The 144,179-nt window shown below is 39.5% G+C and overlaps 2 protein-coding genes and 1 pseudogene across 2 annotated transcripts; 2 read left to right on the forward strand and 1 right to left on the reverse strand.

Moving 5' to 3' along the window:
- The first annotated feature begins 18,836 nt into the window (after positions 1-18,836).
- Positions 18,837-84,403, forward strand: LOC145045592 (uncharacterized; annotated as a pseudogene).
- A 4,011-nt stretch (positions 84,404-88,414) lies between these two features.
- LOC144997956 (CASP-like protein 1) lies at positions 88,415-89,785 on the forward strand. The gene is made up of 3 exons (XM_078957810.1): positions 88,415-88,712; positions 88,820-88,949; positions 89,246-89,785. Exons 1-3 carry the CDS (start codon positions 88,462-88,464, stop codon positions 89,471-89,473), a joined length of 609 nt encoding a protein of 202 aa, XP_078813936.1. The 5' UTR covers positions 88,415-88,461; the 3' UTR covers positions 89,474-89,785.
- Positions 89,786-89,949: 164 nt separating this feature from the next.
- On the reverse strand, positions 89,950-90,528 carry LOC145045593 (secreted RxLR effector protein 161-like). Its single transcript, XM_078993915.1, has one exon. It carries the CDS (start codon positions 90,526-90,528, stop codon positions 89,950-89,952), a length of 579 nt encoding a protein of 192 aa, XP_078850041.1.
- Between the last annotated feature and the right edge of the window lie 53,651 nt (positions 90,529-144,179).

Consider the following 144,179-nt stretch of genomic DNA (forward strand, 5'->3'; position numbering starts at 1 on the left):
GCTTCATAGAAGGTACTAGGACCTTCACTGATGGGTTCGGTAGAGACTATGGCAGGTGTAATTGTTGGAGGAGTTGTAGCACTTTGAGTTGCCAGTCTAAGGACGAGTCTGCGTCTTTTAATTGGAGGAGGAGAGGCTTGAGTAGTGGTGCGATCACTTTCCACTGGCTCAGATGTAGGTAAGACAACATCAAGGGAAGGAATCCCTGATATGGTCACCATAGGAGTTGTTATTTCTGCCGATGGATTGGTAGTAGTAGGAGTGGCTTTAAAAACATCTTCTTCTTCCCTTGTCTCTGTTTTCGGAAGAGCAACTTCATCGACATTATCAAGCAGCTTGTCAAGGCTTTCTCCAGTCATAAGGTATTGATTGCTACTGAAGTTTAAGGGAAGATCATCATTATTGAATCTTGTGAGGTCGAGATCCTCATACAATTCAGTCTCAACTCCCGACCCCTCATTGTAATCCCCTTGAACCTGTACTGATTTCAATTTGTGTTCCTCGTCGACTTGAGCATTTGCAGCAGCAGTTTCATCGCCATCATGATCTAAAATGATGATGACATCATCAGACGCAACCCTTTTAGATGTAGTGGGATCAAATGATGTTTTATCAGATGCTCCATGAGACTCAGAGGATGCATCAAGTTCAGCAAATTTACCAAAATTCACCAGGGGATGTAAACCTTGAAAAACAACCTTGCCCTTCCGATTTTGTTTGATGAGACCGACAATGTGAGGACCCAATGATTTTATGTCCAGCTTGTCACCATCCTTGACCATCTCTGGAAATTGATCGTCGATGAACGCTTGAATGAACCTTGGATATAACAAGAATGCATCTCTGGTTCCTCGGGTCATGGCATTAATGTTCACCAAGAACTCATCAAGAATGAATTTAAACAAATTGAATTTAATGCCAGCAGCCAAAGAGACAATCGCTCCCGTGTTTCTGAGAGAGAGATCTCGTCAGCTTCTGATCTCCTACCTGAGATCCAGCTTACGGACACGTGTGCCAGGAATCGCTAGTAAGGAGGTAGGAGCTTTTTCACTGTGGGAGGGTAGGTACGCTCGTATCCCATCCTCTCAAGGATCTGTTGTACATTATCAATTCCAATTTTAATGGTAAAATTGGATCCGTCATTAACCAGCAAAGTATCTCTGATGTACTGCTCCGTGATTCTGATCTTGCAGCACTTAACCACAACTTCGATCGACATCTCTCCATTGACTTTTAACATCTTAGCCATTTTCCAAAATTCCCGAACAATGTTTTGATAAATGATGGGATTCACTGTGATGGCATAGAACAAACATCACTCTCTCCGTAGGTAGATCATTGATTTGAATTATGCATGAGCGACCGGAGGATCTTCTAAGACAATTTCCAGGTTGTGCATGTCCGCAAACTTGAGATTCGCCATTGATCTGCACTAAACAGGTCAAGTAAGAAAACATAGTATTTATCAATTTAAAGCTTTAAGTTTTCTTAAATAAACAATTTTTATGGTCAAAATTGGTGAAACAAGAGTTTACGGTCAAAGTGGGGCAAAATAGGGTTTACGGTCAAAGTTGGTCAATGGACTGTAAACTGAGTTTACGGCCGTAAACTCGGAGTTTACGGTCGTATAGCCAAAGAGAGTTTACGGTCGTAAGACCAAAATGCGGTTGCTGTCATAAGGCAAAAATGGGTTTACGGTTCTTAAATCTCCACAAACCGTAAACCCCTCAAGAACAGTAAATACCAACAATTAACGCAAAATACTCCTCCACTTTTGGTCGGAACAACGAATAGAAAGCAGATCCTTGGTCGGTTTCATCATACCTTCGAAGAGGACTAGGTGATTTCACAAAATTTTGCAATTTTTTTCGAGGAGAGAGAGTAGAGAGAGAAGGTGCTTGCGGCTGTAAAGCAGAAGGAGTGGAAAGGGTTTACGGAAGTAAACTATTCCTTTTATACTCCTTAAGCATTTATTTGTCTCCCATACAATGTAAAATCCCAATCCAAATTTCGATTAAATTTTCAAAAATAAAACATTTTGATGACATTAAAAATAAAAAATAAAAAATAAATTTAAAATTAAAATTAAACTAAAAATAAAATAAACTAATTTTAAAAAAAAATTAAGAATTAATATATTTAAAAATTAAATTTTGACAATTATAAATTTAAAAAAAATAAAAATAAAAGTAAAAATAAAAATAAACACAGACAAAAATTTATCCCAAGATTTACTGAAAATTTTCTTGTGATGCTGGGATCAAAGTTGTTAGACAGCCTTAATCCACTTGTCGGTACCTTTCATCTTCACATCTTTATCTGGTTGATCGTCGGTATTGTGGTCCACTTAAACACGAAAAATTGTGACAATTTTAGGACATACTAATAACTGTAAGACAGAGTGATCCTAAGTTCTTTGATTATATATCTGATCCTAAGTTCCTAGATACTATATCTTAAGGACCATTCAGCTGATGACGACTAGGGATATTGTTGTCCACCAAAATTGAGCAGTGATATCTATAGACAATCTTTGGGTGTTCAATTTTAATTGTACTAGAGTATGTTTCCCGCTTCCTGATATGCACCAGCAATCAAAGACTTCGAGAATACTCCTTACATCGGGTGAGCAGACAATCATTAGTAGAGAAGTAGAAGGTTGCATATGTTGTGTACCAGGTCGGATTGTTAATCACATAAAGGAGACAACATATGGATAACAGATAAGAAGAATTTCATAGATATAACATGTAGAGAAATAGAGTTGAATATGTTACAGTCCAGGTCGGATTTTGAGTCACGCAGAGGAGGTAACATATGACTAACAGACAGATAGAAATAGAAAACAATTTTCTACAAACCTAATTCATCGGAATTTACCAGTTGCCCCATCAATACCGAAATTAAGGACCAAATCTGCACATCAATGAAAAGTTAAACCACGGTTCTAGATACGGGTTAATTTAATGTGACGAGCATATTCCCATATATATCTCCGTTCTCAATCTATCCAAGCGTAGTATTGTCAGGCTAAATGGATCTAACTAGGTCAAGATTTGTCAAGTCAAAAAAATTTCTTAAGTTCAACTCTACCTAGTCATGTCCATTTAGAATCTTTCGTGCCTACTGACACATCAAACCAGAGCATAGACCTTTCAACTTTGGGTACATTACGTAGACTTAGATTGCCTGTTATCACTTGATAATATCACTTCCCAATCCTTCATCAACAAGCAAAACTTTATGCAACATTTTTTTTTAATTTTTCTGAATTTTTAATATTTTTGGATTTTTGAATGTTTTCTGAAAAAAATAAAACATAAGCAGAATGTTTTTAGATTTTTTTTTTTAATTTTTTTAATTTTTGTTTGGTTTTATTTATTTTCCACCCTAAATTTGTGCAAGGAAGAGAATGAAAAGATTGGAATGCTCAAATTTAAACTCACCTAATTAAAAAAAAAAATTAATCCTCAAAACGAATCATTTTTAAAAATCCTACAAGCATATCGAATCAAGCTTTGTTAAAAGGTTTAGTGAACAGATCCGCCACATTATTGGTAGTGGGAACTTGTTATAGCCGGATGAGTGAACGCTCATAAAAATCTCTGATAAAGTGAATTTTGATGTTAATGTGCTTGGTTTTGGAATGTTGGACAGGATTTTTAGTGATTTGAATTGCAGCCTCATTATCACAGTGAATTGGGGTTTCTAGATAAATCAAACCGTAGTCCAACAGTTGATGTTGGATCCATATAACTTGAGAACAATAAGCAGACGCAGCGACATACTCCACTTCTGCAGTTGAGGTTAAGATGGTATGCCGCTTCTTGCACTGCCATGAGACCAGTGTATCTCCCAGAAATTGGCATCCTCCTAAAGTCGATTTTCTATCAAGCTTGCACCCACCATAATTGCTGTCTGCAAAAGTTTAAAGATCAAATTCTGGATTTTTCGGATACCAAGGACCCAGTTTTGGGTAACCTTTGAGGTACCGAAAAATTCATTTAACAGAAATTAAATGAGAAAGTTTAGGATTAGCATGGTAGCGAGCGCATTGACAGACCGCAAACATTACGTCTGGGCAACGAGCAGTTTGATACATGATTGATCCAATCATTGATCGATAGTACGTTTGATCTACGGATTCACCTTCAAGATCAGGAGTCAGTAAAGGTCTCTCCGCCATGGGTGTAAGAGCAGGTTTCGCATCTCGGAACCCGAACTTCTCTAGCACATCATCCACATACTTTACTTGGTGAATAAGGATTCCGGTTGAAGATTGTTGGACCTGAAGACCCAAAAATGTGGTCATTTCCCCAAGCGAACTCATCTCGAACCGCTTCTTCATCACGTCCTCGAACTCTTTGCAAAGCTGTTGGCTTGTCAACCCGAAAATAATGTCGTCCGCATAAATTTGAACAAGAATTTGATCCGGACCGACATGTTTGATAAATAAGGTTTGATCAATTGTGCCTCGGGAATAGCCATGTTTGAGCAAATGGTGTGTTAGGGTAGCATACCAAGCTCTAGGAGCTTGATGCAGCCCATACAAAAACTTTTCTAACTTGTAGACATGGTTGGGAAGCTTTGAGTTAACGTAACCGGGTCGTTGGTCAACATAAATCTCCTCCTTGACCTTGGCAAACAAGAAAGCCGTCATGATGTCCATTTGGTATACTGTAAAGTTCATATAGGAAGCATATGCGAGGATGATACGAATAGCCTCCAATCGCGCCACCGGTGCATAATGTGACAACCCAAAGTTTATACCGTTATATTAACCCGTTTCCGCTAACGGAATATGTCATTTTAAAAACCTTCTGTTAATTTGGGTTCGTCAAATAAATGAATATTTATTTACTTATTTAAATTTTGTGGGTATTGTCATTACAAAATAAATAAACACTCGTAATTTACTCTTCCACTTAATTGGAAATAGATATTTTATTATTACGACCATTTAACCCGGGTAAAAAGTTTAAACCTCGTTAAGTTTTAGTATCGGGCACACGTATACCGGGTACAACACCCGAGACTTATATATAGGGAGTTGAACACTTCATAGAAGGTTTTCACCACTCTAGATCCACTCTCTCTCTATTCTCTCTCTCTGTAGCTTGTTTTCGCCTCAAAACCGCAAGTTTCCGCTTCCAAAACGTAAGATTTTCTACCCTAACTTGTTCTTAACATCATTTCTTGTTGCAATAGCTCAAAAATCACACAAAATGGCCATCAAAAAGGAGTTTACGACCTAAGAACCTCCTTAGGCCGTGAACCCCTAAAAAGATGCCAAAAGTCCCGAATTTCTCCCATTTGAGCTTAGAAACTAGTTGTAGATTTAACCTAGAAGTGTTTGAACCGCAAAACAACAATTTTTAGGGCATAAAAGGGGGTTTACAGCCCAAGCACATGCTTAGGCCGTAAACACCCTCTAACCATGTAAAACAAGCACAAAACACTTCCAAACCACCCTTGGACTTAAGATATGGCTTAGGGACTTGCTATTTTGGACTTAGAACATTTAAACACCAACATTTGAGGGATACAATAGAGTTTACAGCCCAAGCATATGCTTACACCGTAAACTCTCCTGAATCATGCCAAATGAGGGTTTAAACCCCTAAAAAGACTTATAACCTTTACTAGAAATTGTTAGAAATTAAACCAAAGGCCTAGAAATCAAGGAATGGGGTGTACAAGAGTTTACTACCATAAACCCTAGGGTTTACGGCCGTAAACTCCCAAGGAGTGGCCTTTGGGCCGTAAAATCCAAGGGAGTATACTCTTGGACCCTTAAACACCCCTATAGCCTTGTATAATTCGTTAGAACCATTTCCGAATCCACATGAAACTTGAAATCATTCAAAAACACTCCTCCCACGAGTTTACGGCTGTAAACTCATGGGGGATGTGGCCTCCCAACCGTGAACTCACTTATAGTGGGTTTTAGGAGAGTAAACTCCAAGTTGAGGTCATACACTCTTTCCATACAACCCATTAACCTTCTAGCACTCAACCATAAGACCTGTAAGCACACTAGGATGTCTATATGTTTTAAAAAGAGTTTAAATCACTAATTACTTGTAAACATTGGTATTCATATGTTATTAGGGTCATAAAGGGTGTACAAGTCCTTACTTGACACCAAACGTTCATCCGACACTCATACCCGATCTACTCATTTCAAGTGAGTTCATACTCCTTAATGAACATTTTAAATGTTTTTACATGTTTTAGGGGGGGGGGGGATACATGTACATTATTACATGTTTTATTATCAAACCATATGTGATTTACAATCTATCATCAAGAAGGGATTACTCTACAATTTTAGATACTTATCAATAAAACTATTTTAACTAGTTATCAAATGCATTTTTAAGGTTAAATTGTGGTTAAACTATTTCAAAACTATGTTTCACCTACTTTTCTTTTAATAAAAATATATCTACATTAATATATTTATATAAATAAGACTTGAAGGACTTAGGACCGATAGCTGGCCTTATTTTCTGTTCTTGTTTGATGTGGTTTTAGGGTATTGGTTGTCCGTCCGACTGTTGTTGAATTCTTAATTATATATCATATATATTTGTCTTAGATACAAATGTTTTTATCTTATTCATTACTACTGTTGATCAAAAGCAGAAATTCACATACACTATGTAACTATAATAGGTATAGTTAAGGCTACTACTAGTTACCTATACTACTACTATACACACCATAAACTGTTAATATTACAAGATAGTGCAAGTATGAGAGAACACTCGACTTACTATACTAAAAGTCTACTATACTAAAGCATAAGAGAATTCACTAATACAAAGTATATCACACTATCTCTCTATAAGGTACTCTACTGTACTTACACCATGTGACTAGGGCTTCCCGAAAGAGAAGCAACACTATATGTATAGATCTATACAGAACAGACACTATTACATCCCGACTGTTAACTACAGTCCAAGCCGACTAGGCCAGGGGTGGCACTACATTACTTCACTACGCATGACCGGGAAGGTCATCGGTACTCTACTACTTCACAATTGGTTACATGAGAAGTTAAACTTACATTTAAAGAAATACACTAAGACTTAAAGTCTGAACTAAAATCCCCAAGTAATTAAAGATCTATTACTAACTAAAGTTACAACACTACTACTGTTAGCAAGCATAACTTTTCTTCAACCGTATTACTCACATGAGATTTATTTCTACACTTTTACAATTGAAGGTTTCAACAACATTACTTTTACACACTAGAAAGATTGACTTACAAATGTACTTTCTGGAAAATATAGGATTTTCCAAGGATTTCTACTACTCATAAATACAAATTTCAGTTTATACTATAAGTTTTCAAACACTTTTATACTACAATGACACTAAACTCTTATGAACTCACCAGCTTTATGTTGATATTCGTTTTCAAAATAATTTGTATCCTCAGGTCAAAGATAGACAAGTACAGGGTAGCTTTTGGAAGAAGATGGAGCATATACAAGACTCATCTTTTATTCTGTTATACTTTTGGTGTCTATTATACTTTACAGAACACAATTGTAACTATTATCACTATATATATATATATATATATATATATATATATATATATATATATATATATATATGAAATGGTTGTTGTTTCTTGTTTTTACTATTATGCAATTGTAATGATACTGTACATGAAGTCCTCCACCCTAGAACGTATTCTGCCGTTCTCAGTTTTGGGGTGTGACAGATTGGTATCAGAGCATTGTTTATAGTGAATCAAGTATATCAACCTATAAAAGATATACGAACTATAAACACTTCGGGACTAAAACACTCTGACCAAGAATATATACTTTTAAATACTAAAATATTTAATTAAGTATATACATATACATTCACCAATACAAAGGGGTCAGCATCATTCTAGAACAGAACAGAAGTATTAAAGATTGTTGAACAGCACAATTAAGCTTAGAGACATGTAGTCACATCTGGGTGGATGTAGCCTGATCAACTACATCTCTCTAGGAGTGACTTGCATGTGTCTAAGAATGGTTGTGGTATTGCAACAAGTCAGAAAACTTACCAACACTACCACAAGCGTTAGAATAAGAATACTATAGGAGTATTCTGCACTCTACTAACTACATATGTGATAACTAAAAGGGTCGTTATTGGTAGGACAATAGTTGCTAAGTGGGTACATCACGATTACATGTGACTAGGGCGTTATGGACTCAGAATCTGTGACCTTTTCTTCATTTACTGTTCTTGTTTGATTGGGGATCTGAAGTTAGGGTTTCTTATTTGAAGGACTATCTTGCTTCGGTTACATGTAATTGGTATGCACTATGCAAGTATTGGCTCGACTAATAATGATCCATCTTATAAGTATCCTAGATTAGTACGTCTATTAACCTTTTCTTTCCCGCTTTCTCGTGTAGATAGCATGGATGGCTTCCACCATCCCGATGATCCATATTATCCGAACCAGGGCAATGGAGGTTGGCTCGACGAGGAGCCAGGAGATGATCACCCGATCCCTTTGGATGATCACCATGCTGAAGGCTTCTCCGATAGCTCCAGCTCCGAGCTAGAAGTTAACAACCTACCCCCAATCGCTACAAATCCTAACCCCCATCCAGTGTTTGAAGGTCTCACTCCTATGTGGGCAATAACCCTGAACCGATGGAGCGATGAGCAGGGTCAGCCGGTACCTTTTGATGGAGATCGAAGATTCTACAACACAAGCGAAGGAGGACCAACAAGGCTCTGCAGCAACAGCTAGCTGCATCCCGAGCCGAAGTTAGAGAACTCCGAGCACGTCAGAGGGTTTAGGAGAGACACCTTCAGGAAGTGGTTCTCCTATTAGATGATCTTAGGGTTCGCCCAACGAATACCCGTCGTCAGTAGAATATGTCTACCTGTCTTTCCCTTTTGTTTAAGGAATAGCCTTTCTCTTTCTATGATCGATAGAGCACTTGTTTGTAAACGTTCATGACTTTGAAAGTACTCTATTTAGACCTCTAGGCTGCCAACATTTTCCTTATGATTTGATGTAAGACCTACTGTTAGGTCACTTTTCCCGAACCCATATTACATCATTAATATCATTAATATTGGCAATTAACTACTCTATTTCTATGACTCTCTCTCTCTCTCTCTCTCTCTGATTTTGAACTATGTTGATTTAGTCCATGAAACACTCTTATCATACTTGCAATAGACTCTTACTATTGCTATCAATTCTATGAACTTTCAGTAAAAGATGCCTCCTCGCAAGCGCCCAACCAGAGGTAGACCAGCAACTCAAATCCCTCCTCTACCACATCCTCCTCCTCTGCAGTTCGATCCAGTGATGTTTCAAATAGTTGTGACCGCAGTTGTGACGGCAACCATAGCTCAAACGAACTCTGGTGATGCGATCGGTGGCAACTCTAGATTTGGTGAAGTCCATCAAAGAGTGTAGGGATGTACTTATAAGGACTTCATGAACTGCAAACCTACCTTCTTCGATGGTACCGGAGGAATTCTAGCATTATCACAGTGGTTCGAAAGAACTAAGGCTGTCTTTGAAATGTGCTGATGTCCCAAGGAGAGCAAAATAAAATTCGCAACTGCCACCCTCACTAACAAGGCTCTGACATGGTGGAATGGCTACGTCAGTGCACTCTCTTTGATAAAAGCCAATGCCATGGGCTGGGACACACTGAAGGACCTAATGAGAAGGGAGTACTGCCCTAGGGGAGAAATTCAGAAACTTGAGGAGAAACTTTTGAAACATCCCATAATACAACTCAATTTTTTTTAATAATAAAATCATATGATGAACGTCATATCATAAATCCATACCTCAAATATCTCAAACCATAATAAAATGCTGTGATACAATTGTATCAAATCAAACAAAGTATCAAAACAATCTCCCAAGACAAAAACTGAAGTTGTGCTGTGTGCGATGCCATCAACACGAGCTCTTCGCTTTGCTTGCGGAAGTACCTGAAACCAAAACTGAAACTGTAAGCCCGAAGCTTAGTGAGCTCCCCCAAATTACCACATACCATACAAACATAAAACAACTATTGGGCCTTGCCCACTGCACCAGACCGAAGTCCGGAAACTGCATCGTACCGAAGTCCGGAACTAACCAAGGCCTTGCCCTCTGCATCGGACCGAAGTCCGGAACTACTGAGGCCTTGCCTCCTGCATCAGACCGAAATCCGGAACTAACTGCATCGGACCGAAGTCCAGAACTGACTGCATCGGACCGAAGTCCGGAACTGACTGCATCGGATAGAAGTCCGGAACTACTGAACATAGCATAGCATAAACATATCAACTAACACAACAAAACATATCACACAAACCTGTCTGAGCCACGAAGGAGTCAAACATACTAACTACTGCATCGGACCGAGGTCCGGAAACTACTGCTAGCTAAACGGGCCGGCATTGTGGCCTTAGACCCGTTCCTACTGGAAGGAAACTCACCTCGTGAACCGGCTGCTGAGTGTATGGCTCTGGAAGCTATCTGTTGCTGCTCCGGTATCTCCCCGGCTACAATTCCACAAACACACTCAATCAAATACTAATAACTGAACTGGGGTAAAATGACTCTTTTACCCCTGGCTAAAGTCAACTTTCCTGGTCAAAGGCAACTTACAGTGGACCTGACTCGCCGAGTTGGGCCGCTAACTCGCCGAGTCCCTACTCTCACTTCTCAACCCTGTTCGCTGCTACTCGTCGAGTATGGCATCAATTCAACGAGTTCCCTTTCGATTCTAGAACTCAGGCTATCTGCATCCTACTCGTTGAGTTGTATGAACAACTCGAAGAGTTGTTCTTGAATCTATGAAAATTGCCTTAGACTCGCCGAGTTGTATGAACAACTCATCGAGTCCCTCCATAACTGAGTCTGACCTCCGGCTCACTGAGTCCATTCTACTACTCACTGGTCCCCACTTAGAATCACTCAAAGGGGAAAAATTGGGGACTCGCGGCTCGACTCGCCGAGTCCGAAGAACGACTCGCCGAGTTGCATGCATGCAGTTACTAAAAACTCGATTATGCTTGAATCCAGCGCATATTACTTTTAGATCTGGGCTTCATATGATCGATTAACACGTAAAGATTCTATCTTTACGTGCCCATAAGCATCCATGAAGATTAAAAGGCTCAAAAGGCATAATAAAGGCTAGATCTAGGGTTCACATGCAAGGCAACTCGAAAAGGGGAATAAATTAGGGCTCTAAAGCTCCTAAATGAACAGATCTAGGGATATCTCGATCCAAGAAGGCATCCATACAACTATAAAGCTTGGAAAATACATTAAACTAGCCTTAGAGGTGTTCTAATGGATGTTTTAAGCACATAACAAAATAATTTCGAGACACACCTGAATGAACTCTGACTTTGGCCTTCGATCTTTGCTCTACACTTCCACTTTTTGGTCCTTTCTTCTTCTTCTTCTTCAATCCTTCAAGAATCCACACAATAACACTTTAATTAAACAAGGAATGGTTTAGGGTTTCTCACAAGCTCTCTCGGGGTGAAGGAGGCGAGTTGGGGGCACAAAACATTGCTTAAATAGTTAGCAACCTGAGGATTTAGGGTTTCTTCCTGGCAGGCGGACTCGCCGAGTCCCGAATATAGACTCGTCGTGTCGCCGACTTACACGTGCTCGAAATCCCCGCCTCTACTCGAAGAGTCGGGTTATAGACTCGCCGAGTCCCTCTTGAAAACTTCTAAATAAATAACAAGGAAACAACTTACCAGAGACGGGTCGTTACAACTTTGGAACCTCAAGATGAAAGGGACTGACATAACAACTTACACAACTAGGTTCTGTGACTTGGCGGCTATGTGTCCCAACATGATCCCCTCGGAGAGAAAGAAAATCGAATGATACATCTGGGGTTTAGAGCCCCCGTATCAAAGAAATGTTCTATCCTCCCATCCTACAACCTTTGACAGCGCCAAGGAGTTAGCCCACAGGTTGATCGATCATGAAGCACCTCCTACTCCAACAACAACAACTATAACTGCCATTGTACCACCCAAAGCATCCGACAACAAGAGGAAACGTGTGGATCGGAAGGAGGGCAAAAGAACTCAATCTTCTTCCAAAAACCAGCAGACCGTGGCTGTCCATGCTGCCACCACTCCTGCTACTTCTGCGCCGGCGAAAGCTTATGTTGGGAACCTACCCAAGTGTCCCAAGTGCCCCTTCCACCATACCGGCCCCTGCCGTGAATTGCAATGCACCAAATTCGGCCGGAAGGGCCATACTGTTCGATTTTGCATAGCCCCACCCAAACTCATCTCATAAGTCCCTAGTTCGGGAGTGACCCAGACCTGTTATGGATGCGGTGAAGTGGGCCATTTCAAGAAGAACTGTCTGAAGGCTGGGAATGCGGGAGGAACCGGAAGACTACTCGATATTGGCCACAATGAAGCAGTAGCGGACCCCACAGTAGTCACGGGTACGTTCCTTCTCAACAACTCTTATGCCTGTGTCTTATTCGATAGTGGTGCAGAAAGAAGCTTCATAAACCAAAACTTTAAACACTTACTTAAACAACCCCCCCGCAACCACTAAAAGAAACATTCATCGTAGAACTAGCTAACGGAAAGACCGAAAGCTCTAAAGAAATCTACATAGGTTGTACCCTCACGTTAGATGATCATTCATTCCCAATCAATCTCATACCGGTCTCGATCAAGAGTTTCGATGTCATTGTCAGCATGGACTGGTTGAGTCTTCATCACACTGATATTCTATGTTTCGACAAAGCCATCCGCCTAAATTCACTGAATCACGAAACTCTGTTAATCTATGGAGACAAACCCGGTACGAGTCTTCGTATCATCTCAAGTATTCAAGCCCAGAAGTACTTGCGCAAGGAATATCGCGCCTTTCTTGCACACGTCATCGACACAAGCCAGAAAGTGAAAGATCCAAAAGACATCCCTATTGTATGCGATTTCCGTGACGTCTTTCCAAAAGACTTTCCAGGTTTACCTCCTAAACGTCAGATTGAGTTCAGAATCGACCTAGTCCCAGGAGCTACCCCCGTAGCTAAGTCGCCCTATCATTTAAAGCCTGCCGAGATGCAAGAACTATCCGGTCAACTTAACGAGCTACTTAGCAAGGGATTTATAAGACCGAGCTTCTCACCGTGGGGAGCTCCGGTCTTGTTCGTGAAGAAGAAACACAGATCGTTCCGTATGTGCATCGACTATAGGGAGCTCAACAAACTCGTGGTCAAAAACCGCTACCCTCTTCCTCGTATAGACGACCTATTCGACAACTAAGAGGGGTGAGTTAGTTTTCCAAGATTGATCTTAGGTCCGGGTATCACCAGTTACGAGTCCTTGAGGATAATTTTCCGAAGACAGCCTTCCGAACTCGTTACGGGCACTACGAGTTCGTAGTGATGCCCTTCGGACTGACTAACGCACCGGCATTGTTTATGGACTTGATGAATAGGGTGTGCCATCCATACTCAGGTGTCTTGTATATGCTCTATCTTCTTCCAAAGGCTACCCTGTACCTGTCTATCTTTGACCTGAGGATACAAGTTATTTTGAAAACGAATATCAGCATAAAGCTGGTGAGTTCATAAGAGTTTATTGTCATTGTAGTATAAAAGTGTTTGCAAAATTATAGTGTAAAACTGAAATTTGTATTTATGAGTAGTAGAAATCCCTGGAAAATCCTATATTTTCTAGAAAGTACATTTGTATGTCAATCTTTCTAGTGTGTAAAAGTAATGTTGTTGAAACCTTCAATTGTAAAAGTGTAGAAATAAATCTCATGTAAGTAGTACGGATGAAGAAAAGTTATGCTTGCTAACAGTACTAGTGTTGTAACTTTAGTTAGTAGTAGATCTTTAATTACTTTAGTATTTTAGTTAAGACTTTAAGTCTTAGTGTATTTCTTTAAATGTAAGTGTAACTTCTCATGTGACCAATTGTGAAGTAGTAGAGTACCGATGACCCTCAATTTGCCGAAACCCGTGAACCACTAATCTTGCCTTGTTACACACAATTACACCTGAGTCATCTTGCTTGTTCCAAAAGAGCCATCTGGTGTCAAGATATTTCTTTCCTTTTGGCAGCTCCATCAACTTCCAAACACCAAGCTTCTCGAATTGATTAAGTTCTTCATGCATGCCGTCAACCCAACTGGGCTCATTCAGAGCCATTTCGACATTTTTGGGATCTATCTGAGAAATAAAGCAATAGTAGAGACATGTATTAACGTCTCCACTGTGACTTCGCATTTGAACACCGTCGTCCAGCTATCCAATGACGTTCTCTATTGGATGGTCGCACTGAATGCGTGCAGGGATCTCATAGCTAATGTCATTGATAGAGACTCGAAGATTATGGATGTTAACCATTATGTCATTTGCTATTTGATCCACGGTAGATGAACAATGTTCGTTTTTTGGATCTACTACAAACTCTTCAGCAATACTTTCTAGAAAGAGAAGTTCCATCAGATTTGAAGTTACAGCGGAAGTCTCTTGGTTCATGAACTCTCTTTCCATAGCAGTTAGAGGCGTAACAACAACATCAGGAAAAGATTGTTGAGGAGAGGACTCAGAAGAATCAGTGTGAACAGAGGACACCATTGGAGAATCAGAAGAGACCAGAGGTGATTGTAGATAACTTCCTCCTCTTCGTCATCAATAATGATCTTCGAACTAGACACAAACCTTGCTTGATTACCTGATGACACAATGAAGGATTTGAAAATAGATGTGTAATCAAATAACCAATCTGGACCTACTCTAGCATCTGTCTCATTTTCTTCAAGCCAACGAATGTCGAAAGAATCCACAATCTGTTTTGTCTTCTTGTTATAAACCTTGTACGCAGTTCGAGCAACATATCCAACAAAATAACAATCATCAGCTTTTGCATTGAATTTGAGGTTGGATTCCAAGTGGAGAAGGGTGCAAGGGCAGCCAAACACTCGGAAAAGGCTGATAGATGTCTTGTCTCCATATACAATTTTGTACGGTGTTTTCATTTTGGCTTTGTTGACCAGCACACGATTCTGAACGTAGCATACCGTGTTAATCGCCTCCACCCAAAAGAACAGTGGAAGTTTGGAGTTACAAAGCATCGTTCTTGCAGCATCTTTAAGAGTTCGATTCCTGCGTTCAACAACACCATTTTGTTGTGGTGTGTGAATAGAACTGAATTCACGCACAATCCCTTTCTCGGTGCAAAGATGGTCAAGAACCGCATTCTTGAATTTTGTTTTATTATCAGTACGCAACGCTTTCACTCGGTTGTTGGTCTGATTCTCGATCATTACAATAAATCTTTTGATGAGGTCGGCGATTTTGGCTTTGTTGGATAGAAAGAAAACCTAAGTGAACCGAGAGTAGTCGTCTATCAAAATGAGGCAATATGAATTGCGATTGATGCTGAGAACGTTGACCGGACCAAATAAATCCATGTGTAACAACTCGAGTACATGACAAATGGAGTTGATCTGCTTTAGAAGGTGTGGTTTCCAATGATGTTTTCCTTGAGCACAGGAAACACATTTTCCAAATGTAAGGAAATCTCTGACAGGTAGACCTTGGACCAGTTCGTTCTTTGCAAGCCGATTCAGGTTCTTTGTATTAGCGTGACCGAGATGACGATGCCAAAACATCGCATTTTGTTCTGAGACTTTGGAGAATAGGGAAGTGACCTCATTGGGGATATTACTGTTCATGTCTATGATGTAGTCATTCCAATCCCGCTTAGATTTTAAAAGAATCCAATCTTCCGGAATGACTACGCCTGGCTTTAAGATCATACATTCTTTATCTGTGAAATGAGTTGAATATCCCTTATCGCAGATCTGAGATACGCTCAACAAGTTGTGTTTTAATTAAGGGGCATAGTTAACATTCTCAAAATTCAGCACTCCATTTGAAACAGTTCCCTTTTGAGTTATCTTTCTTCCTTCACCTCCCGCAAAAGAGACATATCCCCCATTAAATATCTGAAGGTCGTGTAATTGGGATATATCTTGGGTCATGCGCCGGGAGCAGCCGTTGTCGACATACCAGGGTCTAACGACATTCCTCTACAACTTCCCCTACACGATGAGCGGAATTATTTACATTTAGGGACCCAGGTCATCACAGTCCTGGGTTGACACATAACTTTCATAGATTTTTCATTTGATTTTTCCTTTTTATGAGATTTTGAGGTATCCACTGAAGGTGAGGTTTAGAAAATTTATTAGTTTGCTTCGTGCCAGTGGATTTTCTACTCGAAGAGTTTGAAGATCCGTTCCTTCTTTTTGACGAAATCGACTTAGGCTTAGCCTGAATGGATTTTGGCAAACTATTGTTGAATTTTTGAAAAACCTGTTTGTTCTTTTGAAAATTGGCCATTTTCTTGTTTGATTTTGTGTTTAAGTCACCATTTTGAGAATGAATTCTGGGGAATGTTCTAGTTGAAGACCGTCCTCGAAATTCGTTCTCTCCTCTTCTTGATGTGTGAGATACAAACATTCGATTCAAACAGTTTCTTGCAATATGTCCAACAGTGCCACAGTTAAAACAAGTTTATTTCTTATCAATGATTTTGGCACTGCTATTGATAGATTTCTTTCTTTTATTTTTACTTTCAACACTTTCACATTTTCAAGAATGATCACAAGATTTTGAAGCAGATGTGGAAAGTGTAGACATAGAAACATTAGCATACACATCATTATCAGTTGCAGTCTTAGCATCAAAGTAAACGATACCACCAGACACAAAGTTGTCTAATTTCGAGCTTAATGTGGACTCAGTACATAAGCTAACACCAATCTTTGACACATCATTATCACTAGACTCAAAAAAATCAAACTTTTCATCTCTTCGCTCCCCCTTAGCTATGGACTTATCTGCACTCAAATTTGGAACGTTAGTACTTAAAACCTCATCATTTGACTGTATTGCCTGCTCAGAAGCTGACTTTCCATAAACCATGTAAGATTCTCTCTCAATTTCTTTTTGAGACAAGGGAATAGAAGTGTAGTTATGATTGAAGGGAGGGGGGACACTCACAAATCCTAATCCAAGTTTTATCTGATTTCCATGAGTGATATCTCTCCAATGCATTTGTCCCTCAATCATTTTTGCAATTATTTCACTTGACCCATCATATTTTTTAAAATTAAATTCAGCATTTTCAAAACATATTTTCAATGAGTCAAGTTCAGTGGACACAACTTCAAATTTTCGTTTGAGATGGTCATAGTCTCACATTTGTTGCTGTAGTCCTCTTGCAACTTCCTAAATTCATTTATTTTATTTTCTAGTTGAGTCTTTAAGCGCTTTTGGTTTTTCCTAAGGGTGTATCCCTCATATTTCAAGTCCTGGTTCTCTCTCTTAATTAATTCTATTGATTCTCGCAAATATTTAATAGTTTTAGCAAAAGATGAAGAGCAACCAAATTCACATACCTCGGGCTTGGATGGCTCAAAAGTAGTCTGCACCAGAAAGGAAAAGTGGAGATTCATCATTTCTTCTTCGGGATTTGCCTCCATCTCTTTCTCCTTGCAATCCTTGATATGGGCCAGAAAGGTATTTTTAGGTCCTGAGATATTTAGGGCTTGAATTTGATCTTCCTAATCAAAGGATTGGGCCACCATTGCTAGTTTCACTGGTTGGTTGGTAGATGAGGATCCCTTGTTATTGCTGTGGACATAGGTAACTGGCACCACTGTTCGATCGACATTTTCCCTTTTGTCAGACTTTGGACACTCTCTAGCAAAATGCCCTAGCTCATGGCAAATGTAGCAGCGAAGTTTGCCTTTCTTAAACCCAACCTTTTTGTCAGAACTCACACTCTACTTGTTTTTGCCACTTTCTTGGAGAACTGCTTTTCCCTGAACAGAGCCATGGCCATTTGCCAGTTTATAGCCATCTCTTCTATAGCTTCAGGATGAATCTGATCGAGATTGGCAAACGAAAGGTTTGGAGAGAGTTCTCCAGCCATGAAAGCATTGTAGCAGTTTACCAATCCTATGGCAAGAGCCATATTTTCTTCCTTTTCTTTCATGTTTGACATCTTAGAGCTAAAAGCATGGGACTGAGAAGGCACACCATTATATGATCCAGCATTGAGATTAACTTGCTGAGGCAATAACTGTGGTTGATAGACTTGAGCTTGTGGCATGGAAAGGGAAACATAGGATGTAGATTTACTCGATTGATGAGTCATGAAGGGTTGAACTTGTGGAACATGTGTAGTTGGGGTAACTTGAGGAACTTGTGCAATTGTGAAGCTTGAAAAAGCATTGTTGTTTGAGTTTTGGATCCCTAGATTTGCAGTGGAGTAAGAGTTTACATGATTAATCTCCCTCTGCTTGTCATCAAGATCACAAGCCTTGATGATAGCCATTGTTTCTACCAAACTCAACCTGTTTAAGTCTTTTGTTCTCTTAATCACTGAGACATTCATGTCCCAGGATTTTGGAAGAGAGTTTAACAATATCTTGTTGATTTCTGATGTTAGTGAAACACCTGCATAACTCATTTCTATAGTGAGAGTAATGAACCTTTGGAGCTGATTCTCAAGAGTTTTCGCCCAGGACATAGTTGAACATGTTGAAAATTTTTCGAAGCATGTCCTGACGAATTTTCTTTATATCCTCATTACTCTCATAGACTTCAATTAGAGCTTCCCAAAGTGCCTTCGCAGATGTATACTCACAGAATCCATGAGCAATTTCTGGAGATAATGCCATTGTAAGCGTAGCAAGAGCTTTTTCCTGTTCTTCAACCCTTTCGAAATCCTCATCCATATAATTTTCAATTTCTTTGTCGACAATGACTTCATCCGCTACTGTAGTGATTCGAATTGGTCATCTAAGTATATTGCGCCAAATCTTGAAGTCTTTCATTTTAATATACTTTTCGATTCGGTATTTCCATTCTGAAAAGCCTTCAGCATTCAAGAGTTGAGGATTCCGAGAAGTTGTTCCCATGATGGAGTCAAGTTCTTGATGTACTGTCATGTTTTGAGATTCCATGTGAAATTAAAGCAATTTAAAATCACAAAATTAAAATCAAAAAATTGTTTGCAGTTGATGAGATTACAACCATAAACAGGGTTTACAGTCTCTGAGTTTACGATCGTTGAATTTACGGTTTCCGAGTTTTCGGTTCTTGAGTTTACAGTTCCTGAGATTACGGTTTCTGAACTTACGATTCTTGAGTTTATGGTTCTTGCAAATTCACAATTTACGATTGGTAGTAAACTCTCCAGAAAGCTCAACTCCCGATTGAATGAAGCTTGACACCGGTTACTACTCTGATACTAATTGTAAGGTCTAGATAAGGATCTTTACCAGCAATCAAACAACAAACAATAACAGAATAAGAACAAGATGAAAAGAAACCGAGCTTGCACATGTTTATATTGAATAAATCGTTAGGTACAACTCAGAATACGGCCGTGAACTGCTATGCATCAACAACAAACAAAAGGCCAACTCCTCCACTATTCATACATGACCTAGACCACAAACTGAGTTTGCTACCGTAAACAGGGTTTACGACCGTAAACGTGTTTACGGTCATAAACACAGTTTACGGTCGTGAACCCACAAAATGACCAAAAGACATAAACAACTCATAAACTGTATTACAGACTCTTGCCAAAACAATATACACTGAAAGCATAGACCAAACAATTTACTGGACTCTTTATCATACTATACAACTTGCATGATTCCAAGTTTCAGTCCAATTGAAACTTCAATGATGAGAATCTTTCCTTATTTGGTAAATTTAGACATTGCCACAAATGAAAGAATTGAATTCACAATTCCATTATTGCTAGAAACATAAAAATACCAAATTTTCCAATAAAAGCCATTGCAAGGAGATATAAACTAAAATAAAATCAAACTTTTATTTATTTATAAGATGTGGAAAAACTTTATCCTTACAATGCAACTTTAAATAAAAACTATGCTATTACATATTTCCTAGCAATCGATCATAACTGCTAAGTAGTAGCTCAAAAATCTGATCTTCAAACCATGCGATTGAAATCCATCTTCGCGATCAGAATCATCATATACTTCCTTTAAGCTTCCTCACTTATCTTTGATTCTTAAAGCATGAACATGTGACCCAGTCACACCATATAATAAGGATCTCCAAATAGGAACTTAATAGAGTTAGACAATGGACTTTACCTGAAGTAGAGTCAAACTTATTGACTTTACCATCCTTATAATCTTTCAGGTAAATTTGTCAACTTCGCAACCAATGCCCCTTCCTTTTGGAAATAGAAACTTATGTACTCTTTAGTAATGGTACATGGGACAATCTCAGACTTAGCCTTTCTCTTTACCATTTGGTAAACCAAGTTGATTATGGTCGATCCCTTTCCATTGGGAAGAGAAAGCTTTTCTAAATCTCCAATTTTGCCATTGTGAATGTCCATGGAAGTTTGGGAAGTTGATCTTCTAATAAAATTTGCTTTACTAGTCCTCCGAATCATTGCTGATTCAGAAGCACCAAGCAGACAGATAAGACCATTAAGGGTCATGTCATAGTCTGCTCCATAGTAGTCCCAAAGGAACTCACTATGTGACATAGAAAGTGATTGAACATCCAACTTTCTCAAGACTTTGACACCCAACTCTCCTGGCTTGTTAAAATGCTACTTCATCTCCAATATGTGAGCACACATAGACTTTTATTGCTAATAGGTCTTGAGTGACCTTGAACTATTCAAGAACTTGTGGGTTAGGGAGAATAATTGGAGGAGGTGGAGGAAGATAAGTATGATTTTCATTTTCCAACCATGGAACATCATCTTCATTAGGAAAGCTTGTTCCAAGAGTTTTTGAGAAGATCATAGATGTCAGAACCTGACATCTTTTGGGAGATATTCAAGATAGTTGATTTAAAGTTCTTAATATAACACCCAATATGGAATATTAAGGCTAGGACCCAACACAATATTTTATAACTTGGAAGAGGGATGCCGTAATCCAAGCTATAGAATATTTGAAGGTAGGCGAATGACAATTCATAAATTTCCACCATGAAAAATGAAATAATTTATTAGGTTTTAATTGGATTTGAAACTCCTAGATCTTTTGAGATTCATTGAACTTTTCAATGACATGTTTTAATCTCGGTTGTGCCCTCTTATGTTTTGTGACTGTGATGCTGATGATCACAACACAAGGTGTGAATAACCATGCAAATATACTTGGTACCCTTACTATTTACCCTTCAATCGATGTGTCGGTTAACCACACGCGCTCCACCGATACTATGATAAATATTAAGTTACCCTTTACCTACCTTGATAAATCAAGCCAGTGTGTCGGTTACCCACACGTGCTCAACTAACCGACTTAAGCAAAGTGCAAAGTGTAATTTCATGGGTTAGCACCAAATTCACATTTTTTGAAGTAACTAAGATTGGGTATTAATAAGAGATTTGTTACTTAGTATTTATCATTAATACTTTTAATGAAGGGAGATTTATAGTTCTTGTGCTACCTATTCGGATAATGACCCTCCACCAGTCAAGGAAGCGGTGGGTGAGAGTGGACACCCATTAAACTACCATTTTATAGATAGTAACCTTATACCTCCCTAATAGACCGACTTTGTGAATGGGGCCTACTAATGGTAAAAAGACTTGCTCTTATATATATATATATATATATATATATATATATATATATATATATATATATATATATATATATATATATATATATATATATATATATATGTATAATAAACTTACAATATTATAAAGTATAAGGGTAGAATTTTAACTTTTAAAATTCTAAGGGTTTAACTTGGAATTAAAGTATTCATAAGGGAAAACTTTTCAAATTCCAAAACTTGAGGGCAAGTTTTGAAACTATTCAAAACTATTCAATTCCATAACTTATGTGGTTAAAGTAGTTTTATTTCAAAAACCTCTTCAAGTTCCATAACTTGAGGACAAGTTATGGAAGACTTTAAACTATTAAAAGAATATGACTTTTCTTTATTCATAACCTATGGAAATATTTATGAGTTTTATGAATCTTAAATGTTACTTTTCATATAACATGAGGACAAGTTACAAAAACATATTTTTGAACCAACTCTTAGATTAATTTGAATTGAAAAACACCAATTTGATATAATTTTTTTGTAAATCTAAGCAACTCATAAGAACAAGATAATTTAATCAAACTTTTTCATGTAATTAGCGTAACCATTAATCTAATACAAAACATGAATATAATGTCAATTATCTTTGAAATTGGATTAGCATGAATATTACTACATGAAAAATAGGTTTATAAGTTGAAAAACAACTTAGGGTAATGTTCATAGTCGAATTCTAGCCAAAACAGTCGAATATATGCTGTCTGGGGCTCCAACTCATCGAGTGCATGAACCAACTCAATGATTTAGATCGTTTTGAACACTTTTAAGGCATAGACTCATCGAGTCACCAGATGGACTCACTGAGTCAGTTGCCCAGACAGCAAAAAAACTTCGATTTTAAGCAGATTTTGCGAGTATAACAAGAATACAAGCCTAGGCTCTGATACCACTGTTGGGTTTTGAGCATTCTAACACTCCTAAGTGTACATGCAACCGTAAATACCTTGGATCTATGTTTTCTCTATTATAAATGCAAATATGAAGATTCCAAGGTATTATCCTAACTAGGATACCAAAACATCGATTTATATTTAATAAAGCAAGTTAGAAGACATACCTTTTATGTAGCTTGATTCCATGGAGCTTAAGATCCTAGTGCCTCAAGTGTGACACCTCAAATGGTTCACACAACATCAAATACACTTAGAAAAACATGAGAGAAATGAGACATTTCATGAAATAGGCTAGCCCTCACCATTCTTCATAGTGGCCGAGTTTTTGGAAGAATAAGATGTTTATATAGTGTGTCACAATTAGGGTTACACCATGTCAACCCTAATTGTCATGGCCTTTCATTTCCATGATCCATGGGTACTAAAAAAGCATGGAGCATCCTATGGGTTTTAGCCCAACTTGATAATCCATGGAGTATTAGCCCACTATACAAGTATGGATGATTTACACAATCAAACCATATATCTGATTAGTCTCCTTTTGATCACTTAATTAATTCCAAATTAATTCTTGATCAATACTAATTAAATAATCTTATTAATATATTAGAACTTATAATATATTAATAAGCCTTAAGTGTTATTTCTCTCATTTTAGTCTATCCAAATGCATGATGCCATGCACCCTAAATGGACCATGTCAATCGGGTCAAGTACATACCAAATATAGTTATAGACTTAGATACTAATCCAACAGTATGCTAATCCATGAAAATGCACATCATTACTTTATGAGTCATTAGTAGAGAGAGAGAGAGAGTGTGTGTGTGTGTGTGTGTAACATCCTTGTTTTTGTGGCCAGAAAAGGCCGATTTTGTTTATGCTTTATAAAAATTAAAGTGCCTATTTTAATAAAAAAATGTTGCGGAATTTGTTCCCAGTAAAACATGATAAATAAGTTATCAAAGCATTTCCGAAGAAAAGTATTCTTATTCATTTTAAAACATTTGGGATGTCATCGTCAATACAGAAACACAAGCATAAACAGAATTTACATTCATTATCACTAGTGATTTATATCTCATTAATCTCTCAATGTAAAGTGACTTCATATTAACACATTTGATATAAATAAACAGAGTGGGTCAGGTTTGAAACCTGGTGGGTACATAGGGTTTTCAACCCACAATAATATAGTTAATTTGTTTCTTTATATAATACATGTCAAACAATTAACCCGATTGTCCATCCACATATTCTTCATTTAATATTCCCTAAAGAATTATCATCTCCTATATCGTATTTACCTCTCTTCTCTTTACATCACATTTCCTTATATGTTCGTTCCTATGAACTTTTCCTAAGGATCATTGCCTACATCACATAGACAGTAATGATTCGGGGATTACCCCCTCGATACGCGCCTAGTAAGGGTTGGAGTATCATCGCATGAATACATAGTTACAACATTGTCTGAACTGGTAATTCATAGTTAAGCTTAGATTATCATCACATTAATATGTAGTTACAAAATCGCGTGAACTCGTAATTCATCACCTACAGGTTATGATCCTGCTGGTGTTTCCATGGGGTTGTCTAGAATAGTCTGTGGTCGCCATCTATACTCTAGTACATGACTACAGCTCCACATTGTCGGAGAAGGTTATGGTATCTTTCAACCTACATCAGCGATTCATCATCACCTATCTATCATCACCTAATTATTATCACCTTCCTATCCTCACCTATCTCTCATCATTTTATTTCATCACACAACAACTATTTAATCTACCCATGTTTTATCCGATCAAACTCTATGGCCACTCGTCGAGTTTTCCTTCTTGGAACTCAATGGTTACACACACATACAGAAATTGGGGAAATCTCACCCGACTCGTCGAGTTGTTCATCCAACTCATCGAGTCTACAACAATCTTCATCGAACTCGCCGAGTAGTTCATCCAACTCATCGGGTCCAGGCTCATCTTCATGAGACTTTCCGAGTCAACCTTGCGACTCGCCGAGTTCCTTCAGTCCTTATGCCATACAGACTCTTTTACACCATGCAGTGACTCCAAATTATAGATCCAAGCTTATAAGGCATGATTTTCATGTATAGTTGCAAACTTTACGTGCATGCATAGCTACAAAGGCTCCAAATGTCATATCCAAGCTCACAATGGGGTTTCATACTTCAAAGAGGCTTCATACATAACCACATTCGGGGTTTATGACTCTAGAACCTAAGAAGGGTCCAGATCTGAAGTTACAACTTTAGATCTAGCTCATATACCACATTGTCATCTCAAGCAAACCATAAAAACCCTAGATCTCAACCAAAAGAGGTCTAAAAGAAGAATGAAGTAAAGTTGACGACTTGATACATCCAAATGATGCTATCTGAGGTAGATTCCAGATTTCCCACAACTCATTGCCCCTAGCCTTTTGTCCTCTAAGCTCTTCTTCTCAAAAGATCTCCTCTCCAAAGCTTTAGACACACAAGGATGAAGCACCAATGAATTAGGGTTTTCTGAGCTCTGAATGCATTGAAAAGAGGCCAAAGGAGGCTTATGCTTCCTTAAATAGGGTGCAAAACCCTAGGATTTAGGGTTTCATCTGCCAGCTCCTTCTCGTCGAGTCCCTTTATGGACTCAGCGAGTAGGCCACTAAATACGCGATCCCACCTTGCTGCTACTCGACGAGTAGGGCAACAAACTCGTCGAGTAGGTCTCGAAACCAAATAGCATTCATTTAAATCCATACCTGAGAATCGAGGCATTACAATTCACCTCCACTTGAACTAGACTTCGACCACGAAGTCTGCTGGAGCAAACAATGTCGGGTATGCTCATGCATCTCTGCCTCCAGCTCCCAAGTACACTCAAATCCCCTTCGAAATTCCCACTGCACCTTCACCAAAGGTATTTCTTTTTTCCGCAAAATCTTCTTCTTCTTCTCGAAGATGGCCACATGCCTCTCCACGTAATTCAGGCACTCATAAACCTGAATATCATCCAGTGATACTATCGCCTCTTGGTCCATAACACACTTTTGCAATTGCGAAACATTGAACATGCTGTGAACTCGGCTAAGGTCCTCCGGTAGCTCTAGCCTATAAGCCACCTTGCCAAACCTGGTAATGATCTTGAATGACCCAATATAATGGGGACCCAATTTTCCCCTCTTCCTGAAACGGATCATGCCCTTCCAGGGCGAGACCTTCAGAAGTACCATGTCACCAACCTGAAACTCCAAATCTAATCAGCCTCTATCAGTGTAACCCTTTTGCTGACTCTGAGCGGTCTGCAGCCGTTGTTTGATCTGCTAGATCTTTTCGGTAGTCAGAAAGACTACCTCCGTCCGATCCATCACTATGTGTCCAATCTCACCCCAACAAACTAGGGTTCTACATCTTCTACCATATAATAACTCAAAAGGCGGGGCGCCAATACTAGAGTGATACCTGTTGTTGTAGGCAAACTCTTCAAGTGGTAGGTGGTAATCCCAACTCCCTCCGAAATCAATGACGCACGCCCTCAACATATATTTGAGTTTCTGAATAGTTCACTCACTTTGTCCATCGGTCTGCGGATCGAACATTGTACTAAAGTGCAACCGCATACCCAATTTCCCATGAAACTTCTACCAAAAACGGGAAGTAAACCTGGTATCCTGATCGGAAACGATGGAGACCAGAAATCCATGGCGAGAGACAATCTCGCTAACGTACATGTCGGAAAATCTCACGGCCGACGAACTCTCCCGTATGGCAAAGAAATGGCGAGAAAATCCATGGCGAGAGACAACCCCTTAGGTGTCCTGGGCAACTTCGTAATGAAGTCCATCGTGATCTGATCCTATTTCCACATGGGAATCTCCAAAGACTGCAGCTTACCATGTGGCTTCTGATGCTCGGCCTTGACCATCCTTGTCACACCCCCGAACCAGACGGCGGAAACATCCGAGGGCTATCGTGACTCAATTGAATACCATCACATTGCATATACATGAAACATAACATTATACATCACCAACATTTGGAATGATACAACTGGTAGCATTTACATCCATTACATTCTTCCCAAAACATGACATTCTCAAAAATAATTGTTTGCTACTAAATTAAACCACAGTAAAACGTTAAAGAGTACAATTCATCCTCCACTTTATCTGTTACCTGAGAATACAAGTATTTTGAAAAAAAACGTCAACATATGAAATGTTGGTGAGTTCATAAGTAATGTTTGAAATCCAATGTTTGTAATGTTTTGAGAAACACCAGAAAATCCGATATTTTCTGAAAATAGTAAAGTCAAAAATGTGTGAAGATCCATAGGTATGCTTGTTTGTTTCTATACTTGTAAAATTTGTTCATTTAAAATTTGTGTGTATTCCGAATCTGTATGTATTGAAATACCCTAGGAAAACCCGATGTTTTCCTAGTTCGTACATTGAAACAATTGCAACGTGTGAAGTTGTCGGTACCAGGCGACGTTGGATTATTGTTGAGCGTGATTATTTGCTACAAACACACGTTATACAAACGACTAGTCTATAGCGATACTAACGATCCCGAAAGCGTCGTCCGTACTAATCACGTTCTCCAACCGCCCTGACTACGTGTAGTCCCACACCCGAAGAGAACGAGGACACGAAGGCCTCAATAACTCCATTAGCCGGTTGGGGATAAAAGGTACGAGGGGTCCCAGACCCGCCTCGCATGAAAAGGTAGACTTTACTAGCAATACCAAAGGACCCTTGGGGACCAGTAGTATACAAGCCATTGAAAGTCCTTTTACGTTATGTCGGATCGGTGAAACCCAACACTTCGTAAGAGAGAGGTCTTCGGGCCTTAAGATCAGGTCATTGGGCTAGCTAGGCTCAACGAACAAGATTTTACACTTTTGGGGCCCAAAGGTGGTGCGTAGACGTCTGTGCACACTCGCATGTATAGTGACTTCCCAATCGTTATAGTAATGTCGTAATGTCATAGTGTTGTCGTGTTAGTAATTTCGGATTTTTTTTTTTTTTTTGGTTCGAGACCGAACCAATTCATTTGACAACGACTTTTGGTGTTGTAATGTATTGTATTTCGTCGATAATTGTGGTATCATCATTGGATCAATTTGCATGTATTGAACTAGTCTTGAGAATTTTCTGTTTTCAGCCCCTCATTATTTGTAAAAATTTACTTTTTCAACCCTTTATTTAAAAACTTTCCGGTTTGGTCCTTAAATCAATTTTCTTGACATTTTAATACTAAAAATTATTGAAATAAGTATTTTCCAGCATATTTTTCATAGAAAATAGCTTAAGTCCCTGAATTTCAGTTTTTCTCGGCTATAACCCTTCTTTTTCGAAAGTTTGACAATTTTGGCCCAATTTGAAATTTTTTTGCAACTTTAGTCCTTTTTAAATTTAAAAAGCATTTTAAACCTTTGAAAAGGACTTGGAACACTTATAGTCCACTATTTTATAGGAAAATGCAGTTTTGACCCTCCAAAACAGAAAATCTCGCATAATGGGCCTCATTGGGCCTAAAATGTCATTTTTAGCCCATTAAGCTTGAAGTTTATGTTTTTAATCTTCTAAATAAGTATATTTCCAGAAATTTCTTTATTGAAACTGTTTTGACATAGTTCAACCATCAAAGTTCGTGATTTGTCAATTTAGGCCCTTAAAGTTTGTATTTTTCGCATTTTAGGTCCAAAAATGGTGTTTTTAGCTCAAAGAAATTGTTACTAAACCATATAACCACTTTTCTAGAAATACTTTGTATGTAGAAGCATAATTGATGCTAGAATCTTTTAACTAGAGGTATATCTCGGTTTTGAGGGGTTTTATGACTAGATCCAACATTATAACACACAAAAATCACACATATAAGCATGGAATCATACCAAGCATACAAAATACATATAGATCTACACTTTCACTTGTATTCCCCCCCCCCCCCCCCCAAAAAAAAAAAACTCATGAAAACCGAAAATAGGGGGTATGAAGCTCACCTTGTTTGAAGCTTTCGGTTTTTGAAGAAAAGATGGAAGAAAATGAAGTGATTTTTCGGCCTTAGCACCTTTCCTTGGTAGATCTCGAGTTTGGTGACTTCTAAGGTGCATGATCACAAGTTGGAATAGATTTAGAAGAGGTTTTTGATGGAGTGAAGTAGCTAGATCATGGATATAAGTAAAAACATACCTAAGATGATGATTAACTTGCAAGATCCTCTTGAAAGCTTCTTAGATTCACGAAAATTTTGAAGAAGGAGGGAGGATTGTTATTCTAGACTTAGAGAGTTTGGAAGAGATTTTTGTGGTGTGTGTGTGTTTGCTCGGCCGAGAGTGAGAGAGAGAGAGGAAGAAGAAATGATATTTGAGGTGAGGTTTGCATGGAGATATGAGTTTCTTGCATGGAAGTCCTTTAGTTAATGGTGAGGTGGCATGAGAAAGTCAAACCTTTCTCTTGGGCTTGTTTTGGGCCGAAAACATGGAAGGAAAAAGGAAAATTTGGGCTTTTTGCTCCTAAGCCCAATATTAGAGTTAGTCTTAGGTATTTATTGGCCTTATAAAATAAAATTGTGATTTTTATGTTTTAATAAGCTAGATTAGGTTAATCATGGATCAAAGCTTTCAATTTATTTCATTCTAGGCCCAATATGGCCCATAATATTGAAATAAATGAATGTGGGTCCAATTAGAGCCCAATTAGGGTTCTAAGCCCATGATAGTCCAATTGGAAGCTTATTGGTCCATTTGGATCCAATAAGGGAGTTCTAGTCCAAAGTGGACCTAAATAAGAACTTCTAGGGTTTCCAATTGTTTGTTGACCATTTGAATGATTGTATGGTGTATTTGATTGAAATTTTGTTGTTACAATCATGGGTGTTACACATGTTCTTAAGCTTTTGATTCACTTTAGCTTGAGTGTATAGTTTACAAGACACAAAATTTCCAGTTGTGACATCATTCCCCCGTTAGAGGGAATTTCGTCCCGAAATTCTGTTGGAAAGCTAGATTTGAGAATGCTAGAATAGGTGAGGGTACTTTTGCTTCATTTGATCTTCGCGTTCCCAAGTGAATTTTGGCCCACGCTTTGCGTTCCACCGTACCTTCACGATTGGGATGCGGCTCTGTTTAGTACGCTTCACCTCCCTGTCCATGATTTCGATTGGTTCTTCGACGAACAGGAGATTCTCATTGATTTCGATTTCGTCAAGAGGAATGACAAGGGTTTCGTCTGATAGGCACTTCTTTAGGTTAGAAACATGAAACACGGGGTGTACACCGTTTAGCTCTGCGGGTAGTTGCAGTCTGTATGCTACTGAACCAATTCGGGCGACGATTTCGAAAGGTCCAATGTATCGTGGATTTAGTTTTCCCCGTTTTCCGAAACGTATAACCCCTTTCCAGGGCGAGACTTTTAACAGTACTCGATCACCGACCTGAAATTCTAAGGGCTTTCGTCGTTTGTCAGCGTAGCTCTTTTGTCGGTCACGCGATGCTTGCAATCGAGCTCTGATTTGAACGATCTTTTCCGTGGTTTCACGGATGATCTCCGGTCCCGTTAGTGCTTTGTCCGACGCACGTGTTTTTGCTAGCTGGGTGTCACCTACTTCAGCCCAACATAACGGTGATCTACATTTACGTCCGTAAAGTGCTTCGAAAGGAGCCACCTTGATGCTCGAATGGTAACTATTGTTGTATGAGAATTCGATTAAGGGTAGGTGGGTATCCCAAGACTTTCCAAAGTCTATCACGCATGCGCGGAGCATATCTTCGAGCGTTTGGATGGTTCGCTCGCTTTGACCATCCGTTTGTGGATGATAAGCGGTGCTCATATCGAGGTTTGTTCCCATCGCCTTATGGAGTGATTGCCAAAATCGGGATGTGAACCTACTGTCTCTATCCGAGATGATAGATGTTGGTATTCCGTGAAGTCTCACGATCTCTCGAATGTATAAACGCGTCAATCTCTCCATCTTGTACGATTCCTTAATTGGCAGGAAATGGGCAGATTTCGTCAGTCGGTCAATTATTACCCATATGGTATCTAATCCATCCGACGTTTTGGGTAGCTTGGTCACGAAATCCATAGAAATCCCTTCCCATTTCCACTCAGGAATTGCCGGTTGCTGTAACAATCCTGAGGGTTTTTGGTATTCCACCTTTACTTTGGCGCACGTAAGGCACTTAGTGACATAAGTCGCGATTTCCGCCTTCATGTTAGGCCACCAATAGTGTTGTTTAATGTCCAAATACATCTTATCAGAACCGGGATGAATGGAGTATCGCGTCTTGTGGGCTTCCTTCATGAGAACATCCTTGAACCCTCCAAATTTAGGGACCCAAATACGGTTCATGAAATAGTATACTCCATTCTCCTTTGCTTCCAGGTTCTTTTCCATTCCACGCAATGCTTCGCTTGCTCTATTTTCCGCTTTCATAGCCTCCGGCTGGACTGATGCAATTTGAGTGGCCAGATGAGATTGAATGGTTATCGAGTGCGTTTTCATACGGTGATTAGTGTACTCTTTTCGACTTAATGCATCAGCTACCACGTTGGCCTTACCTGGATGGTACTTGATCTCGTATTCGTAGTTGTTTAGTAATTCCACCCATCTTCGCTGTCTCATGTTCAGCTCCTTCTGATTCAAGATGTGTTGGAGGCTCTTGTGGTCCGTGAAGATGGTGCACTTTGTACCGTACAGGTAGTGCCTCCAAATTTTTAGAGCAAAGACCACGGCTCCCAGTTCTAGGTCATGGGTCGTGTAATTTACCCCGTGCGTCTTTAGTTGGCGGGACGCATATGCTATCACTCTTCCACGTTGCATGAGAACACAACCTAAGCCCTGATTCGATGCGTCACAATAGACCACAAAATCTTCCGTTCCTTCAGGCAAAGATAATACTGGAGCGCTACAGAGAGCTTGCTTCAAGGTTAGAAACGCAATCTCTTGTCGGTCTGTCCACTTGAATGGCACGCCCTTTTGCGTATGCAAGGTAAGCGGCTTGGCGATCCTGGAGAAGTTTTGGATGAATCTCCTATAGTAGCCTGCTAGGCCTAAGAACTGACGAATTTCTGTGGGTGTAGTCGGGGTTGCCCATCCTTCCACAGCTTTGACCTTAGAGGGGTCCACATGAATTCCGTCTTGGCTAACCACGTGGCCTAGGAAATTCACACTCCGAAGCCAGAACTCACACTTGGAGAGTTTGGCGTAAAGCTTTTCCGATCGCAGGGTGTCCAGAATTTTTCGTAGATGTTGGCCATGCTCCTCTTTGCTTCGAGAATAGACGAGGATGTCATCGATAAATACAATGACGAAGTTGTCAAGGAACGGTCGACAGATTCGATTCATTAGGTCCATAAATGCGGCAGGTGCATTTGTTAGACCGAAGGGCATTACGACGAATTCATAATGTCCATAGCGGGTTCGGAAAGCGGTTTTGGGAATATCCTCTTCTCGGACCTTGAGTTGGTGGTATCCAGACCGTAGATCTATTTTGGAGAAATAACTAGCTCCTTGGAGCTGGTCGAATAGATCATCGATTCGTGGGAGTGGGTAGCGGTTTTTAACAGTGAGTTTATTCAACTCTCTGTAATCGATGCACATTCTGAAGGATCCGTCCTTCTTTTTGACAAAGAGCACCGGAGCTCCCCACGGCGAGTAGCTAGGTCGGATAAATCCCTTGTCCAAAAGTTCACTGAGTTGGCTGGATAATTCCTGCATCTCGGCAGGAGCCAGCCGGTAGGGTGATTTAGCGAGAGGAGTTGCTCCTGGAATAAGGTCGATTCGAAACTCAACCTGTCTCTCTGGGGGTACTCCTGGGAGATCTTCAGGAAACACGTCCGGAAATTCACATGCTACGGGAATGTCTCGAACGTTAATCTCCTCCTTGGTTTTATCCACCACGTGAGCTAGGAACGCCAAATTGTTCCTTCTTAGATACTTCTGTGCTTTGATGCACGAAACGAGGCGAAGGTTCATGCTAGATTTGTCTCCGTAAATTACCAGGGTTTCGTGATTTGGAAGGCGAACACGAACGGCCTTCTCATTGCACATAATTTCGGCATGGTGGGGGCTTAACCAGTCCATGCCGATGATCACATCGAAACTCCTAATTGACACTGGCATTAGATCTATTCGAAAGACGTGTTGATTAAGAGTTAGGGTACATCCGGTGTAGATTTCCCCAGTGGATTCGGTTCTCCCATTGGCCATTTCCACCGTATAGGTTTCATTTAGCTTTTGGGGTAGTTGTCTTAATAAATGCTTAAACTTATTGCTTACGAAGCTTCGTTCCGCTCCGATGTCAAATAAGATGCATGCATAAGCATGGTTTAAGGGAAACGTACCGGTAACAACAGAGGGGTCTTGAAGGGCCTCACCCTGACCCATGGTCAACATCCTTCCTGTTCCTCTATTTCTTAAATTGCTGTTGTTAGGACAGTCTCGGCAGATGTATCCAGTCTTTCCACATCCGAAGCAGGTGTAGCTAGGCCCTGCGTTATTGCCGATGGCATGGGTGTTGTTGTTGTTGCGAGGGTTGTTGCTGTTGGTTCCCTGATTTTGGTTAAGGGGAGGGTAAGCCTTGCAGTACTTTGCGGTGTGACCCCTTCGGTTGCAACTCACTGAAAATCCTTGCATTCTCCATAGTGATGGAAACCGCACTTGTTGCATTTGGGAAGATTACCGGAATAAGGTCTGGAAGCATTTGAAGTGGCTGAGGTTGGAGCATGTGGTGCGGCTGGAACCGGTGCGGTAACAACATTAACCACCACTGTCTGCTGCTTCTTGGAGGTGTCGGGGCCCTGGCGCCCCTTCCGCTTATTGTTCTTTCCGCTCTTGCCATCACTTTCCTTCGTCTTCTCAGTCTCCATTGGCTTCTCTCCCTTTTTGTTGTTATGGTCATACAATCTTTTTGCCAATCTTTTTGCACTGTCAAATGTTTCGGGGTTTGCAGCTATCACATTCCCTTGAATTGGTGATGTGAGTCCCCAGATGAATCGCTCAATCTTCTTTCCTTCCGAGGCGATCATACCCGGGCACAGCAGAGATAGTTCGCTAAATCTCGATATGTAGGCATCGATATTCGCGTTCTGCACAGTGAGGTTCCATAGCTCTTGTTCCATCTTCTGTATTTCGCCTCGTGGGCAGTACTCTGCCATTAACATTTCTTTCATCTCTGTCCACAGCATAGAGTTGGCTACAGGGAGTGTCATGGATTCTACATGTCCGTTCCACCAGGTTAGTGCTTGATCCACAAAAGTGCAGGCTGCGAACTTCACCTTCATGTGCTCAGGGCAGTCGCATATCTCGAATACCGACTCCTCCTTTTCGATCCATCGCTTAAGAGTGATCACCCCTCCAGTGCCATTAAAAGTTCGTGGTTTGGCGTTTGTGAAGTCCTTGTAGGTACATGTCTTGGTGAGTCCTTGATTCATTCCATTGTTTGAACTTCCGGCTCCTTGTCCATTGACTCCTCCATTGTTCCCTTGTTGAATTTGCGCAATCGCTGCAGTGACTGCTGCAGATACAGCCGCCTGGAAAGCGGCTGAGTCAACTTCAGGTGGGGTTGGTCCTGGGTTTCCGCGAGCAGGTCGGGGAGGCATCTTTCTGTCACAATACGGAAAGATGTTGAGGGTATGTTGTTTCGGTGAGGTCGTGATCCTACTGACTAGGTGCATGGTACGAACTTAAACACTACTACCATTGACTAATCAATAATAATTTCTCAACACATAGCAATTTGCAATATCGTAATAAAACACGTAAAAATTTATTAATATTATCCGCATTTGATACATGAAAATTTGCTCGTAGGAGCATACATGAGTGATACTAGTTCGACATCATAACGACTCTATGAGTAGTGTAGTCACTTAAACATAGAGTCGTAGTACATAGCATATTTCCTAACGACCTACTATGATAAGTCTATCCCTAACCGCGATGAGCTGCGTCCGGAGGTGGTGCCGAGGATGTGGATGCTCCCTGAAGACGAGCCACCAAGCGTTCCGCATCCCGGAGTCGAGACTCCCACCGAACCTGCCTCATGTGAAACTCTCGAAGGACGTCACGCGTCTCCTGCTCCGCACGCTCGGCCCTAGTCCTTAACTGGCGCACCTGATTGGCAGTGCCTTGGGCAAGGTCGCCCGTATTCCGCAACCGTTTCACCATGACTGGAAGGGCTCGATCGGCCGGTCCTCCGTCTCTCAGGTCAAAGAACTCGCGCGACATGCCGTACGGGGGTCGCTGTCCCTGCTGTCTGCTCCATGTCCAAAGATCAATACCCCAGGGCGGTGTAGGACTAGTGGGGCCTACGCGATAGGCAGGTACTCTGATCGGGTAAGGGGGGTTGATGACTTCGGACTCCGCATCCGAATCACCCCCTTCTCCATCATCAGCATCCTCCTCGAGGCTTCCTTCATCTTCCTCTGATTCAGCCGGCTCGCCATCAACTTCGGCCTCTGGTTCCCCGTCAGATTCCTCTTCGGGGTCTTCCTCGGGCTCCTCCTCAGGCTCTTCCTCGGGCTCCTCCTCTAGACATCCGTTGTTCCCCTGATTAGGGAAGTAGGGGTCTCCAGGGTGATGAAAACCAGCCATGTGGTCTGCGAGAGTGCGTAATTATGCTAACGTTATTCCTAGGATGCTACAATTATCGCATAGATCAAGTAGGCGTTCTCTTTTCGGTGGTAGGGGTATGGTTTTAGATTCCCTAGAAATCCCGATCTCATCAGGACGTGTGTTAGTTTTACGTTGGAGAGAATGTAGTTGATCAGGCTGCATTCACTCCTTGGTATCACTAAGAACAGTTCCCGAATTAACCGAGACACTAGTATTATTTTTGTTTGGTTCGACGTTATGTTCCTATTCCTAGTGCAAGCAAGGGTGTTTTATTCACTTGTTTTGTTCAGAGTTATGTTAGTCCCTCTTTTTGGTTTATAGTTGCATATCCATGTGTGGCTAGATATGCTAGTTCACTGTAAACAAGGCTCTGATACCAACCTGTCACACCCCCGAGCCAGACGGCGGAAACGTCCGAGGGCTATCGTGACTCAATTGAATACCATCACATTGCATATACATGAAACATAACATTATACATCACCAACCTTTGGAATGATACAACTGGTAGCGTTTACATCCATTACATTGTTCCCAAAACATGACATTCTCAAAAATAATTGTTTGCTACTAAATTAAACCACAGTAAAACGTCAAAGAGTACAATTCATCCTCCACTTTATCTGTTACATGAGAATACAAGTATTTTGAAAAAAAAACGTCAACATATGAAATGTTGGTGAGTTCATAAGTAATGTTTGAAATCCAATGTTTGTAATGTTTTGAGAAACACCAGAAAATCCGATATTTTCTGAAAATAGTAAAGTCAAAAATGTGTGAAGATCCATAGGTATGCTTGTTTGTTTCTATACTTGTAAAATTTGTTCATTTAAAATTTGTGTGTATTCCGAATCTGTATGTATTGAAATACCCTAGGAAAACCCGATATTTTCCTAATTCGTACATTGAAACAATTGCAACGTGTGAAGTTGTCGGTACCAGGCGACGTTGGATTATTGTTGAGCGTGATTATTTGCTACAAACACACGTTATACAAACGACTAGTCTATAGCGATACTAACGATCCCGAAGGCGTCGTCCGTACTAATCACGTTCTCCAACCGCCCTGACTACGTGTAGTCCCACACCCGAAGAGAACGAGGACACGAAGGCCTCAATAACTCCATTAGCCGGTTGGGGATAAAAGGTACGAGGGGTCCCAGACCCGCCTCGCATGAAAAGGTAGACTTTACTAGCAATACCAAAGGACCCTTGGGGACCAGTAGTATACAAGCCATTGAAAGTCCTTTTACGTTATGTCGGATCGGTGAAACCCAACACTTCGTAAGAGAGAGGTCTTCGGGCCTTAAGATCAGGTCATTGGGCTAACTAGCCTCAACGAACAAGATTTTACACTTTTGGGGCCCAAAGGTGGTGCGTAGACGTCTATGCACACTCGCATGTATAGTGACTTCCCAATCGTTATAGTAATGTCGTAATGTCATAGTGTTGTCGTGTTAGTAATTTCGGATTTTTTGTTTTTTGGTTCGAGACCGAACCAATTCATTTGACAACGACTTTTGGTGTTGTAATGTATTGTATTTCGTCGATAATTGTGGTATCATCATTGGATCAATTTGCATGTATTGAACTAGTCTTGAGAATTTTCTGTTTTCAGCCCCTCATTATTTGTAAAAATTTACTTTTTCAACCCTTTATTTAAAAACTTTCCGGTTTGGTCCTTAAATCAATTTTCTTGACATTTTAATACTAAAAATTATTGACATAAGTATTTTCCAGCATATTTTTCATAGAAAACAGCTTAAGTCCCTGAATTTCAGTTTTTCTCGGCTATAACCCTTCTTTTTCGAAAGTTTGACAATTTTGGCCCAATTTGAAATTTTTTTGCAACTTTAGTCCTTTTTAAATTTAAAAAGCATTTTAAACCTTTGAAAAGGACTTGGAACACTTATAGTCCACTATTTTACAGGAAAATGCAGTTTTGACCCTCCAAAACAGAAAATCTCGCATAATGGGCCTCATTGGGCCTAAAATGTCATTATTAGCCCATTAAGCTTGAAGTTTATGTTTTTAATCCTCTAAATAAGTATATTTCCAGAAATTTCTTTATTGAAACTGTTTTGACGTAGTTCAACCATCAAAGTTCGTGATTTGTCAATTTAGGCCCTTAAAGTTTGTATTTTTCGCATTTTAGGTCCAAAAATGGTGTTTTTAGCTCAAAGAAATTGTTACTAAACCATATAACCACTTTTCTACAAATACTTTGTATGTAGAAGCATAATTGATGCTAGAGTCTTTTAACTAGAGGTATATCTCGGTTTTGAGGGGTTTTATGACTAGATCCAACATTATAACACACAAAAATCACACATATAAGCATGGAATCATACCAAGCATACAAAATACATATAGATCTACACTTTCACTTGTATTCCCCCCCCCCCCCCCCCAAAAAAAAAAAAACTCATGAAAACCGAAAATAGGGGGTATGAAGCTCACCTTGTTTGAAGCTTTCGGTTTTTGAAGAAAAGATGGAAGAAAATGAAGTGATTTTTCGGCCTTAGCACCTTTCCTTGGTAGATCTCGAGTTTGGTGACTTCTAAGGTGCATGATCACAAGTTGGAATAGATTTAGAAGAGGTTTTTGATGGAGTGAAGTAGCTAGATCATGGATATAAGTAGAAACTTACCTAAGATGATGATTAACTTGCAAGATCCTCTTGAAAGCTTCTTAGATTCACGAAAATTTTGAAGAAGGAGGGAGGATTGTTATTCTAGACTTAGAGAGTTTGGAAGAGATTTTTGTGTTGTGTGTGTGTTTGCTTGGCCGATAGTGAGAGAGAGAGAGAGGAAGAAGAAATGATATTTGAGGTGAGGTTTGCATGGAGATATGAGTTTCTTGCATGGAAGTCCTTTAGTTAATGGTGAGGTGGCATGAGAAAGTCAAACCGTTCTCTTGGGCTTGTTTTGGGCCGAAAACATGGAAGAAAAAAGGAAAATTTGGGCTTTTTGCTCCTAAGCCCAATATTAGAGTTAGTCTTAGGTATTTATTGGCCTTATAAAATAAAATTGTGATTTTTATGTTTTAATAAGCTAGATTAGGTTAATCATGGATCAAAGCTTTCAATTTATTTCATTCTAGGACCAATATGGCCCATAATATTGAAATAAATGAATGTGGGTCCAATTAGAGCCCAATTAGGGTTCTAAGCCCATGATAGTCCAATTGGAAGCTTATTGGTCCATTTGGATCCAATAAGGGAGTTCTAGTCCAAACTGGACCTAAATAAGAACTTCTAGGGTTTCCAATTGTTTGTTGACCATTTGAATGATTGTATGGTGTATTTGATTGAAATTTTGTTGTTACAATCATGGGTGTTACACATGTTCTTAAGCTTTTGATTCACTTTAGCTTGAGTGTATAGTTTACAAGACACAAAATTTCCAGTTGTGACAATCCTACAAGTCAGGCATCTCTCAATAAACCAAGCGATTTCTCGCTTCATACCGGGCCATCAGTAACTCAAACCCAGATTGCGTTACATCTTTGTGGTCCCCATGTGTTTAGAAAAGTGAGACTTATGAGCCTCCTCCATCATTTTTTTTCGTCAGGTTAATAACCCGCGACTATCCTGAACAAACCGGGCGCTCTGGCCTTTAATCTGAGCATCCCTAATCAACCTCACAAGCGGTGAATCCAACGCTATCCTCATACACCTCACTCGGGTAGAAGATCGAGCTAAGTTATAGCTCAAAGCGTCCGCAAACACATAAGCTTTACTAGGATTGTAAAGGATCTCACAATCATGGTCGTTAACAACATCCAGCTACCTACGCTGGCTCATGTTTAGTTTTGATTGATCCATGATGTGTCTCAAACTCTTATGATCTGTGTATATAGTGCAACGAACCCCGTACAGATAATGCCTCAAGATATTGAGAGCTAGTACCACCACTCCCAACTCAAGATCGTGCATGAGGACTGCCTACAAGTCTGTGATGGATGCATCACAAAAGACTACAAAATCCTCGACTCCCTCAGGGAGTGTTAACATTGGCACCTCACATAAAATCTGCCGGAGGGTCTCAAACGCCCTCTGCTGCTCCGGGCCCCACCAAAAATCCACCCCTTTCCTCGTTAGACGAGTGAGGGGTATTGCAATCTTGGAGAAATCTCGAATGAATCTCCGGTAGTAACCTGCTAATCCCAAGTAACTCCTGATGTCTGAGAAAGATTTCGGAATCTCCCACTGCATAACTGCCTTGACTTTGTCCGGGTTGACCAAAATCCCCTCCTGGTTAATGAGATGTCCGAGGAACTGAACCTCTCATAACAAAAACTCACACTTTGAGAACTTAGCATACAGTCGTTCTCGCCGCAAAACCCCCAACAACTCCTTGAGGTGCTCCGCGTGCTGCTCTTGAGTCATGGAGTATACCAAGATATCATCTATGAGCACAATGACCGAGTGATTGAGCATCGGTCTGCAGATTCGGTTCATCAAATCCATGAACACTGCCGGTGCGTTGGTGAGCCCAAACGACATCACCACGAACTTGTAATGACCATTACAAGTTCGAAATGCGGTCTTCTCCACGTCTTCCTCCCTCACCTTGACCTGGTAATATCTGGATCTCAAACCAATCTTGGAAAACCAAGATGCCGCCTACAACTGATCAAAAGTATCATTTATCCTCAGAAGTGAGTAACGGTTCTTCACCATTAACTTGTTCAACTCCCTATAGTGAATGCATATCCTGTGTGAACCGTCCTTCTTCCTGACGAAGAGGATTGGTGCTCCCCAAGGAGAACTGCTCGGGCGAATGAACTGCTTACCCAATAGCTCCTGCAACTGAGATGCCAACTCCTGCATCTCTGGCGGTGCCAGACGGTACGATGCCTTAGGGATAGGGGCCACACCCGACACTAGATCAATCATGAACTATACTTGCCTCTCCGGAGGCACTCCAGGTAGCTCCACTGGAAACACATTAGAAAACTCTCTAACCACTGGAACCTCTAAAATTGAATCATGATCTCGAATCCACGTATCCATCATGTATGCTAAATAACCAACACACCCGTGGTGAATAAACTGTCGAGCCCTAGTGGCTGAACAAAACCCTACTCCCACTCTGGTGCCCTCACCATACACCATCAGTTCTCCCCCACTTGGGTTTCGAACTACCACTCATTGTCCCTCACAGTCGATCATAGGGCCAAACCGACTGAGCCAATCCATCCCTACGATCACAGATACATCCCCCATGGGAATTGACATCAAATCTATCAGGAAGGATTCTGCGAAAATCTCCAACTCGCATCTCCCATAGAACGAAGAAGCAGAAACTCCATGTTTGTTGGCGATCGAAACTTGCGACTGAAACTCAAGCTCATCTACTGATACCCTGAATTCTTTACTACAAGCCTGATATACAAATGACTGACTCGCCCCCGAGTCAAATAGAACCAAAGCAGGCAAAGAGTTTACTAGAAACGTAGCTAACCATATGTACAACTGATAAACATACCACGGATATAATAACTGATATAGAAAAAAGAAACATACCAGCAACCACATCCGATGCTGCCTTGGACTCCTTGGCCGTAAGTTGGAAGGTGCGTCCCTGAGCCTTCGGAGGCTCCACCTTAACTAGCCTCCCATCCGTAATCCTCAAAGTAGCCGATGCGGATCCCTACGTCGGCTTGGTGGTGAGCTGCGGACAGTTGGTATTCACGTGACCAACCTGATGAGAATGGTAAAAAATCCTCATATGTGCTGGAGGTGCAGACTGGAGACAGTTCCTGGCATAGTGCCCCTCCTTGCCACATTTATGGCAACCACCTTCTGATCAACAAACCCCAAAATGACCCCTACCACACTTTCCGTAACTATGGTTCTGCTGACCCTCGATTCGAGTATTAGTAGTCTTGGACCACTTAGGTGTCGGCTGAGACTGTGTTGGAGCCTGACGCTGCTCCCTCAATTGCAAATCTATCTCTAACACACGCCCCCCACGGCTTCCTAAAGATCCAAAAGAGTCTCACAATGTTACATAGAAACAAACTATCGAATATCCGTCTTGAGCAAACTCATATAACGAGTCATCTGAGACTGCTTTGAAGCAAACTCCGAGCAAAACATATCCCTCTCCGTGAACATACGAGTGATCTCCATCATTGACTCCCCATCCCGCCTCAATGTCAAAAACTCCTGATCAAGTCGCTCCTGCTCAACGCGTGGAACGTAGCGGGTGCGAAACATATCCCAGAACTACTCCCAAGTAATGACAACTCGCTGATCATCAGTGTACAACCTTGTAGTTAATCTCTGCCAATCCTATGCCCCAAGCCTCAGCAGGTTCAGGGCACACCTGACCTTCAAGTTAGCAGAACATGAACACGTGAAGAAACAACCCTCCACATCAGATAACCACCTCACATCCCTGATTGCATCATGCATACCATCAAATGTCAGGGGCTTCTTCTTATCGAAGTCCCGATACTGGAAAGCCCTGGCGGCTCCTCCTCCAACCCTTTCCACAGTTATAGCCGATGTGGCTGCTGCGGAAGCTATCTCTGCTAGAGCTGAAACCGCTCATCAAAGTACTCAACCATCACGGTCTTAATCGACCCAAACATCTATGGCAGCTACACTTAGAATGCCGCATCAATCTCATCATGCAGAATCTCCCGGATCCAGGCATCCAACTCCTCTGTTCCTATCTGTACCATGGGCTCAGCTGTTTCCTGCGGCTCCGACCCTCCGTCTAGGAATCCTGATCCTGACCCTAAATCGGACCCAATAGCAAAACATCTTGTCACCACCATACTAAAAAATATAACCAAGACATCGGATAATAGACATGATATTGGGAGACCAATTCTCATAAACCTTGGGGTCATGACTTCCTTGCTACGCATATGGGTCCTATGCTTTCCGTAGTACGGGCCCATACTACCTTCCACACCTACCGATATTTGTTTCAAGTATCATGACAACACCCTCACACTATCATCAACATAATATGTGCTCAACCCTCACTCCTAGGGGAATATCGACTATCTCGCAACTGGTCTCACAGCTTCTCACAGCTCACACATCCATGGAACTTTCAGCAACCCTGCAGTACTAGTGTATGCTAGCCACACATAATGCTGGACCCAATAGACTTTTGAATATCTAATCCTACACTAATGTCGAATCAGACATTCTTAGGCTATAAGATCTTGATCATACACAATCGTGATGGACACACTAAACATCTAGAATTATGATGTCAACTCTATATACAAGAAACCCTAGGCTAGTAGGCATCAGATAACCAGGCAAATCTTATCATGCGATTCCTGAAGACTCCTAGCCTAGCACTAGTATGTTGTTCTATCATATCATAATATCAAATAACTGTATGGTAATTTGGGGTTACTTACAGGCTCCAGCTGATCGTACCCTCTGCATCCTCCATCCTTATTTTGAAAACCATTTTAGTATTTATTCCAAAAATTCCCTTGATTTAAGACTGGATTCACATGAGTGTTCCTCCAAATCACTCAAACCAAGGCTCTGATACCAACTTTTAACATCTAAAACATTTAAGCCAAATATAAACTTTTTCAATCATAGATAAAACCAAATAGTACCTATTTACAAAATGTTTTCAAATCATTATTCATCAGAGTGTCCCAATAACTAGATCAAAAGGATGAGGAGTGGTACGGTCACGACTTCACCTTACCATGATCTCCTGAAGTACCTGAAACAATCAACTGAAATTATAAGATCAAGGGCTTAGTGATCTACCCCAAAATACCAATACCACACTGATAATACCATATCATTAAAAGACAATCAACAACATCCATACTAGGCCATCGACCTGATTGGACCGACCTGTAGGCCCTAAAGTCTATCTGAATCTGTCCTGAGCCTTCAGCATAACTGGACCGCCACGTGAGTCTCCCAAGAACGCTCATACGGTGTGTTGGCCTTCAGCACAAAGCAGGACCGTCTCAACCCACACAACAAGCAGATAACCATGTGCACATAACTAGCATATAATAGCATATATAAACACAGACATATCCATCTCACTGATCATCAATCATAGGAATCTCTCATAACTAGAGCATCGACCTAGCAGGTCACTATCATACAAATCTGTACAGATCATAAGAGTATAACATACTGTTTATCCTGATTATGATCTAACACATCATAACCATAGGTAGCATACCATAACAGTAACAACTAAAGGGTCGGCCTTGGTGCCTACCCTATTCGTATAGTGATGATAACTCACCTTGCAGATGTCGACTTAGTAGATAAACTTCAACCCTCGGATCACCACCCCAAACTCCACCACCTGATACCATATCATAATAATACTCATAAGTTTCCAACCTTCCAAGGTACCCCAACAGTCAACTAATCAAACCATGGTCAAAATCAAAGTCATAAGTCGAGGTCAACAGTCCATGTTGACCTTAACTCGCTGAGTTCCCTTGACTACTCGCCGAGTTCCTTGAAATACTTGTCCACTCGTCGTGTCACGTAATGACTCATCGAGTTCCTTTGGTTTACTATCGAACTCTAAGGCCACTCGTCGAGGTTTCCTTCTTGCAACCCGACGGTTACGCACACATACATAAATTGGGGAAAACTCACCCGACTCGTCGAGTCGTTCATCCAACTCGTCGAGTCTACATCAATCTTCATTGGAATCGACAAGTTGTTCATCCAACTCATCGGGTCCAGGCTCATCTTCATGAGACTCGCCGAGTTAACCTTGCGACTCTCTGAGTTACTTCAGTCCTTAAGCCATATGTGACGCTCGAGTTTTGGAGCTAAGCATTTTTAGACAATGTAATAGTCTAGGTCAACTATTGTAACTCTTTTTGAAATAATAAAAATGAAATATTTGAGTATTATGTGAATTATGTGTATTTATGTGCTTATTACTCATTTATAAATGTATAATAAATAAAAGATAAAAAATAAGCGTCAAAATTAAAATGTGAGATAAACCCGGTATCTTTACATAAAGTTGTAGTGGTTGAAACAAGGATTCTGGAGATATAAAGAATGCCGAAATCCGAGTTGTAACGAAGAAGTTATGACCCGTCGAAGTTTCGCGATGGAATTAGCACGATACCGGGAAGCGTAAATAGTGAATTTATGATAGAACGAGTTTTAGCCTTAAAGATCTAAACAAAAGTCGTAGAATACGTTAAATCGAGAGTGTCCATAAAAGAACGCCCAAATCTGACTTCGTATGAGGAAGTTATGATTTTTCGAAGTTTCGGCTTAGCAGTGTATAACCCAAAACTCGAATTTTAGATCGAGCGGTTTTTGGCCTACGCGACCTAAATGAGAATTGAATATCTCATTAATAGGAACTCAATGGTAAAAAGACAGATGAAACAGAGTCCGTGTGTAGAAGTTGTGAATTTGACACGGACATTAAAATGTATAGGGACTAAAATGTATAGGGACCTAAAATCCTATTACTGGTGGCCGACGATGAAACTCGATGTTGCGAAGTATTTGGCTGAGTGTGTTACTTTTGCGAGAGTCAAGGCACAACATCAGAAACCGTATGGGAGTTTAGAACTCTAACCTGTACCTATGGGTAAATGGGAAGACATCACGATGGATTTTGTGACTAAACTACCCAGGACGAAGAACGGTCACGACATGATTTGGGTGGTCGTGGATCGTTTCACCAAGAGTGCACACTTCATAGCAGCCAACGAGAAGTGGTCTATGGATAAGCTCGCAAATACTTAATACTTCACGGTGTTCCTCTAACAATTGTGTCAGATCGTGACAGTCGTTTCACGTCAAGGTTCTGGAGAAGTCTACATGAGGAATTAGGTACAAAATTATGTTTGAGTACAGCTTACCATCCGTAGACTGATGGTCAGAGCGAGATAACAATTCAAACACTTGAGGATATGCTGAGAGCGTGTACCCTTGATTTCCAAGGTAGCTGGGATGAGCACTTACCTTTGGTAGAATTTTCCTACAACAACAGTTTCCACTCGAGCGTCAAGATGGCACCCTATGAAGCATTGTACGGACAGAAGCGTCATACGCCATCTTGTTGGCTTGAAGCTAGAGAAAAGCAGTTTATGGGCCCCAAGATAGTCCATGAGACTACTGAAAAGTTAAAGGTGATCAGAGAAAGAATGTTAGCAGCTCAGGATCGTCAAAAGAGCTACGTTGACAAGAAAAGGCGATCAATGACCTTTGAAGTTGGAGATTCGGTTTTGCTTAAAGTCTCACTGTGGAAGGGACTTATAAGATTCGGGAAACGAGGAAAGTTGAGTCCAAGGTTTATTGGACCGTTCAAAGTTCTTCAGAAGATTGGGAGCCAAGCTTACAAGCTCAAATTACCCGAAGAACTAGATGCTATTTATAACACCTTCCATGTGTGTTATTTCAGGAAATTCATGGCAGAAGTTCCCGACATAATTCCAATATTAGAATTAAGAATGGATGAGAACAAGAGACTGATTAAAGAGACCAAGGCAATTGTTGACCGTAAGACGAAGAAGTTACGATGCAAGATGGTCAACTTAGTGCTAGTTCGATGGAAACATTTAAATGGACCGAATCTCACTTGGGAAACAGAAAGTGACATGATGAGTCGCTACCCACATCTGTTTGTTAATGCATGATTCTGGGATGGAATCATCCTAAGTAGAAGAGAATTATAACTCCCGGGTTTCGGGGCTAAGCATCTTTAGACAATGTAACAGTCTAGGTCAACTATTGTAACTCTTTCTGAAATAATAAAAATGAAATATTTGAGTATTATGTGTATTTATGGGCATATTACTCATTTATAAATGTATAATAAATAAAAGAAAAAAATAAGCGTCAAAATTAAAATGTGAGATAAACCTGATATGTTTACTTAAAGTTGTAGTGGTCGAAACAAGGATTCCAGATATATAAAGAACGCCGAAATTCGAGTTGTAACGAAGAAGTTATGACCCGTCGAAATTTCACGATGGAACATGCACGATACCGGCAAGCATAAATAATCAATTTATGATAGAGAGAGTTTTAGCCTTAACGATCTAAACAAAAGTCGTAGAATACGTTAAATCGAGAGCGTCCATAAAAAGAACGCCCAAATCTGACTTCGTATGAGGAAGTTATGATTTTTCGAAGTTTCGGCTTAGTAGTGTACAACCTGAAACTCGAAGTTTAGATCGAGCGGTTTTTGGCCTACGTGAGCTGAATGAGAATTGAAGATCTCATTAATAGGAACTCAACGGTAAAGAGACAGACGAAAACAGAGTTCGTATGTAGAAGTTATGAATTTTACACGGATATTTAACAGTATAATCTTTTCGTACTGTTAAATTTAAGATCGGTCGAGAGTTAGCCGATGGAGTCAAAATGAAAGTTGTAGATATTATTTTTACCTACGTGTGGATATAAAGAACATCAGAAACGAAGCTCGTATGTGAAAGTTATGGATCTTAGAAGTAAAAAGTGTTGTATGAAAATGGGTGATGTGACACAATCTTGACCATTGCTTTCTTCCCAAAACATACCACCAGATGGTGACATGTGGCACCAAGTTCAGCCAAATTTCACCCTATAAATACCACCTCTCCCACCCTCATTTTCTTCACACATTTCCGATTCTTTCATCTCTTTACTATGTCTCTAGAAACCTCTCTCTAGCCCTGAAATCCTCCGAAAAGCCTAGGGAACCTCCCTAGCACGGGGCAGAAGCCCCGGAGTGCTCGACAGCTCCGAGAAGAAGAGATTTTTGGCTTGGGAACGCTGCTCCAAGCAAAGCCTGGTTTGCTATAAACCCCGCTGTAAGTGAGCTATGCCTACGCTATTTTTAATATAGCTTTTATTAAATTATAGTAACGTTATTAGGAACTTATAATAAATACTTGGGATATTATTATGGGTTCTATAAGTATTTTTTAACGCTTATATAATAGTAATAATAGCTAGACTATTAACTAGTCTTGGTGAATAATAGACTAAATTCTAGTGGTAATAATACTAGGTTTCGTCGAAGAAAATTATTTTAAAAAAGCGAAGCACTGTCTGAGTTCGGAATCAACACCTTTTCAAGTGAGTGCATAGTTACTTTCAGCTTACACATAGATATCAAGTATTTTATATATTACGTGCTATGAGAGCATATTATCTGTATACTTGCTATCTATATTGGATGAATGTTTTATACAAGTTTTAAATGATTTAAACTCTATATGTATTTTATATCTGCAAAAATGTTGGGGTAAAACATGGGTAGATGTAATAAGATGATGTGTGATAAAATGATGAGAGGCCTCGATGTTGTTGTTGTTGATCCAGTCATCTAGCGGAGTATAGATGATGACCAAGGACTCTTCTAGACAATCCAATGGAATGCTGAAAGGCTCGTAACCTGTAGGTGTTTGTGTATGATGTGTTCACCGGTGTACTCCATCTCCCTCATGGTTGCCTTTAGGACATTTATTGCTGAGGAACCCCCTTAGCAGTAATGTCCATCCTGACGATGATCCTTAGGATGGATCCCTTATGATAGGTGTTTAGGGACGTAATGTGAGGATAACGGGAACAGGTAATTGGGTTATTATTGGTCAGTGAAATTAATAAACTTATTTATTGTGGGTTGAAAACCCTATGTGCTCACCAGGCTCCCTAGCTTGACCCACTCAGTTTTATGTATTCTAGGTAGTAGCACTCGAGCATAGTTGTGACGTGTTGGGATGAGGGATTATGTATATAGGCATGTAGATATGAAATAATGTAGTAAGGCTTATATTGTATTGTGTATGCTTATGTACTGTATCGAACATGACATCCCGAGTCTTTTAATGAAATACATTTCTAAGGAAATGGTTTTGATAACTCTTTATCATATTATTGTTTTGGGACAAATTCTACAACTCTTTTATTAAAAGGTTACTCTAATTTTCAAATGAAGTATAAACAAAACCGGTGTTTTCTGGCCGTGATTTTGGGGATGTCACACCATACATACTCTTTTCAGCCATGTAATGGCTCCAAATTACAGATCGAAGCTTCTAAGGCATGCTTTTCACGTAAAGTTGCAAACTTTACGCGCATGCATAGCTACAAAGACTCCAAATGTCAAATCCAATCTCACAGTGGGGTTTCATACTTCAATGAGGCTTCATACATGACCACATCCGGGGCTTTATGACTCTAGAACTCAAGAAGGGTCCAGATCTTAAGTTACAACTTCAGATCTAGCTCACATCCCACATTATCATCTCAACCAAACCATAAAAATCCTAGATCTCAACCAAAAGAGGTCTAGAAGAAGAATGAAGTAAAGGTGACGACTTGATACCTCCAAATGATGCTATCTGAGGTAGATTCCTGATTTCCCACACCTTCTAGCCCCTAGCCTTTTGTCCTACAAGCTCTTCTTCTCAAAAGATCTCCTCTCCAAAACTTTAGACATACAAGTGTAACGACCAAAATTTTAAGACCAAAAATTTCTTTTAATCAATCATTACTTAAAGTAAAGTCATCATTCCAAAACATAATACGAGTATAAGTTTTCAAAACACATATTCATTATCAGAGTAAACATTCCCAGACTGTCTAATCTATGGTGTGTGCCATGCAATCACCCGGAGCTCTTCCCTCCGCTACCGAAAGTACCTGAAACCGAAACGGAAAACCGTAAGCACGAAGCTTAGTTAGTTCCCCACCCTACCACATACCATGCATAACCACATACTACACATACTGGGCCATGCCCACTATCTTGGGCCTCGCCCCTACCTCTGGCCTCACCCGCTACAACGGCCCGCTCCAGTCCCCGCCTGGCTTCGAGCCCCGCTCGGATACATATTTGTTTTACTTAGGCCTCGCCTGTCACAAGGCCTCGCCCGCCAACAAATAGGAACGCATAACCATTTCACAACACATAACTAACACATTTAACTGGTTCTGTTATAAGGCCTCGCCTATCCTGGGCCTCGCCCATGTCCTGCTACTGATGAGTCATGGGACCTCGTCCACGCTCCTAATGGTAGTGAGGTACGGGCCTAACCCACTCTCACTCCTGTTCTAGATTGGGCCTCGCCCCTATTCTGCTACTAATCAGATATGGAACCCCATCCACACTCTGCTATTGGTGAGATACGGGACCTCGCCCACACTCACCTCCCTACCAGGCACATACATGTATCACACAGACAACAAGTATAAAATATCATATAAACAATTCTTTGGGCACACGCCCGCTATTACTGGACCTCGTCCTGAAAATCATACTAGCATACTGTGCCTAGGGCTAACCCCTAGGTCTTCTACTCATAACTACATGGGCCGGCATTGTAGCCTTAGGCCCATTCACACAAAGGGAAACTCACCTGCATTGGCTGAACTTGCTGATGATCTCACTAGTTGCTGCCCGACAACTCACGGAACTCCTGCTCCCCTTGCTCCCCGAACTACCAATATCAATGCAACACTGAGTCCAACTGAGCCCCGAAAGACAACCAAGTCAACCCTGGTCAAGGTCAAAGTCCTGGTCAAAGTCAACCTTCCAGGTCAACCCCACTCGCCGAGTCACCCTACTGACTTGTTGAGTTCAAAATGAGCGGATTCCTTCCATTCGCGACTCGACTCGCCCACTCAGTCCATGACTCGCCGACGCTACCGATTTCTGAGTCCTATCATGTCCAACTCACTGAGTCTCCACCCGACTCACTGATTCGAGTCTCAACTTGAAGGGTTTGGGGTTTCGTGACTTGACTCGCCGATTCCAAGAATAAACTCGCCGAGTACAAGGCAATCTTCATACGACTCGATGAGTTGTTCATCCCACTCGTCGAGTTTCTCCACAACTTCATGCTACTCGCCAAGTCCACTCAAAGGACTCGTCGAGTCCCTTCAGTTCTCATTACATGCAGAGGACTTTTGAGTCATGCATGGACTCCAAACTGTAGATCTACCCTTCCCAAGCCTATTCTTTACGTAAAGTTGCAATCTTTACGTGTAGAGAAGGAGATCTAGGCAAAACATGCCAAAAACTAGGGTTTAAGGCCAAGTGGCTTCAAGATCGACTCAATGGCTGATACTTTATGTTTCTTCAAACCATAACACACTTGGATCTGAAGTAGCAACTCTAGATCCGGCTTCTAACCCATAAGGGTGGCTAATCATGGATTAAAAGCCCCAAAACTCACAACCAAAATATATCTAAGGGAAGGAAATGACTTAATACCTTCAATACTTCTGAAAGGTTCCACAAACTCAATATCTGAAGCAAATCCTTGAAGCTTCACTGATTCCCCTCCTTCTTCTTCCTTCAAATCACCCAAAAATGGCTTGGAAGCTTGAATGCACAACAATGGAGGCTTAGGCTTCGTTTTCTGAACAAGGGAGGCTCTAAGGAACCCTAATGGAGAGAATAAGGAGCTTAAATAGTGCCCAAAGTCCCAGACATAGGGTTTTCCCTGCACAGACCAGACTCGCCGAGTCCACTTAGCCGACTCACCGAGTTGGACACTTACACTTTGACCCGAATCCCGCTTGGACTCGTCGAGTCCCTCCTTGGACTCGCCGAGTCTACCCTTAAAACCGGGGCTCTCTTTCTTCTCATGGCCTTTAAAACTTTGGGTGTCACAACTCTCCCCCACTTAAACTAAAATTCGTCCTCGAAGTTTGCTATGATCCACCGCCTGCGATCTGCCTCCAATACCCCACCATCCATTCTAACACCAGCTGCCTAACTTTGCTGGCCTTCCGCTCAGTCATTCAGACTAACGTCAATCCTTACCGATAATCTCGGGTGAAACCTGAACCTGAACATCCTGGAAACACAACTTACTCAACCGAAAATCTTCCTGGTATTCTCCGAGTAATGCAACATAGGGGTTCACCCCTTCTTTCCTTGCGCGATTTCCATGCCTTCCCGAGGCAATGCTCCATAACCATTCATCTCCTCTGCCAGTGTGAAGACCTTGTCCTCACCTAATCTATTACTCCCGCTACTCAGTACGGGTCATCATTGTCAGTATCCACTTGGCATTCTTTCTACTATCATTCGGTGTCGAGCAACCCACGATCGTCTAACTGAATCCTACCATACGCTGCATACTCGCACTGCTACTAACTGAAAATTCTGCTATTCCATATCTGGCTTCCGGATGAACTGAGACCACCTTGGTCCCTACCAACCTATCAATATCTGCATTACCGGCTCTCACCGATCGCTGACTCAACACTACCACTAGTCGCTCCCAACGACATTCGAAAAGAACTTCCGCCACATATGCTGCTCAATCTATTCTACTATGCTGACACCACAATTTCCTGGGATCCCCAATCCCCTTATCTAGACACTAAGGTCCTTACCAGGTCCCACCTATGCTGCTAAAACTCACAGGCCTCGCCCACGGGTCTCACTCAACCATACTACTGAGCAGCCCTGCTCTCAGGTCTCACCTATACTGCTATTCTGATACGGGCCTTGCCCACGGGTCTCACCCGACTATATCCTAGAGCGGCCTCTCCCAAGGTCCCACCTCTCATGGTCTATACAGGCAACTCATTACCATCCTCATCCATTACCCATTCTCGGTCCCTATCTGAATGCTAGGAGATAAGGGCCTCGCCCCGACCCCGCCAACGAAGCTAGTACGGAATGCTACGGCTGCCCCGTAGTCTGACAACACTTCCACCGCTGACTGTTGCTGAAGAAAGCCGAGGCTCTCCCGCCACTCTTCCATGATCTACATGCTACTACTGCCACTGACTGCTAACATGAAAACATCTCCTACTATTTGACCTCAAGATCTCCATTCCGAGTCACACGAGTCCTACAGGCAACCCGTCAACGCTGAACTACCTCCTTTCCTTCTCATAAATCCTATACTCGATCTGGATTTGCATGCTCTTACCCTTATACACTCGGAGGATTCTCCCCCACTTCGATCGTGCTTACGCCTAGATGCTCCATGAAGAGAAATCCCAATCCTTGCTACCATAATCAATCCACTGAGGAATCCCAAGCTTACCATAGCTAAGGATCTAACCTGTCCATTCTAAAACTTATACGGCTCCGAACTAGCGAGACATACCGAGTCCTTCCAGGGCATGCTACAGATATTGCACCATAAGTAACCTTCTTCGATGCAACCCATCCCTTAACTACTAACCAAATATCCAAGGTATGCAAATGGCATATAACTCGATCACAATCAACACGCTCAAAAATAAAATGCTCAACCGATAATGATGCAGAACCATAACAATATAATCATGCACAAAATAAAAGAACTGAAAACAGAAGTCGCATACCTGCAACGTCCGACGCTGCTCGCGTCTCCAAAGTAGCCATCTAAAAAGCCCTGCCTCCTACCGCAGGTGCCTCCGCACGGCCCTGACGGCCATCTGTGATCCTCAAAGTTTCAGGGGCAGGTGCCATCACCCATCCTACTGAAAGCAAACTGGGGCACTGGGTCTTCTTGTGGCCCCGCTGATTGCAGTGAAAACATATCAAGTCTGATCCCTAGGTGATGGTAACAGTACAATCTCTGCTAAAATGACCAGTCCGACCGCACCTGAAGCAACCAGACTCACCACCATTACCGCTCCTGCACGCGTCCCCGTGCATCCTACCACACTTTCCGCATTGACTGCGGTCCTGATGATCCCTCGATCTTGAATCCGATCCTTTGGGCCTTTTGCCCGAATTCGCGGCTACCTGAACCTCATCCGGATTCCTCTTCCGGATCTGTTCCAAATCAATTTCCCTCTCCCTGGCCCAAGAAATCATATGTTCCAGCATCTTACAACCGGACCTGCTCACGAACTCCCTGATGTCATCCCTCAGCATCTCACGATATCGTGCCTTCTTCATCTCCTCATCCGCGACATACTGCGGAACAAGAAGGGCTCTCGCCCTGAACTTGGCGGTGATCTCCGCCACAGTCTCAGTAGTCTGCGTCAAATCCTGAAACTCCTGGGCTAACTGCTGCACCTCAATAATGGGCGAAAACTTCGCCCTGAACCTAGCTGAGAAGTCACCGCAAGTCATCGCGTCCAACGCGGCATCATCACCCAAAGCATGACCAATCTCTTCCTACCAATCCCTCGCTCTGTCCTTCAGAAGACAGGAAGCGAGTCTGACCTTGTCCTCCTCAGGACACCGGCTCGTACGGAATGCGTTGGCAACATCAGCCAACCATCTGCTGCTAGCGATGGGGTCCCTAGCCCCATGATAATCTGGTGCCCCGCAAGCCCTGAACTCCCGAAATGTCAAGGTACGCGCTCCCAACAAAGCCATCATCTCAATACGGAAGGCTCCCAGCCTCTCATCCAAAATCTCCAATATACCCTCCTTGACCGTGCCAAAGATTACAGGAGTCTGAGCTAGAATACTGTGCGTAACCTCAGCTGATATCAACTCTCTCATCCGCTCCTCGAGCTGCTCGGCCCCTAAACCCGAGCCCAATCCCTCTCCGGCGCCTGATCCGCCCGCTGGTCCCTCTTGCAATGTCACCATACTGAAACATATAACATAACCATTATCAGAATACTCCTCACTGTTGCGAGACCAAACATACTCACTACCAGGTTCCCGGTCTTGTCTCGGCCTTTCCCAAATCGAGTACGGATCCTCTGCTTTCAGTAGTACGGGCCCATACTATCTTCCACATCTATCCGTACTTTCCTCAAGAACTGCTTTGACTCCACCATGTCCCTTTTCTACTACTACTGCTCCCAACACTACCTCATCCTAGGCTTACCTAGGGAAACCTTTGACTCAACTTAAACCAGTCCTCAGCTGCTGAAGGCCTCCTCGCAATGCAAGTTAGCCATTACCTGGATACCCTCACATGTGACGAGGCTCAGATAATCCTTCAAGTAAAAGACTCGTTCCTACAACGGTTGGACTCAAACGAGAGCTGCGCAATACGACTAAATCCAACACTCTGAGATTATTCAACCCTGATCACATGTGACGTGACGTATCCACCTAATGGCTAACTCCCATCACTTAGAATCCCACAATGCACAAAGCAAGCAGCATTCAGACAAGGGAAAATCTAACCATAACATACTTAAATAATATTCACATAGCAAGAAGCTAAACTAGCATGCAACACAACTCATAAACTCAGGCATAACCTAATCAGGCTATCCTACTACTGACTATTCAGCCCTATCATGCAGATCAAAAGCACATATACCAGGCACATAAGGCATCCTCCCTAGATCCTTAGTCCTAATCTAGCATGCTATTCTATTAACCGATAATCAAATCATAAACTTGTATGGGTATTTTGGGGTACTTACTGGAGCTCGGTTGATTGCATGCACCACACCTCTTTTCTCTTTTCAAAGTTCTTTTCTTTCTGAATTCTTTTTACTTTTCTAAAACCATTTTCTTTCTCAAAACTCTTTTTACAAAACTGTCTTTCCATTTTGAAAACTTCTTTACCAATTCCTCAGTTTGAGTTCAGACACACCCGAGAGCATGTTCGAATCCCTCAAACCAAGGCTCTGATACCAACTTGTAACGACCCAAAATTTTAAGACCAAAAATTTCTTTTAATCAATCATTACTTAAAGTAAAGTCATCATTCCAAAACATAATATGAGTATAAGTTTTCAAAACAAATATTCATTATCAGAGTAAACATTCCCAGGCTGTCTAATCTATGGTGTGTGCCATGCGATCACCCCGAGCTCTTCCCTCCGCTACCGGAAGTACCTGAAACCAAAACTGAAAACCGTAAGCACGAAGCTTAGTGAATTCACCACCCTACCACAAATAATAACACATAAACATTTCACAACACATAACTAACACATGCAACTGGTTCTGTTATAAGGACACGCCTATCCTGGGCCTCGCCCATGTCCTGCTACTGATGAGTCATGGGACCTCGTCCACGCTCCTAATGGTAGTAAGGTACGGGCCTATCCCACTCTCACTCCTGTTCTAGATTGGGCCTCGCCCCTATTCTGCTACTAATGACATATGGAACCCCATCCACACTCTGCTATTGGTGAGATACGGGACCTCGCCGACACTCACCTCCCTACCAGGCACATACATGTATCACACAGACAACAAGTATAAACTATCATATAAACAATTCTTTGGGCACACGCCCGCTATTACTGGACCTCGTCCTGAAAATCATACTAGCATACTGTGCCTAGGGCTAACCCCCAGGTCTTCTACTCATAACTACATGGGCCGGCATTGTGGCCTTAGGCCCATTCACACAAAGGGAAACTCACCTTCACTGGCTGAACTTGCTGATGATCTCACTAGCTACTGCCGGACAACTCACGGAACTCCTGCACCCCTTGCTCCCCGAACTACCAATATATATGCAACACTGAGTCTAACTGATCCCCGAAAGACAACCAAGTCAACCCTGGTCAAGGTCAAAGTCCCGGTCAAAGTCAACCTTCCAGGTCAACCCCACTCGCCGAGTCACCCTACTGAATCGCCGAGTTTAAAATGAGCAGATTCCTTCCATTCGCGACTTGACTCGCCGAGTCAGTCCATGACTCGCCGACTCTACCGATTTCTGAGTTCTATCCTGTCCAACTCACTAAGTCTCCACCCGACTCACTGATTCGAGTCTCAACTCGAAGGGTTTGGGGTTTCGCGACCTGACTCGCCGATTCCAAGAATAGACTCGCCGAGTACAAGGCAATCTTCATACGACTCGACGAGTTGTTCATCCCACTCGTCGAGTTTCCCCACAACTTCATGCTACTCGCCGAGTCCACTCAAAGGACTCGCCGAGTCCCTTCAGTTATCCTTACATGCAGAGGACTTTTGAGTCATGCATGGACTCCAAACTGTATATCTACCCTTCCCAAGCCGATTCCTTACGTAAAGTTGCAATCTTTACTTGTAGAGAAGGAGATCTAGGCAAAACATGCCAAAAACTAGGGTTTAAGGCAAAGGGGCTTCAAAATCGACTCAATGGCTAATACTTTATGCTTCTCCAAACCATAACACACTTGGATCTGAAGTAGCAACTCCAGATTCGGCTTCTAACCCATAAGGGTGGCTAATCATGGCTTAAAAGCCCCAAAACTCACAACCAAAATAGATCTATGGGAAGGAAATGACTTAATACCTTCAATACTTTAGAAAGGTTCCACAAACTCCAGATCTGAAGTAAATCCTTGAAGCTTCACTGATTCCCCTCCTTCTTCTTCCTTCAAATCACCCAAGAATGGCTTGGAAGCTTGAATGCACAACAATGGAGGCTTAGGCTTCGTTTTCTGAACAAGGGAGGCTCTAAGGAACCCTAATGGAGAGAATAAGGAGCTTAAATAGTGCCCAAAGTCCCAGACTTAGGGTTTTCCCCGCACATACTAGACTCACCGAGTCCACTTGGCCGACTCGCCGAGTTGGCCACTTACACTTTGACCCGAATCTCGCTCTGACTCGCCGAGTCCCTCCTTGGGCTCGCCGAGTCTACCCTTAAAATCAGGGCTCTCTTTCCTCTCATGGCCTTTAAAACTTTATGTGACAACCTGAAATTTCCATTATGAATAAACCATATCAAGCCAATAGATGTAGATCAGTTACAGTGAAAATTCAGACTAAGAATATAAGTTTGACAGTTTTTGGGTTTTACATCAAAAAGGGGTATTCGGAGAGTGGTTGCACTAGGATTTTGTGCAACACTGTAAATTCCATTACCCTAGATCATTAGAATCCATTCCAAGAATAGAAATATTTTCTGCCAAAAATCTCAGGACTATAAATAGAATTTTGAACCAAATTGGTTCATTAGTTGAATTCCATTTAGAGAAAAGCCAATTTCTCTCTCACGGATCTTCGGGTTTTCATCCCAGATTGTGAGTCTACTTCCCTAGATGTTTTTTAATACTTGTTATATACTTAATAAAATTATTTACATGTACAAAACACAAGATCCGGGAGCTTACGGCCCATGAACGTTCCTGGGGTGTAAACTCCAAAACAAGGCCTAAAGGCCATCTAGTCCCAATTCCTTGTTAGGCAACTAGTTAAGGACTTTATGTATGAAGATTAGAGGCTAGAAATGAATCAAAACCATATACTTTTAGGAGTTTATGGCCAAGGATATGTTCTTGGGCCGTAAACCCCTTTTTCAATCGCTAAAAGTGCCCTAATCACCCCCAAAGGCTTGGACTCTATTTTTGGCAATTACCTAAATGTGTTTAGGACCTAGGAAACATAAGAAAAGCACAAGTATTGAAGAGTTTACGGCCAAGAATGGGTCTTGGGCCGTAAACTCCCATAAAGGGGTCAAAGGACACCCTAAACACTTCTTTAGGCCAAGGGACAATTTGGTCAAGTACCTAGATGAGTTATGGACTAGCTAAAACATTTAGAACCCCATGTGTGAGGGAGTTTACGGCCCAAAACGTTCTATGGCTGTAAACTCCAAGAAATGGTAACAAATGATTGCATAAACCCTCCTAAAGCCAAGTACTAAAGCCTAGACTTGTTCCTAGAAATGTTTGAGACTTGAAAGCACCATAATCACCCTCCCAAGGGAGTTTACGGCCGTAAACTCCAAGGGAAAAGGGTCTTTGGGCCGTAAACTCCCCAAAGGAGTCAATATGGTGCCTAAACACTTGTATAGGCCTTGAAACAATTCCCACTAAGGTTGTAGTAATTGAAAGTACCATTCCAAGCCTTGGTTCAGAGTTTACGGCCAGGAGCTTACTCTCTTGGGCCGTAAACTCCAAAGAATATGGTCTTTTGACCTTAAACTCACATTAGGGGCATTGCACTCCTTTGTTGCAACCCTTTAGCCTCCTAGCACTTGACCAAAAGTGTTATCCTCGCGCTTAAATATTATTACTAGTATAATTAGTGTTATAATCACTAATTATTTATATACATATGTTTTCATATGTAATTAGGATCATTGTGTGTGTCTAAGTCTCCACTTGATACCAAACACTTGTCCGATCCTTCCGTACGATAACAGTCCGTTCTATTCCAGTCACTTACTGCAGGTGAGTTCATACCCCTTAACTAATGTTTTAAACTATTTTTAAATGTTTTATGGGGGGGGGGGGGTGGGGGATACAAGTAGAATCATGCTACTTATTATGTCAATCACATGTGATTAGTAAGTAGGATTATATTACTTATTACATCAAACACATGTGATTAATATACATCATTCAAATGATTTGGCTACTCATTAGCCGTTTTACCAAACAGTTTCCTTCAAATGACTTTTTAAAAACATTTTATATGTTTTAAACTCCTTTTTACACTGTACAGCTTACTCCGTACATTACCTTTCAAACTTCTTTACAACTGTGTTTCAAACAAATGTTTCCTTATACTTAAACTGTTTTATTAAACTTATGCCTTCAATTTGTTTTATAGATTTACATCAATTCGATCTTTTCTTAAAATAATATTTATGTTTCAAATGTCTTACAAGACTGATTTATGCTTTTATATTATAAATTGCATGCCTCTATATGTATATTTATATAAGAAATGTTTAAAAGACTTAGGAAGGCTATCCACCCTATTTCCTTTTCGCGCCCTGAGATGTGGTCTGGTGGGATATTGGGTATTCGTCCGAAAGTCATTTAAATATTAGTTATATATCATGTGTACATATATAGTCATAAAAGGTCTTTCCAGTTCAACATATGCCCTTGGGTAGCAAGGGTATACATCCATGTCCATACGTACCACTTAGATTACTAGAAAGCTACCATATGGGTAGCTCAGGAAGATACTAGAACCATTACTAGAATGCGATATCATACAATGAGTCAGTTCATTCATGAGTCAATACTTTCTAGAACATTACAGTACATTACATATACAACTATACTAGAACAATTACATTACTATACTTGCTAGGTAGAGAGCATGTACATTACAGCTAGAACAGTTCATTACATTACAGTTGTTCATTACATTACAGCTAGAACAGTTCATTACATTACAGCTAGAACAGTTCATCACATTACAGCTAGAACAGTTCATTAAAGTACATATACAAGAATATGTTAATTATTGTGATTTAAATCGGAGCATGACTTAAATGTCATGGCTCGAGTTGTAGCCAGAATTCTCTTGGAGGGAGAGCGTGAGTTTGCGTATAGATCTATACTGCATTGACAATCCTACACCTTGCTGCTAGGTACAGCCGGACATGGAGGTCTGCGGGTGCCAAACGTCGTTCCGTGATTACGACCATTCATTATGTCGTTGTTACTAGTCGATAGTATGGTGCAATTTCTCACATAATGCCTTAATATAAAATCCGGTTTAAGGTAATTAGTACGGCGGTAGTTCTTATAGCACTACACCATAGTACTATTTCATTTTCCCATTTCATTCACTTCGTGAACATTCACACGACGCACATTAATGTAGAAACTATATTTTTGGATAATGATAGTTATACTTGGGAAAATACATACTCTTACAAAAGACATACATTCAGAACAGTTAGGTCTTGGTAGAAGACTACATTCAGAACAGTTAGGTCTTGGTAGAATACACCTTCACATACTAGTAGGAATCATAGGGATTTCTAGGGTTTTTCAAACGTTTACAGTTGCTTCATATACATTTTAAAAACTTACAGTTCATATACATTTTCAATACTTACAATTCGTATACATGCAAATACTTACATTTCAAATACATACAAGTATTTACATACAAATTAAGACACTAAAATACTTATGATCTCACCAGCTTCAAAGCTGATACTCGCTTTCAAAATTACGTGTATCCTCAGGTCATCATAGACAGGTACCTATGCAAGGAGAAAGGAAGATGGATCTTGTTCAAGACTTATCTTTCATTTTGATTTATTCTTTAGTGTTTATCAAAATTTGCCAGAACACACTTGTATAATAATTATATTATTAATGCAATGGATGATGTTGTTGCTTCTTTACTACTTCACATTGTTGTTGATATTATACATGACGTCCTCTGCCCCAGAACGTTTCCGCCGTTCCTGGTTTTGGGGTGTGATAGATTGGTATCAGAGCATTGTTTATAGTGAAGTAAGTATATCAACCCATAAAAGATATACTAACTATAAATACATAAGGGATTAAAAATACTCTGACCAAGAGTTTATACTTTAAATAGTAAAATATTTAAGTAAGTATACGTGCTGCATTCATACTAAAATCAGTGTCACTAGGACAGTACAAAAGAATTATGATTGTTGGGCAACACAAGTGGGCTTAGAGACATATGGTCGAAACTGGCAAGATATAGCCTGATCGCCTATATTATCTGAGGGTTGACTAGCATGTGCCTAAGTTTAATTGTGTGGTTGCAACAATGCTAAAATCTTACGAACCCTATCACAATGAGAACAATAGAACATAACATTAAAATTTAAAATACTATAGGAGTATTTGGTGTTACTAGAAGTACTTTATACTTGAGAATTTATAATGGGATCTTCATTACTAAGTTGATAGTTGCTAAGTGGATACACTAAGGCTATATGTAATTGGGATGTTATAAACTTAGAATTTGTGATAATTTTGCCTTAACCTTATTCTGTGTGAATTTGGAATTAAGGTCACTTATTCGAAGGTCTATCCTGTTTAGATTACTCATAGTTGGTATGCACTTCACAAATAGCGATGTAACTGATGAAGATTTTCTACATAATTATCTAGATAGATCGTCTAATAATTATTCTCTTACCCTAAATTCTCGCACAGAAAACATAACTGGACTCCATCCCCTTGACAACTAGTGTCTTCCGAATGAAGTCATAGCTGGTTGGTTTGGAGAAGAACCAGAGAATGATCATCCTATCTCCTTGGATGATCACCATGATGAAGACTTTTCATCTGATGCTAACTCCGAACCAGGAGTTGAGAACCTACCCCGAGCACCTCCCTTTCCAATTCCTAACCCTCGTCCGGCTTTTCATGGCCCGACCCTGAGTGAGTGGAATGCTTGGAAATATGGAGCCAAGGACAAGATCAGCGTATGCTATTTGATGGCGACCGAAGCTTTTACGACTTGAGCAATGAGGGCTTAACAGATATAGTCTTGCCAATCTTGGTCCGTAGAGAGGCCCGAAATGAGATTCAAGGCAGGACAACCCTACATCAGATTCCAGAAATAGTCGCCTATGCTAGAATGCATACCCTCCACACCATTCATCTAGGAGATGCACACGAGAGATCAGAGAGAAGCCATGAAACCCTGCTGCAAGTACTGGCCGAATCACGAGCCGAAGTCATAGAGCTCCGAGTACGCCAGATGGTGTGCGAAAGATACCTACTTGACATCGAACGTCAATTGGTTGAACTACGAGTTCACCAGAGGGATGACCATCGCCAGTAGTAGACGCTTTACTTTATTTCCCTTATAAAAAGGAATCGTGTTTTTCTGTCTATGCCTGATGTGGCATTTTCTATGAAATTTTCTTGTTCCGTAAGTACTTTAGCTAGGTTTTTATGCTGTCAAGAACTATCTTCTGCGGATATGATGTAAGACCTTTACAAGGTCATTTTCTAGAATCTTTACATCGTGAATATCAAAGATATTGACAGCCGGCTAACTTCTATGTCATTCTTCATTCAAGTACTCTTATCATACTTTCATTGGAGTCTATATGAAACATGCTTTAGTCAAGTCATTGGACTATAGCGATTTATCTCCGGAGACATTTCCATGTCTCTTTCAGTGGTTGGATCTTGTTATTCACCAACCCACGATACCTCAACTCGAACAACAAACGTATTGAGACCATTCTACGAACTTACTTCCGCCCGTTACTAGGACTGCATCATAGGGATGTAGGTCAAACCTTCATAAACACACTTCTACTCAATACTAGGACTACATCGTAGAGATGTAGGTCAAACCTTCGCGATCATACTTCCATTTTCGTGTTAGGACTGCATCATAGGGATGTAGGTCAAACTTTCGAGAACGTAGTCGTACTCTTTACATGAACAATCTAAGTACATCAGGGTCAACCAGAATCGCTCCAAATTCCTTATTTTCGTATTACAGAATCATGTCGTCATCCAAAAATGATCAGCTGAGCACCAAAATCCCTATCCTCCATATCGACGCCGCTACATTACAAGCTGCAGTAGCAGCTGCTGTGACAACTTTCCTTACACACATCAATTGACGCAACACCAATAAGACTGAAGAAGGAGTCGAGAGTTTGGATGGTAGTACCAAACCGGGAAACCAACAAACAGTAATAGTCACTGGCTCGCAAAGCCGAAAGACAGAGAAAAAGAAACGAAAGCGTCAAGCCCAGAAAGAACACAAGGAATCCCATAAGCTGGCTATGCAACCGCAACAAGTGGAAACCCCTGCCATCCCAGTGCCGAGCAGGCCATACGAGGGAAAACTCCCGAAGTGTGATACTTGTGGTTTCCATCATCATGGGACTTGCCATGAGACGTAATGTTGCAATTGCCTGAACATAGGGCACCATGCTTGTGACTGTGTAGCACAGAAACGACCCATCACTCAAGCCCCTTTCATCGGGACTAACCCTACACACAAGATGAGTTATAACGCAGAACGATTTAAGAAACAATTTTCAAGGTGGAGTAACGAGGAAGGCACTCGTGTCCACATAACTTTGGCTAAACACCGCAATTCCGTCGCCAAAGCTAGTACTACCCAGGCATGCCACCAATGTGGGGAAGTAGGGCACTTCATGAAAGATTGCCCGATAGCAAAGAACTCTAGCGCAGATGGGAGAATTCTCAGGATCACAGCTGCAGGAAAGCCTGTTCTGGAACCACGTTAAATGCATTTAAGGCGTTTCGTTGTAACAGACTTATAAATTATCTAGAACTAGTGCAACCAGAGTCTTACCTTTTGCGAGATCCTATCTGTATAAGGACTCTCGTGCTGCGTATACTTGTCTTTTGTAGTATACCTTATTCGCAGCAATAGTCTTGTGGTAAATCTAAAGTACTGTAACTCTGTTCATGGTTGCACGGTTGTGTTTTGTCTGTAAACGTCTTATGTTCAAATCTAATGTCTTTAAGTTTCGGTATGATTTCGACATTATCATACGACTCGATTCAATTTGATCCTCACGAAAACAGCTTCATACGTACACCTCTTTCTTCTAGATCACTTTTTCAGTGAAAACATCACATGAGAACATCGAAGTACTCATGCCAGGAGTACCAATTAGTTATTTTCTTTCCGAAGAAATCCCCGAAATACCACTCGTGCAGTACGTCAAGTTTAATCCAGGGATTCATGCGGTTGATCTATCACTGAAGAATGCATGCATAAGAGTGATATATAATCAAGGTTCTACAGGTTTAGAATTGATGATTCCACTTTAAATTCTTTTTCCTCGATGGGATGCGCACTTAAAGAAGAACCAGTTATTCGACTACCTTTTCAACCTTAATTATATATGACTCGTATACACGAAAGTGTGATTGTGAAACTAGGTAGGAATTCTAATATGAACTTCAGGACGGAGAACTGCTTAAGCCTATGAGTAATTGCATCGTCATGCGAATAAACTTAGAACCCAGTACGACTCCCATAAACAAATCACCTTATAGTTTAAACACCCACGGAGATACAAGAACAATTTGGACAACTTAGTGAACTACACATAAATAGAATTAGAAGACTAGGTTCTCACCCTAGAGAACCTCGGTCATATTCTTCCAGAGATCGACGGATCGCATTGTATGTACCTCGGTTATCGAGGACTCCGTCGAGATTTTTCATTAGAAATCGTTATCTCTGCCTCGCATAGATGAAATGGTTGAGCAAACACAAGGAAATCATTCCTTTCAAAAATGGATCTAAGATCCGAATATCACCAGTTCGAGTGTTAGGGAATGATGTCCGGAAGACTATCTCCTGAACTCGATGCGGGCACTTCGAGTCCGTAGTGATACCCTTCGGATAGGACCAATACGCCCATAGCTTTCATGAGCTAAACTGTCACACCCCCGAACCAGACGGCGGAAACGTCCGGGGGCTATCGTGACTCATTGAATACCATTACAATGCATATATATGAAACATAACATTATACATCACCAACATTTGGAATTGATACAACTGGTAACGTTTACATACATTACATTGTTCCAAAAATTACATTCAAAGAAATAACTGTTTGGTATTACTTAAATCATAGCAAAACGTCAGCGAGTACAAATCATCTTCACTTTATCTGTTACCTGAGAATACAAGTATTTTGAAAAACGTCAACATATGAAATGTTGGTGAGTTCATAAGTAGAGTTTGAAATCCGATGTGTTGTTTGAAAACCTTTAGAAAATCCGATATTTTCTAGAAATTGAATGGTGTAAAAATAATAAGTGATGATCCATGAGTATGCTTGTTTGAATTCTATAGATGTAAGCGCAAGGGTTGTGAAGTTCGATAGGCAATTGGTAATCGTTATTGAAATTCCAGGAAAACCCGACGTTTTCCCATCGTTGTATCGTTGTATTCCGGAGGCATCGAGGGTACAGAGCGTGGTGAAGTGTTGGGACAAGCGTTCGTGAAAACGACAAGTCAACAACCTTACAAGCGATCCTTATAGGCGTCACTCGTAAATCTTCACGCGACTCGATCCTACCGGACTTGTTAAGTCCCACGACCGGAGGGAAGGAAAAAGGTACGAAACCTTCGGGGTTTCCCCGCGTCGTCCGAGACCAAATGCAATTGCGAAGGGCCCGAAGCCCAACTCGCAATCGTGAGTTACAGACTTTACTAGCAGCACTGAAGGACCCTTGGGGACCAGCAGCATATTGCCATTGAAAGTCCTGTTACGTCATGTAGGGTCGGTAAAACCCAACACTTCGTAAGAGAGAGAGACCTTCGGGCCTTAAGATCAGGTCGTTGGGCTAGCTAGGCTCAACGGACAAGATTTTACACTTTTGGAGCCCAAAGATGGTGCGTAGACGTCTGTGCACACTCGCATGTAATCGTAATCGTTATGGTTATAAATCGAAATGTCGTAACTTCGTTGTGTTAGTGATTTCGGATTTTTATTGGTTCGAGACCGAACCAATTCGTTTGACAACGACTTTTGGTATTATAGTATATTGTATTTCGTCGACAAGCGTGTTACCATCAATTGGTCAAATTGCATGTATTAACTAGCCTTGAAGATTTTCTGTTTTCAGCCCCTCCTTGATTGAAGGATTTACTCTTTTTACCCCTTTATAAAAAAATTTCCGGTTTGGTCCTTAAATCAATTTTTTTGACATTTTTATACCAAAAATTATTGACATAAGTATTTTTCCAGCAACTTATCATAGAAAACAGTTTAAGCCCTTGAAACTTCAGTTTTCTCGGTTCTAACCCCTATTTTTCGCAACTTTTGCATTTTTGACCCCATTTGGAAAAATTTTACAATTTTGGTCCCTTTTAAATTTGGAAAGCATTTTAAACCTTTGAAAAGCATATGGAACACTTATAGCCCACTGTTTTACAGAAAAATGCAGTTTTGGCCCTCCAATTTAGAGAATTTCGCATATTGGGCCTTATTGGGCCGAAAATGTCACATTTAGCCCAATAAGCTTGGAATTTATGTTTTTAGCCCTCTAAATAGCATATTTTCAGAAAAATACATTATGCAAACTGTTTTGACTCATCACACCCATCAGATTTCGAAAGTTTCATATTAGGCCCTTCAAATTTGCATTTTCAACATTTTATGTCAAAAAAATGAGTTTTTAGCCCAAGTTAAGTGTTGTTAAGCTATTTAGCCATTTTCTTAGTATACTTTGCATGTGATAGTCTATTTTGTGCTATGATAAAATGTATGTCTCGGTTTTTAGCATATCACCCTAGATCTATCAATAAAATCATGCAAAAATACAAATAAGCATAGAAATCAACCACAACATACACATAATGATGGATCTTCACATTTTCTTGTATTCTCCCCCATAAAAACTCATAAAAATAGAAAATAAGGGGATATGAAACTCACCTTGGGTGTTGATTCGGTTTTTGGAAGAAAGAATGGAAGAAATGAAGTGATTTTTGGCCTTAGCACCCTTGATGACGTTTTGGAGTGTATGAAGCTTTCTAAGGTGCAATATCACGGTTTTTGCATGGATTAGGAAGAGGTTTTTGATAAAAAAAGAATATAAGTCATAGATCCAAGCAAATCCTTACCTTAGATGATGATTTTATGGAAGAACTTCCTTGAATGCTACCTAAATTTCGAGTCTTTGGATGAAGAAGAAGAAGAAGCCTTGAGTGAATTTTAGAGAGAGTTTGTGAGTGTTTTGTGTGTGTGTGGTGTTGCTCTCGGCCGAAACAAGGAGAGAGGAGAGAAAAAGAAGTGATCTTGATATGATGTTTGCTTGGAAACATGAATTATATGCATGGAAGTCCAACATATAAAGGTGAGGTGGCAACCCAAGGTCAACTCTCCCTTTTCCTTGGGCTTGGGCCGAGAATGGGGAGAGAAGAAGGAAAAATTGGGCTTTTTGCCCCTAAGCCCAACATTAGAGGTAGTTTAGGGTATTTATTGGCCTTATAAAATAAAATTGTGATTTTTATGCTTTATTAAGCTAGGTTAGGTTAAATTATGGATCAAAGCTTGTGATTTATTTCATTCTAGGCCCAATATGACCTAAAATGTTGAAATAAATTAGTGTGGGTCCAATTAGAGCCCAATTAGGGTCCTAAGCCCATGATAGTCCAATTGGAAGCTTATTGGTCCATTTGGATCCAAATAGGAAGTCCTAGTCCAAAATGGACTTAACAAGAACTTCTAGGGTCTCCAATTGTTTGATGACTACTTGTAGTGCTTGTATATTGTATTTGATTGAAGTTTTTGATTCACATTAGGTTGAATGTATAGATTACATGACACAAAATTTCCAGTTGTGACATCATCCCCCCGTTAGAGGGAATTTCGTCCCGAAATTCTGTTTGAAAGCTAGGTTTGAGAAAACTAGAATAGGTGAGGGTACTTTTGCTTCATTTGGTCTTCGCGTTCCCAAGTGAATTCTGGCCCACGCTTTGCGTTCCACCGTACCTTCACAATCGGGATGCGACTCTGCTTAGTACGCTTCACCTCCCTGTCCATGATTTCGATGGGTTCTTCAACAAACAGGAGATTCTCATTGATTTCGATATCGTCCAGAGGAATGACAAGGGTTTCATCTGATAGGCACTTCTTCAGATTAGAGACATGAAACACGGGGTGTACATCATTTAGCTCTGAGGGTAGTTGTAGTCTATATGCTACCGGACCAATTCGAGCGGTGATTTCGAAAGGTCCAATGTATCACGGATTCAGTTTTCCCCTTTTTCCGAAACGTATAACCCCTTTCCAGGGCGAGACTTTCAACAGTACTCGATCACCGACCTGAAATTCTAAGGGTTTTCGTCGTTTGTCAGCGTAGCTCTTTTGTCGGTCACGCGATGCTTGCAGTCGAGCCCTGATTTGAACGATCTTTTCCGTGGTTTTGCGAATGATCTCAGGTCCCGTTAATGTGTTGTCCGACGCATGCACTTTTGCTAGCTGGGTGTCACCTACCTCCGCCCAACATAACGGTGATCTACATTTACGCCCGTAAAGTGCTTCGAAAGGAGCCATCTTGATGCTCGAATGGTAACTATTGTTGTATGAGAACTCGATTAATGGTAGGTGAGTATCCCAAGACTTTCCGAAGTCTATCACGCATGCACGGAGCATATCCTCGAGTGTTTGGATAGTTCGCTCACTTTGACCATCCGTTTGAGGATGATAAGCGGTGCTCATATCAAGGGTTGTTCCCATCGCCTTATGAAGTGATTGCCAAAATCGGGACGTAAACCTACTGTCCCTATCCGAGATAATGGATTTTGGCACTCCATGGAGTCTCACGATTTCTCGTAGGTACAACCGTGTCAGTCTCTCCATCTTGTAAGATTCTTTGATTGGCAGGAAATGGGCAGATTTCGTCAGTCGATCGATGATTACCCATATGGTATCCAGTCCATCCGACGTCTTGGGTAGCTTGGTGACGAAATCCATTGAAATCCCCTCCCATTTCCACTTGGGAATTTCCGGTTGCTGCAACAATCCTGATGGTTTCTAGTATTCCACCTTTACTTTGGCGCATGTAAGGCACTTGCTAACGTAGGTCGCGATTTCCGCCTTCATGTTAGGCCACCAATAGTGTTGTTTAATATCCAAATACATCTTATCAGAATCGGGGTGAATGGAGTATCGCGTCTTGGGGGCTTCCTTCATGACAACATCTCTAAACCCTCCCAGTTTAGGGACCCAAATACGGTTCATGAAGTAGTATACCCCATTCTCCCTTGTTTCTAGGTTCTTTTCCATCCCGCGTAATGCTTCGCTAGCTCTATTTTCCATTCTCATGGCCTCCGACTGGACCGACGCGATTTGAGTGGCTAGATGAGATTGAATGGTGATTGAGAGAGTTTTCGTACGACGGCTAGAGTACTCCTTCCGACTTAATGCATCAGCTACTATGTTGGCCTTGCCTGGATGGTACTTAATCTCGCACTCATAGTCGTTTAGCAACTCAACCCATCTTCGTTGCCTCATGTTTAACTCCTTTTGGTTTAAGATGTGTTGGAGACTCTTGTGATCTGTGAAGATGGTGCACTTTGTACCGTAAAGGTAATGCCTCCAAATTTTTAGGGCAAAGACTACAGCTCCCAACTCTAGATCATGGGTTGTGTAGTTCACTTCATGCGTCTTTAGCTGGCGGGATGCATAGGCTATAACTCTCCCATGTTGCATGAGAACGCAACCTAAACCCTGATTTGACGCGTCGCAGTAGACTACAAAATCTTCCGTTCCCTCAGGTAGGGATAGTACTGGTGCGCTACAGAGAGCTTGCTTCAAGGTTCGAAATGCGATTTCTTGTTTGTCTGTCCATTTAAATGGTACGCCCTTTTGCGTAAGCGAGGTAAGTGGCTTGGCGATCTTAGAGAAGTTTTGAATGAATCTCCTATAGTAGCCTGCTAATCCCAAGAATTGACGAATTTCCGTGGGCGTTGTCGGGATTGCCCAACCTTCTACCGCTTTGACCTTAGAGGGATCCACATGGATTCCATCTCGGCTGACTACATGGCCTAGGAAGTTCACGCTCCGCAACCAGAACTCACACTTGGAGAGTTTGGCGTATAGCTTTTCTGATCGTAGGGTTTCTAAGACTTGTCGGAGATGTTGGCCATGCTCTTCCTTGTTTCGAGAATAGACGAGGATGTCATCGATAAAAACAATGACAAAGTTGTCGAGAAACGGTCGGCAGACTCGATTCATTAGGTCCATAAATGCGGCGGGGGCATTCGTTAGACCGAAGGGCATTACGACAAATTCATAATGTCCGTAACGAGTTCGGAAAGCGGTTTTTGGAATATCCTCTTCTCGGACTTTGAGTTGGTGATACCCGGACCGTAAATCTATTTTAGAAAAATAACTAGCCCCTTGGAGCTGGTCAAATAGGTCATCGATTCGTGGGAGTGGGTAGCGGTTTTTGATTGTGAGTTTGTTTAACTCTCTGTAATCGATACACATTCTAAAAGATCCGTCTTTCTTTTTGACAAAGAGCACCGGAGCTCCCCATGGTGAATAACTAGGTCGGATAAATCCCTTATCCAGAAGTTCGCTGAGTTGGCTGGATAATTCCTGCATTTCAGCAGGAGCCAACCGATAGGGTGATTTAGCAAGAGGAACTGCTCCTGGGATAAGGTCAATTCGAAATTCGACCTGTCTTTCTGGGGGCACTCCCGGAAGATCTTCAGGAAATACATCTGGAAATTCACATGCTACTGGAATGTCTCGAACGCTAATTTCCTCCTTGGTCTTGTCCACCACATGAGCCAGGAACGCCAGATTGTTCCTTCGTAGATATTTTTGTGCCTTGACACACGAAACGAGACGAAGGTTCATGCTAGATTTGTCTCCGTAGACCACTAGGGTTTCGTGATTTGGGAGACGAAGACGGACGGCCTTCTCGTGACACATAATGTCGGCATGGTGGGGGCTTAACCAGTCCATACCGATGATCACGTCGAAACTCCTAATTGATACTGGAATTAGGTCTATTCGGAAGATGTGTTGATTAAGAGTTAGGGTACATCCGACATAGATTTCCCCAGTGGATTCGGTTTTTCCATTGGCCATTTCCACCGTATAGGCTTCATTTAGCTTTTGGGGAGGTTGTTTTAGTAAGTGTTTAAACTTATTGCTTACGAAGCTTCGCTCCGCTCCGGAGTCAAATAAGATGCATGCATAAGCGTGGTTTAAGAGAAACGTACCGGTAACAACAGAGGGATCCTGAATAGCTTCCCCCTGACCCACGGTCATCATCCTTCCTGTTCCTCCATTTCTTGAATTGTTGTTGTTGGGACAGTCTCGGCGGACGTGTCCAGTCTTCCCGCATCCGTAGCAGGTGTAGCTAGGCCCTGCGCTGATGCCGCTGACAGGGGCGTTGTTGTTGTTGCGAGGTTTATTGTTGTTGATTCCCTGATTTTGGTTGTGGGGAGGGTAAGCTTTGCAGTACTTTGCAGTGTGACCTCTTCGGTTGCAGTTGGTGCACTGAAAATCCTTGCATTCTCCATAATGATGGAAACCACACTTGTTGCATTTAGGAAGATTACCGGAATAAGGTTTGGAAGTATTTGAAGTGGCTGAGGTTGGAGCATGTGGTGCGGCTGGAGCTGATGTAGTAACGGCATTTACCGCCACTGTCTGTTGTTTCTTGAAGGTGTCGGGGCCCTGACGCCCCTTCCTCTTGTTGTTCCTTCCCCTCTTGTCATCTCCTTCCTTCTTCTTCTCAGCCTCCACTGGTTTCTCTCCCTTTTTGTTATTATGGTCGTACAACCTCTTCGCCAATCTCTTTGCGCTGTCAAATGTTTCTGGGTTTGCAGCTATCACATTCCCTTGAATTGGTGATGTGAGTCCCCAGATGAATCGCTCGATCTTCTTTCCTTCCGAGGTGATCATACCCGGGCACAACAGAGATAGTTCGCTAAATCTCGATATGTAGGCATCGATATTCGCGTTTTGTACAGTGAGGTTCCATAGCTCTTGTTCCATCTTCTGTATTTCGCCTCGTGGGCAGTACTCTGCCATCAACATTTCTTTCATTTCTGTCCAGGGGATAGAGTTGGCTACACGGAGCGTCATGGATTCTACATGTCCATTCCACCAGGTGAGCGCCTGATCCACAAAAGTGCAAGCTGCGAACTTCACCTTCATGTGCTCAGGGCAGTCGCATATCTCGAATATTGATTCCACCTTCTCGATCCAGCGTTTCAGAGTGATCACTCCTCCAGTGCCATTAAAAGTTCGTGGTTTGGCGTTGGTGAAGTCCTTGTAGGTACATGCCTTGGTGGATCCTTGATTCATTCCATTGTTTGAGCTCCCGGCTCCTTTCCCATTGACCCCTCCATTGTTCCCTTGTTGAATTTGTGCAATAGCTGCGGTGACTGCCACAGATACAGCTGCCTGGAAGGCGGCTGAGTCGACCTCAGGTGGGATTGGTCCTGGGTTTCCGCGAGTAGTTGGGCGAGGCATCTTTCTGTCATGAAACGGAAAGATGTTGAGTGTTCGTGGGTTCCGTGAGGTTGCGACCCTACTATCTAGGTGTATGATACGAACCTAAACGTTTCTACTATCAGGCATACAATCATAACGTTCCAACACATGACAAGTTGCAACATCGAAATAAAACACATAGAAATTTACTAATATTATCCGCATTTGATACATGAAAATTTGCTCGTAAGAGCATACATAAGTGACACTAATCTGACAGCATAACGGCTCCATGAGTAGTGTAGTCACTTAAACATAGAGCCGGAGTACATAACATAGTTCCTAATGATCTACTATGATGAGTCTATCCCTAGCCTCGATGAGCTGCGTCCTACGATAATGGTGAAATCATATGCCGAAGTGCTGAGCTAGCAGCTGCGCCATCTCTGTCATGTCTACAATAACCTCATCCCTCTCAAGCTCTGCTCGTACGGCTCGTGCTTCCATGACGAACAGTTGTTGTCGTAAGTCGGCAATCACGGCTTCTGGGGAGTGGTTCTCCCGCGAGGGATCCACTGGTGGGACGCGGGGATTCCGTCGCGCTTCGCTACCAGGAGATGCGATGTGACCCGTGTCTGGGGCCTAATCCTCCTTCATGTCATCGTCGGTCTCCTCGAACTCGTAGTCGGTGTCCATGTACTCATCTGGTTCAATGTCGTAAGCCCCCTCTTGATTCCCTCCTGGTTCGCCTTCGAGTACCCCGTGTGCCTCAGGGGCTTGGAAGAACTGAATGCCCTGATGCTCTCCCTCCATGACGACTGAGAGAAAGTATGCGAATAAGCTATCACTTTCCTATGATTCTAATGCTACGGCGCAAGCTAAACCGACATCCTTTTCTTGGTGGTAGGGGTATAGTTTTAGGTTCCCTAGCTATCCCGATCTCATCGGGACGTGTATTAGCTTTACCTTGGAGAGAATGTAGTTGATCAGGCTACATTCACTCCTTGGTATTACTAAGAACAGTCCCAATTTAACCGAGATACCTGCATTATTGTGTTTGATTCGACGTTATGTTCTTATTCCTAATACAAGCAAGCGTATTTTATTTACTTGTTTTGTTCAGAGTTATGTTAGTCCCTCTTTTTGGTTTATAGTTGCATATCCGAGTGCGGCGAGATATGCTAGTTCACTATAAACAATGCTCTGATACCAACCTGTCACACCCCCGAACCAGACGGCGGAAACGTCCGGGGGCTATCGTGACTCATTGAATACCATTACAATGCATATATATGAAACATAACATTATACATCACCAACATTTGGAATTGATACAACTGGTAACGTTTACATACATTACATTGTTCCAAAAATTACATTCAAAGAAATAACTGTTTGGTATTACTTAAATCATAGCAAAACGTCAGCGAGTACAAATCATCTTCACTTTATCTGTTACCTGAGAATACAAGTATTTTGAAAAACGTCAACATATGAAATGTTGGTGAGTTCATAAGTAGAGTTTGAAATACGATGTGTTGTTTGAAAACCTTTAGAAAATCCGATATTTTCTAGAAATTGAATGGTGTAAAAATAATAAGTGATGATCCATGAGTATGCTTGTTTGAATTCTATAGATGTAAGCGCAAGGGTTGTGAAGTTCGATAGGCAATTGGTAATCGTTATTGAAATTCCAGGAAAACCCGACGTTTTCCCATCGTTGTATCGTTGTATTCCGGAGGCATCGAGGGTACAGAGGGTGGTGAAGTGTTGGGACAAGCGTTCGTGAAAACGACAAGTCAACAACCTTACAAGCGATCCTTATAGGCGTCACTCGTAAATCTTCACGCGACTCGATCCTACCGGACTTGTTAAGTCCCACGACCGGAGGGAAGGAAAAAGGTACGAAACCTTCAGGGTTTCCCCGTGTCGTCCGAGACCAAATGCAATTGCGAAGGGCCCGAAGCCCAACTCGCAATCGTGAGTTACAGACTTTACTAGCAGCACTGAAGGACCCTTGGGGACCAGCATCATATTGCCATTGAAAGTCCTGTTACGTCATGTAGGGTCGGTAAAACCCAACACTTCGTAAGAGAGAGAGACCTTCGGGCCTTAAGATCAGGTCGTTGGGCTAGCTAGGCTCAACGGACAAGATTTTACACTTTTGGGGCCCAAAGATGGTGCGTAGACGTCTGTGCACACTCGCATGTATTCGTAATCGTTATGGTTATAAATCGAAATGTCGTAACTTCGTTGTGTTAGTGATTTTGGATTTTTATTGGTTCGAGACCGAACCAATTCGTTTGACAACGACTTTTGGTATTATAGTATATTGTATTTCGTCGACAAGCGTGTTACCATCAATTGGTCAAATTGCATGTATTAACTAGCCTTGAAGATTTTCTGTTTTCAGCCCCTCCTTGATTGAAGGATTTACTCTTTTTACCCCTTTATAAAAAAATTTCCGGTTTGATCCTTAAATCAATTTTTTTGACATTTTTATACCAAAAATTATTGACATAAGTATTTTTCCAGCAACTTATCATAGAAAACAGTTTAAGCCCTTGAAACTTCAGTTTTCTCGGTTCTAACCCCTATTTTTCGCAACTTTTGCATTTTTGACCCCATTTGGAAAAATTTTACAATTTTGGTCCCTTTTAAATTTGGAAAGCATTTTAAACCTTTGAAAAGCATATGGAACACTTATAGCCCACTGTTTTATAGAAAAATGCAGTTTTGGCCCTCCAATTTAGAGAATTTCGCATATTGGGCCTTATTGGGCCAAAAATTTCACATTTAGCCCAATAAGCTTGAAATTTATGTTTTTAGCCCTCTAAATAGCATATTTTCAGAAAAATACATTATGCAAACTGTTTTGACTCATCACACCCATCAGATTTCGAAAGTTTCATATTAGGCCCTTCAAATTTGCATTTTCAACATTTTATGTCAAAAAAATGAGTTTTTAGCCCAAGTTAAGTGTTGTTAAGCTATTTAGCCATTTTCTTAGTATACTTTGCATGTGATAGTCTATTTTGTGCTATGATAAAATGTATGTCTCGGTTTTTAGCATATCACCCTAGATCTATCAATAAAATCATGCAAAAATACAAATAAGCATAGAAATCAACCACAACATACACATAATGATGGATCTTCACATTTTCTTGTATTCTCCCCCATAAAAACTCATAAAAATTGAAAATAAGGGGATATGAAACTCACCTTGGGTGTTGATTCGGTTTTTGGAAGAAAGAATGGAAGAAATGAAGTGATTTTTGGCCTTAGCACCCTTGATGACGTTTTGGAGTGTATGAAGCTTTCTAAGGTGCAAAATCACGGTTTTTGCATGGATTAGGAAGAGGTTTTTGATAAACAAAGAATATAAGTCATAGATCCAAGCAAATCCTTACCTTAGATGATGATTTTATGGAAGAGCTTCCTTGAATGCTACCTAAATTTCGAGTCTTTGGATGAAGAAGAAGAAGAAGCCTTGAGTGAATTTTAGAGAGAGTTTGTGAGTGTTTTGTGTGTGTGTGGTGTTGCTCTCGGCCGAAACAAGGAGAGAGGAGAGAAAAAGAAGTGATCTTGATATGATGTTTGCTTGGAAACATGAATTATATGCATGGAAGTCCAACATATAAAGGTGAGGTGGCAACCCAAGGTCAACTCTCCCTTTTCCTTGGGCTTGGGCCGAGAATGGGGAGAGAAGAAGGAAAAATTGGGCTTTTTGCCCCTAAGCCCAACATTAGAGGTAGTTTAGGGTATTTATTGGCCTTATAAAATAAAATTGTGATTTTTATGCTTTATTAAGCTAGGTTAGGTTAAATTATGGATCAAAGCTTGTGATTTATTTCATTCTAGGCCCAATATGACCTAAAATGTTGAAATAAATTAGTGTGGGTCCAATTAGAGCCCAATTAGGGTCCTAAGCCCATGATAGTCCAATTGGAAGCTTATTGGTCCATTTGGATCCAAATAGGAAGTCCTAGTCCAAAATGGACTTAACAAGAACTTCTAGGGTCTCCAATTGTTTGATGACTACTTGTAGTGCTTGTATATTGTATTTGATTGAAGTTTTTGATTCACATTAGGTCTAATGTATAGATTACATGACACAAAATTTCCAGTTGTGACATAAACGAGTAGGGTACGTCTTTCTTACCTGGATCAGTTCGTCATTTCTCCAGGAAATGACTTACTTATGTACCCTTGTAGTAAGAAGGAACCCATGGGAAAACATCTCCTTCAGAGGAACTTTTAACGATGTTCTCAAAGCACGAGTTTTGAAATTGAAGAGTCAAATTTCTAAAGACCCACTATTATTAGTGTGGGAAATTTTGAGTACTCTTTCGATTTGTCAAAACCGTTGAGCATTTATCGAAACCAGAGACGCCGACAGTCATTCACCAAATTATAGGTCTTACCGACCTACCGCCTTAGTTCATTTAGAACTCCTCGCAAGCTACAGAAACTCGTACGACGTTGATCCAGCAAGGGGGTGGCCTTTGACTGGGAAGTTACGCAAGAAAAGGAACTTTTGAGATTCCAAGTGAGTGACCAAGTTCTTTAGAATAACTCACTCTGGGAATGGCTTAATACGCTTCGTAAAGCGTGGAAAGCTAAATGCAAGTTAGACAGGACCTCCGAGATTCTTATCAGAATCGATCCTGTGCCTCGCACAAACTAGACCTACTCCGCGAACTCGGTAACATACTTTCTACTCTTCGCATCTCGATGGTAAAACCATACCTTTCCGTTAGGACTCTTGCAAGTCCACTCGTCGAGATCCTCACCTTCGTATTAGAACCGTAGTGACCCTCGACCGAGAGGTCAAGCAGACGAAGCAACACCGTCGCCAGTTAGTGAAGGTTCGTTGGAATACCAACCGAGAGCCCAATTTCACTTAAGCGCGCCATAACCAATCGATTAGGAAGTTTTCTCCTCACGACTCGATCATTCGTGCATACTTCCTTGCCTAAATTTTAATTTCGGGATGAAATTCCCTTTAACAGGGGGATGATGTGACAACCCGAAATTTCCATTCTAAAAAAACCATATCAAGCCAATAGATGTAGATCAGTTATAGTGAAAATTCAGACTTAGAATATAAGTTTGGCAGTTTCATGGTTTTACATCAAAATGGGGTATTCAGAGAGTAGTTACACTAGGATTTTGTGCAACACTGTAAATTCCATTACCCTAGATCATTAGAATCCATTCCGAGAATAGAAATATTTTCTGCCAAAAATCTCAGGACTATAAATAGAATTCTGAACCAAATTGGTTCATTAGTTGAATTCCATTTAGAGAAAAGCCAATTTCTCTCTCACGGATCTTCTGGTTTTCATCCCAGATTGTGAGTCTACTTCCCTAGATGTGTTTTAATACTTGTTATATACTTAATAACATTATTTACATGTCCAAAACACAAGATCCGGGAGCTTACGGCCCAAGAACGTTCTTGGGGTGTAAACTCCAAAACAAGGCCTAAAGGCCATCTAGTCCCAATTCCTTGTTAGGCAACTAGTTAAGGACTTTATGTATGAACATTAGAGGCTAGAAATAAATAAAAACCATATAGTTTTAGGAGTTTACGGCCAAGGATATGTTCTTGGGCCGTAAACCCCTTTTTCAAGGGCTAAAAGTGCCCTAATCACCCCCAAAGGCTTGGACTCTATTTTTGGCAATTACCTTAATGTGTTTAGGACCTAGGAAACATAAGAAAAGAACAACTATTGAAGAGTTTACGACCAAGAATGGTTCTTGGGCTGTAAACTCCCATAAAGGGGTCAAAGGACACCCTAAACACTTCCTTAGGCCAAGGGACAATTTGGTCAAGTACCTAGATGAGTTATGGACTAGCTAAAACATTTAGAACCCCATTTGTGAGGGAGTTTATATCCCAAATTGTTCTATGGCCATAAACTCCAAGAAATGGTACCAAATGGTGCCATAAACCCTCCTAAAGCCAAGTACTAAAGCCTAGACTTGTTCGTAGAAATGTTTGAGACTTGAAAGCACCATAATCACCCTCCCAAGGGAGTTTGCAGCCGTAAACTCCAAGGGAAAAGGGTCTTTGGGCCGTAAACTCCCCAAAGGAGTCAATATGGTGCCTAAACACTTGTATAGGCCTTGAAACAATTCCCACTAAGGTTGTAGTAATTGAAAGTACCATTCCAAGCCTTGGTTCAGAGTTTACGGCCATGAGCTTACTCTCTTGGGCCGTAAACTCCAAAGAATATGGTCTTTTGACCTTAAACTCACATTAGGAGCATTGCACTCCTTTGTTGCAACCCTTTAGCCTCCTAGCACTTGACCAAAAGTGTTATGCTCGCGCTTAAATATTATTACTTGTATAATTAGTGTTATAATCACTAATTATTTATATACATATGTTTTCATATGTAATTAGGATCATTGTGTGTGTCTAAGTGTCCACTTGACACCAAACAATTGTCCGATCCTTCCGTACGATAACAGTCCGTTCAATTCCAGTCACTTATTGCAGGTGAGTTCATACCCCTTAACTAATGTTTTAAACTATTTTTAAATGTTTTATGGGGGGGGGGTGGGGGATACAAGTAGAATCATGCTACTTATTATGTCAATCACATGTGATTAGTAAGTAGGATTATATTACTTATTACATCAAACACATGTGATTAATATACATCATTCAAATGATTTGGCTACTCATTAGCCGTTTTACCAAACAGTTTCCTTCAAATGACTTTTTAAAAACATTTTATATGTTTTAAACTCCTTTTTACACTGTACAGCTTACTCCGTACATTACCTTTCAAACTTCTTTACAACTGTGTTTCAAACAAATGTTTCCTTATACTTAAACTGTTTTATTAAACTTATGCCTTCAATTTGTTTTATAGATTGACATCAAGTCGATCTTTTCTTAAAATAATATTTATGTTTCAAATGTCTTACAAAACTTATTTATGCTTTTATATTATAAATTGCATGCCTCTATATGTATAGTTATATCATAAAAGGTCTTTCCAGTTCAACATATGCCCTTGGGTAGCAAGGGTATACATCCATGTCCATACGTACCACTTAGATTACTAGAAAGCTACCATATGGGTAGCTCAGGAAGATCCTAGAACCATTACTAGAACGCGATATCTTACAATGAGTCAGTTCATTCATGAGTCAGTACTTTCTAAAACATTACAGTACATTACATATACAACTATACTAGGACGAGAACATATACAACTATACTAGAACGATTACATTACTATACTTGCTAGGTAGAGAGCACGTACATTACAGCTAGAACAGTTCATCACATTACAGCTAGAACAGTTCATCACATTACAGCTAGAACAGTTCATCACATTACAGCTAGAACAGTTCATTAAAGCACATATACAAGAATACGTTAATTATTGTGATTTAAATCGGAGCATGAATTAAATGTCATGGCTCGAGTTGTAGCCAGAATTCTCTTGGAGGGAGAGCGTGAGTTTGCGTATAGATCTATACTGGATTGATAATCCTACACCTTGCTGCTAGCTACAGCGGGACCTGCAGGTCTGCGGGTGCCAAACGTCATTCCGTTATTACGACCATTCATTATGTCATTGTTACTAGTCGATAGTATGGTGCAATTTATCACATAATGCTTAATATAAAATCCGGTTTAAGGTAATTAGTACGGCGGTAGTTCTTATAGCACTACACCATAGTACTATTTCATTTTCTCATTACATTCACTTCGTGAACATTCACATGACGCACATTAATGTAGAAACTATATTTTTGGATAATGATAGTTATGCTTGGGAAAATACATACTCTTACAAGAGACATACATTCAGAACAGTTAGGTCTTGGTAGAAGACTACATTCAGAACAGTTAGGTCTTGGTAGAATACACCTTCACATACTAGTAGGAATCATATGGATTTATAGGGTTTTTCAAACGTTTACAGTTGCTTCATATACATTTTCAAAACTTACAGTTCATATACATTTTCAATACTTACAATTCGTATACATGCAAATACTTACATTTCAAAGACATACAAGAATTTACATACAAATTAAGACACTAAAATACTTATGATCTCACCAGCTTCAAAGCTGATACTCGCTTTCAAAATTACTTGTATCCTCAGGTCATCATAGACAGGTACCGATGCAAGGAGAAAGGAAGATGGAGCTTGTTCAAGACTTATCTTTCATTTTGATTTATGCTTTAGTGTTTATCAAAATTTGACAGAGCACTTTGTATAATAATTATGTTATTAATGTAATGGATGATGTTGTTGCTTGTTTACTACTTTACATTGTTGTTGATATTATACATGACGTCCTCTGCCCCAGAAAGTTTCCGCCGTTCCTGGTTTTGGGGTGTGACACTTTAGGTGTTACAACAAGGATGAAGCACCAACAAATTAGGGTTTTCTGAGCTCTCAATGGACTGCAGAACCATGGGATTTAAGGTTTCATCTGCCAGCTCCTACTCGTCGAGTACCTTTATGGACTCAGCGAGTAGGCCACTAAATACGCGATCCCATCTCGCTGCTACTCGACGAGTAAGGCAAAAAAGTCTTCGCCTAGGTCTCGAAACCAAATAGCTTTCATTTAAACCCATACCTGAGAATCAGGGGGTTACACATGGAATCTAAGAATTAAAAACTACTCCATTCATGCAATCTAATCTACCTCAACTTCAGGTACTCTTGCTGTTATTGTTTTTGCTTTTTTTAGGGAAATATGGAAGCAAACCTCGTCCTGGTGGTCCAAGATCTACCTTATGCATATGCTCACAGGTAAACCATTACCCTATCCATTCCTTCCAAACCGAAATTCTTTCCTGATTTGAGTTCTTCAGTTGATAGATTCAATTGACATTTTGATCTATATCACAACACACATATGTGAATCATTCTCTTCAAAATGTTGGATGCAAAATGGGTTGCACATTCTGTGCAACTGGAAATATGGGATTCAAGAGCAACCTCTCAATAGGAGAGATTGTAGAATAATTAGTACATGCTCATCGATTATCACCCATTTGCAATGTTGTTTCCATGGTAAATACCTTAAAAAAACTTGTTTTCCTTGAAATTTATTGTGACAACCTGAAATTTCCATTTTGTACGAACATTAACTATTCAGTAGAAGCTAGTCCAGTTTCAATGAATTTCAGACTTTTCCGAATAAGTTTGTGTACATTAGGGTTTACGTTTAAGGAGATATCAGGAGAGTGGATGCTCATGGGTTTATGAAACTTGAGCATTCCAAAACTTCATAATGTTAGAGTCCAATTCCGGAATAAAAATATTTTCTGCCAAAAATATTTCAGGACGATAAATAGATTTCTGAACTAAATTCATTCATTATTCACATTTCCAACTAGAGAAAAGCCATTTTCTCTCTCACGGATCTTCGGGTTTTCATCCCAAATTGTGAGTACACTTCCCTAGTTGTGTTTTAATGCTTGTTTTATGCTTAATAACATAGATTGTATGTCAAATGTATGAGATTCGGGAGTTTACCGCACAAGAACGTTCTTGGGGAGTAAACTCCAAAATGAAGCTTAAAGGCCATCTAGTCCCATTTCCTTGTTAGGTAACTAGCTTAGGATGATATGTATGTACATTTAAGGCCAGAAAACAATCAAGAACACATAGCTTTAGGTGTTTACGGCCCAAGAGTTTCTTGGACCGTAAACACCAAATTCAAGGGCTTAAATGTGCCCTAATCACTCCTAAAGGCCCTAGACCTTAATCCTCTATTAATTCTAGATAATTTGGAGACATTAACACATCAAAAACACCCCTTAAATGGAGTTTACGGCCAAGGAATACTCTTGGTCCGTAACTCCAAATAAGGGCACCAAAGTGTGCCTACGGTCCTCCATAGCCTTAAACAAATGCCTAGAAATTATCCTACTTGTGTTTGGGACTTGAAAGAATTAACACACCCATCCCATGAGAGTTTACGGCTGTAAACTCTAAGGGATATGGTTTTTTGGCTGTAAACTCCTCAAAGGAGTATTATCTATGCCGTAAACTACCCAAAGGATTAAACCACCAAGCTAGGCTTATTCTAGAAATCATTTAGCACTTCAAAACACACATTACCACCAAGATTGGAGTTCACGGCCGTAAACTCAAGGGTTTACGACCGTAAACTCCTTGTGTGGGGTTTATTGGGTAATAAACTCTTATATAAAGCCCTTTGGTACATTAAACCCCTTTAGCCTTGTCCCATAGCAACTTAGATGCAACCATTAGGACCTATAACACTTATACAAAGTGTTTACATGTTACCGAGTGTCCGAACTTATTTCATTAAGTTATTATTTGGCTAATTAGTTATATATATGCTCATTATATGATAACTAGGCTCGTGCATGTGAACAAGTCTCCGTTTGCCACCTAGCACGGTATCCGACACTTCAATCCAATCTACTCACCACAAGTGAGTTTATACCCCTTTAATTAACCTTTGAAATACTTTTAAATGTTTTAAATACTTTTATGGGGGGGGGGGGGGGGGGGGAATACAAGTTAAATGCTTATAGTTATTGCATCAATCACATGTGATTACATTAATCACATCCGATTAATAACTAGAAAACCAATGATTTTATCACTGTTCAAACTGTTTATTAAACTGTTTTACTTCAAAATGTTTTACAAAATCTTTTACTTATCAAATGATTTTTTTAAATTTGTTTTAATTCTTATAAATTGCATGCCCATATATGTATAGATATATAAGAAATGTTTAAAGGGCTTAGGAAGGCCATCCGCCCTATTTCCTTTTTCTCGATTTGGATGTGGTCTGGTGGGATTTCGGGTAACCGTTCGAAGGTCGTTTCAATATTAGTTATATATCAAATATACATGTATAGAAATAAAAGTACTTCCATATTCATACTTATCAGTACATCATCAGTAAGTTACCATCAGGGTAACATAGGATCATACTACTACAATTTCTAGATAAATGAGTTAGTTCATTCACGAGTCAATACTTATTACTACGAGTACTTATACAATTATACTAGAAAGAGAACATATACAACTATACTAAACAGAGAACATATACAACTATATACTAGAGGAAGAACATATACAACTATACTAGAACAATTCATTACATTACATATACAAGAATAAGTTAACAATTGTGATCCACTGTATCAGAGCATGCCTTAAATGTCATGGCCCGAGTTGTAGCCAAAATTCTCTTGGAGGGAGAGTGTGAGTTTGTGTATAGATCTATACTGGATTGACTATCCTACACCTTGCTGCTAGCTACAGCCGGACCTGCAGGTCTACAGGTGCCAAACGTCATTCCGTTATTACGACCATTCGTATGTCGTTGTTACCAGTCGATATTATGGTACAATTTATCAGATGATACCTTAATATAAATCCGGTTTAAGGTAGTTAGTATAGCAGTAGTTCCTATAATACAACACTGCAGTACTACAATAATTTACCCATTACATACTTTCAGTGATTGTTTCACTTAAACTTTAATGTACAAACTATATTTTGTTAAATGATAGTTACACTTGGGAAATTACACAATTTTACAACAAACGAGCATACAAAACAGTTAGGCCTTGGTAGAAGGATACTTTAATAGAAAATATAGGTTTTTCTGAGAGATTCAAACTTGTACAAACACTTACAAACATTTACTTACATTTTACAAACTTACACTTGAGACATGTTCAAACATTTTTGGATGACAAATACCGACACTAAAATACTTATGTACTCACCAGCTTAATGCTGATAAACTCTTTCAAAATAACTTGTATTCTCAGGTCACCAGTAGATAGGTATCGAGGCCATCTTTTGAAAAGATGGAGTACATCCAAGACTCATCTTATTATTTTGATTTACATTATTTTTGGTGTCTATAACTGTATAGAACACGCTTGTTTTAAAATTATATATTTAATGCAATGGATGATATTGTTTGCTTATTTACATTTACTGTGTTGTGATACTTTACATGACGTCCTCCTCCCCAGAACGTTTCCGCCGTTCTTGGTTTTGGGGTGTGATATTTATGACACTACAACTGATACCATCATCTTGTATTCAGGTAATGGGAGAGCCATTGACCAACTACAATGCTTTAGTTGAAGCTATTCGAGTAATGACAACATTCCCTCTTCAGCTTTCACCTAAGAATATTACTGTCTCAACGATTTGTTTTGTTTGCTCCATTTTACATCCTTAATATTAGTCTTTTTAAGAACATTTCTGGAGTCATATCTATCATTCTCATAATTTCTTGTAGGTTGGAATAATTCATGCAATAAACAAGCTTCATTGTGACTTACAAAATATAAACCTAACAATGTCTCTTCATCAACCAGTTCAAGATATTAGGTGTCAAATAATGCATGCAGCTCGCGCTTTTCCTTTAGAGAAACTTATGAATGCTTTAGCAGAATATCAAAAGAAAAGGTAGCTCTTTTTTTGTTTCTTTTTTTAATTTCCTCAAAGTGCAAAATTACTAAAATACCCCGATGGTATTGACTTTACAGTCAACAAAAAATTTTCATTGAGTACATAATATCGGATGGTGTGAATGATGAGGAGCAGCATGCCCACCAGTTTGGTAGATTACTTGACATATTTGAAGTGGTGAAAATGAGATTCAATTTTTTTAGAGTAAATTACAATTTTGGTCCTTGAGTGTTGCTGGGTTTTTTTTAATTTTGTTCCCAAAAACTTTTATGTTGCAATTTTTGTTCTTATTTACATGTGATTCACATATGAATCACATGTTATTCATATATAAATACATGTTATACACATATGAATTACATATAAATCATATATGAATTAGATGTGATTCATATGTAAATCACATGTTATTCACATGTGATTCACATGTAAATCACATATGAATTACATGTGATTCACATGTAAATCATATATGAATTAGATGTGATTCATATATAAATTACATGTGAATAACATGCGATTTACATGTGAATCACATCTAATTCATATATGACTTATATGTGAATCACATGTAATTCATATGTGATTCACATGTAATTCATAAATGATTTACATATAAATTGCATGTAATTCACATATTAATCACATGTAATTCACACGTAAATCACAAGTGAATCACAAATCAATTACATATGATTCACAAGTAAATCACAAGTGAATAACATATGAATTACATGTGATTCATATGTAAATCACTAGTGAATCACATATGAATTACGTCAATTTGCACACATGAATTTTGTGTGAGTGGTTTTTGTTAATTAATTTTTTTTTTTTTTAATTTTCTTGTGAATTTCACATTTGAATCTTAAAATATACAATCAAATGTGAATATCACATTTGAATCTTACATGATATATACTTTGCATTTTTTTTATTGTTCTTGCATAAATCAATTTTTTTTAATTTTCTTGTAGGTTTTGAAGAATTTGTTGAAAATATTGAAGATGTGAAAAGTGATAAATTGAAGAAAATATAGAAATGTTTATATGAAGAAATGATAACACTATGAATCTTTGTATTTTTTTTATATTTTAGTTTGTATCGAATAAAATACTTATATTATGTTTACAGATTGATTAATAAAAATTAGATTTTTATAATTACTTACAAATATTATAGTATAAGAAATATTTATATATGCATCTAAAACGTTGATTTTTTTTGTTATAAAAAGTAGTTTTGAAAAAAAAATGCAGATTTTTTTTATAAAAATTGCAGGGTTTTTTTTTTTTTTTTTTTTTTTACAGTTTTTTTGGAAAAAAAATGGAGTATTTTTTTTTTTTTTTTTAAAAGATGCAGTTTTAAAAAAAAAAATACTTTTTTTAATTTTTTTTTTAAACTCATGTTTTTTGAAAAAAATCTCCATTTTTTTAAAAAATCAATATTTTTTTTTAAATAAATCCGAAATTTTGAGTTATTTTGTTAATTTTTAGACATTTATATTAATATATTCAATAACAAAAAAAAGTTAAACATTAAATAAGATTGGTAAGATGACGATCATATCCTTAACGAATTGATTTTGATCTAACGTTTAATTTTTAGTTTTCAAGTTCTCGAAAAACTTTTAGATCTCAACCCTATATATATATATATATATATATATATATATATATATATATATATATATATATATATATATATATATATATATATATATATATATATATATATATATATATATATCAAGTGTGGTGTTGAGTTGGGGCTAATAACGACCCACAAATAACACCCCAAAGGTGTGGAAGGACATGGTTGAGGCCACGATTCATCTCGCATTGCGAGAAGAGAAAGACTTAAAGACTTTGTAGTGTGAATTTTATAAGAACTGGTGTCGTTATGCAACATGAATAGATTACAAGTATCGCATCGCCTAATGACTTTTTGACCAACAAGAGAGATTTCATTGGTAAACAATGGTTGCAAAATCGTTAGTATAGAATCACCCTTGGAACTCCTAAAATATTCTATTAATTAGAATCTTTCAGTTTTGAGGTTGTCAATCAAACTAATCGATGTCAAGTTTACTTGTAATGAATTTTTAATTTGGATACAGTAACCCCAATATGTTTGAATTACCTTCACTCTTCTTAATTAATATAATGGCTAGAGAGTAACACATTTTCTTTAATTAAAGTCACAGATCAATAAAGCATATACCTTTTAATTTGAAAATCAACTAGCATTAGCATTAAGGTTTAAGACTCATCAATCAAATTCAAAAGAAAATCAACATGCTTTCATTAACATTACGGAGGAAATACTTTCTTGACTTAGGTGAAATAAAAATAAACACATAAATCAATAGTTGCTTGTTAATTTGGAGAACTATTACTTAATCAAAAAATTAACCAACTAACAAAACATTTACATAAAACTCATGACTGAATATATGTGAACATAAAAAGATGTTTACCACAAAATACTTCCATACAAATTCATCATAAGTTCAAGTAGATCTTCAAAAGGAAGGAAAAATTCAAAAATTACTTCCATGTCAACCAATATTTTCCAAAAGAGACCTACCAATCATCCACAAATAGCAACTAAATGCGAAATTATGACTCTCGTCTCTTGATTGCCATGTGGGCAGCGTGGCCTGGAGGCCAATTTCTCCGCGGGTTGTGTAGAGCGGCTTGCCAACTATTATGCTTCATGGCTTTAAATCATGCAAAGCCCACATATGTGGTTAACCATTCAAATCCATATGCCTAATGTCATTTCCATCTTCTTTTCACGATTAACTATCCCATTTTTCTTATGTTTGCTTCCAAAAGTAGTCCAAAAGTCCTTCTAGCTTCAAGTTCCACTCAAGATTAAAATTCAATCGCTTCCAAGATCTCCATTGACACAAGTTCCTTCCCTCAAATCTTCATAACCACATGGTCTCTCTCACTTCCACATAATCTTCCTGGATGTGCGGTAGACTTTTAAAAATCCGAATATACGCACAAAAACTAAAAATTATCCGATGTAGATAAAAATATCAAAAAAGAAAAATATGCAAAGAGAATATTGCATAATAAACCATGCAAACTACTTTATATCTTTAATTAGCACCCGACTCCATAGAAGCCAACTGATTTAGTCACTGCTTGATCCACAAAACTATTTTTTATTCATATTCTGCAGAATGTTAGTAGTTTAGTCGTTCATACGTGTTTATCATAGATTTACACGATTTTTTTTTCAAAACATAAGAAAAAAAATTGAGGTTATCGTTGTCGATGGGTAAAACTACTACGGTAATTAGTCCAATATAACTTTATAAAGTTTACACAGATTACCAATCCACGCTGTGCATAAGATTGTGGACACGTAGTATTTACATTTTTTTTATTGAAATACAAGATCAACAAAGTAATATACAGTTAGCAAATATTCGTCATTTCGTTAATTAAATGATAAAATAGTCAACTATTTCAATATTGCGATAATATCCGCAGACCAATTAAATTTCAACAGAAGAATTATTTTTATTAGATAAAAAATATTCGAATTTTCGTCATAAATATATATCCTCAACATTTTCATCAATATCAGTACAAGAGGTAATTATACCCTTCCCAGAATGACGAGCCTGATAATATCTAGTTTAAATAAAAAAGCTTTACAAATTATTATTCTCCTACTACTAAAGGAAGCCACGACAAATATATTTAAACCTTCTTACTTCTTATGTTGATAAATTATATAGTATTAGCATACTAAAAAGAAATAAATAGATTAATCTTTCGAATTTTTAGTCTATGTACTTTATTGATTTATTAGATATTACATATTACATATTCGTAATACGTGTAAATTGTAGAAAAAGGTAACGGCGCATATACCTCGTATTAGAAATTAGAAATTACGATGAAACCTACGCATTAGTGATGATGAGATTAACTATCTGTCGACCAATAAATAAAGATTGCATTTGCAACTAAAATCTTTGCTACACAATCAGCCATGGAAATCCTTTCGCAAAATGGTCATGTGAAATATTCCATTATTGTAGAATGTTCCCGTTTTTGGGTTGTCAAATCAAATTAAGCAATGTCAACTTCACATAAACATGTGCCATGAGCATCCTACTAACATCGACACAAATCAGTTGACAAAAAGATATACGTACTTACGTAGTATAAAACTGCACTTTCTAGCTAACATCCAACCACACTTTCACAAAACTAAAAAAATAAAAGTTTCCATTTTCTCCTGTCCAAATTCTGGTGGCCATGGGATCCCATGTCAGTGTCACCACATCTCCTCCACCTGCCGCCGCCGAGCAACCAGAGAAGCAGTCGTTATCACAATACAAGAATAATTCACATCCGGTGGTTGATTTGGCCTTAAGGGTGTTTCTATTCATAACATCATTGGTTGCAATCATTGTTATGTTAATTTCTAAACAAACCAAGCTGATTCAAGTTACCCCAAACCACGCAGTACTATTGACTGGAAAATTCAGTTATATCCCATCGTTCATGTAAGTTTCATTACTTCAACCAAAATCATAATAATTAACCTGTGTTCTTGTAACCATTGTATATGAGTTCGAGAGTTTCTATTAACGAATGTGATGTTATGGTGCAGATACTTGATTACAGCACTCTCGGTGGTTTGCTTGTACAGCATTGTCACTGGGGCATTATCGGTTTTGGCACTTATGAAGCCGGGAGGAATCTCCACAAAATTGCAGTTTCATTTCGTGATGTTTGATGCTGTAAGTTGATACACTAAATACAATTGTGTAACCTTTTAATTATAACTTGAAAACCTACTTCTCACATAAAAAGAAAACATTTTTTATTGTAACAATACAAAGTAAATGCAATATTTTCTATCTTTCCAAGAATTATTAGTTCATAACAGGCCAGATTTTGCTGAATGAAGCGAGAGGTTTTGAGTTCTATTCTTATAAGAATGAATTTGTTTTGGAGTTAAATTTATATAGCTGGGAACTCAAATGTCGCAGGTTTTATATTTTGAAGTAACATAAAATCAATTGGTATGGTGCAGTTGCTATTGGGTATTATGGCTTCAGCAACAGGAGCAGCATCAGGAGTCTCATACACTGGAATTAAAGGGAATTCTCATACCGGATGGAACAAGATGTGTACTACGTATGATTCATTCTGCTTCCGTGCTGCAGCCTCTATTCTTCTATCGCTCATATCCTCCATAACAATTCTACTACTGGTTCTGTTCTCCACTCACATGCTTTACAAGAAGACCACAAGACGATAGTTCAATCAACACTTAAGATGTTCACTTCTACAAGTTTCTATGTCATAAAAATACTGTCTATTTGTATTTTTCATTGTGCCCATTTTGTTTAGGAATATCACAAAAAATTGCTTTTGATAACTCTGTCATACAAAAGCCTTAGTTAGTGTCATTCTAAGAGATGTGAACAATGTGTTATGAAATAAGGATGCCAAATTCACACAAGAGCCTTAGACAATGTCATTCTAACACGGATGACTAAACTTGTTGGAAGAAAAATTTTATAAACAAGAAGAAGATGGTGTACACACCTAAAATTTTCAACAAACTTTATTAATTCACAGAGTTTACATATTTATACATCCCTAACCATTACATCAATTCATTAGGACGGTTACATAACTGATAATAACTTTTTACTATAACCACCAACTAACTAACTACCGTTAGATAATATATACAAAGTTCTTGCTTAATTCTAACATTCCCCTCTTATGCTAGATTTCAGATACTCCAAGATTCTTCTTCAAACGATTGAAGTTACCTACTTGCAAAGCCTTAATAAATATATCTGCCAACTGATCCTTTGTTTCACAAAAACAAACTTCCATATCTTTGTTTGCAACAAGTTCACAGAAGTGATATTTAATCCGAATATGCTTACTTTTACCATGGAGCATGGCTTTTTCTTTTTTTGACAAAGCTATGGCATATTTGCTATCACATAAATGCTTTGATGCATTGATTTGGTATTTTCCCAATGTAACCAAAATACCATTGAGCCACAAGGCTTGGCAGTTGGCCATTGAAAGTGAAATGTACTCTGCCTCAGCAGAAGATAAGACAACTACGTTTGGCTTCTTCGTTTGCCATGATTTGGCTCTAGAGCCAAGGTTAGAAAGGTAGCATGTGGTGCTTCTACTATCATCTATATACCCACCATAATCATTGTCCCTGAAGCCTCTCAAATTTGCATCTTCAGTTCTAGTATAGATAAGCCCTTGATTGAGAGTACTATTTATGTAACACAATATATGCTTACCAGCTTCCCAATGACTTTTCTTGGGATTCTCCATGAAGCGACTAATAACACTGACAGAAAACATGATGTTGGGTCTTGTTGTAGTTAAACACATAAGGCTGCCTACCAGACTCCTATATAGACTGGGAATCACATCATCTTTTGAAGTATTTTTTTAATAATTTTGATCCAAACTCCATTGGGGTAGAGACAGGTGAAGAACCCACCATGTTAAAGCGTTTAAGCAGTTCCTTAGCGTGCCTGTGTTGGGAAATTAAGACCCTCTTTTGATCTTGCTTTACCTCTATTCCTAAGAAGTAATACAATACTCCCATGTCAGTCATTTTAAATTCTGTTTTCATAGATTCCTTAAATTCTTGAACCATTTTTTCTGAGTTTCGTGTAAAAACCAAATCATCCACATACAAACAAACAATTAAAATTTTGTTAGTAGCCTCTTTGGAAAATAGGGTATGCTCGAAGGGGCACTTCTTGACGCCATTTTCCAAGAAGTACTTGTCAATTATACTGGACCAGGCACGAGGTGCCTGCCTTAAACCATACAATGCCTTTTTCAAGTGACAAACTTTATACTCTCATCCCTTCTTCACATATCTAGTTGGTTGATCAATGTACACATGTTCCTCAAGGGTGCCATTTAGGAAAGCGGATTTCACATCCATCTGATTCACATCCCATTCATTTTGTTATACTAAAGCAAGAACCAAACAGATAGTTTCTAGTCTGATTACTAGAGCAAACACTTCGTGGTAATCAAATCCCAACTTTTGTTTGTATCCCTTGGCGACTAAACGTGCCTTATACTTTTGAACCTCTCCTCCTTCATTAAGTTTAGTTTTATACACCCATTTGACACCAATAGATTTATGATCTTTGGGTGGATCAACTAGTTCCCATGTGTCATTCTTCAAAATTGATCTTATTTTTGCATCCATTGCATCTCCCCATTTCTTATCTTGAAATGCATCTTCAAAAGTTGCTGCATCAGCATCAACAAAAAGAGCATAGTCGGCCATGTCTTCGAAGTCCAGTATTTGAGTGTTTTCGTATAGGTCTGCCATGCTTCGTTTTTTCTTGGTCTTTCTTAAAAAAGTTGGTTCTTTAGATGAACTTGAAGAGTCATCAATGGATTGTACTGAGTTGTCATTGACAGGTTTGTGTGTGTATTCATCTCATTTTCCTCTTCATCGTTTTCTTTTTCTGAACAAATGCTCAGCAGATGTATGAACAGTTCTCTTCACTTCTTAAAGGTTCATTCTAAGCTTTTGCTTTATCAAAAATAACATCTTTGCTTATGATTACCTTTTTTGTTATAGGATTATAAAGTTTGTATGCTTTTGTGTTTTCATTGTAACCCACAAACACAGTTTTTTCAGATTGATGATCGAGTTTTCCTGTTCTTTGGTTAGGTACATGTGCATAGGCAATGCACCCAAAAATCTTTAGATGTCTTACACCCAATTTAAGACCACTCCAAGCTTGCTATGGTGTCATGTTATCTACACTTTTTGTTGATGTTCTGTTGATCAGATATGTTGCATATGCTATCGCTTCAACCCAAAATTCCTCTGGTAATCTCTTTTCTTATAACATGCACCTTGCCATCTCACCAAGAGCCCTGCTTTTTATTTTAGCAACCCTATTTTCTTGAGGTGTGTAACTTGCAGTTAGATGATGATGCATGCACTTATCTTTCAAGAAGATTTGAAGACAAAGAGCAATGTATTCCCCACCACGATCACACCTTAAACATTTGATTTTGTGTTCACTTTGATTTTCAACCAAAGCTTTAAAGATCACAAAGTAATTTTAGGTCTCTAATTTTTCTTTAAGAAAGTAAATCCAGATTTTTCTGCTAAAGTCATCTATAAAGCTTAATACATACCTGCTTCCTCCGATTGAAAATGTTTTCATCGGACCCCAAATATCTGAGTGGACCAATTCGAGGGGCTTTGATGCCCTCTAGGTCTTGTCTTGAGGAAATGATTTCTTCGAATGTTTACCCAATGCACATGCTTCACATATATCATTTGTATCAATGATAGAGGGTAGCTTATGTACCAGTTGTTGTTTATGTATGTAAGTAAGGGCACCAATGTTTGTATGGCCAAACCTATGATGCCACATACATAACACATATTTTGTGTTTGTGTAGAGAGAGAAAAGATTTTCCCCATCAAACTTGAGAGGAAACATCTTGTTCACAGTCATCTCTACCCTCCCGATCAAAACATTATTCCAGTCTTTTATCTCACAAAAGCCATTTTTAAACCGTAAACCATACCCTTTAAAATAAGTTGTCTCACACTCAATAGGTTATGTTTCAAACCTGGTACGTATAACATATTAGAGATCTTATTTTCACTATCTCTAATCTTAATGGATATCATTCCATTCCCTGCCACACTAAGCTTGTTATCATCCTCGATTCGGACTTCCCATTTCTTTGACTCTTCTAGACTAACATACAGGTCTTTATTGCCCATCATATGGTTACTGCAACCACTTTCTAGATACCACGAGGTATCTTGCACTGAATCTTGAACACTAAGCATCATGAACATGGTGTTATCATCATTGCTCTCTTTGTTGTGAATAAAACTGGACTTCGTTCCTTTCTTCTGCAATTCTTTTCATGTAGGCTTTCATAACGTGACATACTTATGGCAATAATGGCACTGTATTTGTGGTTTTCTTTGATTCTTGCCTTTATTGGTGTTTTTGGGTTGATTATCTTTAGCTTAAAGTGCATTTTCCAATATAGGGGTTCAAACTGCTTCATCCTAAGTTCATGGGATTGAAGCATACCTAGAAGATTTTCAAATGAAAATTCCTCCAAGATTTTCTATAGCAACAATGACATATTCAAAATTTTTTTGTGAGGCTTTGCAAGATTTTCTCAACAACCCTCTTATCTTCAAGGATTTCTCCATTCAAACGCATTTGATTTACTAGGATTATTATGCGATTGTAAAAGTGTTTTTCGGAATCATTTTCCTTCATTCTTAAACCATCGAATTCACAACGAAGCGTTTGCAATCTAACAACCTTAACCTTATCGTCTCCTCTATATGATTTGTGTAAAATATCCCAGGCCTCCTTCAAAACGTCAAATGATGAAATTATTTTAAATATGTTTACATCGATTGCTTGGTATAATAGAAATAAGGCATTTCTATTTTTCTTCCTCAAATCTTTCAACTCTAAGGTCTCAAGCATAGTCAATACGGTATGGTCTGTGGGTTCATCGATTTCGTGTTTGTCACATCCCCAAACCAGAATGGCGGAAACGTTCGGGGGCGGAGGACATCATATTTAGTATCATAACAGTTCATAGAAAGGAAAGTACACACCACCATATATATTAAAGTTTCCAAGATGTTTACATAATTGTATTCATTACATGTTCAAAAGATATATACATAAACATCATTCAAAAGAAGTAATTAACGCCAGCGCGTTAATCCCAAAAGTTGATTCCCAAACCTACTTAGTGGTACCCTAAGAATACAAATTATTTCAAAGAAAAAGTGTCAACAATTATGTTGGTGAGTTCATAAGTAGTTTAGAAAAATTGGATGCCATTCCAAAATGGGTGTATGTTTTCCAGAAAAAACTCAGTATTTCAAGTGTGCAGAGTTGTGATTTGTTGTATTGAAAATGAATGTATTAGATCCAGAAAATCCCATATTTTCCCTAATGGATGAGATATGATTTGTTGTATCTTCCAAGAAAAACCCTTATTTTCTTATAAAAGTATGAAATGCATATCAATGTTCGTGTCATAAGTTGTAAATAATTGCACCAGGAAAATCCCTTATCTTCCTATTAGTTGTTTGGTTTGTATATAGGAAAAACCCTTATTTTCCTAACATGGCTGGTAGTCTCTAAGACCGAAAATCGCAAGAAAACGACGTTCTTAAAAGTTGTGTCATAGTTTTATAAAATAAAGCTATACGAAGATCGCGTTTGTTAGCTGACGAATAGTTTTAACAGTCACCCGTTCATAAAAGCATAATATCATAATAATTGTATATCCGATGAGTTTTATAACCATACTAAACATAATATGCCTGTAACGACGTTCTTCAGGCGTCGCAGTGTTATGACAACTGTCACCCCAAAGGACGGACTGTAGCTAACAGTTAGGGCGCGGGATCATGACTTCCCGTATAGATCTATACACATGTTACACGTTCTCCGAACGGGAGACTCTGGTTATAGACAGGACTTGCAACATTACTTTCTAATAAGGAAAAGTAACGTTTGAAGATATACATGTCTCATGGATTCTCAACTAAGCCTGTATTAAAGTGATAGTTTTTGTATGCAAAGTTTATCCTTTTTCACAATGTTTGACGAAACATGAATTATAAGTTTTTAGAATGTACAAAACGACTTAACAATGAAAGGTACTTTGAAATCATTATATACTTTGCATAAGTCTAATGCACACAAAGTATGACAGGAGTTTTACATAATAGTAATGAGTTCCAAGTGATTTATTCGGTAAAACAAGTGGAGTGAAACTTTATAGAATACACGATAATAACCGTATGTTTACTTGTATTCCCCCCCTAAAAGAGTATAAAAGCATTTAAAATGTATTTAAAGTGTGTTTGAAAGGGGTATGAACTCACTTGATTGAAGTGGTTGATTTGAAGTAGTCGAGAGAAGAATCGAGCAGAACTTCGACAGGAAGAGTTGAAAACGCGGGTAATGTCGAGATTCTCAGGAATCTCGGGAATCTCGGGAACACAAAACCTTCATTCGGGACTTGAAGGTGAAAATCGGGGCTTCGGGAGGGTCTCGGGGGCTTAAACGCGGAGTTTTGGCGCGAGAAAGAAAGGAACTGAGCAATGGAGCTCGGAACCCTTGAAATCTACTTATAGGGGCATTTTTGGGGTGTGCCACGTCATGGCAAGTGATGGCCACGTCGTGGGGAGTCAAGCTTATCCTCTTCCATTGATTGGACGCCCTCAGTCACTTTCCGGGTCGCGGCAAGCTTGTGCCACGTCGTGGCAAGCCTGACAGCCTCGGATTTCGGACCTCGAACTTGTAAAATACGTAACTTTTGCGTACGAGCTCTGTTTTTGACGTTCTTTATATGCACGCGTAGCTAGAAACATGATCTACAATTCTTGTTTAGACTTAATCGGCGAATTCTGACCTTATTTTTAATTATTTATTTTTAACGGGCCGGGACGCGATAATTCTGTTAGAAATCCATAACTTCTTCATCCGATGTCCGTTTTCGTCCAACTTTTCATCGTTGCGCTACTAATGTTGAGACCTTAGATTCTCATTTAGGTTGTTTTGGTCAAAAGTATCTTGAGCTCTATTTCGAGTTTTAGCTGTCTACTGATATACCCGAATCTTGGAAAAATCATAACTTTCTCATACGAATTCAGATTTGGACGTTCTTTTTATGTACGCTCACGGTTTGAGGTTATATATAACTTTAATTTAGATAATTAAGGCTAAAAACTATTGTATTGAAACTTCACATTTTTCGTTTAATCGGTGTTGCCAGTTTTGCCGAGAATCTTCGGTTGGTCATAACTTCTTCGTTATAACTCGGATTTTAGGGTTCTTTATATGTACAAAAACCTTGATACGATTCCTACTACTTTATTTAACCGAAATAAGATTTTAGGAAATTTATATTTTGACCTAAATTTGATTGGTTTTACATTACATTGTCTCGAAATATTGGGTTGTCACATTATCCCCCCGTTAGAAGGAATTCCGTCCCGAAATTAGAATTTAAGCAAGCAAGTATGCACGAATGATCGAGTCGTGAGTAGGAAACTTCCTAATCGATTGATTCTAGTGCAACTAAGTGATAACGGGTTCTCGGTTGGCATTCCAACGAACCTTCACTAACTGGCGATGACGTTTCTTCGTCTGCTTGACCTCTCGGTCGAGGGTCACTACAGTTCTAATATAAAGGCAAGGATCTCAATGAGTGGACTTGCAAGAGTCCTAACGGAAAGGTATGGTTTCACGATCGAGATGCGAAGAGTAGAAAGTACGTTACTGAGTTCGCGGAGTAGGTCTAGTTTGTGTGAGGCACATGACCGATTCTGATAAGAATCTCGGAGGTCCTATCTACCTTGGATTTAGCTTTCCATTCTTTACGAAGCGTATTAAGCCATTCCCAGAGTGAGTTATCCTAAAGAACTTGGTCACTCACTTGGAATCTCTAAGGTTCCTTTTCTTGCGTAACCTCCCAGTCAAAGGCCATCCCTTGCTGGGTCAAAGTCGTACGAGTTTCTGTAGCTTGCGAGGAGTTCTGAATGAACTAAGGCGGTAGGTCGGTAAGACCTAGAATCTGGCGAAAGATTGTCGGCGTCTTTGATGTCGATAAATGCTCAACGGTTTTGACAAATTGCAAGAGTACTCATAATTTCTCACATTACTAACAGTGTGTTCTAGAAATTTGACTCTTCAATTTCAAAACTCGCGCCTAGAGAACTTTGCTAAGAGTTCCTCTATAGAAATGTTACCATGGGCTTTCTTCTTACTACGAGGGTAGATAAGTAAGTCATTACATGGAGAAATGATGACTGGTCCTAGTAAGAAAGACGTAACTCTATTTATTTAGCTCATGAAAACTATGGGTGTATTGGTCCTATCCGAAAGGTATCACTACGAAATCGAAGTGTCCGCATCGAGTTTAGGAGATAGTCTTCCGGACATCCTCCCCTAACACTCGAACTGGTGATATTCGGATTCCAGATCCATTCCTGGAAGTAGTTTCTTTCCTTGCGTTTGCTCAACTATTTTATCTATGCGAGGCAGAGATAACGATTTCTATGAAAATCTTGACGAAGTCTTCGATAACCGAGGTACATGCAATGCGATCTGTCGATCTCTGGAAGAATATGACCGAGGTTCTCTAGGGTGAGAAACCTAGTCTTCTAATTCTATTTATGTGTAGTTCGCTAAGTTGTTCAAACTGTTCTTGTATCTCCGTGGGTGTTTAAACTATAAGGTGATCTATTTACGGGAGTCGTACTGGGTTCTATGCTTGTTCTCATGACGATGTGATTACTCGTACTTAGGCAGTTCTCCGTCCTGAAGTTCATATTAGAATTCATACCTAGTTTCACAATCACCCTTTCACGTATACGAGTCATATATAATTAAGGTTGAAAAGGTAGTCGAATAACTGGTTCTTCTTTAAGTTCACATCCCATCGGGGAAAAAAGAATTTAAAGTGGAATCATCAATTCTAAACCTGTAGAACCTTGATTATATATCACTCTTATGCATACATTCTTCAGTGATAGATCAACCGCGTGAATCCCTGGATTAAAGTTGACGTACTGCACGAGTGGTACTTCGGGGATTTCTTCGGAAAGAAAATAACTAATAGGTACTCCTGGAATGAGTACTTCGGTGTTCTGATGTGACGGTTTCGCTGGAAAAGTGATCCAGAAGAAAGAGATGTACGTATGAAGCTGTTTTCGTGAGGATCAAACTAAATCAATTCGTATGATAATGTCGAAATCATATTGAAACTTAAAGACATTGGATTTGAACATAAGACGTTTACAGACAAAGCACAACCGTGCAACCATGAACAGAGTTACAGTACTTTAGATTTACCATAAGACTATTGCTACGAGTAAGATATACTACAAAAGACAAGTATACGCAGCACGAGAATTCCTATACAGATAGGATCTTGCAAAAGGTAAGACTCTAGTTGCACTAGTTTTAGATGGTTTATAAGTCTGTTACAACAAAACGCCTAAATTACATTTAACGTGGTTCCGGAGCAGGCTCTCCTACGACTGTGATCCTGAGAATCTTCCCGTCTGCGCCAAAGTTTTGTGTTATCAGTCAATCCTTCTGGAGGTGTCCAATTTCACCGCATTGGTAACATATATGGACAGCACCCACATTTGTGGTGGAAGTGAAACGTCGAGTAGGAGTTATGGGGACGCGGGTTCTTTCCTTTTTCGGGCAATCTCTCTTATAGTGCCCAAACTCTCCACAATGATAACAAGTCTGGTTCCCATCGGCGTTGGGCGAATTGTTGATCGGTTTTGTTAGGCTCTTGCAGTAACGTTTTGTGTGCCCCTTTTTGTTGCAATTTTTGCATTGCAAGGCTCGACAGATTCCCTCGTGGTGGTAATTGCACCGGTCGCACTTCGGGAGTGTTCCCTTGTATGGTCTGCTCGGTACTGGGATGGCAGAGGTTTCCGCTTGCTGTTGTTGCATGGAAAGTTTTCGGGGTTTCTCGCGTTCTGTCTGAGTTTGACGCTTCTGTTTCTTGTTCTTTGGTTTTTGTCTTTGCGGGCCTGAGGCCGTTACCGTTTGGTGACTTCCTGGATGGATACCACGATTGGGAACTTCATTCCCATCAGTAGCATTGACTGTGCTGTTAGCGCTACGATGCGTAGGAACCGCGGTTACGGCAACCACTGCGGCAGTTGTAACTGCCATTTGAAAGGTAGTGGCGTCCATAGGAAAAGTAGAGGTCTCGTTGCTTGGCTGTTTGTTTCCGGATGACGACATGATTTTGTTAATACGAACGAATAAAGGTTTTGTGCGCGATTCTGGTTGACCCTTAATGTACTTAGATTGTCCTTGAAAAGAGTAAGAGTATGATCTCGAAAGTTTGACCTACATCCCTATGATGCAGTCCTAGTAAAGAATGAAAGTATGTTCGCGAAGGTTTGACCTACATCCCTATGATGCAGTCCTAGTACGGAATGGGAGTATGTTCGTAGAATGGTCGCAAGACGTTTGTCGTTCGAGCTGAGGTATCATGGGTTGGTGAATAACCAGATCCAACCACGGAAAGAGGCTTGGAAGTGTCTCCGGAGATAAATCGTTATAGTCCAATGACTTGACTAAAGCATGTTTCATATAGACTCCAATGAAAGTATGATAAGAGTACTTGAATGAAGAATCACACAAAAGTTAGCCGGCTGTCAATATCTTTGATATTCACGATGTAAGGATTCTGGAAAATGACCTTGTAAAGGTCTTACATCATATCCGCAGAAGATAGTTCCTGACAGCCTAAAGACCTAGCGAAAGTACTTATGGAACAAGAAAATTTCCTAGAAAATGCCACATCAGGTATAGACAGAAAATTATGATTCTTCTTTATAAGGAAATAAAGTAAAGCGTCTACTACTAGCGACGGTCATCACTCTGGTGAACTCTTAGTTCAGCCAATTGACGTTCCATGTCAAGTAGGTGTCTTTCGTACACCATCTGGCGTACTCAGAGCCCTATGACTTCAGCTCGTGATTCAGCCAGTGCTTGCAGCAGGGTTTCATGGTTTCTCTCTGACCTCTCGTGAGCATCTTCTTAGACGAACGGTGCAGAGGGTATGCATTCTAGCATAGGCGACTACTTCTAAAATCTGACTTAGGGCTGTCCTGCCTTGAATCTCCTTTCGGGCCATTCTGCGAACCAAGATTGGCAAGACTCTATCTGCTGAGCCCCCATTGCTCAAGTCGGAAAAGCTTCGGTCGCCATCAAATAGCATAGATTAATCTTGTCCTTGGCTCCATATTTCCAAGCATTCCACTCACTCAGGGTCGGGCCATGAAAAAGTCGGACGAGGGTTAGGAATTGGAAAGGGAGCTGCTCGGAGTAGGTTTTCAACCTCTACTTCGGAGTTAGCATCATACGAAAAGTCTTCATCATGGTGATCATTCAAGAGGAAAAGGATGATCATTCTCTGGTTATTCTCCAAACCAACCAGCTATGACTTCATTTGGAAGGTACTGGTTGTCGAGGGGATGAAGTCCAGTTATGTTTTCTATGCGAGAATTTAAGGGTAAGATAATAATTATTAGACGAGCTATCTAGATAACTATTTAGAAAACCTTCATTAGTTACATCGCTATTTGTGAAGTGCATACCAGCTATGTGTAATCTAAACATGATAGACCTTCGAATAAGTGACCTTAATTCCAAATTCACACAGAATAGGGGCAAGGCAAAATTATCACAGATTCTAAGTCTATAACATCCTAATTACATGTAGCCTCAGTGTATCCACTTAGCAACTATCAACTTAAAAATGAAGATCCCGTTTTAGTTCTCAAGTATAAAGTGTTGGATTAGTGTCTAAGTCCATAACTGTTTTGGTATGTACTTGACCCGATTATGAGCATAGTCCTTTTGGGTTGCCTTCACCATAGCAATATGTAGGATGATTTAAGGAGAGAAAAGTTTAAATATGATTTATTAATATATTATGAGAATAATATATTAAAGGAGAAATCATATTGTTTAATTAATATTGGTCAAGAATTAATTAAGAATTAATTTTGTGGTTAAAAGAGATTAATTAAACTTAAGGGACTGAAGTTGTAATTATAAGATAATTATAATTGGGCTATGGATCACCTAATAATATATAGGTTGAACGAATTCTATGGGAAGCCCATTAGAAATCGTCCAAGGGATATGTTTAAGGAGTCCATGGGCTGCTTAGGGCCTAAGCAGTCAGATTAGGGTTTCCTAGTTGTAAACCCTAATAGCCTACATGTATAAAAGGGACCCTTAAGCCCCAAAAACGTAGAGAACACTTCCATTAGGGTTTCCAGCCGTTTTTGGTGCCTCCTTTACTTCTCCTCTTCATCCAAGTTGCATATGGTGTTTGTGACTCCATTAGAGGTACTACACTTGTGGTACTTGCTTTCAAGAGCTAAGGAAATTCAAGGAACTAGTTGTTATTGCTATATAACAAGAAAAGGTATGTATTCTAGTTTTATATATGAATTTCGAAAATTATAGTAGCATGCCAGGTTTCTTTTTGTGTTCATAAAGTTGTATAACTAATAGTGAAAACATAGATCCAATACTAGGGTTGCATGCACACATAGGATTGTTTGTATTAAACCCAACAGTGGTATCAGAGCCATTGGTTTTTGTTTTCAATTAGCTTTTATTCAAATTTGTGAACTTGACATATTAGGGTTTATGGCTAATAAACCCTAAAGGCTAGGTAATTTTCGCAATTAGGGTTGCAAAACCCTAGATGGCGATTTTTGCTAGGGTTTCCCAAATCCTTTCCTTAGCCTCCAAGATTTTGAAATCTAGGGTTATCCAACCCTTGGATTTCGAAATTACCTCCTTCCCCAAGGTTAGATCCTAAATTTTAGGGATTTGGATAATCCCATATCTTGTAATTATCTTTTAATTGTTAAATATGGTAATTAAAGATCTTGAATTATCCCATCCCTTATTTTCGAGATTTAGAGAGGGATTCAAGGGATTAGGATATCTTAGATGTATAATTGGTAATTATCCTCATGATCTAGATAATCCCTTGTGATTTAATAATTTAAATTAATTGTTTAATTTATGGTAATTATTAAATCAAGAGTTTTAATATTTAAAATTTTAATTTAAATGTCTTAAATTAAAAAAAAAAAAAAATTTAAGTGAGATTAAAACCTAATTGTTTTGAAGAGTTTCAAAACTTGCCCTCAAGTTTTGGAATTTAAATTGTTGATTAAAAGTTAATTTTGAAAGTCTAAAATCGAAAACCCTGATTTTGAAAAGTTCAAATTAAACCCTTATGGTTTTATTAAATTAATTAAGTGTATAATTAAAAGAGATTTAATAAATCCATAATGATTTTGGTTAATTAAAAGTATAATTTAAACCACCTGGTATTTTAAAAGTGTAAAATACACCCTTATACTATATATAACATTAAAAGTTTAATATTATTTATGTATAACTATAAAGTCAGTCGTACCGTTAGTAGGCCTCATTCACGAAGCTAGTCTATAAGGGGTGTTTAAGGAAATTGCCTATAAAATGGCGATTGAATGGGTATCCACTCTTACCCACCGCACTCTTGACTAGTGGAGGGTCGTTAGCCGAACGGGTAGGATAGGACAGAAACCTTCCATTATAAGTATAATGAAGTACAAAGTAACTGAATGCTTTTTCAAATTCCCAAATCATAGTTACTTTAGGCAAAATGTGAAATTGTATGCTAACCCATGGAATTACACTTCGTACCCTTGTCAAACGTTAGTGGAGCGTGTGTGGTTAACCGGCACACTAATTTGGGGATGACATTGGTGGCAAAGGGTGGCTCGATGCTTATCATAGATCAATGGAGCGTGTGTGGCTAACCGGCACATTGATTAGGTGATAGTAGCATTGGGTGCACCACGTGATTCGTATGGTTATTTACACCTTGTTTGTGATCCTTGGCATCCCAGTCACGAATAGTAGGGCATAATCGAGATTAAACATGCCATTGAAGAGTTCAATGAGTCTCAAAAGATCTAGGAGTTTCAATTCATTTAAAACTTAAACTTCTTTTTCGTTTTTCATGGTTGAAATTGGTAAATCGTCATTTACCTACCTTCAGATATTCTGCAACTAGATTACGGCAACCCTCTTCTAGGTTGTAGAGTATTGTGTTGGATCCTAGCTTGATGTTTCATTTGGGTGTTGCATCAAGAATTCTAATCAACTCAACTTGAATTTTCTTCCGTTTTGTAGATGTCTGAATCTTACAATGGTCTTCCCAAATCCTTTGGAACAAGCTTTCCAAATGAAGATGACGTTCCGAGATACGATCAAGGAAATGAGAGTCATGCTTCACTTCCTCCACCTCCTCCATTTATTCTACCTGACCCACAAGTTCAAAGGCTTGAAAAGTTCAAGCTCACTCAAGCCCTTTTGGCAAGTAAACACGAAGATGGGAAACCTATGTGTGCGCACGTCTTAGAGATGAAGTCATACATTGATAGGTTAAACATGTTGGGTGTCGAGATTTCAAGTGAGTTGGCTGTTGACTGGGTTCTTCAGTCACTTCCTGAATCATATAGTGAGTTCGTTAGAGAGTACTATATGATGGACCACGATGTGACCCTAATTGATCTCACCTATTTGCTTATAGCTGCTGAATCAGCAATGATTTGGCGTGCTGGTCAAGCAAATTTGTCTAGTGAATCAAACTCCCAAACTTCAATGGACACTGGCAACATTGGAAGTCCAGAAAGAACTAAGTCTGTGATTGTCCGATGTGTTGTGCCAAAGGAGTCTATTTGCTTTTATTGCCAAAAGAAGGGGCATTGGAGACGAAGCTGCCCTAATTACCTAAGAGATCTAAGAGATGGGAGAGTCAAGACGTATGCCTCTGCTTCAGGTAAAATCCATTAACTAACTCTTTTAAGTTCCTATTCTAGATTCTTAATACATGATGTGATAAGATTACATTTTGATGTTTTGTAGGATCGAAGAAAAGAGAGGAAGCTTGAGAAAAGAAGTGAGCTGAATCTGATCATGAAGAAATGGATTTCGATCGCATTACTTGAAGAATGGATTCTTGAGCTACAACTTGGAGTTAGAATAGATTGTTAACATAGTTTTTCAGTTGAATTTAGTTGAATTGCATTGTAAGGACAAGTTTTTTCCGCAATAAAATAAATTTTGATTTTGTCTTATTTATTTATCCTTACAATGAAATATATGAAAAATTGATGTTCATGTACTTCTATTATTAGCAAAATGAATTTGATTCTTAATTATGGAAATGTCAAAAGTGTACCAAATAGGGAGACTTTCTCATCGCCCAAGTTTTAATTGGACAGAAACTTGGAATCATGCAATGTGTATTGTATGATGAATGGAAAACTTTCACATTTGGGAAACTTAGACTAATTCTTTGGCAAAGTGTCAATTAAAGGACAAGGAGATCAAGTACACAAGGTTGTGTGTTGATCAAGTCCACCACAAGAGTGACAAAGATATTCGTCATGATTTACTAAAGCTTAGTAAATATGATTATACTTATAAGATTAAGTATAATTCTGAGTTGATTGAAAAGGTTTCAATGAATAGTAGAACGAATAAAGAAGAATCAAGTAGGCAGAAAGATAAAAGTTTCTCTATTCTAAGAAGAAGGGAGAGTACCTTTTATTGTGTTTTATGATAAGTCTTAATGATTAAGAACCATATCTCAATTGATCCTCTAAGTGAGTCTTAGTGCATTTGCATGTCTAAGAAGAGGTATCAAGTATTGTAGAAATGGATATATCAATAAGTCAATCATACTTCGTTCCAATATCAAGTCTTAAAGTCAAGATTGTGACATTGAGTGAAAAGTCTTAAGTAGGTTTATAACACTCATCAAATGTGGAATTTGGAAAAGTTTTCTTATTCTTGCACATTTGAAATTGGTAAGTTGTGCTGTCTTGGATAAGACAAAGACCAACTAGGACCAATTGTGTGAAGTGTTTTGTCTTGATAAATGCTTCACTAACTCTTGAATATTTGTTTGTCAAGAAATGTTTCTTGACAAGAGAATCTTATATGTCAAGACGTCAGTGGGAGTCTTAATGGTCTTAAAAAGTTTCAAGAACAAATCAAGAATAAACCTTATCGATCATCACTAGCACACGACTTGAGGTTTACAACCTATCGTGCTGACATTGTTTTGTTTCTGTGCCATTCCAATTGAGTTAATTGTGTATATGAGTTCTATGAGTTCTCATTTGAATACACACTAAAGCCTTAGTCGATGGAAAGTAAATTGATATGTAAGGACAAGTTACTAAACTACTTGGAAGGCATGGTGGGCACTCGTGTTACCATAGGGCAAGAAATCAAGATTAAGAAAGTTCAGTCCATATGAGTTTGGATTGGTCGCAAACCTTGGTTTTGGCAAATTCACATGGATAGGAACTCATACACCATAAAATCTAAGCGTCATAAGATTCCCTCCTTCATGAAAATGACTGTGAGGAAATGCTTTCACTAAGAGAGATTTTAAGAAGATAGCAATTGTGAAAATTGCATTCTCAAATTCGATTATGGTTATGGCATCCCTTTCCATAGTTCGAATTGTGAGATTTGGCAATTAGTTTCAACATTTGGAACTTAGTAACATAAGTTATGAATTGTTTAAACACACATATGAGCTATCTAAGGCAAAGGTGTATAAGGTTAAGAAGCTTAGATAAAGGCTTATCGAAGCATCTGGTAGTAGAAATATGAATTTCAGAAGTTCAATAGGCATTGTTTTCTGGAAGTTCATTTGTTTTCTGAATACATGTTAAAGCTAGTGGGAGCATAAATGTTATGCTTATATGATAATCATCATGATAGTGGGAGCATAAGTGTTATGCTTGTATGATTGTTATGGCGAGTATTGCAAGTTAGCAATATTAATTATAGAAAAACAAAGATTCCATTTGCAAAGTTGCATGGGTTGAAAAGTTGTTTTGCTATAATTAAGGGAGAGAATATTATACTCCGTTTCAAAATCTAAAGCTTAGATTAAGAAATTTTAATATTTTCAGTCAAAGGATACATTGTGTGTTCTTAAAATTCAATTATGATTACGGCATCCCTCTTCATAGTTCGAATTGTGAGAACATGACACATAAAATATTATGGCAAAAGATTGATAAAGTATCATATCTTTATGTAAGACATTATGCATCGTGTCCCATACGCTTCGGGTATAGGATCGATTGTAAATGCTATAGTATTTTACCATTCTAAAATTTTCCAAATGTCTAGCGCATTAAGAGGGAAAAAGGAATAGAATTGGTTTTGACTGAAAGAATTTAACAACTATCAAAGGACGATCCAAAGTTCGCTGAGGATTGATCGCTTGTAAGTAGTTGGAAGTATGGTATTGGATGGACCATATCGACATTATTATGAATAGATAAGATTCTATTAAGAATGAGTTGTCATATGGCAAATGTGGAAATGTTTTCATATTGGGAGTTGGATATTGAGAGTCTGTGCCTAGATTAGGAACTTTTATGCAAGAAGGATGTTCAAAGGAATGTACTTTGAATGTGAGACTTCACATCTATGGAATTGTCTTCTAAGAAAGTACTTTGTAATTTCATTAGCTACGTCTTGGTGACTTTTGTGCTATGATTTTGCAAAGGGATCGTTGCATAAAATGTTAGAATCTAGCATATTCTAGTAGTGGCAAGAACCTTGTGTTCTTACACTAATAATTAGGATTAAGGAATTGTGAAATGAGCATCATTGGAAAAGTTTTCAGGTGATCTATTTCACAAAGCATGGACCATAGGAAACACGGTGTGCATGCTTAGAGCATGGGACAATTGTTGTTGTAATTCAAGCAATGAGTTGATTATCCGAAACATTAAATGATAAATAATGAGTAATCAATATGGTGGATAAATAGAAGGGTTTTATTTACTCTCACAAGTTTGGGGCCATATAGGATTAAGTATTGTTGTCATGTTTCAATTTGCATGTTTTGACTTCCAGAATAACTAGGTTATTCAAACATCCACAGTTGGTCATACGTTGGGAGTAGGTATGAATAAAGACTGTCATGAATCTGTCTGTAGATTGTCTGAAGTGTTTAGACATGGCACAAGTTTGCTGCAGAGTTCGTGAGTGCTTTGATAAGATTAAAGTATTGGATTAAACCCACGCTCACTTGGATCACTTCATGGTTTTATCACGAGTGATTAGTGAGACGATAATATTGTATATTCTTGAAACCGAGACATGTGAGTTGTTATTTGTTGGTCGGTTGCACATTGATAATAAGTAAACGCACCAGTAACTTGGTGTTATAAAACTTATTGTTGTGTGTGATTCGATCAGTAAATGCAAGCGAGCATTTGATTCGAAGTTTATCCATTCCTTTTACCCAAAGTGGGATAAAAGCGATATATGTGGGCCTCTCGATGATTTAGTGATGACACCTAAGCGCTTGGCCAAGCCGGGACTAAGTTGATGTATTCAATTGTAGTCTGTTATCAGTCATCATGAATCGGAAGTCGGGAAACAGTATAGAGAGAATGATTGAAATTCATGTCTTATGTCTATACGATATCTTGAGAATGGAGGAATGTATAATCCCTTATCTAGAGGACACGCTATCTGATAAGATCAGAGTTGATAGCGGCTTTTGAAAGCTACGATTGCTGATCAGGTTCTGAAGTTATACGGAAAATAGTTATTAGACTTATCCAAGTGGGAGACTGTTGGATTAGTGTCCAAGTCCATAACTGTTTTGGTATGTACTTGACCCGATTATGAGCATGGTCCTTTTGGGTTGCCTTCACCATAGCAATATGTAGGATGATTTATGGAGAGAAAAGTTTAAATATGATTTATTAATATATTATGAGAATAATATATTAAAGGAGAAATCATATTGTTTAATTAATATTGGTCAAGAATTAATTAAGAATTAATTTTGTGGTTAAAAGAGATTAATTAAACTTAAGGGACTGAAGTTGTAATTATAAGATAATTATAATTGCGCTATGGATCACCTAATAATATATAGGTTGAACGAATTCTATGGGAAGCCCATTAGAAATCGTCCAAGGGATATGTTTAAGGAGTCCATGGGTTGCTTAGGGCCTAAGCAGTCAGATTAGGGTTTCCTAGTTGTAAACCCTAATAGCCTACATGTATAAAAGGGACCCTTAAGCCCCAAAAACGTAGAGAACACTTCCATTAGGGTTTCCAGCCGTTTTTGGTGCCTCCTTTACTTCTCCTCTTCATCCAAGTTGCATATGGTGTTTGTGACTCCATTAGAGGTACTACACTTGTGGTACTTGCTTTCAAGAGCTAAGGAAATTCAAGGAACTAGTTGTTATTGCTATATAACAAGAAAAGGTATGTATTCTAGTTTTATATATGAATTTAGAAAATTATAGTAGCATGCCAGGTTTCTTTTTGTGTTCATAAAGTTGTATAACTAATAGTGAAAACATAGATCCAATACTAGGGTTGCATGCACACATAGGATTGTTTGTATTAAACCCAACATAAAGTACTTCTAGTAACACCAAATACTCCTATAGTATTTTAAAATTTATTGTTATGTTCTATTGTTCTCATTGTGGTAGGGTTGGTAAGATTTTAGCATTGTTGCAACCACACACTTAAGCTTAGGCACATGCTAGTCAACCCTCGGATAATATACGTGATCAGGCTATATCTTCCCAGTTTTGACCATATGTCTCTAAGCCCACTTGTGTTGTCCAACAATCGTAATTCTTTTGTATTGTCTTAGTGACACTGATTTTAGTATGAATGCAGGCACGTATACTTACTTAAATATTTTACTATTTAAAGTATAAACTCTAAATCAGAGTATTTTTAATCCCATTGTATTTATACTTAGTATATCTTTTATGGGTTGATATACTCAATTCACTATAAACAATGCTCTGATACCAATCTGTCACACCCCCAAACCAGAACGGCGGAAACGTTCGGGGGCGGAGGACGTCATATTCAGTATCATAACAGTTCATATAAAGGAAAGTACACACCACCATATATATTAAAGTTTCCAAGATGTTTACATAATTGTATTCATTACATGTTGAAAAGATAAATACATAAACATCATTCAAAAGAAGTAATTAACACCAGCGCGTTAATCCCAAAAGTTGATTCCCAAACCTGCTTAGCGGTTCCCTGAGAATATAAGTTATTTCAAAGAAAAAGTGTCAACAATTATGTTGGTGAGTTCATAAGTAGTTTAGAAAAATTGGATGCCATTCCAAAATGGGTGTATGTTTTCCAGAAAAACTCAGTATTTCAAGTGTGCAGAGTTGTAACTTTTTGTATTGAAAATGAATGTATTAGATCCAGAAAATCCCATATTTTCCCTAATGGATGAGATATGATTTGTTGTATCTTCCAAGAAAAAACCTTATTTTCTTATAAAAGTATGAAATGCATATGAATGTTCGTATCATAAGTTGTAAATAATTGCACCAGGAAAATCCCTTATCTTCCTATTAGTTGTTTGGTTTGTATACAGGAAAAACCCTTATTTTCCTAACATGGCTGGCAGTCTCTAAGACCGAAAATCTCAAGAAAACGACGTTCTTAAAAGTTGTGTCATAATTTTATAAAATAAAGCTATATGAAGATCGCGTTTGTTAGCTGAAGAATAGTTTTAACAGTCACCCATTCATAAAAGCATAATACCATAATAATTGTATATCCGATGAGTTTTATAACCATACTAAACATAATATGCCTGTAACGACGTTCTTCAGGCGTCGCAGCGTTATGACAACTGTCACCCCAAAGGACGGACTGTAGCTAACAGTTACGGCGCGGGATCATGACTTCCCGTATAGATCTATACACATTTTACACGTTCTCTGAATGGGAGACTCTGGTTATAGATAGGACTTGCAACATTACTTTCTAATAAAGAAAAGTAACGTTTGAAGATATACATGTCTCATGGATTCTCAACTAAGCCTGTATTAAAGTGATAGTTTTTGTATGCAAAGTTTATCCTTTTTCACAATGTTTGACGAAACATGAATCATAAGTTTTTAGAATGTATAAAACGACATAAAAATGAAAGGTACTTTGAAATCATTATATACTTTGCATAAGTCTAATGCACACAAAGTATGACAGGAGTTTTCCATAATAGTAATGAGTTCCAAGTGATTTATTCGGTAAAACAAGTGAAGTGAAACTTTATAAAATACACGATAATAACCGTATGTTTACTTGTATTCCCCCCCTAAAAGAGTATAAAAGCATTTAAAATGTATTTAAAGTGTGTTTGAAAGGGGTATGAACTCACTTGATTGAAGTGGTTGATTTGAAGTAGTCGAGAGAAGAATCGAGCAGAACTTCGACAGGAAGAGTTGAAAACGCGGGAAATGTCGAGATTCTCGGGAATCTCGGGAATCTCGGGAACACAAAACCATCCTTCGGGACTTGAAGGTGAAAACCGGGGCTTCGGGAGGGTCTCGGGGGCTTAAACGCAGAGTTTTGGCGCGAGAAAGAAAGGAACTGAGCAATGGAGCTCGGAACCCTTGAAATCTACTTATAGGGGCATTTTTGGGGTGTGCCACGTCGTGGAAAGTGATGGACACGTCGTGGGGAGTCAAGCTTATCCTCTTCCATTGATTGGATGCCCTCAGTCACTTTCCGGGTCGCGGCAAGCTTGTGCCACGTAGTGGCAAGCCTGACAGCCTCGGATTTCGGACCTCGAACTTGTAAAATCCGTAACTTTCGCGTACGAGCTCCGTTTTCGACGTTCTTTATATGCACGCGTAGCTAAAAACATGATCTACAACTCTCGTTTAGACTTCATCGGCAAATTATGACATTATTTTTAATTATTTATTTTTAACGGGCCGGGACGCGATAATTCCGTTAGAAATCCATAACTTCTTCATCCGATGTCCGTTTTCGTCAGACTTTTCATCGTTGCGCTACTAATGTTGAGACCTTAGATTCTCATTTAGGTTGTTTTGGTCAAAAGTATCTTGAGCTCTATTTCGAGTTTTAGCTGTCTACTGCTATACCCGAATCTTGGAAAAATCATAACTTTCTCATACGAAGTCAGATTTGGACGTTCTTTTTATGTACGCTCACGGTTTGAGGTTATCTATAACTTTAATTTAGATACTTAAGGCTAAAAACTATTGTATTGAAACTTCGCGTTTTTCGTTTAATCGTTGTTGCCAGTTTTGCCGAGAATCTTCGGTTGGCCAGTTTTACTACTTTATTTAACCGAAATAAGATTTTAGGAAATTTATATTTTGACCTAAATTTGATTGGTTTTACATTACATTGTCTCGAAATATCGGGTTGTCACAGTGTTCAAAGACATCCCAAAGATCTTGAGATTTGAACAAAACATTCATTTGGATATTCCAGTGTAAGTAATTCTTTCCATTTAGTTTTGGTAACTGTGGTTGAGATTGTAATTTGTTCCAAGAAGTTGATGCCATGAAGATTGGCTATGATTCAAATTTGTTGGAAGAAACTTTAGATAAACAAGAAAAAGATGGTTTACACACATAAAATTTCCATCAAATATTATTAATTCACAGAGTTTACATATTTATACATCCCTAACCATCATGTCCATTCATTAGGACGGTTACATAACTGATACTAACTTTTTACTATAACCACCAACTAACTAACTAGTGTTAGATAATATTTACGAAGTTCTAGCTTAATTCTAACAAAACTTTGATCATTTTTCAACGTCAGAACATAAGTAAAGGGTAAAAAAAATAAGGAAGATAACATAAAATTGGAAATATCTTTCTAACTAAAGATGCATATCGATATGAGTAAAAGATCAATAGGAATTCCTACAGGTCACCAAAGATGTACAAAAAATTTATTATTTAATCAAATCTTAAACACTTGCAAAATAATATATGATATCTAAAAGTTTCAAACCATCTCAAGAACACTCAAACCGTAACAAAACCACCTCTACCTACTACCACCGACGATCGCCACCACCAACGTAGATAGCCACCACCGCTTCTTTGTCTCCGTCGCTGCTCCTTTGATGAAACGACAACTTCCTCCCTCCCTTCCTCTCTATCTTTCTAATATTTTTCTCTATAAGTTTTTAAGTTGTAAATCCATGATTTTTATAAGTGTCATGTTGTGAGTACATGGTGTTTATAGAGTTAGTTTTGAGGTACCTAATCCAAACCCAAATGCCAAGGACAATAAAAAGGCATATTCTAAGACAAGTTATGATAAGCTATTCGTGTCCATAACAAGAAAATGGCCAAGAAAGCATACATGTCCAATATATTTTAATGGAAATAGAAGACTTAAACATAGAGAATATAATTTGATCAAGGATTATGGTCCCCTACTACTATCCACCTCCCTCCTCCAACAACTAGATTTGATGCAAAATCAGGACTACACTACCATCAATACCTAGATTTGAAAAGAAGTGATTAAGATGATGAAACCACCACCACCACCTCCCTCCTTTACTCTCGATCTCTCTAATTTTTTCTTTATAACTTTTTAAGTTGTAAACGCATGATTTTTATTAGTTTCATGATGTGAGTACATGGTTTTTATACATTTAGGGTTGGTGTACCTAATCAAGCCCCAAACGCCAAGGACAATCAGAAGGCTTATTCTGAGACAAGAAAGCATGCATGCAAAATATATTTGAAGGTAAATAAAATATTGAAACATAGATAATATAATGTGATATGGGTGACGATTCCGTATTACTATCCCTAAGATCAAAAGGCAGCCTGTTTTCCAAAAATGTTTAGTCTATAATCAAATATATGAATTCATAATATCATTGTAGTATTATTTCTAATCCTTGAATATTTTACTAAGGGTGAAGTACTAACATTTGCAAGAATATGTCACGACTAAAATGTAGTAAGAAGCTTGAAACACAAAGATGATAATTTAAACATGAATACTAAGCCCTTGCTTGCTATTTATAAGATCAAAATACAGTTTGTTCTCCCCAAATGTCCAGTAATGGTCTAATAACTCAATAAATTTGTACAAATTTTCATGAGATTGTTCGTACATATTTAAATGTAGAACATTTTTAACATGCTTAAAACAAGTCATGAAATATATGAAATTAGTATCATAACAATAGTTCAAAGTTGATTCGAATATTTGAATGAGATGTCTTATTGTGGAATCATCTTCTTAGACATTTAAATGAAACATGCATTACCAAATATCCATTTGGATACGAGTTTTGGAGTCATTTTACTGATGGAACATTCAAATGAGCCATAATACATGCTAATTTGAACACATCCAAAAGTTCGATGAAATGTATTTATGGAATCATAGTATTGGACATATAAATGAGAATAAATTACCAAGTATCTTGGTGGATATGATTTTGGAAATGATTCAACCACAAGTCTTATGAAAAATGTAAATCTTGTTTATTAACATAGATGATGGACAAATCACTTGGTGATGTGTATAAATGTTGGAATTAGTTCACATCAAATTGACCGTTCTGATTAACTTAGAATACATGGTAAGAGTGTAGCACTAACATCATTAGATTTAAAAGTTACGAATGTGTTTATATGAATCAACATAAGTTTGTAACCTTTCAGGTGTTTGGAGCTCTTTAAAATGAAGTTAATAATCAATTGTGAAACAGCATGAGATACCCAAATCCAGTAGGGATAGTAAGCATCTCGGCCAAAACTTTATCGATTATATAAGGAATTATGAAAGCGTTCCATGAGTTAGTTTCACCTAAAATACTGCCACAAACAATGTTAGTTAGGATGAGAAACAAATCATTGTATTGTATTATATGATTAGTAGTATGCTTACTAATAGTTCATGGATTGTACCATGAATAGTGTTACAATATTCCTTGGTCTTGCACCAACTAAGAGGATTTATGAGACAATATCAGATATATGGATTAGCGTTAATTCTTCACTAGTGTTGTAACACCCAAAATTTTTATGCCAAATTTAAACTTTTCAAGCATGCATAAAACCAAATAGTAATTGTTTAAAAAAGTGTTTTCAGCTCATTAATCAATCAGAGTGTCCCAAAAGCTAGTTGCCATGATCTCCTCCTGAAGTACCTAAAACAATAAACTGCAAATTGTAAACCCGAGGGCTTAGTGAATTACCCCCCAAATACAAATACCACACTTAAATACCAAATCTGTAGCCATAATTCAACAACATGCATACTGGGTCGTTGGCCTGACTGGACCGCCCTACAGGGCCTACAGTCTACCGAATCTTCACTGAGCCTTCGACATGACTGGACTGCCACGTGGGCCTATAGTCTTCCCAGACCACTCATAAGGTATGTTGGCCTTCAACATAAAGCAGGACCGCCTCAACCCAAATCAACGAGCAAACAATCATGTGCGCAAAACTAATATATATTGGCATATATAAGCATCAAACATAGCTAACTCACTGATCAACAATCACGGCAATCTCTCATGACTAGAATACAGACCTAACAAGCCAATAACATCCTGATCCTTAAGGATCATAGAAGCATAACAAACTGTCTATCCAGATTCCAATCTCTCAAATCATAACCATATATATATCATAACGATAACAACTAAAGGGCCAGCCTTGGTGCCTTAGACCCTTTTGATATAATGAGGATAACTCACCTCGTAGATGTTGAATCGGTAGATAAATCCCAACTCTCAGATCACTCACCAAAGACCCCTCCACCTATTACCATAGTACAAGCATACTTATAAATCCTAAACCTCACAAGTACTCCATAACCCAACCAGTTAACCCCAGGTCAAAGTCAAAGTCCTCAGTCAAGGTCAACAATCCATGTTGATCTTAACTTGTCGAGCACCCTCGGCTACTCGCCGAGTTCCTTAAAGCAATATCCCAATCGCCGAGTCATTGAGGTGACTCGTCGAGTTCCTCCGATTCTTGATCAAACTTCTAAGCTAGTCGAGTTCAAGGCCATCTTCATACGACTCGCCGAGTCAACCTTGCGAATCGTCGAGTTCCTTCAGCACTTAATCCATATATACCCATTTAAGCCATGCAATGGCTCCAAATTACAGATCCAAGCTTCTAGAGCATGCTTTTCATGTAAAGTTGCAAACTTTACGTGTATTCATAGCTAAAAAGGCTCTTAATGGCAATTCTAAGCTCTTAATGGGGTTTCATGCACAAGGAGGGTTTCAATCACCCCCATACCCACAACTTTATGGCCCTAGGACTTAGGAAGGGTCCAGATCTGAAGTTACAACTTCAGATCTAGCCCATAGCTCCCCATATCAACTCAAAATCCATAAAACCCTAAAACTCAACCATAAGAAAAGAGATCTAGAAGGAAAGGGAAGTAAAGATTGCAACTTGATACCTCCAGAAGATGTTAGCTGAGGTAAGTTCTGCTTCCCACACCATCCTTGGTTCAACTCCTTTTGTCTTCAAGATTTTCCCTCCTAGACAACCTTCTATCCAAGGCTTAAATCACACCAAGAAGAGTACCACAAGAATTAGGGTTTCACTGAGCTTCTAAAAGACTGTAAAAAGGCCAAAGGAGGCTGAGGCTCCTTTAAATAGGGTGCAAAACCCCATGATTTAGGGTTTCATCTGCCAGATCCTACTCGTCAAGTCCCTTCTTGGACACGGCGAGTAGGTCACTAAACACGCGATCCCACCCCGCTGCTACTCAACAAATAGGGCAACCAAATCGTCGAGTAGGACTTAAAACCAAAGAACCTTTTATTTAATAATACCTGAGAATCGGGGCATTATTGTTCTCCCCAACTTGAATTAAACTTCTCCCTCGAAGTCTGCTGGGATAAACAATGTCGGGTAATGCTCGCGCATCTCCCCCTCCGGCTCCCATGTCCACTCGGATCCCTTCCGATTTTCCCACTGCACTTTCACCAAAGGTATTTCTTTGTTCCGCAAAATATTCTTCTTCTTTTCCAAGATGGCCACAGGCCTCTCCACATAGTTCAGGTGCGAGTTGACCTGAATATCATCCAGCGATACCACTGCCTCCTGGTCCATAATACACTTCTGTAATTGCGAACATGGAACGTGCTATGGATCCGGCTAAGCTTCTCCGGGAGCTCCAACCTGTAAGCCACCTTGCCAACCCTGGCAATGATCCTTAACAGCCTAATGAAGCGGGGACCCAATTTTACCCTCTTCCTGAAATGGATCACACCCTTCCAGGGTGAGACTTTCAAGAGTACCATGTCACCCACCTGAAATTCCAACTCGGATCGGCGTCTGTCAGCATAACACTTCTGCCGACTCTGAGTGGTCTGCAAACGATGTCTAATCTGTTGTATCTTTTCGGTAGTCTGGAGAACTACCTCTGCCCGCCCTATTACCCTGTGCCCAATCTCACCTAGCACACTGGGGTTCTACACTTCCGACCATACAACAACTCGAAAAGCGGGGCGCCAATACTGGAATGATAGCTATTGTTGTAGGCGAATTTTGTAAGCGGTAGGTGGGAATCCCAACTCCCACCAAAATCAATAATGCACGCCCTCAACATATCGTCGAGGGTCTGGATGGTCCGCTCACTCTGCCCATCTATCTGTGGATGGAAAGCTGTACTAAAATGCAGTTGCGTACCCAGTTCCTCATGGAACTTCTGCCAAAAACGGGAAGTAAACCTGACATCCCGATCGGAAATGATAGAAACTGGAACACCATGGCGAGAGACAATCTCGCTGACATACATGTCGGCCAATTTCTCTGCCGACGAACTCTCTCGTATGGCCAAGAAATGGGTATTTTTGGTCAACCGATCCACGATGACCCAAATAGCATCAAACCCCTTCACCATCCTCGGCAACTTTGTAATGAAATCCATCGTGATCTGCTACCATTTCCACATGGGAATCTCCAAAGGATGCAGCTTGCCATGTGGCTTCTGATGCTCAACCTTGACCTTCCTACGGGTCAAGCACCTCTCAACATACCCGGCGATTTCTCGCTTCATTCCGGGCCACCAATAACTCAAACTCAAATCACGATACATCTTGGTGTCCCCCGGATGAATAAAGAAATGCGACTTATGAGCCTCCTCCATCACTGTCTTCCGAACCCCTCCAGACATCGGAACCCACACCCATATGCTATCTGGTCAATAACCTGCGGCTATCCTAAACAAACCGGGCGCTCTCACCCTTAAATCTCTCCAACTTCCAGTTCTCCGGTCTCATGCCCTCAACCTGAGCATCCTTAATCAAGCTCACAAGCGGGGAATCCACCACTATCCTCATACACCTTGCTGGGTTAGAAAACCCAGCTGACCTGCGACTCAAAGCATCTACAACCACATTTGCTTTACCAGGATGGTAAGGGATCTCACAATCATAGTCCTTGACCACATCCAGCCACCTGCGCTGCCTCATATTCAAGTTCGCCTGATCCATGATGTGTCTCAAACTCTTGTGATCCATATATATAGTACATCGGACCTCGTACAGATAATGCCTCCAAATCTTGAGAGCGAAAACCACTGCTCCCAACTCAAGATCGTGCGTGGGATATCTTGTCTCATGCGGCTTCAGTTGCTGCGATGCATAGGCTATCACCCGTCCCCTCTGCATGAGGACCGCCCCTTGACATGTGATGGATGCATCACAAAATACCACAAAATCCTCGACTCCCTCGGGGAGCGTCAACACTGGAGCCTCACACAAACACCGCCGGAGGGTCTCAAATGCCCTCTGCTGTTTAGGGCCCCATCGGAAATCCACCCCCTTCCTCATAAGACGAGTGAGGGGTACAACGATCTTTGAGAAATCTCGAATAAATCTCCAGTAGTAACCTGCTAAACCCAAGAAACTCCTGATCTCTAAGGGAGATCTCGGGGTCTCCCACTGCATAACCACATCCACCTTGGCCGGATCAACCAAAATCCCCTCCTGATTAATGAGATGTCCGAGGAACTAAACCTCTCATAACCAAAACTCACACTTCGAGAACTTTCCATACAACCATTCTCGCCGCAGGACCTCTAGCACCTCCCTGAGATGCTCCTCGTGCTGCTATCGGGTCTTGGAATAGACCAAGATATCATCTATGAACACAATAACCGAGCGATCGAGCATCAGTTTGCAGTCCCGGTTCATCAAATCCATGAACACTGCTGGCGCATTGGTGAGCCCAAACGGCATCAACACGAACTCATAATGACCATAATGAGTCTGAAAAGCAGTCATCTCTACGTCTTCCTCCCTCACCCTGACCTCAAATCAGTCGTGGAAAATCAAGATGCACCGTGCAACTGATCGAAAAGATCATCTATCATCGGGAGTGGATAACGGTTCTTCACCGTTAGCTTGTTCAGCTCCTTATAGTCAATGCACATCATGTGCGAACCATCCTTCTTCTTAACGAAAAGGATTGGTGCTCCCCATGGTGAACTACTCTGACGAATTAACTGCTTACCTAGCAGCTCCTGCAATTGAGATGATAGCTCCTGCATCTCAAGCGGTGCCAGACGGTATGGCACCCTAGCGATAGGGACCGCACCTAACACTAGATCAATTCTGAACTCAACCTGTCTCTCCGGAGGCACTTCGGGTAACTCCTTCGGAAACACATCAACAAACTCTCTAACTACACGGACCTCCGAAACTAAGGGCTGATCCTTAACCCACGTATCCACCATGTATGCTAAATAACTGACACACCCATACTGTATATACTGTCGAGCCCTGGCCTCCGAACAAAACCTTGATCCCGTCCCGGTGCCCTCTCCATATACCACCAGTTCTCCCCCACTTGGGGTTCGAACTACCACTCGCTGCCCCTCACAGTCGATCGTGCCGCCAAATCAACTGAGCTAATCCATCCCTACAATCACGCACACTTCCCCCATGGGAATCAGAATCAAATATATTGGGAAGGGTACTCCGAAAATCTCTAACTCGCACCCCGGTAGACCGAAGAAGCAGAAACCCCATGCTCACTAGCGATCGAAACTCACAACGGGCACTTAAACTCATCTATCAGCACACTAAACCCTCTACTGAATGTCTGAGATACGAACGAATGACTCACCCCCGAGTCAAATAAAACCAAAGCAGGCAAAGAATTCACTAAAAACGTACCTAATCACAAGTACAACCAATAAGCACATCACAAATACAATAACTGAGACAGAGAATAGAAACGTACCAGCAACCACATCTGGTGCTACCTTGGCCTCCTCGGCCGTGAGTTGGAAGGTGCGACCTGAGCCTTCGGAGGCTCCACCTTGACTTGTCTCCCATCTCCAATTCTCACAGTAGCTGACGAAGGACCCTGCGTTGGCTTGGCGGCGAGCTGCGGATAGTTGATCTTCACATGACCAACCTAATGATAATGGTAACAAATCCTCATATATGCTGGAGGGGCGGACTGACGATAGTCCTTGGTGTAATGCCCCTCCTTGCCACATTTGTGGCACCCACCTCATGCTCGACAAGCCCCAGAGTGACCCTTGCCACACTTTCCACACGTGCGACTTTGCTGACTCCCAGCCCAAGTATCAGCGGTCTTAAGCCGCTTAGGCGCCGACTGAGACTGTGCCGGTGTTTGACGCTACTCCTTCCGCTGTAGCTCTAACTCCAACTCACGCCACCTCACGGCTTCCTCAAGATCCAAAAGGGTATCACAACGTTGTGTAGACACGAACTGCCGAATATCAGTCTTGAGCATACTCTGATAATGGGTCATCTGAGACTGCTCTGAAGCAAACTCCGGCCAAAACATTGCCCTCTCTGTTAACATATGGGTAATCTTCATCACAGACTCCCCATCCTACCTCAAAGTCAAGAACTACTGAGCAAGCCGCTCCCGCTCCACACGTGGAACGTAGTGGGTGCAGAACATATCCCGAAAACTTCTACCAAGTAACAGCAGCTTGCTAATCATCAGTATACGACCGTGTCGTCAATATCCACCAGTCCTTTGCCCCAAGCCTCAACAGGTTCAGGGCACACCTGACCTTCTGGTCAGCAAGACATGAACACGTGAAGAAACATCTTTCCACGTCAAATAACCACCTCATAGCCCTGATAGCATCCCGTGTAACATCAAACGTCGGGGGCTTTGTATTATCAAAGTCCCGGTACTGGAAAGTCCTACTGGCTCCTCCTCCAACCCCTGCCGCAGTTACAGCCGAAGTGGCTGCAGCGAAAGCTGTCACTACTAGAGCTGCATATTGCTCATCAAAGTACTCGACCATCGTGGTCTTAATCAACCGAAGCATAACATATTGTCTATCCAGATTCCAATCACTCAAATCATAACCATATATATATATATATATATATATATATATATATATATATATACATATATATACATACATATATATATATATATATATATATATATATATATATATATATCATAATGATAACAACTAAAGGGTCGGCCTTGGTGCCTTAGACCCTTTTGATATAATGAGGATAACTCACCTCGCAGATGTCGAATTGGTAGACAAATCCCAACTCTCAGATCACTCGCCAAAGACTCCTCCACCTATTACCATAGTACAAGCATACTCATAAATCCTCAACCTCACAAGTACTCCATAACCCAACCAGTCAACCCCAGGTCAAATTCAAAGTCCTCAGTCAAGGTCAACAATCCATGTTGATCTTACCTTGTCGAGCACCCTCGGCTACTCGCCGAATTCCTTGAAGCATTATCCAACTCGCCGAGTCATCGAGGTGACTCGTCGAGTACCTCCGATTCTTGATCACACTTCTAAGCCATCCATCGAATTTCCTTTTTGTAACTCGATGGATACACACGCATATAATCCTGAGAAAGCTCATCCGACTCGACGAGTTGTTCATACAACTCATCGAGTCTATGACAATCTTCATCGGACTCGCTGAGTTCCTCATCCAACTCGTTGAGTTCAAGGCCATCTTCATACGACTCGCCGAGTTCCTTCAGCCCTTAAGCCATACAGAGTTATTTAAGCCATGCAATGGCTCCAAATTATAGATGCCAGCTTCTAGAGCATGCTTTTCACGTAAAGTTGGAAACTTTACATGTGTGCATGGCTAAAAAGGATCATAATGGCAGTTCTAAGCTCTTAATAGGGTTTCATGTACAAGGAGGGTTTCAATCACTCCATACCTGCAACTTTATGACTCTAGGACTTAGGAAGTGTCCAGATCTGAAGTTACAACTTCGGATCTAGCCCATAGTTCCCCATATCAACTCAAAATCCATAAAAGCCTAAAACTTAACCACAAGAAAAGAGATCTAGAAGGAAAAGGAAGTAATGATTGTAACTTGATACCTCTAGCAGATGCTAGCTGAGGTAAGTTATGCTTCCCACACCTTCCTTCCTTCAACTCCTTTGCTCTTCAAGCTTTTCCCTCCTAGCCAACCTTGTTTCCAAGGCTTAAATCACACCAAGAAGAGTACCACACGAATTAGGGTTTCATTAAGCTTCTCAAAGACAGTAAGAGGCCAAAGGAGGCTGAGGCTCCTTTAAATAGGGTGCAAATCTCGGAGATTTAAGGTTTTCTCTACTAGCTCTTACTCGTCTAGTCCCTTCTTGGACTCGGAGATTAGGTCACTAAACACGCGATCCCACCCCGCTGCTACTCGACGAGTAGGGCAACCAACTTAGCGAGTAGGACTTAAAACAAAAGAATTGTTTATTTAACAATACCTGAGAATTGGGGCATTACAAGTGCATAAAGAAGTCTATGATTATGAGGCTTAGACTTGTCGTAAAGAATTCGACAATCGGGAACCTTGAAGAGAGATGTGTTCTCAGGTTGGTTGTCTTAATAAGCCTTTCGGGTGGTTGTTTAACAAACCCTATGAGAACAAAATGTTTCTTTATTGAAGGTCATTCTTCCAAAAGGGAGAGCTCATATCAAAAAAGTGATATCAAGAGTCAAACCAATGAAGAACCTAAAGTTCCACCTAGCATTTAATTCAAGGTTGAAAAAAATTGTGGAAACTGACATATGTCCACCTCTTCCTTAAATATCTGATAGCTGATGCCATACACCTAGTTGTATAGTTAATATATCACTAAGGTTATTAAATAATTTATAGATAGAAATCAGAATATAATTGCCATCGGAAGCTATGATAGACCCTAAATGTTGCAAGATGGAAATAAGACATGTAAGTAGATCTTCACGAAGAAACAAGTGTTGGATAAGGTGTCTAAGTCCATAACTATTTCTGGTATGTACTTGACCCAACCCGGCATGGTCCATTTGGGTTGCATGGCACCATGCAATTGGATAAACTAAATGAGAGAAATAACGCTTGGAGATTATTAATATATTATAAGTTCTAATATATTAATAATATTATTTGATTAGTTTGATCAAGAATTAATTTAGAATTAATTAAGTGATCAAAAGATAACTAATTAAATATATGGGTTGATTAAGTAAATCATCCATATCTTGTATAGTGGGCTAAAAGGCTCCATGGATCATCAAGTTGGGTTCCACCCATAGGATGCTCCATGGATGCTCCATGGGAGTTACAAACCCATGGGTCATGGAAATGAAGAGTCATGACACATTAGGGTTTAACCCTAGATGTGTCAACACTATATAAGAAACATAATCTCCACCAAAATCGGTTGCAACAAAGAAATAGAGGGCTTGGCCGATTTGAAGAAGTGAGTATACTCTCATAAGTTCTTCCAAGAGCATTTGGTGTTGTGTGAAGCATTTGAGGCATCACCACTTGAGGTGCTAGGCTCACAAGGTTTCAAGGAACACAAGCAACAACAAGGTAAGTTATTTTATCTATACTTTATGTTAAAATTGTTCCCCATGTATGCTAGATAGGAATATAACCTTGGAATTCAACTTTGCATGACAAATTAGACAAACATAGATCCAAGGTTATTAGGGTTGCATGTACACTTAGGAAGTGTTAGAATGCTCAAAACTCATCAGTGGTATCAGAGCCTAGGCTTGTTTGTTCTTATTTGTTCTTAAAAGTTGAAAACAGAATCGAAAATTTGCTGTCTGCGATCGGACTCGTCGAGTCCATAGGGGGGACTCGTCGAGTCCATGAGTATCTTCAACCAACTCGGCGAGTCATGTTCATGCACTCGGCGAGTAGGGTCGAATGAGTGCAGAATTTCGATTCAGTTGCTGGAAAAATGAATTAGAAACATTACCCTAAACTGTTTTAGTAAATATAAACTTGTTTTTGGTGGTGTAATGTTTTGCTAATTCATTTACAACAACTAGTTATCAAAATTACAAAGTTTTATGTAATTTTTGATTATGTTCATATTCATGTTCTTGTTCTTATGATGTTTTAGATGATCATAGGAATTATTTGTAACCTATTTGGTAGTTTAATTCTTGATCATAATGTGTTTTAATGGAGTCCATAACTTATCCTTAAGTTATGGAAAACCAAGAGTCACACTTGAGTTAAAACCATTAAGAAAACACAAGAGTTATAAAAATGAAGAGTCTTCATTTTATGACTCTATTAAACTCATAAGTTACAAGAAATGAAAAGTTTTGAAAGTTACAAAACTTGCCCTCAAGTTTTGGAACAAGTAAAGTTAAGTTAAAACTTTAGTTCCAACCCCTAGAATTTTAAAAGTTAAAATTCAACCCTTATACTTATATTATGATGATTTAATAATTATATATATATGTATAAGAACAAGTCGTCTTACCGCTAGTACGCCTCATTCACGAAGCCGGTCTATAAGGTGGGTATAAGGTTGTTGCCTATAAAATGGTGACTTAATGGGTGAATATTCTCACCCACCGCTTGCTTGACTGGTGGAGGGTCGTTAGCCGAACGGGTAAGACAAGGACTTATAAATTCTCATTCAAAGTATGATGAATATATAAAGTAACTAAATGTTTATTAAATTCCCAATCTTAGTTAATTTAGGAAAAATGTGAATAAGGTGCTAATCCATGAAATTACACTTTACACTTTGTCTGAGTCGTTGGTGGAGCGTGTGTGGTTAACCGGCACACTAACTTGGACTTAACAAGGTAGGTAAAGGGTGACTTAAAGTTTATTATAGTATCGGTGGAGCGTGTGTGGTTTACCGGCACATCGATTGAGTGATAAACTTTAAGGGTACCAAGTGATTTGCATGGTTACTTCACACCTCGTTTTGTGATCCTCGGCATCCCAGTCACAAAACCTGGAGGGCACTCCCGAGATCGAAACATGCCTTTGAAAAGTTCATTGGATCTCAAAGAATCTAGGAATTTCTAAAACCAATAAAAACTAAATATTTATTATTTCGGTTTTCGTGGTGGAAATTGGTGAATCGTCATTCACCTACCTTTCAAATATGGTATAGCTTAGATTACGGCATACCTCTTCTAAGTTATATTATATTGTGATTGGGTCCTAGCCTTAATATTACATTTGGGTGTTTTATTAAGGACTCTCTTAAATCTAAACTAAACTTGTTCTTCCATTTCAGATGTCTTCAACTAATGCTTCTGGCTCGAATCCTAATGGCTCCTTTACTCTTATGAGTCTATGTGGGAAAGTCACCTTTGATGGATCCAACTTCAATAAGTGGATCAGAAACATCAGGATGATTACCTGCTACGAGGACAAAGAATATGTCCTTGACAAGGAGCTTAAGGAAATTGACGAGTCCACTGCAACTCCCCAGGAGATCGCTGACTTTCATACTCATGAAAGAGATGCAACCAAGGTGGCTTGCATCATGTTAGCCACCATGACAGCTGAACTCCAAAAGTCTTATGAAGACTTCTACCCTTATGAAATGCACCAAGATTTGATGGAAAGATACCATCAAAGTGCACGACAAGAGAGGTACGAAGTCATCTGCTCCATGATAACAACCATGATGAAGGACGGAGAGTCCGTCACGAGCCACATGCAGAAAATGCAAAGGTATGTGGATCGGTTGCTGAAGCTCAATGTGAACTTCCCTGAGGAGCTTGCAATAGATATCATTTTGCACTCCTTACCATCGTGCTATGATCAATTCCGCATGACATATCACATGAACAAGGAAGAGGTCACCCTCAGCAAACTTCAGGGACTTCTCAAGACCGCAGAAACAGGTCTTAAGGGGAAGTCGGTTGCTATCACTCCTACTCCAGAAACAACTCCGGTCTTGGCAATCGGGCAAAGTCGAGGGAGGAAGAGAAAGAGATCTTCAAAGGGTACCAAGGCTCGGACCCTTGATGGCTCTTCTTCAAGTGGAACCAAGAAAGGTTTCATTACTCCTTCTTCTGACCCAAAAGAGGCTGAATGCTTCTATTGCCATGAAAAAGCTCATTGGAAGTGGAACTGCCCAAAGTACCAGCAAGATGTAAAGGATGGGAAAGTCAAACCCAACCATGCAGGTATTTACACTATCATTTCTAATAACTCACCCCATTCGAAATCTTGGGTCCTTGATACAGGTTGCGGAATTCATATTTGTTGTGACTTGCAGGGACTAGGAAGAAGTGAGAATGTGGAGCAAGGAAGAATAAACTTAATCATGGGGAATAGGAAAGTTACACCTGTCACCAAGATTGGAGTTTATACTTTATCGCTAAGTAGTGGGTTAAATTTAGATTTGAATAAATGTTGTTATTCGCCAGAAATGGCAAGAAATATTATTTCCTTTCATGCATTGTACAAAAAAGGTTTCACCTTTTCGTTTGATAATGAAGTTGGTTCGATTAATGCTTTCTTTAATAATGTACTTTATTTTAAAGCATTACCTTGTGATGGTGTGTATGAAGCTGTATCTATTGTAGATAACTTAGGAAATAATGTTTTGTGTATTGATTCTAATAATAATAACTTGGATAAAGCATCATTATGGCATTGTCGTCTTGGACATATAAGCAAGAAACGCATAGGCCAACTCCAAAAGGATGGAGTCTTGGAGTCGTTTGACCTAAAGTCAAATGATAGTTGTGAATCATGCTTACTTGGAAAAATGACAAAGTCACCCTTCACAGGCACGTGTGAAAGGGGTGAAGGTTTGTTGGACCTTATACACACGGATGTGTGTGGACCATTCAAACATGCCACAAGGGATGCTAATCGTTATTATTTGACTTTTACCGACGATTACAGTAGATATGGATATGTCTACTTAATCAAGCATAAGTCAGAGACTTTCGAGAAGTTTAAGGAATTTAAACAGGAAGTCGAGAATCAATTGGGCAGGAACATTAAGATGCTTCGATCCGATCGAGGTGGTGAGTATCTTAGTTCAGAGTTCCTCGACTATCTAAAGGAATGTGGGATTGTCTCACAATTGACACCACCCAGGACACCGCAGTTGAATGGTGTGGCTGAGAGGCGTAATCGAACCTTGTTGGACATGGTTCGTTCCATGATGAGTCGAGCTTCGCTACCAATATCATTCTGGGGGTATGCCTTAGAGACTGCCGCCCATATCCTTAATCTAGTCCCTACAAAGAAAGTTGCCAAAACTCCTCACGAGATGTGGACTGGTAAAGTACCTAAACTATACCACATCAAGATTTGGGGCTGCGAGGCTTTCGTGAGACGCGAGACTCATGATAAGCTCGAACCCCGAAGCGAGAGGTGTATTTTCATCGGCTACCCACAGCAATCCTTTGGTTACCTCTTCTACAGACCTAGTGACAACGTGGTCTTTGTAGCAAGAAGAGGAGTCTTTCGAGAAAGAGAGTTTATAAGCCAAGGAGACAGTGGGAGGCAAGTTGATCTTGAAGAAATTCAAGAGTCAAGTGGTGAAGGAACTTCAAACTCTAGCCCTCAACTTGAGGAGGAAACTCCTGTTGAGCCAATTGACGAATCTGTACCTCTGAGGCGTTCCACGAGAGTTAGGAGTGCACCTGAGCATTACTATGGATTCAATATTACTGCAGAAGGTGAGACACTTATTAGTGATGAGACACTAGTAAGTCATGATGACCCTAACAGCTACGAGGAAGCCATGGCGGGCCCCGAGTCTGCTAAATGGAAAGAGGCTATGGATAGCGAGATACAATCCATGTATGACAATCAAGTTTGGAACTTGGTTGAGAATGTACCAGGTCGAAAGACTGTAGGGTGCAAATGGGTCTTCAAAAAGAAGACCGACATGGATGGTAAAGTACACACTTATAAGGCTAGACTGGTTGCAAAGGGCTTCTCTCAAATTCCTGGAGTGGACTATGATGAGACCTTTTCTCCAGTAGCCAAGATTAAGTCTATTCGGGTTCTGTTAGCCATAGCCGCATTTCATGACTATGAGATTTGGCAAATGGATGTCAAAACCGCTTTCCTTAATGGAAAGTTGGCTGAAGATGTTTACATGAGTCAGCCAGAGGGTTTTGTCAGTAACGAGTACCCTAATAGAGTGTGTAAGCTTGAGAAATCCATTTATGGATTAAAGCAAGCACCTCGCAGATGGAATCTTTGCTTTGATGAAAAGGTCAAGGAATTTGGCTTTTCTAGGAGTGAAGATGAATCTTGTGTATATGTCAAGGCTAGTGGGAGTATAGTTAGCTTTTTGGTATTGTATGTGGATGACATACTACTCATAGGAAACGACATTCCAACCTTGCAGGAAGTAAAGTCCTGGCTTGGAAAGTGTTTCGCTATGAAGGACCTCGGTGAAGCTGCCTATATTTTGGGGATAAGAATCTTGAGAGATCGGAGTAAAAGACTAATTGGACTTAGTCAAAGTACCTACTTGGAGAAGATTCTGAAGAGATTCAGAATGCAAAACTCCAAGAAAGGAGAGTTACCCATCCAGAGTAGCGCCAAGCTGAGTAAGACACAAAGCCCTAGCACTGAGGCTGAGATAGCAGAAATGAGTCGAGTACCTTATGCTTCGGCTGTAGGTTCGATCATGTATGCTATGACGTGTACTCGACCTGATATAGCCTTTGCCTTGAGCATGGTTAGCAGGTTTCAAGGGAATCCTGGCAAGGCACACTGGACTGCGGTAAAGAATATTCTCAAGTACCTACGAAGGACTAAGGACTGGGTCCTTACCCTCGGTGGGAGTGATGACTTGAGAGTTGTAGGGTATAGTGATGCTAGCTTCCAGACTGATAGGGATAACTTCCGCTCTCAGTCGGGCTGGGTCTTTACCCTAAATGGAGGAGCAATTTCTTGGAAGAGTTCCAAGCAAGAGACAGTGGCAAATTCTACTTGTGAATCAGAGTATATTGCAGCTAGCGATGCGGCAAAGGAGGCTTTATGGCTGAGGAACTTCATTGGAGACCTTGGAGTTGTACCAGCTATTAAAGAGCCGATGGAAATTTTCTGTGATAGTGAAAGTGCTGTTGCCTTAGCCAAGGAACCAAGGGATCACGGGAGATCCAGACACATCGACAGAAAATACCATTTCATCAGACATCGAATCGAAGAAGGACTCCTCGTGGCAAAGAGGGTATCATCAGATGAGAATCTGGCAGATCCTCTCACGAAGGGACTGACTCGGGTTAAGCATCTCCAGCATGCTCGGAGCATAGGGCTGAAGGATGATATTAGATTTAGTAGTTAGATAATCTTGAAATTTGTAAAGTGTAATTGACATTTGATGATGAATAAAAGTGTTTTATTTATGAGTAAAGTGTTGCTATCTCTTGTCGATCGTTTACTATATTTCTTTTGTATGTTTTGACTTCCAGAATAATTTTGTTTGGTATAACATATTATTCAAACCTCCACAGTCGGTCATATGTCGGAAGTAGGTATGAATCAAGACTGTCATGTTTGATTGTAGAGGTCTGGGACAAGGCTACAACAATCATGAGTGCTCATAAGTTCTGAGCATTGGACTCAACCCACGCTCACTGGAATCACTTCATGGAATTCTATCTCGAGTGATCGTGAGACGGTAATATCATATAAGTCTTTAAACCTAGAGATATGATTTGTTACTTACGAGTTGGTTATGCATTGATTGTACGAAAAACGCATTGGTAACTCGATGTTATAAAATCGTGCTCTTATGTGTAATTCAATGAGTAGTAGAACAAACATATGAGTCGAAGTTTATCTGTTCCTTCTTGGATTAGAAGCTGATATCTGGGCCCCTCGATGATTTTGTTTTGACCTATGTACCGGGCCCGGTCAGAACTAGATTGATGTGTTCAATAAAGTTCTTTGTCAAACAAATCGGAAATCGGGAAACAAATGTTGGACAATAAGTAAGACATTGTTCCATGTATTTGTCCGACTGATATCTAGAACAGAGGATTATATGATCACTTATCTTAAATGGCGTACCATCATCTTCTCAAGTTTCAAGAAACCTTGTAAAGAGCTACGATTGTCGATCGGTTCCTGAAGTCATACTTGCAGTAATAGTTACTAGACTTATCCAAGTGGGAGACTGTTGGATAAGGTGTCTAAGTCCATAACTATTTCTGGTATGTACTTGACCCGACCCGGCATGGTCCATTTGGGTTGCATGGCACCATGCAATTGGATAAACTAAATGAGAGAAATAACGCTTGGAGATTATTAATATATTATAAGTTCTAACATATTAATAATATTATTTGATTAGTTTGATCAAGAATTAATTTAGAATTAATTAAGTGATCAAAAGATAACTAATTAAATATATGGGTTGATTAAGTAAATCATCCATATCTTGTATAGTGGGCTAAAAGGCTCCATGGATCATCAAGTTGGGTTCCACCCATAGGATGCTCCATGGATGCTCCATGGGAGTTACAAACCCATGGGTCATGGAAATGAAGAGTCATGACACATTAGGGTTTAACCCTGGATGTGTCAACACTATATAAGAAACATAATCTCCACCAAAATCGGTTGCAACAAAGAAATAGAGGGCTTGGCCGATTTGAAGAAGTGAGTATACTCTCATAAGTTCTTCCAAGAGCATTTGGTGTTGTGTAAAGCATTTGAGGCATCACCACTTGAGGTGCTAGGCTCACAAGGTTTCAAGGAACACAAGCAACAACAAGGTAAGTTATTCTATCTATACTTTATGTTAAAATTGTTCCCCATGTATGCTAGATAGGAATATAACCTTGGAATTCAACTTTGCATGACAAATTAGACAAACATAGATCCAAGGTTATTAGGGTTGCATGTACACTTAGGAAGTGTTAGAATGCTCAAAACTCATCAACAAGAACATATAGGAATAAACCCACGTTTAAAGCAAGATGTGTCTTGAAGGAAATGTAAGATTATAATGTTTATTTATGGACTGAAATAAGTATCTCGGAATTAAAATCTTTTTTTCAACGAGAGAACTCAAGAGTTTGAATTTCAGGAAATGAATATCACTCATATATATGTGAATATTAGTGAGAACAATTCTTTAATTCAATAAGAAAGAGTAAGAGTTTGAATTTCAAGAAACATAGATGAGCCATATATATATATATATATATATATATATATATATATATATATATATATATATATATATATATTATATATATATATATATGTATATATGTATATATATATATATATATATATATATATATATATATATATATATGTTAATGCTAGTGGAGGACTGTTATCATCGTTGTATTGTATATGGATAATATATAATTCATAGTAAATGATGTTCTAACTTATCAACTATACAACATGGCTTAATTTGGGAATTGTTTCACTACACATGGGAGAAGAAACACATTTATAAAATATAAGGATCTCTGGAGATAGATATGAATGATTCACTAGTTTAAGCCAAAGTACATAGAGTTTTTAGGAAACTCGGCATGCAATATTCCAAAAGAGTTCATAACTAATAATACATTACATAACATTGATCAATGCTAATTTCCTAGTTCGATTATTGAGCTAGAAGGAATAGGTTGATTCCCACATGCTCCTGCTGTGAGATCAATCTTATATGCCATGACATCTATTAGATTTGATGACTCATATGCCTTCATCATGATAGGTCATATCTATTCGGTTTGAAAATAATCCACAAATCTAAATCAATTATATTCCTACGTGTTCTAGGAGGAAAAAGGATATGGTTTTATTAGTATGGAAGAGGTCAATGTAAAAGTTACACTGATGCTAAGTTACACACTAATAAAGATGTCTTTGTTTGTAGACAGAATTCATTTGTGTACTAAATGGTGAATTATTAGCTTGGAAGAGTATCAAGTAATACACCATACTAGATTTAACACCAAAATTATAGTATATTTCAATTAGTTATAGTGAAAAGAAACACTATTTAACTAAAAAAGATTCATTGGTGACATCCGTGTTGAAATTTTTATCATTGATGGTCCTTTGAAGTTTATTTGTCACTATAAGTGTGAATTACTTTATGTAAGGATCCCATGCCACACAAGTTTACATGGTGTATACTTACTAAGTACCATGACATTTGATTGCTAGTTAAATATGAAGACATCATTGTGAACTGAGTCATATCAGAAGAACTTTTCGATCCATTCTCGAAGCAAATATCAATGACCAAGTTTAATAGTCAAACATGGTAAGGCATTAGATTTGAAAATGAGTTCGCTTGAACACATTAAATATAGTTTCATTTATATTTAAAAACTAAAACAATATAAGTCATTATCAAATTCGGGGATTATTATGTGAAGATACTAATATGTTGTTTTTGACTAAAATTGATCAAGTGTAATTCAACTAAATTTTATGTGAGGTTGTGGTGTTAGGATAATGCAAGTGTAGAATAATAATCAAAGTGAGACAAGTGATTTAAAAGGAAAGCCCATAATCCCTTATAAAATCTCCGACATAAAACCTTGGAAGGTGATAATGATCACATGCCTTGTTGTTTTTTATTGATTTCAATATGAGATTAGAGAGATGATGAAGATAATATGAGTACAAGTGCAGTAGTAGAGCTAATCGTGTGTGTAGTGTGCAATTTATAGGTGTTATTTATAGTCTAAGCTAAACAAAAAAAATCCGAGATTTTAGGGATTCTCATTGAAAAAGTATTTGCATGTTGTTTGACTTAATAGTCCTGGATCTTAAGGTTGATTGAAGTCAGTCTCCATTGACAATGAGTCTCGTGTTGACTAATTCTACACATGTGAGAAAAACAAAGAAGAATATAGTCATTATAAGTGTTAGGAAATATTAGTGATAATAATCAGGATCTTGAGAAATGCTTAAGGATCCTGAGACCTCAGGAATATTAAGGATCCCGAGACCTCAGGAATATTAAGGATCCTGATTATGATTCTAGGATACTACCCCTAACAATTGACCCCAAATTATTCTTGCGAAATATTATCGTTACTTTCCAAATATTTTGATGTATAATTTTAAAATAAAAAAATGAAGTAAGAAATTCTAACAGATATGACAATTTAAACTTCAGCAGATAGATTTTCTAGCCGTGGGAATAGGTCATATCACCCTTTACCTTTCCATGATTCTTGTATAAATAGGGTATTCAATCTTTCAATTTTGTCTTACTCTTTTAGCTCTTCTTCCAGACGTTCACTGAATATCATCGAAGGTACTATCTTTGTCTCTTTTTCTTCTTTGATTTTTAAATATGGTCAAAAGTGCAACTCACTCTCGTACAAGTGTTATCATCGTTCCCGATGACGATTTCAATGACCAAAAATCCTTATCTTATGATGAAACTTGTACCTTCGATGACGATGATATTCAAGCCTTGAGAGCAGCGGAAACATTCCATGCCAATACTATTTTTAGAGCTTTTTATTTGAGGATCCAGTCGTACTTTGTTTCATCTTCCTGGATTTGTTTTCCTAAATATCCTTTTTTCTTAGGTCTTACTTATCCCTTTCCCGGGATTGTCTCCGAATTCTTTGATATTACTAAAATTTCGTATATTCAGGCGATGCCAACGTTTTGGAGGATCCATTACTAGATCGATCGTCTGAACTGCTCCATGGCTCTCAACATTGGTTTAAACGAGTTAGCTTACATTTATAACCTTTCGACCTTTGGAAATTCTAGTTTCCTATTGAAAGTCAAAACTAATATATCACCTCTTGTTTTGAAATCCAAGCATAATGATCGTGCTTGGAATGGAAAATACTTTTTTGTGATATGTAACTCCCTTCCTAACGAAAAACTTTTCCCATATTAAAAAGATTTGGGTTCATATCTCTTCACTAAGGATCTTGATATTCACATTTCTTATTTTGCTTGGTTTTTTGCAGCTTTTAAATTTGAAGAGATTATCCCTCCTACCGAAGATACCAAGGATAGAATTGAGAGCTTTTTCGCCATGTCCAAGTTAGAAGGATCATTCAGGCTCAGCCATCACGGAAGTTCCTCTCCCACTATCTCTATGTCAAAAGCTAAGGATCCCTATTTCATCCTTCATTTTCATAAAGGATCATGTCTTCTAATGGTTTTTACTGTAACGCTCAGGATCCAAGGTTAGACTCTCATGTGTTCACCTTATTCTTGCCAATATTGACACGTCGGTGTCCAATGGTCAACTAGTAGTAAAGAAGGAGAAGGCTTCATCCTGTTTGCCCATCGAAAGGACTTCTATAGATCTTATAGTGAATACTCTGAGAATCTCGGAGTAGAGGATCCACTCCAGAAGTTACTTTCTTTTTCTTAAGCTGTAAGTACCGATAGAGTTTTGCTTTTTGCATTTTTTTTCCATTTTTTGATGTCTTTTTTTTTCCAGGTCTCTGACCATGTTTCAACTGACTTAAGGATCTTGACTGAGAGGGTTAAGCAAGCCTTCAAAGAGTAAGAGATAATGTGGAACACAACCAACGGGAATCTCTTGAATCGGGTGTAGATCTTGTGCAAAGAGAAGGCCGAGAAAGAGGAGCAACACATTGCAGAGATGGAGGAGGTGATCACCGAGGTAAAAGTCAACACTGTCATGGTTGTTTAGCTAAAGGTCAACACTATCAAATTAGCTAAAAGTGTGGCCAACACAGGATCCTAGAATCTTGCAAGGTGGCGTGCGACCTTAGCCAAATTAATTGATAAGCCTATTAACATTAGTCTGGATTGTAAAGGGCCACAACAAATGGCGGATGAAGAGGAGAAGACCCCAGGCGGTGATGGCCAAACTATGGTTTACCCCTAATTGATAGAAATATTTTGCATAGTTTTGTATAATACAATTATTTTTCCTGTTTGCGGAGTTGGTGTAAAACTCCTTTTTTTAATCCATGGTCGTTTTTTATTTCCTTGCTAGTGTGGTTGTAGCAACAGGTTATCTAAGAGTCCTTCAAACCTTATAAGAACTTTTTAAGATCTGAGTAACCTAAAATGAGTAGTAATCAATTTGGGATCTTAAAATAATGAATATATTTTAAGATAACAAACCTTCAAACATTACGTACGAAAAAATAATTTTAAAGGATAGATTGAACCTGGTGCTCTTTAGGGTTCATAACCTTTCGAGCGAGGAGAAGTATGGAGTCGTGATTCCTTTAGTATGATCCTGAAGTTTGCGTATGAAAGAATCCTTGCTTTAGAAGTTCATCATGGAAGATCCTTATTAGAATATTGCTTAGTAAACTGGGGAGGATCCCACCTTAGGAGTTAAATGGGAATTGTAACACCGTAAATTTTCAACCCAAAAATTTCCATTTAAAACCACATTTGTCTCAATACACATTGCACAAAATCTCAATTATTTAATTTACAATCGAAAATCTATAATTGTTTGATTAAAAATCCAGGATCCTCAAAACAAACTCTTTTGCTGGTGTGTACAATCAAGTCGGTGCCTTCCCATGATCCTGAGAAAAACCTGAAACACATAACACATAACACGGTAAGCACAGAGCTTAGTGAGTTCCCCATAATTCCACATACAACACATTAGCCACTTGAGGCTATAACTCTGTAAGACCCGCCGGTCTATGTGTCCTAGTGGGACCCTCCAGTCCCACTGTTCGTTGGACCCTCTGGTCCGGTCTCTTTGAGGTCCCTCCGGTCTTATAGCTCGTTGGACCCTTTGGTCATGTCTCAGCAACACATAATATGGAATATATATCACATAGACAAATACATAACTAAAGTAAGCACATAAGAGCCTCTGGTCACACATAAATACCACTTTAGGTAAAGTATAGTGAGAAGACTCACCTTGAAACAAGCAAGCAATTACACCTCGTACTCGAATCTCGATCTAGCCTTAACACAAAGGATGAGTATCTCTAATTAATAATCTTTTCACGACTCTAATAACCAAAGGCTTTTCTTTCTCTCTCTAACTCTTGAAGTGGATAAAATACCATTTTAACCCTCCACAGTCTCCATTACTCATGATTGACCGAACCCTAAAGTCAATAGAATTCAAACTCGAGTCAACAGTCCATGTTTGACCCGAGTCACCGAGTGCACCTATGTGATTCGTCGATTCCACTCGTTTATTCAGAATTCTCGCGAAGGTCCAGTTAGCTTGTCGAGTTTACCCCCAACTCGCCGAGTTATCGCATGATCAAACTCATCGGGACAAACCCTCACAGACTGGTCGAGTCATCTCATTGACTCAGTGAGTCAATTCAAACTCAATCCTCATTCAGACGATTTTAAGCAGATCTACAACCCCACACTCCAGATCTATTCTCCTAAGGCTCGAATAGCACGTAAAGCTACAAGCTTTACATTCATACATGGAATATAAGGCTCATTGTGCCAATACATGCACCAATAATGGCTAGATGCACAAAATCTTGCCTCCAGCTCAATAATGCTCGAGTCTATGGACTTACACGGCCACTTATAGTCGAGATTTGAGGTTCCAACCTCAAGCCATGCACAAATCACTCCATAACACAAGATAAATGGAAGAAAGCCCTAAAATGTCCCTAAAAAGAGATATCATAAGGAAATGATAAAGCTAGCATCTTTTTACCACCGAATGAAGAAAAACTCTGAAGAATCTTTCGATCTAAAAGCCTCCTCTTGATCCAAGCTTTGATAGTCTCCACTTCTTCTTCCAAATGATCACAACATGCCCAAAATTATGTCTCTTCTCTCTTTTAGCTCCCTCTAAGCAATTAGCGTTTCTCTCTAGAAGTAAGGAGTCTGATGAGGCAGCTTAAGGACCTTTAAATAGGACCCAAGCCCGAGAAATAAGGGTTTCTTTGCCCAGAACCTACTTGACGAGTCGACTCACTGACTCGTTGACTCCATTCATTAATGTCACATGGACAACTAAACTGTACTCGACAAGTTGGACTCACGACTTGCCGAGTCACTCCACAAATCTTGAGTTAAACACTTTAATGCACCTGATATTCTGGATGTTACAATTCTCCCCCAATTGAATTAGATTTCTCCCTCGAAACAGCTTCTCAAAAACACATAGAACGAACCCAATAACTCAAGAAGCATCCCCGAAAGAATCTCATACCATACAACTATCTTTCTCCCTGGACACCTGAATCCAAACAGGAACTTCCAAACCCAGAAAAGGTTATATCCCTTTGCCGACACGATCCCCCTTCTGACTCTTCAAAAACTGGAATCCCTAGTGGCCTGTCTCACTTCCATACCACCCTCTCAAGATATCACCATGTTATTTGCTCCTCGAATAACAGACCTCAATAACTCACTGCCCCTCTAATTCTCTCGTTGCAACTGATAAAACAAGTCAAATGCCTGAAAATTGGCTACCGATCACTTATACCAGATATAATATACAATCCAGATCCTACTCCAAGGAATGAATGGATCACATCACACCAGGGAACTCACCAACTGCAATCAAAACCCATCTGAATAGTGCACTCTCAACACCCTATCTCAAATACAAGAAAATGGTCACGCTTGCTCAGAAGTGTCCGCTGACAGCTAACATTCAGAAGCCCCAGCTCCCTTCTCAAATATTCCTTTCAACACTGAGCACTAGATCAACCCCTGACCCCATAGTTGAATCTCCAAAGGTTACCCATTGCATACCTCAAAACGTATCACTGACTCCCTTCTCACACTCACTACCTCGGCCCAGTGTGACACACAAGTCACAGAGTTCGCTTTACCCCACCTGAATACCATAACCCAAACTGAAATTGTCTCACCCTCGACCTCTATCATTTGTTGCATATTAGCCCCATACGTCTTGCAGTTATTTACATACCTCTAAGTCTGGAATCTCCTCTCGACTTCTCAATACACCATTAGAGCCAAACTCAAACTCGAGATTCTGGTCCGACATAGAAGTGGAACCAGTTGTCCCAAGGAAGCACTCAACTCATGACCCATGACTCGCAACCCACACATGAACCACTTCTCCAATTCCTTTCGATTGCGATAACAACAACTTAATTCAGAATATAATGATTCCCAACAAATATGGAGACCCTAGTCTCGCCCCTAGTCCGACCACCAGGTTCCCGAAACTCAAATAATAAGTTTACCCAATCCCAAAAAAACCTCTTCTACGTCACGCACTAACTAGCGAATACTACGGCTCCCCGTAACATCATAACATTCCCTCTCACTAACCCATGAAGGCTATAACATTCCCTCTCACTAACCCATGAAGGCTACGACACTCTCACACTGACTCATGAATACTACGGCTCCTCGTAGTATCAAAACAATCTCTCGCTGACTCGTGAATACTACGGCTCCCCGCCGTATCACAACACTCTCTTTTATTGGCTCACCATGGGCTCACTCCATGGTTTTCCCCTTATAATCTGAAGTGATTACTCCCACTCTAATCCACTCACCCTTTTATCACCCCATAGTCTCCTCCTCGAGTCATCACCTCCACTGAGCTCGCTATCAAATACTCCAAGCCTCAACATATATCAGTATACACACCCACCCAGGTTAAGCATCACCACTCCTGACGACAACCATCATGACCAACACTTTTTCTTGCTGCAATTCACATTCTTGGATACTCCCGTTTAATGAGAATTAGCTGAACAGCTCCCGCTGGAACCATAGTCACTTGCTACTCCACTTGCCATATCATAATCCGGAATTCAGGGAATCATAATTGGATACCTCGGTACACTATCACATAACCTCACGATGTCTTGTTTCAACCACTGATCTCTAGTTACGGCATCGTACTCAGATACTGCAATGAATCCATTTCAAAATTCCACAGGTGATCTTCCTCTCACACAACTCGTATCTTCGGAATATTCCAACTCTCAATTGAAACATAGGGGAACCGTCAATCACTCGGAACACATTGAAGATAATCTGAAACTCTCTCCTCTATTGCTCAAAACTCATGCAAGAATATTGATACTGACCCTAAAGTTGGTTGCCTAATCAGCTTCTACCCTTCCCAAAGTGCATATAACAACCCATACATTGAACCGAAAATTCTCAACCGCTGAAACTATCCTTACAGGCCAACCACATTGAATTTACCATTACAAACTCGAAGAATTCCTAACCACCACATGGTCTCCGACCAACAGCCACCTGCCGTGGATACACTCATCCTTTCCTCAACACGTACAACATGCATTATCTTGCTTTGCACCTCGCCTTGACCACCAATAACCTTGGTCTCATGTTTCCGTAACGTAGGTCTCTATATCTAGTTCTCTAACCACTCTTGAAAAAATCTTTGATACTCTCAATTAATACATGGTTCTCCCCCACTCAGGGTTTAAACCATCACCATTTGGCACACCAACAATCTATTCCACAAACTATTTTACTAGGTAAATCACACTTACTCTTGGAAAATACCACATAACACTTGATGATCTTCCCGATAAAGACCAAGGAACTCCAAACATCAAGAATCTCGGATAGAATCCTCAAAACTTCCCATCGTGTCATCCAAAATTTCACACTGACACACTACAAGACATCTCAATTGTCCCGTAGTAGCCATGACTCCCAGACTGAAAATAATGAACTATCACGCCCCATCATAAGAATTATCAAGGGATTAGAGATCTCACTCCCACACTTGATATCCATCATAGACAATGAGAGCCACCTCCCATTGTACTCCTCTTGATCACCTGATACTACTGCTAACATATATGCCCTACTATACTCAAATATGGTGTATCCTTGTCCTTAACCATCTCAGTCCCCAATGACGACCCTCTCATGTGATAATATTACCTTGCGGCAGGCCTACTGCCAAGACACTTTGGTGAAAGATTGCAACCAATGCTACCCCACAGGGTTAACCTCCAAGCTCAGAAACCGGAAGCTCAATATCTCTTCTGCTTCTCACAGCAAAATGGAAATATCACAACTCTGATCACAAAAAGTAACATCTCCACTATCGGCCGATTGCTCAAGTCAGACTGTACTCCTCCATAAAGCACCATCTCTACTCATCCCTGAGTCTTCTGACTCAAACTAGCATCTCACAAAAAATTTCTCGGAAACTGACTCAATTTCCCTCTCAAGGTATGCTCTATTGAGACTCGTCCAACATGGCCCTCAGACCCTACACTCTATCACATCTGATCCCAACCTAATCAATCCCACTGAATAACTGGTAAAAACCCGAAGCACTAACCTGTGACATCCCCATTTTCACGACCAGAAAAGACCGATTTTGTTTATGCTTTATAAAAATCAGAGTACTTGTTTTAATAAAAATGTTGCAGAATTTGTTCTCAGTAAAACATGATAAATATGTTATCAAGGCATTTCCGAAAAAAATTATTTTTTATTCATTTTAAAACATTTGGGATGTCATCGTCAACACATAAACATAAGCATAAACCGAACTTACATTCATTATCACTAGTGATTTATTACTTCTTAATCTCTCAATGTAATGTGACTTCATATCAACACCTGTGATATAAATAAACTGAGTGGGTCAGGTTGGGAAACCTAGTTAGTACATAGGGTTTTCAACCCACAATAATATAATTATTATGTTTAATCATCAAACAATTAACCAAATTACCCATCCCCATTATCTTTTTTATTCTTAAGGGTCTACCCTAAGAATCATCTATCATGCATTCATTCATTCTGAAGTCCATCGCTTCCAGGGTTCATATGATAGGCACTAAGTCCATAGCTGCCAATGCTCGTATGTAAAGAACTAATTTCATAGTTGTTAAAGTTCATTCATCGGGTACTAAATCCATAGCTACCAATGTAGGTACTAAGGCCATAGCTACCAACATTTATCTATTAGGTACTAAGTCCATAGCTACCACCAGCGTTTATCCATCAGGTACTAAGTCCATAGCTACCAACGTTTATTCAATAGGCACTAAGTCTATAGCTGCCAATATTCTTTATTAGGCACTCTGTCTATAGGTGTCAATGTTTACTCACATCATCTTTTATCACTCATCATTCATCTATCCATGTTATACCCAACATATTTGTAGATATAAAATACGTATACGGTTTAAAACATGTATAAAAACATTCATCCAACATAGATAGCAAGTATTCAAATAATATGCACACACAACATGTAGTTTTTATAAAATACTTCATATCTATGTGTAAGATGAAAGTAACTATGCACTCACCTGAGAAGGTGGTGACTCGGTACTTGAACAACACTTTGTTACTTTCAACACAATTTTCCTTATACAAAACCTACTATCATTACCACTAGAGTTAAGTCTAATATTCGCCAAGACGAATTAATAGTCTAGCTATTATTACTATTATATAAGCATTAAAAAATACTTACATAACCCATAATACTAGCCCAAGCACTTATTATAATTTCCTAATAACATTATTATAATTAAATAAAATCTATATTATAAATAGTTTAGGCATAGCTTACTTACAGCAGGTTTTATAGAAAATCAGGCATGCTTGGAGCAGCGTTTCCAAACCGAAAGACCTTTTTTCTTGGGACTCCGGGAGCCTCAGGGCTTCATTCGGGTGCTAGGGGGTTCTCTAGGGTTTAAGGGGGGTTGGAGTGCATTAGAGAGAGAAAGTGGTGAGAGAGAGAGAGAGAGAGAAGTGAGAACGGTGTGGAAATCTGAGCAACTTCGCACCCTTTTTATAGGCGCAACCCTCGGATGAACGATGGGCATACCCTCGGTGGTACACTGCACGTAAGGACAGGTGTCTCGCTTTGGATCGGGCGATGTGGCCTTCTTTCGGACCGGAGAAGACAGAAGTATGTTGGGCGTTCCGAGCATCGTACGCGAGGAGTACTTGTATGCGGGGCATCGGATGCGAACCTCGGGCGTCCGAGGTGATATGTGACAGCATCTTATGCGAGACCGTGATCAGCAAGTGACGGCTAGGATTCGGCTACGTCATCGATTTCACATGAGTTTTGCAAATTCCATTCTCTACTTCTAAAGTTTGTATCTTTCACGTAAGGGCTTCGTTTTTGATGCTCTTTATATCCACATGTAGGCGGGAACGTACTCTACAACTGTCGTTTAGACTCCATTGGCTAATTTTGACTTTATTTTTAAAGTTATATTTTTATCAGGTCGGGACAAGATTGGTCCGTTAAAAGTCCATAACTTCTTCATCCGACTTCCGTTTTCATCTGGATTTTTATCATTACGCTATTATTAATGAGATCTTCGATTCTCGTTTAGGTTGTGTAGGCTAGAAACCGCTTGATCTAATATTCGAACTCCGGGTTGTATGCTGCTAAGTTGAAAATTCGAAAAATCATAACTTCCTCATACAAAGTCAGATTTGGGCGTTCTTTTAATGGACACTCTTGGTTTAACGTGTTCTACGAATTTCATTTAGATCTCTAAAGCTAAAGTCACTCTATCGTAAATTCACTATTTACACTTCCTGGTCGCGAAACTTCGATGGGCCTTAACTTCTTCGTTATTACTCGGATTTCGGCGTTCTTTATATGTATGAAACTCTTGAGACGTATTATACAATTTGGTTAAGATTATTTATTCTAAATAATATTTTGTCGAAAAGTCATTTTCCACCCCTCTTATCTCTACATTGACTAGCCCAGATCTACGGTCGTTACAATTATCTCCCCCTTAGGATGATTACGTCCCGGAATCATCAACGAAATAGGGCTCACATGATGAATCCATAAGTTATCTCTTCATCATAAGTAATAATCGTAACTTTGATGTTTCTTCGAACAAGTATCTAACTCTAAGACTTCCTGACTGCAAGTGATGCTCGATCTTGCACTTGCTTACTATCTCACGTTAGACTCCAAATTATGACCTTCAAGTCACAATCTCGATCCTCACTGGATATGAGCTTAAGATATGTTCTTTTATTACTACAATGGAACGATGTGTCATATTTTAATGACCTATCATCGTATATTGTAATGCTTATACTTAGGTCTCTTAGAGTCTTCCGGAACAGACTATACTTTACTTCATGTTCTAATCTCATCTTAAAAGGTAGTATTTCTAGCTACAAGAAACCGTCACGATATCTCTACCGATCGTTTTAATTATATTTTATTTCAATCTTCCAGCTTAATTTTGATGCTACATCAAACTTGGTTCTCTGAACCACATAGCATACTCATCGTAGTGGGACTCAATTCGATATGACCACTAGGGTCGGAATAACAATCATCTGCTTAGTCATTACCGAAACGATGGTAACGACATATTTGAATAAAACGGTATCAATTACTTTCACTGATCCAAGCGTGACTCTAGTGCTTCCAGTAGTATAGGCCTCTACTACCATTCACACCTACTCATAGTCATCCCAAGTATTGTCTCACAGTTTTCCAAGTCACCATACAAGAAGATCACATAACAACTTAACACACCAGATAACAAAACGAAGATTTTATATTACTCCTTGAAATGATTACATATGGGTTCAAGTTTAGCCTAGACTATGCCTCTAATAGGCTACACCATACGACACTATCCATATGGCTGTGGCATAACTTGATGATGTCCTCATTCTTGATTCCTCACATTGTTTTCTGCTTCGTTGAGGATCATGTGGAATGCCCTTGGCTTTGGTGTTGTGTTTGGCCTTGCTACTTTATCATTCCTTGGGCACTCTCTAGACATGTGCCCCTTGCCTCCACATCCGTAGCATACCTTATCATTATATGTACAATCCTTGGAATAGTGACCGATCCTCCCACACTTGTTAGAAGTCACTTCTTCGTTGCATGTAACGCCCGGGTTTCAGGGCTAAGCATTTTTGTCAATGTAATAGTCTAGGTCAACTCTTGTAACTCTTTTTGAAGTAATAAATATGAAATAGTTGAGTATTATGTGATTTATGTGTGATTAAGTGTTTATTATTTAAGTATAAATGTATAATTAATAAAGAATAAAAATGAGCGTCAAAATTAAAGTGTTAGATAATCCCGATATCTCTGCACAAAGTTGTAGAATATGTCTCAAGGTTTCCGTACATATAAAGAATGCCGAAATCCGAGCTATAACGAAGAAGTTATGGCCCGCCAAATTTTTATGGCAAAACCGGCACGGCACCGGGAGACGTAAATAGTGAATTTACGATAGAAGACTTTTTAGCCTTAGCAATCTAAAAACAAGTCATACAATATGTTAAACTAAGAACATCGATAAAAAGAACGGCCAAATTTGACTTCGTATGAATAAGTTATGATTTTTCTAAGATTCGGCTTAGCAGAGCACGGCCCGAAACTCGAATTTTAGTTTGAGCGGTTTTTGGCTTACGCGGCCTAAATGAGAGTTGAAGATCTCATTAATAGGAACTCAACGGTAAAAGACAGACGAAAACAGAGTCCGTATGAAGGATTTATGAATTCTTTGCGGTCATTTAACAGTCTAAACGCCTCCTACTGTTAAATTTGAGATCAAACGAGAATTAGCTGACGGAGTCTAAACAAAATTTGTAGATCTCGATTTAACCTACGCGTGGATATAAAGAATGTCGAAAACGGAGCTTGTATGCGAAAGTTATGATTTTTCTAAGTTTGAAGGCTGATACGCGATAGGGGGTGACATGGCACCACCAGAATTGGACACGTGGCACCACCAGAAGGCCACCACATGGACCAACTCGGCGAGTCTTGAGTCAGACTCGATGAGTCCACCAGTCAGGCCTCCTATAAATAGAGGTGTCGGGCATTCACTTCTCTTCACACCTCAACCCTCTTCTTTCTCTCTCTAAACTCTCACTCTAAGCTCCCTAACCCCCCTAAAAGCCTAGGTAAACCCCCTAGCACCCGAAGGAAGCCCCGAGGCTCCCGCAGTCCCGAGAAAAGAGCCTTTTGGCTCGGGAACGCTGCTCCAGCAAAGCCCGGTATTCGAGAAAACCTGCTGTAAGTGAGCTACGCCTAACCTATCTTTAGTTTAGCTTATGTTTTAATATACGAATGTTATTAGGTCCTTAAAATAATTATTTGGGCTATTATTATGAGTTATATTGAGTGTTATTAATGCTTATATAATAATAATAATAGCCAGACAATTAATTTGTCGCGGTTATCATTGGACTAAACCCTAATGGTATCAATACTAGGTTTTATCGAAGGAATATCATTTTGAGAGTATCGAAGCGCTGTCCGAGTGCTGATTCACCACCTAATCAGGTGAGTGCATAGTTACCTTCAACTTAC

Source organism: Lactuca saligna, chromosome 5 (genome assembly GCF_052625555.1).
Source record: "Lactuca saligna cultivar CGN05327 chromosome 5, ASM5262555v1, whole genome shotgun sequence".
Lineage (NCBI taxonomy): Eukaryota > Viridiplantae > Streptophyta > Magnoliopsida > Asterales > Asteraceae > Lactuca > Lactuca saligna.

Bases quoted from the DNA above. Each gene is read 5' to 3' on its own strand.
- LOC144997956 (XM_078957810.1), top strand. From the start codon at position 88,462: ATGGGATCCCATGTCAGTGTCACCACATCTCCTCCACCTGCCGCCGCC. The intron at 88,713-88,819 runs GTAAGTTTCATT...GTTATGGTGCAG, and splicing joins AGTTATATCCCATCGTTCAT to ATACTTGATTACAGCACTCT. The intron at 88,950-89,245 runs GTAAGTTGATAC...GGTATGGTGCAG, and splicing joins ATTTCGTGATGTTTGATGCT to TTGCTATTGGGTATTATGGC.
- LOC145045593 (XM_078993915.1), bottom strand. From the start codon at position 90,528: ATGGAGAATCCCAAGAAAAGTCATTGGGAAGCTGGTAAGCATATATTG.